Source organism: Sus scrofa, chromosome X (genome assembly GCF_054392235.1).
Source record: "Sus scrofa isolate SSC_HxYL_T2T_F1_AM1 chromosome X, Sscrofa_HxYL_maternal_Yorkshire_Landrace_v2.0, whole genome shotgun sequence".
Classification (NCBI taxonomy): Eukaryota; Metazoa; Chordata; class Mammalia; order Artiodactyla; family Suidae; genus Sus; species Sus scrofa.
In genome coordinates, this window is record NC_139401.1 from 51534148 (window position 1) to 51646952 (window position 112805).

At 40.1% G+C, this 112805-nt stretch overlaps 2 protein-coding genes, 1 non-coding gene and 1 pseudogene across 23 annotated transcripts; 3 read left to right on the forward strand and 1 right to left on the reverse strand.

Annotated features, from left to right (window-relative positions):
• The first annotated feature begins 10468 nt into the window (after positions 1-10468).
• On the forward strand, positions 10469-23150 carry TRO (trophinin). Of its 9 annotated transcripts, none has more exons than NM_213741.3 (12): positions 10469-13265; positions 14532-14620; positions 14910-16064; positions 16726-16830; positions 16946-17009; positions 17261-17340; positions 17865-17956; positions 18657-18736; positions 18830-18872; positions 19285-19347; positions 19911-20025; positions 20808-23150. In NM_213741.3, the coding sequence occupies exons 2-12, from the start codon at positions 14576-14578 to the stop codon at positions 22740-22742; spliced, it is 3777 nt and encodes a 1258-aa protein (NP_998906.2). In that variant the 5' UTR covers positions 10469-13265; positions 14532-14575; the 3' UTR covers positions 22743-23150. The 9 variants fall into 9 exon arrangements, with proteins under 9 accessions (NP_998906.2, NP_001362324.1, NP_001362325.1 ...); NM_001375395.1 differs by having other exon boundaries at positions 14956-16064; XM_085006306.1 differs by having other exon boundaries at positions 13184-13265; positions 20588-23150.
• Positions 19548-19676, forward strand: LOC146394620 (small nucleolar RNA SNORA11). The gene has a single exon (XR_014835923.1). It is a non-coding gene; the product is annotated as a small nucleolar RNA SNORA11 (small nucleolar RNA).
• On the reverse strand, positions 22887-109384 carry PFKFB1 (6-phosphofructo-2-kinase/fructose-2,6-biphosphatase 1). Of its 13 annotated transcripts, none has more exons than XM_021079419.2 (15): positions 109225-109364; positions 107241-107345; positions 77109-77234; positions 73688-73781; positions 72803-72869; positions 71870-71944; positions 71366-71422; positions 69355-69476; positions 53723-53930; positions 50828-50974; positions 46985-47089; positions 35642-35771; positions 26359-26421; positions 25242-25306; positions 22887-24891 (listed from the first exon to the last, which is right to left on the reverse strand). In XM_021079419.2, the coding sequence occupies exons 3-15, from the start codon at positions 77200-77202 to the stop codon at positions 24832-24834; spliced, it is 1287 nt and encodes a 428-aa protein (XP_020935078.1). In that variant the 5' UTR covers positions 77203-77234; positions 107241-107345; positions 109225-109364; the 3' UTR covers positions 22887-24831.
• LOC146394621 (U6 spliceosomal RNA) lies at positions 78268-78365 on the forward strand (annotated as a pseudogene).
• Positions 109385-112805: the final 3421 nt, after the last annotated feature.

Below are 112805 nucleotides of genomic sequence, written 5' to 3' on the forward strand. Positions count from 1 at the left end.
GATCAGTCTCCCAAGGCAAAAGAAATAAAAGCAAAGATAAACAGGATCTAGTTAAACTTAAAATTTTTGCACATCAAAAGAAAAAATCAACAAAATGAAAAGATAAACTGTAGAATGGGATAAAGTACTTGCAGATGATGCAACTGACAAGGTATTAATACTCAAAATATACAAACAGCACATAAAATTCAGTATTAAAAACTCAATCATAAATGGGAAGAAGACCTGAATAGACATTTTTCTAATGAGTATATATAGATGGCCAACAGACACATGAAAAGATGCTCAAAATCTCTAATTAATAGAGAACTGAAAATCAAAACCACAGTGAGGTATCACCTCACACTGGTCAGAATGTCTATCATCAAAATGTCTACAAATAATAAAGTGTTGGAGAGGTTCTGGAGGAAAATAAGCCCTGATACTTTATAAATGGAAATGTAAATTTGTGCAGCCGCTATGGAAAACTCTATGGATGTTCCTTAAAAAAAAAATAAAAACAGAGCTTCCTTATGATCGAGCAGTCTCACTCCTGGCTAAATATTCAGAAAAAAACCAAATACTCTAATTTGAAAAGATAATGCACCCCCAATATTCGGAGAAGTACTATTTAAATAGCAAACATGTGAAAAACACCCAAGGGCCCATCAGCAGATTATGCATTAAGAAGATGTGGTAGATATATACATCAGAATATTACTTAGACATAAAAATGAAATATTGCCATTTGTAGCAATTTAGATGGGCCAAGAGAATGTTATATTTAGTGAAGTAAGTCAGACAAAGGAAGACAAATACTACATGATATCACTTAGAGGAAACTAAAAATAATACAAATCTATATACAAAACTGAAACAGACACACAGAGATAGAAGACAATCTTATGGTTATCAATAGGGAGGTGGTGAGAGGGAGGTATAAACTAGGGATATGGGATTACATATACAAACTATTACACATAAAATAGATAAGCAGATTTTTTAGGGAGACGAGATGGCAGAATTTAGGAGGACTGGAGCTCACTTCCTCTCCTGAAAACACCAAAATCACAATTTCTGAACAGATATAGGCAAAAAGAGTGGAACCTACCAAAAATATATTTTAACTCCAAAGAAAAGTAAAAAGCTACAGTGAGACAATTGGAGGGGTACTTTTGCAATATATTCAAATTCTGTACCTGCCAGGTAGGGGATTCACAAACTGGAAAATAATTTTATCACTGAGGTTTTCCAACAGGAGTGAGAGTTCTGAACCACACATTAAACTCCTCATTCTGGGGATCTAGCAACAGGAGGAGGAGCCCCCAGATCATTTGGCTCTGAAGGCCAGTGGGGCTTGATTGCAAGGGTCCCACAGGACTGGGGGAAAGAGACTCCACTCTTGGAGGGCACATGAACAAAGTTTCATGTGCACTGGGATGCAGGACAAAGAAGTGACTCCATAGAAGCCTGAGCCAGACCTACTTGCAGGTCTTAGTGTCTCCCAGAGAGAGGGGAGTTGACTGTGGCTCACTGGGTGCAAGGATACTGGTTGCAGAGGCCTCAGGAAATATTTATCTCTGTGAATACTCCCAGAGTACACCATATTGGCAATGAGACCTGGCCCCACACAACAGCTTGAAGGTTCCAGTGCTGGGAAACCTCAGGCCAAACAACACACAGGGTTGGAACACACACCCATCCATTAGCAGATAGGCTGCCTAAAGTTGTCCTGAGCCTAAAACCACCTCACCTCTAAACACATACCTTGACAAGGCCCTTCCCACCAGAGGAATAAGATTCAGTTCTGCATACTAGTGGGAAAGCACCAGGTCCTCCCACCAGGATGCCTACACAAGACCCTGGACTAACCTCACCCATGAGGGGGCAGACACCAGAAGCAAGAGGAACTATATTTCTGCAGCCTTATGGAATGGAGACCACAGACAAAAAGTTAGACAAAATGAGAAGGCAAGAATTAAGAACAAGACACAACCCCAGAAAAAGAACCAAGTAGAGTGAAGATAGGCAAGAAACCTGAAAAAAATTCAGAATAATGACAGTAAAGATGATCCAAATCTTGGAAAAAGAATGTTGGCACAGATGAGAAGATTCAAGATATATTGAACAAAGAAACTAGAAGATATAAAGAACAAAGATGAACAATATGATAAATGAAATGAAAAACATACTAGAAGGAATCAATAGCAGAATAAATGACACAGAAGAGTGAATAAGTGAGCTAGAAGACAGGTTGGTGGAATCACCACTGAGGGGAAGAATTTTAAAAAAGAATGAAAAGAAATCAGAACAGTCTAAGAGATCTATGGGAAAATGTTAAACACACTGAAATTTGTATTATAGGGGTTTCAGAAGAAGAGAAAGATCCTGAGAAAATATCTGATGAAATAATATCTAAAAAATTCCCAAACATGGGAAAGGAAACAGTCACTCAAGTCTGGGAAATGCAGAGAGTCCCATACAGGATAAGTACAAGGAGAAACATACCAAAACACATATTAATCAAAGTGACAAAAATAAAGACAAAGAGAAAATATTAAAGGGAACAAGGGAAAAGGAACAAATAACATAAAAGAGAATTTTCATAAAGTTATCAGCTGATTTTTCAGCAGAAACTCTGCAGGCCAGAGGGAGTGGCATGATATATTTAAAGTGATGAAAGGGAAAAACCTACAACCAAGAATATGCTACCCAGCAAGGCTCTCATTCAGATGTGAGGAGAAATCAATACATTAACAGAAAAGCAAAAGCTATGAGAATTCAGAACCACCAAAACAGTTTAACAACAAATGTTAAAGGAGCTTCTCTAGGTTGAAAAGAAAAGGCCACAACTACAAACAAGAAAATCATGAATAGGAAAACATATTGGTAAAGGCTAAAATACAAAAGGTAGGAAATCACCCCCACACAAATATGATATCAAAACAAGCAATTGTGAAAAGAGGAGAGTACAGATGTAGGATATTGAAAATGTACTTGAAATAAGAGACCAGAAACTTAAAACAATCATGTATGTATATACTGCTATATCAAAACTTCATGGTAAGTGCAAACCAAAAATCTACAATAGATACACACACAAAGAAGGAAAAGCAATCTAAGCACAACACTAAAGATAGTCATCAAATCACAAGAGAAGAGAACAAATGAGGAAGTGAAGAAAAAAGACAAACAAAAATAAATAAACTATTAACAAAATAGCAGTAAGACATATACATCCACAATCACCTTAAATGTAAACGGATTAAATGGTTCAAGTAAAATATATAGAGTGGATGAATGGATGTGAAATCAAGACCAGTATATATGCTGTCTACAAGAGACATACTTCGGATCTAGGGACACTGAAAGTGAGAGGATAGAAAAAGTTACTTCATGCAAATTGAAATCAAAAGAAAGCTGGAGTAGCAATTAATCAGATAAAATAGACTTTAAAATAAAGATGGTTACAAGAGACAAATAAGGACATTAAATATTGATCAAAGGATCAACCCAAGAAGAAGACATAACAATTGTAAATATATATGCACTCAACATAGGAGTACCTCAATATATAAGGCAACTGCTAACAGGCATAAAAGGAGAAATTGACAGTAACATAATAAGAGTGGGGGACTTTAACATCTCATTGACATTAGTAGATATATTATCCAGACAGAAAATAAATAAGGAAACACAGGCCTTAAGTGATACATTAGATCAGGTGGACTTAACTGATATTTATAGAATATTTCATCTGATAGCAGCAGAATACAAATTCTTCTCAAGTGCATATGGAACATTCTCCAGGATAGATCACATCTTGAACTACAAAGCAAGCCTTGGTTAAGTCAGGAAAATGGAAATCATATCAAGCATTTTTTCTGAACAAAATGCTATGAGATTAAAAATCAATTATAAGAAAAAAAACTATAAAAATACACAAACGCATGGAGGCTAAACAATACGCTATTAATCAGTTGATGGATCACTGAAGAAATCAAAGAGGAAATAAAAAATACTCAGAAACAAATGAAAATGAAAACAGTGATCGGAAACCTATGGGACACAGCAAAACAGTTCCAAGAGGGAAGTTTATAGCAACACAACCTCAAATAAAGAAACAAGAAAAAGCTCAAATAAACAACCCAACCTTACACCTAAATTAACTAGACTAGAAAAAACAAACAGAACCCCAAATTAGTAAAATGAAAGAAATCATAAAGATCAGAGCAGAAATAAATGAAATAGAGATGAAGAAAACAATAGAATCTAACAGTTGGTTCTCTGAAATGATCAATAAAATTGATAAACACTTAGCCAGATTCATCAAGAAAAAAAATGGAGAGGACTCAAATCAATAAAATTAGAAATGAAAATGAAGTCACAACTGACATCATGGAAATATAAAAGTTCATAAGAGACTACTATAAGCAACTATATATCAACGAAATGGACAACCTAGAAGAAATGGACAAATACTTAGAAAGAAACAATCTTTAAAGACTGAACCAGAAAGAAATAGAAAGGTGAATGTACCAATCACAAGTATTCAATTGAAACTATGATTAAAAACTTCCAACAACAACAAAAAGTCCATGACTGCATAGCTTCACAGGCAAATTCTATCAAATATTTAGAGAATAGTTAAAACCTCTCTTTCTGAAACTACTTCAAAAAATTAAAGAGGATGGAGCCCTCCCAGATCACTCTATGAGGTTACCATCACCCCAATACCAAAACCAGACAATAGATACCACAAAAAAGAAAATCACAGGGCAATATAACTAATGAACATAGATGCAAAAATCCTCAACAAAATGCTAGCAAACTGAATTAAACAATACATTAAAAGGATCATACATCATGAAAAAGTGGGATTTATATGAGGAATGCAAGGATTTTTTAATATCCGTAAATCAGTGTGCTACACCAATTTAACAAATTGAAAAATAAAAACCATATGATCATCTCAGTAGATGCAGAAAAAGTTTTTGACAAAATTCAACATTCATTTTTGAGAAAGACTCTCCAGAAAGTAGGCAAAGAGGGAACCCAACACAGTAAAGACCATATATGTCAAACCTACAGCTAACATCATACTCAATGATGAAAAGCTGAAAACGTTTCTCCAAGAAGAGAAAGTAATAATGGAATCCAAATGGGAATTGAAGAAGTAAATCTGTTACTATTTGCAGATGACATGCACAGAAAATCCTCAAAATGCTATCAGAAAACAATTAGAGCTCATCAATAAATTTGGTAATATTACAGGGAACAAAATCAATACATAGAAATCTCTTGAATTTCTATATACTAACAATGAAAGATCAGAAAGATAAATTAAGGAAACAATTCCATTTACTATCACATAAAAAAATACATAGGAATAAACCCGTTACAGAGGCAAAAGACCTATACTCTGAAAACTTTAAGACATTGATGAAAGAAATCAAAGATGATCCAAACAGATGGAAAATGATACCATGTTCTTGGATTGAAAGGATCAATATTGTCAAAATGACTATCCTACTCAAGGCAATCTACATATTCAATGTAATTCCTATCAAATTACCAATTGAATTTTTTCACAGAACTAGAAAAAACTGTTTTAAAATTTGTATGGAAACACAAAATACTTTGAGTAGTCAAATCAATTCTGAGAAGGAAAAACGGATCTGGACAATCAGTCTCCCTGATCTCAGGCTTTACTATGAAGCTACCATCATCAATACAGTATGGTACCAACATGAAAACAGAAATAAAGATCAGTGGAACAGCATAGAAAGCTCAGAAATAAACCTCCTCTCCTATGGTCAATTAATCTATGACAAAGGAGGCAAGAATATACAATGGAAAAAATACAGCCTCTTCAATAAGTGGTGCTGGGAAAACTGGTCAGCTACATGTAAAAGAATGAAATTAGAACACTCTAACACCATACACAAAAACAAACACAAAACAGATTAAAGCCTCAAATGTAAGACTGGATACTATAAAACTCTTAAAGGAAAATGCAGGCAGAACACTCTTTCATGTAAATTGCAGCAAAATCTCTTGTGATACACCTCCCAGAGTAATGAAAATAGAATAAAAAATAAAGAAATGAGACCTAATTAATCTTAAAATTTGTTGCTCAGCAAAGGAAAGCATAAATAAAATAAGACAACTCAAAGAATGGGACAGGATATTTGCCAACGAAGTGACTGACAAAGGATTAATCTAAAAAATATACAAAACAACTTATGCAGCTGTATATTAAAAAAAATCTAATAAAAAAATGGGCAGGGATTTCCCATTGTGGCTCAGTGGAAATGAATCTGAATAGCATCCATGAGGACACAGGTTTGATCCTTGACCTCTCTGTGTGTTAAGGTTCTGGCATTGCCGTGAGCTGTGGTGTAGGTTGCAGTTGTGGCTCGGATTTGGTGTTGTTGCGGCTCTGGCATAGCCAGCAGCAACAGCTCTGATTCGACCCCTAGGCTGGGAACCTCCATATGTCATGGGTGTGGCCCTAAAAAGACAAAAAAAAAAAAATGGGTAGAAAACCTAAATAGACATTTCTCCAAAGAAGACATACAGATGGCCAATACACATGAAAGGTGCTCAATACTGCTAATTATTAGAGAAATATAAATCAAAACTACCATGAGATATCACCTCACACTGGTTAGAATGGTCATCATCAAAAAGTCTACAAACAATAAATGCTAGAGAGGATGTAGAGAGAAGGGAATCCTCCTACACTGTTAGTGGGAATGTAAACTGGTAAAACCACTATGGAGAATAGCATGGAGGTTCCTTAAGAAACTAAAAATAGAGCTACCATACAATCCAGCAATGTTACGCCTGGGAATATATCTGGAGAAAACCATAATTCTAGAAGTTACATGCACTCAAATGTTCATTGCAGCACAATTTACAATAGCCAAGACATTGAAGCAACCTTAATATCCATTGAGGGAGGAATGGATAAAGAAGTGATACATATATACAATTGGATATTACTCAGCCATAAAAAGAATGAAATAATTCCATTTTCAGCAACACGAATGGAGCTAGATATTATCATACTAAGCAAGTCAGAGAAAGGCAAACATCATATGATATCACTTATATGTGGAGTCTAAAAAATGATACAAATAAACTTATTCACATAACAGAAAAAAACTCATGGACTTTGAAAACAAACTTATAGTTACCAAGGTCAAAGTTAGGGGGTAGTGATAAATTAGGATTTTATAATTAACATATACACACTACTATATATAAAACAGATAATCAAGAAGGACCTATTGTATAGCACAGGGAACTCTACTCAATATTCTATAATAATCTATGTGAGAAAAGAATATGAAATGTGGTTCATTTTGCTGTACCCCTTAAACAAACACGTCATTGTTTATTAAGTATACTCTAATATAAAGTAAAAAGTAAATGATATTTTAAAAATAGATTAAGTATCAAGATTTATTGTATAGCACAGGGATTTATTTCAATATATTATAATAAACTATAATGGAATACACTCTGAAAAAATAACTAAATCAGTTTGTTTTACACTTGAAACTAACACAATATTTTAAATCAATTATACTTCAATTCAAAAAAAGAAGTCCATATTCATTGAGGCCTTTTCCTCTATAATGATGCAATGCCTCTGGCTATTTTATGTATTTTAATATATCTTTGGTTTTAAGACTTGGCTTTCTTTGAAGTTATACTGTTTGGTGTTCACTGAGCTCATTACATATAGAAATTTATTACTCACATAATTTTGGAAGCTTTCATTTATTATTTCTTCAAATTTATTTTCTACTCCAGTCTATTTTGCCTCTATTTTTGGAACTCAAATTACACATATATCAGTACCCTTGATAATATTCAATAGGTCTCTCAGTCTCTGTTCATCTTTTCCCAACCTTTTTTTTCTCTATATTTTTCTGATTGGATGACTTCCACTACCAATCTATTTTCAGTTTCACTAATTTTACCACCTGAAGTTGAAGTCATGCAATATATACATATGCACACAATTTTTTTGGATTAGAACAACAGAAATCTATTCTCTTACAGTTCTGGAAACCAGAAGTTTAAAATCAAATCAGTTACCCGCCCCCCCAAAGGCTTTCTCTTTGCCTCTTCATCGTCTTCTTTTTTTTTTTTTAATTGAGTTTGGTTTTCTTTTTTTCATCCAACATATTTTTATTTTCAGAATTGGATTTTTCAGTTATCAAATTTATATGTCTTTCTTTCTTACAGTCTATCTTCTGAGATCTCTTTTTTCTTCATTCGTTTCAAGTGTGTTTTTCTGTACCTTGTGCAATACAGTTATAATAGCTGCTTTAATGTTATGCCTCATACTTCCAAAATCTGTGTCTTTTTTTGTCATTGGATGATTTTGTTTTCCTTTGAGAATAGGATACATTTTCTTGTTCTTTGATACTAAGTAATTTTTTATCTTAGACATTGAAAATGTTTTGTGTAGGCTCTGTGTTCTTTTATAATCCTCTGAAAATGTTGATGCTTTTAGCAGGTAATCAACTTGGCTAGACTCTGGACATTAGGTCTGGCTTACCTTTTCTGAGCTGTAGTTAAAATCTCAGTTTATTTATCAAAGATATTGCTTTGCTTATTTGATTATATGTGTGCATGTGTGGTTCAAAATTTAGACTGAGATTTTTGTGATTCAAATCTCAGTTCACTTTTCAAAGCCTTTAATTTACTCATTTAGTTAATTCCTATATTTGCATTGTCCAGCGAGAGGTGTGTGGCTTTATTCACAGTTATGCAATACTTTTTCTGTCTCTTTCTCTCCTGAGACTTCTCACTTTCATTGTATCTCAACCATGCTCCTTTGCGTGTGAGGTTCTTTTGCTAGAAAGATGGTAGGATTTCCATCAGAATTAAATTTAGCTACTTGTGCTATTCCAATCCAAGAGTGGACTCTTTGCAAGACTGAGAAAGAAAAAAACAAACCTGGATAACTTACCCCCTTTCCTATGTTTAAGTCTTTTTCACCATTTACCTCCTTTTTGATTACTTCTCTGAGTCCTCAAGTAGGATTTTTTAAAATTTGTCCAGTGTTTATAGGTGTAATTAATGGGGGATGTGGTTTGTAGGAGGGAAGTTTACATTCCACTTCAGAATTGGGTCTCCCAAGAGCAGGGTATTTTAAATCTCATTCAATTTCTTACTTTTTATTTAAAATTATGTTGATAATTCTCCATAAAAGGTAACCTGAATACATGGACAGACATATCAGATTTATGAACAGGATGATTTAGCACTATAAAAATTTCAGTGTCTCCTGATTTTACCTATAAATTGATCAGCTAAAATTCAAGCAACAATTTTGTACATTAATGTACAAAATTATACATTTTATACAATTGTTTCCAGAGATGATATTCAAAATATTTAACAACCTATATGGCATAGACACCAACTAATGAGAAAGATCCCTGACTGGTAGCTCAATGCCTACCAAGCCCTGCTTGATTTATAATTTTTTTTAAATACATAAAATGTTTTTGATAATTGAAGGTATCTGTGCACATCTTTCCAAATCCCATTTCCCCTTCTCTCCTTGTTTATATTTTTATACTATTACAGTATATGTATGCATCCATACAAATATACAGCGTAGTTTCACAGTTTTTTAAAATTCATATAAATGGTATGATACTGAACATGTCAGTAAGTAAATATCCATTTTGACACATACTTTTTAATTTATTTTTTTCCCACTGTACAGCAAGAGGATCAAGTTATCCTTACATGTATACATTTTTCCCCCATCCTTTGTTCTGTTGCAATATGAATATCTAGACATAGTTCTCAATGCTGCTCAGCAGGAGCTCCTTGTAAATATATTCTAAGTTGTGTCTGATAAGCCCAAGCTCCAGATCCCTCCCACTCCCTCCCTCTCCCATCAGGCAGCCACAAGTCTATTTTCCAAGTCCATGATTTTCTTTTCTGTGGAGATGTTCATTTGTGCTGGATATTAGATTCCAGTTATAAGTGATATCATATTTGCTACATATTTTTAAACTGTTGCATAGTGTCATACTGAATGACTATGACACAATTTACTTATCAAAATTGCCTATTTCTTTGTATTTAAATTTTAGGTAGCCTTCCACTTCTGTTCTATTACAAACAATGCTGCAGTAAACATTCATTTTCATGGATCATTAAAAACATATTTCTCTTGGATACTACCTGATAGTGGAATATAGGGTTATAGGTTATACTTATCTTTAATTTCAATAGATAAATTATTAATAGATATTATATAATAGATATATAATAGATATTAATACATTATTATTAGATAAATGTATACCTCCACAAATATTGAATGGGGGATTGTTTATATTCTTTTTTTATTGCCAAATAATACTTTATTATATACATGTACCATATATTGTATCTGTCGATGGACATCGGGGTTGTTTCCTTTTTTTCTTTCTTTTTTTACGATTTTCTGGTCACTTATGATGGAGCATGATCATGTGAGAAAAAAAGAAAGTATACATGTGTGTGTAACTGGGTCACCATGCTGTACAGTAGAAAATTGACAGAACACTGTAAACCAGCTATAAAGGACTGCTTATATTCTGATACCCTACCCGACAATCAGTATTATCAGTATTCCATTTTTAAACTTTTTAAATTTTGTTTAGCTCTTATTAATTTAATAAAGTGGTATCTTATTTTATGGTAATTTTCATTTCCCTAATTAATCCTTTATTGGTTTCCATTCAGGCCAGTCTCAAATTCAGCCTATTTATTTTTTAGTAGAAATTTTTGGGGGGATACATAAATGTAGTCAACATATATTCATACTCTATAATTTTCTAACTTGTATCCTCTGCTACAGTTTCCACCCATAACAATTCAGTACCAGTTTCTGTAAAGGTATGGTTTTAGCTGCAAAGAACAGAAAATCTAACTCCAAACTGACTTAAAAAGGAGGGTGTTGTATAATGTATTATGAAAGTTCAGAGTTAGCAATGGATTAGGAGTGGCTTAATGTAAAAACAAAAAATGGCGATGGGAGAAAAAAAGAAATGGAGGGAAAATAGTAGAAGAGTAAGTGAAGAAGAGGTAATATAATATTTCATTCTAAAGCCTACTCTGTGAATGAGGACATGAGTTCTGGGGTCTCAGAGATGAGCCAGATCTACATGATGGGGTCTCAAAGAAGCTCAAAATGCAGCAGTGACAGTGAGTAAATCAGTACACAGAGAGCTCCCACCCACTTTGTTAAGTGCTCTGACAGACTCATGCAAATGAGTCAGGGGGAAGGAAAGACCAGTTAAACTCAGGGCGATCTCCAATGGTGTCTTGGAGAAGGCAGCATTTGTACCAGTCTTTTTAGGAAGGCATGGAGTGTGGGAGATGGGAACAGAGACAACCCAGGTAGAGGAACAGTTTGACCAAAGGTATGACACTGGCAGAAGGCAAAACCTGTTTGGAGGATGGTGAGTCATCCACTGTGACTGAGGTCTGTGAGGGGGGAAATCATGCAGGACCTTGAATGGCAGGCTAAGGAGCTAGGTTTAAACCTGTAGGCCACAAGAACCCTTGGCGGCTATAGATACGGTCAGCTTTGTGTTTGAAACCTGACTCTGAGGGTCTCTGCAAGAATAGACTGGAGTAGAGCAGATAGGCAGCAGGTGTATTAGAGCAGAGACCCATCTCCTACCTCCAGTGTGGCCCTACACTCAGCAGAGGCTCCTCAGAGCCTGCAGTCCCACAAGAACTATTCCTTCTCCCCTTCTTTTCTGTCAATGTCCTACTCCTCCTACAGGACCCACTCAGCTCATGCATACCCTATCTGGAAACCTTCACTGCCTTCCAGTTGGTGATTTCTTCTGTGAGCCCCTCAGCACCCTGCTCTGGGATCCTTTGGTGCCATGTCCTATTCTTATGCATCCCAACCAGGTGGAGAAAGCTTCAAGGATAGAGTGTGGCTCTCATCCATTTTTGCATCTCCAATGCCTAGTATGGGTTTCTGTACATGGAAAATCATTGGGAAACTCTTCCCCAGTGAATAAGAGAAAGAGAAAGTCCATGAAGGAAAAGAAGAAATGGGAGGAGGAGAGGAGAAGACTTGGTGAGAGAGAGGGAAGGAAGCAGATAGACAGGGTGTTGGGATGATCAAGAGAAATGAAAGAGAATGGAGGAAAGGAGAACCACGGGGCCAACGTGGGATTCTTCCCTCTTCCCAATCAGTAGCGCCAAGTAGCAGGCTTGGCACAGTGAGTGTCAGGCTTTGGAAGCAATGGGATATGGGTTTGTATCCTAGTTCTGTCACTAGGGACCATGTGCCTTTAGACAAGACACTTCACATCTTGGACATTAATTTCATTGGCTGTCCAATGATGATAATACTAATTCCCCCTACATGAGTGCTTTAGAACTTGAGAACAGATGTGAGTCCTTTGAGGGCAGGGATCCTATCTTACTTGCCTTTGTTTGCCCAACATCCAACAAGAGCTTTGGTGCAACAGTGTGCTCAACAAATAATTAGTAACTGAATGATTAAACGAATGCCCAGGAAGAACTGTTTTCTACACTGGCGACCAGTGCTCCATTCCACAAGGGAGAGAGGCTAAGTGCTTGCTTAGCATACCAGTAAAGGGGAACACAGTCCCAGTAAAAATTTTCAGCTAAGTTAAAAGCATCAATATTGTCATCAGGGGATACATTAAAAAACTTTAGGTAGACTTTCTTACATTTGCTGTTTTTATTCTGAATTACATACGATGTGGGGGCACCCTAACTTTTAGTGCTTAGAGCCTCTAAACATCTTAGTCTGGTCTTACTTGACCAATAGAAATGAATATGATCTAGTCCCCTACCCCAGAGCATTTTCTGGGTGAGAAATCCAGACACGCACACTGCTACAACACACTGTGTAATTAGTGTTGGCACAGAGGGGGCTGTAGAAAGCATTGGTGTGAAAATTCAGAGAAGCACTGTCTTCCTGGGGGGACCCAGGAATCAAGTAGGAATGGGGATACAGGATGAGCGATAGAGAAATCAAGTGGAGAGGAGAAGAGAGTGGTTGCTGAATAAGAGAGAGTAAGCAGAAAAGAGATCACATTGGTGTGAAAGGAAAAGAAAAGTGGAAGTAGGGAGGAGGCTGACAGGGAGGGAAGGAGACCCTCTGGAGGCGGAAAGAGGCAGGATCACTTCCGGCTGGGGAGGGGGAGCAGACAGGCTCAGACCTAAGGAGAGGCTCAGAGAGAGCAGACGCCTTCTGGACTGGAGAGGTGAGCTAAGGAGCCTTGCTTTACTTAAGATATTATGGGGGCCTCTGGGCTGGGGCTTCGACCGTGCTAGACACCACATGCCCCTAAGGTTTGAAGAAAATCTGCTGTGGGTTCAGGAGCTAACCGAATCAAAGTAGTTGGACTTAGAGGTTCCTGGACTTGGTTTGCATTGGGGAGAAAGGAGGGGGCACAATCCCCTTTGGGCAACGGAAAGGAGAGATCTGGATTTTCTTGGGGCTGTATAAAGGAAGGATGCAGACCCAGTTGGAAATAGAGAAAGGAGAAATGGTAAACTCCTTCAGGCTGTAGAAAATACCAGAGTCCAGTTTGGCACAGGGATAGGGGATGGAAGGCTCTGTTAACTGGAGAAAGGTCGCAGGACCCGGTTTGAGCCACAGAAAATAGAGATTTGGCCCTAGAAAAAGGAAGTGACAGAATTGCTTTTGAATAACTAAAGTGACACGGCTCAGAGGGGAGAAAAAGGTTTAGGACCGGCTTGTTTCCTGTCTTAAAAGGGACAGAACCTGGTAGGTTTCGGGAACAAGGATTACACAAAAGCCTCAAACCATCGTATTTGTGGGTGGGGTATCCTTGTTGTAGTAAAAAACGGTCACTTGCAGACGTGGAAGTAGGGACGCGGTATTGGGGAAGGGGCAGGGTAGGGACTTACTGCAGAGCGGAGGGAGGAGGTGCGGAGAAGTACTGCAGAACGGAGGGAGGAGGTGTTTCGTAAAGGGGCGGGGCGGTGCCTGGCTGTACCGCAGAGGAGAGGTGGGTGGTGTTGGGCAAGGGGCGGTGCGAAGAGGTACTGCAGAGCGGAGGGAGGAGGCCTGTGTTGGGGGAAGGGTTGGAATGAGATGAGATGCCGTTAGAAAGAGTGGGTCAGGGGCGACGTTGAGATATTCTGCTGCTCTGAGGAGCAGAGGGCTTATGTGGAATTGAGGCAGTCAGACTGTCCAGTCCATCAAAGCACATGCGTGCTGAGTTCTTGCGCTTCTCCCCCGCACCTCGGGTTGATGAGCATGCGCACTATCAAGTTGTGGCAGGAGGCGTGTGCAGGGTAAAGGGGAGGGGTCCTAAAACTGACATTTGGTTTCCTGAGGGCAAAAGCAGCTAGGATTTGGAAGGATTTGGTCTGGGTTTCTAGATATAAGAATCCAGAAGTTGAAGGGTTTGGGGCCCCTGAATTGATGAGAACCCCCTCCTTTCAGGGTAGGCAGGAGGCCTGATGAATCTCTACCTCCCTCTCATTCTTTCCTAACTTAGGCCCCTTCCCATCAGGCTCAGCTGTTTTTCAACCTTCCAGAAAAATGGATAGGAGAAATGACTCCGATTGTAAGATGCCCCTGTTCCAGGTGAGGCCTCTCTGCATTCTCTTCAGGCCATTTGCCCCGTCCTGAGTTATTGCTGCTAAGCCTCCTACCACTGTGTAGTTGCATAATTCCCTGTCTAACCTGTTTCAGTCCTCTCCTGCATGGTGGAGGAGGAGGTGAGGAAAACCTGCCTGAATGTTTCCTGTTCCCTTCCTCTTCCTTCACCTTCCCCTTCAGTCAATCTACCCTTCAGAGGAGGGGGAGGCTTTGTAGAAAGGGTGGAATGTAGGGAGGCCAGATGGCTCAGCACATCATAATCCTAAGTGTGTAGGGCCCTCTGCCTCCCCCTGGGAGCCTGGGGCTTCACTTCCCTCCAGATATACAGGCTGAGACCACAGAAGAAGACAGTGTCTTGCTGATGCATACCCTCTTGGCTGCAACAAAGGACCCCCTGGCCATGGACCCACCAGTTGCCAACCGACCTAAGAAAAGCAAGACCAAGAAGGCCCCTATTAAGGCTATCACTAAGACCATCCCTGCTGCCCCTCCAGTTCCATCTGCCAATGTGATTACCACCAACAAGCCTAAAATAACTTTTCATGCTTTAAACCTACCAGTCATCCCCCAGATCAACCAGGCTTCAGCTACCATTGAGGCATCCAATACTCAGGCTTCTTCATCCACCACTCAGCCTAAGAAAGCCAGCAAGACAAAGAGAATTACTGCTAAGGCAGTTCAAGGTTCCCAGTTTCCAGCTGGCAGTGAGAGTGTCACTATACAGATCAAGTCATCCTTGCAGGCCCTAAACCTACCAGTCATCCCACAGGCTATCCAGGCTCCAGTTGCCAGTGAGTCAGCCAATTCACAGGCCTTGTTAGCCTCCACCAGGCCTAAGAAAGCTTACAAGGCAAAGAAGGCTGACAATAAGGGCGTAGCTAGTGCCGCTGAGATCTCACTGGCTCCATCCACCGCTTACACAGCTACCATCCAAGGCCAAATTACCTCCACCCAAACTAAAAATGCCTCCAAAGCTAAGAAGGCAACTATTAAGGGCACAAATACTGATCCTGAGCTCCTAGAGTCCCCAGATGCCACTGAGACAGCTACCAGGCAGATTGAGGCCTCAACAGCAGCTATTTGGCCAAAAAAATCCAAGGGCAAGAAGGCTGCCAATAAGGGCCCAAATTCTGTTTGTGAGATCTCTGATGCCCCACCTGCCACTCAAATGGTCACAAACCAAGCCCTAGCAGCAACCCTCAGGGTCAAGAGAGGGTTCAGGGCTCAGAAGGTTGCCACTAAGGCCTGGACAACTGAAAGCCAGAATCAAATTGAGCAAGGGGCCCGGGCCAAGATGGCTACCTCTCAGACCAACGTAAGTGCCCTTGAGACTCAGGTTGCTGCTGCTGTCCAGGCCCTGGCAGATGACTACCTGGCTCAGTTGAGTCTGGAGCCCACAACCAGGACCCAGGGAAAGAGGAAACAAAAGGTGAGATTTCTGACATCACCATCCTTAACTATTTCTTTTCCATTCCTATCCTCCCAGTTTGTTCACTTGTTATATAAAAGTTTACTGAGCCTTTTTACTCTGAACCAATCTTTGTGTTCATATAAGCTGTGGGAGATGCTGAGAAGAATGTGATATAGCTTGTGCCTCTTGGCAGTTCACACATTGTTGGGGAAATAAGATATTCATACACTTAGCTACAACCTGGGTATAATTCAACTTGTATTTATGTAGTAGTGACCATGTGTCAGGCTTTGTGTTGGGTATAGTCACACAGATTATATCTTTGTGTTTTAAAGTAACCCTTACCAGCTAGGAATCATAGGTCCCAGTTTTACAGAAAAGAAAACTGAGTCCCAGACAGGTGAGGTGACTTGTTGAAAGTATACAGCTAATACAGCCACTGGTGGCCAAAAGAAGAGGAGAACTGGCCCTTGCCCTTGGTTTCTCCTCTCTTGTCAGGGAAATAAAACTCCTGCCTAGAAGACAGTGAAAGACAAGTCTGGGACTCAGTGAGGCCAACAGTAAGGTCAGGACCAACTATAGGGAGGGTTTGGGAGACTTAGGAACAGGCAGGGTGAGGAGAACAAAGCCATCACTTTCACCTGGTGACTCTGGACCTTCCTTCTTTCTGATGATGCAGTACAAGTATCTGAATGGGGATGAGAGAGGTGGTGGTATTTATAGGCGGATCCAATGGGGCCGGAGGCCTCCGCTATCCCGAGATGTGGCCATTTTGCAAGAAAGGGTAAGAATCCAATGTTGCCCAGTCTTTTCTCTTCTTCACCTGTCCTCTTCTCTGTCATCCTTCCAAGTTTTCTGAAAACATACTGAGATTTCCCCATGTATTCCTCTTCTCCCAGGCAAATAAGTTGGTGAAATACCTGTTGGTTAAAGACCAGACAAAGATCCCCATCAAGCGCTCAGGTAGAGTCATACTAACCCTCCTCCCTGTGCTCTTCTCTCCTCTCCCCTCTCCTCCATGCCTGGGTGTAACCATTTACTTTAATGGCCTCTTCATTCTCTCATATATCCTCCTCTGCCCTCTTCTGTCATGACTGGCGTCTCCCATTAACAGTGTTTGGGACTCAGATTGCACTGACCCTACAGGGCTGGCAAAAGGGCTGCAACTTTGGCCTTTGCTCAGCCCAGCTGCTCCCACCTCTGCTTTCCTGCAGACATGCTGAAGGATGTCATCCAAGAATATGATGAATATTTCCCAGAGATCATTGAACGAGCAAGCTATGCTCTGGAGAAGGTGAAGCGGCAGTTCTGGGGGATGGGCACAATGGGAAAGTCTTGAATGGAATGAAGGTGTACATATCCCTTTGGGGAGGACCACAGAGACTTGCAAATCCAGCCTCATCGCTGTGAAGATGAGCAGACTGTGGCCTAGGGAGGGGCATAGACTAGCCTGGGGTCACACAGCAAGTCAGTAAAATCATAGCTAGGACCCAAGCCACCCAACTTAGTCCTGGCTTATTCCTACTGCTGGACACATTCTGTAGTGTATTTCAGATGCTCACCTCTCCCTTCCCATTTTGTCTCCCTAGAGTCCCACTAATCACAAAGGTGATTTTGATAACAATAGTAGATTTGTTAACTGTTTGCTGTGTGCTGGCCACTTAGTCATTGTTTCATGTACATTATCTTTCAGATTTCTCACACACACACACACACTCATGAAACCTTAGGTAAACAGGGAACTGCAAGATGCTCAGCAAGTTCATTGATGTCTAGGCTGAAATTTGTGATCTCATAGGATATTCTTTTACTTGGCAGATGTTTCGAGTCAATCTGAAGGAAATTGATAAGCAAAGTAGCTTGTATATTCTCATCAGCATTCAGGAATCCTCTGCAGGCATACTAGGAACGTAAGCTGGGGAAGGGATAGGGTGGGACGGAGGTTTCCATGGTACTATGCCATCCTTGTCCTCTCCCCACACCCCTTAGGGAATCAGGAAAGACAGAGCCTGAAGACCCCTGTTCCAGCTCTTACATGTAGTTAGAGCCTTGCACACAATAGTGGTACCTGATTGGGACTGACTAGAGGGTGTAGAAGCCTGGGAGAGGGCATTCCTATTGTCAGGTTTTGTGTTTCTCCAGAAGCTTCCCTGGAAAGCAGACCTGTTTTGCTTATCTCTTCTTCTTGGCCTTGGTAGAGTGGTTCTCAAAGGAGGGATTCCTGGTATGGGTGGATCATGATGCTTGAAGAGCAGGAGCATCAGTGGAGCTGTGCCTAGGATTCTCTCAGGGGCTGAGAGGTCTGCGAGAGAAAGAAAGGGTTCGCATTGCCTGGGTGCCCGGGTTGTACCAGGTTGACAGGCATTCTTCTATCCTCTCAGCAACTCCAGGAAAGGAGGATGTAATTTTTCCATTTTATGAATAGAATACTATGCTCAAGAGTTTAAGTGCCTTGCCCAGGGTCACATAGAACTTGAAGCATAGACTGGGCAGAATTATCCCATATCTGAAGAATCTGGGACAAGCTAGCCTAGTGAGCTGGTATGTTTTTTTTTTTTTTGCAGATGGCTGCTGGACATAAACCTTCTCTCTGTCCCATTATTCCTCTAGGACCAAGGACACACCCAAACTAGGTCTTCTTATGGTGATTCTGAGTGTCATTTTTATGAATGGCAACAAGGCCAATGAGGGTGAGTGGCTGGGCTGACAGCTGGTGGGGGGGTCATGGTTGAAATGCAACATGTTCATTTTCTATCCCTGTTTCCTTTTCCCTCCCCTTGCAGCTATCATCTGGGAGGTGCTGCGCAAGTTGGGGCTGCACCCTGGGTATGAATGGGCTCTGTCAGCACTTGCTGTTCATGTTGTCCTTTGGCAAGAGAGGATGGTCCCAGGATTGCATCAGCCTGGTGATCTGGTGGAGTGGACGGGGGTGCTGGACTGTGTAGAGGGTCCAGGGTTCTGACCTGGGTGGGTGGGGAAATAGTCCTGGACTCTCTGCTTCCTCTTTCTCCTGTGTCCTCTTTCTGTTCTAAGCTGATATATAAGATAGACCTTCAGGGCATTCCTGACAAAGAACCATCTGGCCTCACCTGCCTGCTTCTAGTGACCATATGTTCATTACTTTTCTCACTGAGCAGGGCTCATGTGCTAGAGAGGTCTTTTCTATGTTGGGAAATGCCTCTGCTCCCATATGAGAAGTTCTAATCTTGGTTCATGAGTTATTTTTTCCCATTGTCAGGGTGAGGCACTCGCTCTTTGGGGAAGTGAGGAAGCTCATCACAGACGAGTTTGTGAAGCAGAAGTAAGTGGTGTTTTGGGGCTTTCTCAGGCCCTGAAGTGTTCTGGGTGTGCTGGTCTGGTCCAGAAAGTGCTCAATCAGTCCTTTTCTTATACTAGGTTTAGAGTTATGGACATCCTATTCCCAAGAACTTAGTCTTGTCCACAGTTCCCCTGGTGGATCCTTCCAGTGAGGGGCCAGAACAAATACAGCGCCCTTGCTATGGGGTGTGCTCAGAGCAGAATGCCCAAAGAATGGCTCCTCTGTTTACAACACACCCAATAGAAACTTGGGTTTACTCCTCACAGGTGGCAAGATACTTTGGCCTTCCTGTGACACCATGCCCTATACATACCTCCCCTGCAACACCAAGTGACTTCTTTGCACAGGGCCAGTGGCAGATGGCTCAATATTGGAGGTCAAGACCATGAACTGTGTTTGGGAATGAGCATAGGAAAGGAGGGTTTCAGAAAACCTTCTCCAGGAGCTGAGATTGATATTTGTTTGGAGGAGGTTGACAGCTGGTGCCAAGTGGTTAGGGAACAGGTTTCCTTGGTTAGAAGCAAGTTTCATTTCCTTTCTCCAAGGTACTTGGAATACAAGAGGGTCCCCAACAGCAGACCACCTGAATATGAGTTCTTCTGGGGCTTGCGCTCCTACCATGAGACTAGCAAGATGAAAGTTCTCAAGTTTGCATGCAAGGTAATAGGAGCTGTTCTGACCTGGCATATTAAGGGTACAGGATGCCCCTGGCTGGGGCAGGCAGTATACAGGGATGGGTATGTACAGGGTAGTCTGTAGTTCATATATAAATATATGGAACTTCACTTATGTCCCAGAATGCTGCTTGACATAAAATTTACATTGTTTCATTATTAATACTTTGTGTTAGTCTCCTTGACTGCCATAACGAAATACCATTGACTGGGTGGCTTAAACAATAGAAATTTATTTTATCATAATCTTGGAGGATGTAAGTCCTAAATCAAGGTCCAGCAGGATCAGTTTCTGGTGAAGCCTTTCTTCCTGGATTGTAGATGAATAACTTCTTGCTGTGTTCATAGTGGAGACAGCCTCTTCTTTTAAGGACACTAATACTTATTGAATCAGGGCCCCACCACTATGACCTCATTTAACTTTATTCCATAAAGACTCGACGTCCGAGTATAGTCACATTCGAGGCTGTGTTCTTCAACATGTGAATTTTGGGGGGACACAAACATTCCATCTATAACATACTCTCTTATCATTTCCCACATTACAGATGAAGACACTTAGTCTCAGCAAGATTAACTTGTCCAAAGTCACACCGCACCTACATTATCAGAACTGAAATTGGATCTCAGGACTGACCCATGATAGAGCCCTAACAACCAAGAATTTTTTAAAATGCTGCTATTAGTTTTATACAAAGCCCATGGTAGGTACTTAATACATAATTATAAGTGTTATTTTCCTTATAATGATTGTAATTCTCATTTCAGGTACAGAAGAAAGACCCCAAGGATTGGGCTGCTCAGTACCGGGAGGCAGTAGAGATGGAAGTCCAAGCTGCAGCTGTGGCTGTGGCTGAGGCTGAGGCCAGGGCTGAGGCAAGAGCCCAAATGGGGATTGGAGAGGAAGCTGTGGCTGGGCCCTGGAATTGGGATGACATGGATATCGACTGCCTAACAAGGGAAGAGTTAGGCGATGATGCTCAGGCCTGGAGCAGATTTTCATTTGAAATTGAGGCCAGAGACCAAGAAAATGCAAATGCCAGCACCAACATTGACTTCAGCAGAGGAGCTAGCACCAGAGCTAACTTTAGCGATGGTGCTAGTATTTGTTTCAGTGGTGCACCCAGCCCCAGTGATGGCTTTGGTGGCAGAGATGGCATTAGTTTTGGTAGCACATGCAGCACCAGTGCCACCTTCAGCAGTACAGCCAGCATTAGCTTTGGTGGCACACACTACACTAGCGGCAGCTTCAGCAGTGCAGCCAACATTTGCTTTGGTGGCATGCCCAACACTTGTTCTACTTTCAGTGGTGGAGCCAGCATTAGCTTTGGTGGTGCAGCCAGCACCAGTTCTAGTTTCAGCAGTGAAGCCAGCATTAGCTTTGGTGGCACACCTTGTACCAGTGCCAACTTCGCAGGTGGAGTTAGCCCTAGTTTCAGTGGTCCACTGAACACCAGTACCAGTTTCAGTGGTGGAGCCAGCTCTGGTTTTGGAGGGACACTCAGCGCCACTGCTGGCTTCAATGATGCACTCATTACAACCACCAGCTTTGGCAGTACACTCGGCACCAGTGCAGTCTTTAGTGGTGCACTTAGCACCAGCACTGCCTTTGGTGGCACACTCAGCACTAGTGTCTACTTTGGTGGTTCTCCTAGTTCCAGTGCCAGCTTTGGTGGCACACTCAGTACCAGTATATGCTTCAGTGGTTCTCCTAGCACCAGCACTGGTTTTGATGGTGTATTCAGTACCAGTGTCTCCTTTGGTGGCTCTTCCAGCACCAGCACTGACTTTAGTGGTACGCTAAGCACCAGCGTCTGCTTTGGTGATTCACTCAGCACTAGTTCCAGCTTTGGTGGTGCACTCAGCACCAGTGTTGGCTTTGGTGGTGCACTCAGTACCAGTGTTGGCTTTGGTGGTGCACTCAACACCAGTGCTGGTTTTAGCAGTGCTGTCAGCATTAACACTGGCTTCAACAGTGTACCCAGCACCAACTCTGGCTTTAGCAGTGTGTTCAGCACCAGTGCTGACTTCAGTGGGGCACTTAACACCACTACTGACTTTGGCAGTGCTTCTAGCACCAGCATTGGCTTTGGTGGAGCCCCCAGCACCAGCTTCTGCTTTGGCAGTTTGTCTAACACCAACCTATGCTTTGGCGGCCCTCCTAGCACCAACACCTGCTTTAGTGGTCCTACCAATGCCAGTTTTGGTGATGGACTCAGCACAGGTGCTGGTTTCAGCTTTGGCGATGGGTTAAACACCAGTACTGGATTTAGTGGTGGACTGAGCTCCAGCTCTAGCTTTGGTGGTGGACTGAGCACCAGCACTGGCTTTGGTGGTGGACTGATCTCTAGCGATGTCTTTGGTGGTGGACTGGGCACCAGTGCTGGTTTTGGCAGCACACTTGGCACAAGGGCTAACTTTTGTAGTAGCCTCAGCATCAGTGATGGCTTTGGCAGTGAGCCTAATACCAGCTTTGATGGAGGACTGAGCACCATCATTGGCTTTGCCAGTAGTTCCAACACCAGCACTGGCTTTACTGGTGAACCCAGCACCAGCACCAGCTTTATTGGTGGACCCAGTTCTATTGTTGGCTTTGGCAGTGGACTGAGCACCGATGCTGGCTTCAACAGTGGACCAAGCAATGCTGCTGGCTTTGGTGGTGGAGGCACCAGCCTTGGTGCCTGTAGCTTCTCCTATGGCTAGTGAGGTTTCAGGTAATTACATTTCCACAGCCAAGGCCCATGGGGATGGGTATAAGAGCTGGGAGATGTTATAAGAAACCCCAAGGTGGGAGGGCAGGGCGGGAAGATGAGCACAATGAAGAAAGAATGAGAAAATAGTGTATTCTGTGCGAAAATGTGTTTCTGTATGGTGTTTTGTTTTCAGGTTTATTTCCCATGTTTATAGATACTGCTAATAAATTGCAACAGTCAATGGAGTCAGGGTACATCCTTGGAATCTTTGTCCATGCAGCAGTCTAAGCAGATATCACCAATCAGCTGAGGGTGATACACTAGGAAAAAGTCCGTTTGCCAGTCCTGCTTTGTTGTTTGCTTTTTGTGTCCTGTCATATTTTGGTATCAGAGTTACATTAAATTTGCAGTGAATTACTGTTTGTTCTGTCTTTTAATGTGCATAGTTGTTGTGAGTGACAGTTGGGTTCATAGAAAAGCTAAGTTTAGCATGGCTCTTTGGGGAAGTTGGGCTCCAGCTTTAGACTAAAAGACAAATGTGACTTCAGTGAGATAGAGATCTGGGGAAAGCATGGCAAGCAAGAGGGATACTACCTTAAACTAGGATCTACAAGGGGAAAGCCTGGAGTAGAAGACAAAGGGAGAGGGTTCTGGAGAGTAAGTATATATTCATTTTGAGATGTTTGTGTAGTAATGGAGGTAGAGAGAGGGAGGTTAAGTGAAGATAGACATGGGAACAGGGAGGGTTTTCTTGGGATAGAAGAGACCTGAGCACGTTGCATGCACTGTGGGGCAAAAGCCAATAGGGAATGACAGGATATAGATATGGGATAGTCAGAAATTGACTGAATTAGCCCATCCTTGAGAAAGTGGGATGGAACAGAATGCCAGAGAATAGAGGGTGTCCCTGACTTTAAACAGGATTTAAGAGTGGCTGTGGAAGCAGATAAGTGTAGATTTGCTTCAAGCAGTAATCAGCAACCCCTTTAGTAGATCCCAATAAAAAAGATGATGTGGATTATACAAGGTTTAGGTCTTGATGGTGCTTGTGATGGAAGGACAAAGGAACAAAGGCAGGGGATGTATGAGTCTGTCTCTTTACCAGTGGGTTGCTGGTACCTGCTGAAAGCAACTGTATGGAAAGAAGCTAAAGATCTGGAACATAGGGTCCAAGCTGGACAGGGATTGAAGACTAATGAAAAGGGAGAGGATGGATGGGTTGTGAGATAGTGGAGGAATCAAAGGACTGTACTCTTGATGCAGTAAAAGAACAAATATTATTCATTCAAGAAATACTACATACATGCCTACTGTTGGGAGGCATGTTGCTAGGGATCCTGCGGATGACACAGAGAGTAATAAGGACAGGGGCCAGTGGTCAGATGCTTGTATTAAAGAAGTCAGTCTGGGGAGAAGTCTAGATGATGCCAACCAAGGTCCATGGAGTGGATGGCTAAAGGGAAGATGACCACTGAGGTTGAGGGAGCAGGGCACCAGGAGACCAGGGTATTGTCTGGACAATTTATATGGACAGTAAAATCACTCAGAATGACAGCAAGAGTTGGAGAAGAGAGGAGCACTGTGGTTTAAGTGCATATTCTTCTCTGAGTATAAGGAGGAAAGTGTCATGTCCTTAGCCACACTGCCTACCAAGGAATAAGGCCAAAGGCACTCACATGGACCTATCTCCTTCCCTACATTTGGAGGTGCTACTCCAGAGCCCTTCTCTCCAGGAAGCTCTTACCCAGTCCACACCTCCACAGAATCAGAGCCATTTCATAGGGTCAATATCTTAAGAAGATCTTATGGGAAAAGCCTCACAACAACCTCCTCTCTCCTTTTGTAGTCAGTAACAGAAGTCTTTATTGACTAGGGAATAGGAATTAAGAAAGAAAAAGTTTCTTCCTGAGCTAGATAGCTCCTTGGTTGTAGCTAGACGTCAAGACTTGTTTCAGAGCTGATGAGAGTTTCTTCACTGGAAGCAGGTCTCTTCCTGTGAGGCCAAGTCCAGAGTATTCTCAGGGTAGGAGAACAATGACGTCACCTCCTAAAGTTGGAAGAGAGCTAGGACAGAGGAAGTTTGATGTCTTAGAAAGTGCTCAGTAGTGGGCAGGGACTGTGTCCAGAGCTTCCTCAGGTTCTCGGGTGATGTCTACATTCTGAGAGGAGAGAACCCAGTATTAATATTAAGGAGACAGCAGTGTAGAGCCCCAGCCCCTCCCTGCCTCTTGTCCTCACTGCCAGGCTGCTCTCCTTCAGCCAGGCCTGGATGCTCACCCTCTTCTCAGGCAAGCCTGGAGGAACCTCATCTGGAGGCCTTTCTGGCAGGGGCTGCTCTAGCCCTGTGTCTCTATGGTGCCTTGGGTCTAGGCTGCAGTCACTGCATTTCTGGGTGCTGGTTATTCTACCTGTTGGTGTCAAACACCCAAGCTCTGTGGGACTGGAGCTGCCTTTCCATGGGGGAGGTGCTTTCACCATGTGCCGGCTTAGGCCAGAGTCCCTCACCTACCTCAGGCTTCTCCCGGTGTGTGTTGACAGCCTCCACATTCAGGTAGATCGACTCCACTTTGCAGCCTCAGAAAAGAATGAACCAGTCCATCCGTAAGCCACCAAGGTAAGCACAGGTCTTCCCTGAGGTGTCATTCCATCCCCAACCCGTCGCTTCCCTCTCCCCAGCTCCACACTGTGTGCAGATCATGACTGCCCAGTATGGAGGGGAATTTAGACCAGCTGTGTGATGTGTGGGGAAGACCAGGCCTCAGGTAGGAACAGGGCCTCCTCCCAGCCCTGGCCCTAATAGGCTCAGAGTTCTCTGAGCCGCCACTGATCAGTTGTCAATGGGAATGAGTGGTGAGAAGAGACGATCTCTGCGCCGCCTCCCCAGCTCTTGTCTGTGAGCCAGCAGCCTAGTCTGGGTAATAGTGATGGAGCTCTGTGGATCTTCCCAGCTGAGTCAGGGCTGAAGTGATGAGAGAGTCCTGGGGCCACTGCCTTGGGGCGACCAGTCCCAGGTAAAGTTTACTCAGAGAACTATGTGGTTATGGGGTGTGGAAGGTCAAAGAGAGTTCCGGGGAGCCTGAAGAAAGAGGAGGGTGGTATCATTGGGGCCTGGAGCTGGCAGAAGGAGCTCAGTGTCTGTGTAAGCCCTCTTAGCTCCATCCTTGCGGATCACACTCTAGTTCAGTCTTCAGGACACTGCCCTGTTCACACCCCAGAAGAGATTCGAGTTTTTCCCTTCCCTGCTTGTGAACATTCCATGGCTAATTAATGCTCCAAGAGAGAATCTAAACTCTCTAAGTCTGAGCTGGTCTTTGAACCCTTTCCTTCAATCTGGCCCCAACGTATACTTATTCTTCTGGTCCACATTAGGGACCTCCTCTTCTACAGATTTGTGCTTTATGATTGGTGCTCCGGTAAAGACAGAAAGCTGGCCCAGATCCCAGATTTAGAGGACACCCCAGTCCTTCTCCATTCTCATCTTGCTACCTGCAGTCCTGAATCTACCAAGACATTCAATTATCCACCCAGAAAACCTCCCTCAAGAGTTTGATTGGCAGATGATAGTCACTGCAGACATACTCATGACCTCTATGTGCTTTTCTTCAGATGAAGGTGAGGGCGCTCACCATAAGCCACAGGCGTAAGTTTGAGCACTGTGTGCAGAGGGCACTTGAGATATGGCAGCTCATCTGGAAAGGAGGAGAGAACAGCCCTCAGAGACAGGGTGCTGGGGATGGCACCACCTCCCAGGGCCTTCAAGCTTGCAGCCCCTTCCCCTTCCAGCCCCTTCCCCATGGCAGTCCTCACCTGGGCCTTGTTCCCCCACACACACTGTGGGGGCAGTGCTGAGAGCAGGGTGGGCAGGGAGGAAGAGAGCTGAGAGACGCCTGAGGAGCAGGGAGGAAGGATGGCCCTGGGGAACCCAGACAGACAGCAGGTCCCCCAGAAGTTGATGATGGTCACCTTGGGGGCGGCTGGACTCACTCAGAACAAAGGTAAGTCCAAGACAGGCTTCCTTTCCACACCCAGCCTCGGTCCTTCTACCACAAAGGCCCACAACAGGTCTCAGCACGTGTTTCCTGGGGCCCTACTATGCACCAGGTCCTTCGCTGGTGTGTGCATGCACCTTGGTAGCTCCCACACAGCTTTTTCCCCAGCCTAGGCCTGTGCCCTCTGACCCCTCCAACACTTGTTGATGGACAAGCACTCACCAATTCACTTGTTCCTGTTACTGACTATGATGCATGAGGCTGTTGTGAATATTCACATGCAATCATTTATGTGGCCTTGATTTCATTCACCAGGCAGCCCTGACAGGAGGGGGTGATTAGGCCCACTCCATGGATGAGGACACTCAGGCTCTGAGAGGAAAGACACTTGCCTAAGTCCCAAAGTCAGGAAGCAGAAGTGTTGGGACTTGAACCCAGGACACTTTGAGGTCGTGTGGGCTCTGTCCACTGCCCACTGCTGCCACTACCTTAAGGGGCTCACAGTGTCAAGGGGGCAACACCCCTATCTCTCACCACTCTCTGCAGACACCTACTCTCCAGCCCACCCAGGCAGCCCATACAGCTCTCCATCTCCCTTCATTGAGCCAACCCTCATGGCTTCCCTGACCCAAAGGTTTAACCTAGGCTTTGAAGGCCTGCACTGCCCACCCAGCCTCTTGACACATAAGGCTTGACAATTTCCTGGGCATCTATCCTGCTTCACCTCCTCCCCTTTGTCATCAACATCTTCAGATCTTGGGCCTTGTGCTTTTGGAGCACTATCTCATTCCATCCTTGTTGTTATTCTGCAGGGGTTAGGGGTTGCTATTCCTCACTGTACATGTGACAAAATAGATTCAGAGAAGGGAAGTAACTTTTCTGATTTCTCTGATTCAGCTCTGCTCCCATCTGGACAAGTAAGCTTGGTCCTGCCTTTTCCCTATGGCCGTTAGAATTGCTGTCTCTCATAGCACAGGATTGGACCCAGCATTGAGGTCCTGTGGGTCTGAGTTCTCAGTAACACCATCTCTCTGGGCCCCAGTTTCCTTGCCTGAACAATAGGAGTAAGAGCATGTGCCTAGCCCTACCTGGCTCAGCTTCCAGGACAGATGTGAGAAGCTGGTATGGTCTATGCATGAAAGCAGGTAGCAGGTGTACAAACAGGAGATGCATGTGGTACTCCTTCTGTACTCCCACATGTGTCTGATGTGAGGGGTCTCTGGAATGAACCTGAGATTGGTACCGTTCCCTGCCCCTCTTAGCCCTATGATCTTGAGTAAGTCACTTCATCTCTCAAAGCCTCCATTTCCTCTTCTGTTCAGTTGGGGTTACAGGGCCAGCCCCATAGTCTCGAAGATAGTACCAAACAGTAGAGATGTGGATGGTATCAGAAATCTAGCAGCACTATCCAAAAACCTTTCGCTTTTTTCCACTGAAGAGATTGGGGATCAGACAAAGGATATTACTTGTCCAATGTCAAGTTCTCATGTTCCCAGGGTTCTAATTCCAGATAATTCTATATTGAGTGCCCATTTTTTCACAATTTTTTTTTATTTTCCCACTGTACAGCAAGGGGGTCAGGTTATCCTTACATGTATACATTACAATTACATTTTTCCCCCACCATTTCTTCTGTTGCAACATGAGCATCTAGACAAAGTTCTCAATGCTACTCAGCAGGATCTCCTTGTAAATCTATTCTAAGTTGTGTCTGATAAGCCCAAGCTCCCGATCCCTCCCACTCCCTCCCACTCCCATCGGGCAGCCACAGGTCTCCTCTCCAAGTCCATGATTTTCCTTTCTGAGGAGATGTTCATTTGTGCTGGATATTAGATTCCAGTTATAAGTGATATCATATGGTATTTGTCTTTGTCTTTCTGGCTCATTTCACTCAGGATGAGATTCTCTAGTTCCATCCATGTTGCTGCAAATGGCATTATGGCATTCTTTCTTATGGCTGAGTAGTATTCCATTGTGTATATATACCACCTCTTCCGAATCCAATCATCTGTCGATGGACATTTGGATTGTTTCCATGTCCTGGCTATTGTGAATAGGGCTGCAATGAACATGCGGGGCATGTGTCTCTTTTAAGTAGAGTTTTGTCCGGATAGATGCCCAAGAGTGGGATTGTGGGGTCATATGGAAGTTCTATGTATAGATTTCTAAGGTATCTCCAAACTGTTCTCCATAGTGGCTGTACCAGTTGACATTCCCACCAGCAGTGCAGGAGGGTTCCCTTTTCTCCACAACCCCTCCAGCACTTGTTATTTGTGGATTTATGAATGATGGCCATTCTGACTGGTGTGAGGTGATATCTCATGGTAGTTTTGATTTGCATTTCTCTTATACTCAGTGATGTTGAGCATTTTTTCATGTGTTTGTTGGCCATCTGTATATCTTCTTTGGAGAAATGTCTATTCAGGTCTGTTGCCCATTTTTCCATTGATTGATTGGTTTTTTTGCTGTTGAGTTGTATAAGTTGTTTATATGTTCTAGAGATTAAGCCCTTGTCAGTTGCATCATTTGAAACTGTTTTCTCCCATTCTGTAAGATTGTCCTTTTGTTTTCTTTTGGGTTTCCTTTGCTGTGCAAAAGCTTTTCAGTTTGATGAAGTCCCATGGGTTCATTTTTGCTCTAATTTCTATTGCTTTGGGAGACTGACCTGAGAAAATATTCATGAGGTTGATGTCAGAGAGTGTTTTGCCTATGTTTTCTTCTAGGAGTTTGATGGTGTCCTGTCGTATATTTAGGTCTTTCAGCCATTTGGAGTCTCTTTTGGTACATGGTGTGAGGGTGTGTTCTAGTTTCATTGCTTTGCATGCAGCTGTCCAGGTTCCCAGCAATGCTTTCTGAATAGACTTTCCTTTTCCCATTTTATGTTCTTGCCTCCCTTGTCAAAGATTAATTGACCATAGGTGTCAGGGTTTATTTCCGGATTCTCTCTTCTGTTCCATTGGTCTGTCTGTCTGTTTTGATACCAGTACCACACTGTTTTGATGACTGTGGCTTTGTAGTATTTCTTGAAGTCTGGGAGAGTGATGCCTCCTGCTTGGTTTTTGTTTCTCAGGATTGCCTTGGCGATTCTGGGTCTTTTGTTGTTCCATATAAATGTTTGGATTGTTTGTTCTACTTCAGTGAAAAATGTCATGGGTGATTTGATAGGGATTGCATTGAATCTGTAGATTGCTTTGGGTAGTATGGCCATTTTTACAATATTGATTTTCCCAATCCAGGAACATGGAATATCTTTCCATTTCTGTACATCTTCTTTGATTTCTTTGAGGAAAGTTTTATAGTTCTCGGCATATACGTCCTTTACCTCCTTGGTCAGGTGTATTCCGAGGTATTTGATTTTGTGAGGTGCAATTTTCAAAGGTATCGTATTTTTGTATTCCTTTTCTAATGTTTCATTGCTGGTATACAGAAATGCAACTGACTTCTGAATGTTAATCTTATATCCTGCTACTTTGCTGAAGTTATTAATCAGTTCAAGGAGTTTTGGGGTTGAGTCCTTAGGGTTTTCTAGGTATAGTATCATGTCATCTGCATACAGTGACGGTTTGATCTCTTCTCTTCCTATATGGATGCCTTTGATTTCTTTTGTTTGTCTAATTGCTGTGGCTAGGACTTCCAAAACTATGTTGAAGAGCAGTGGTGAGAGTGGGCATCCCTGTCTTGTTCCAGATTTGAGTGAGAAGGCTTTCCGTTTTTCCCCATTGAGGATTATATTTGCTGTGGGTTTATCATAAATGGCTTTGATTATGTTCGGGAATGTTCCCTCTATACCCACTTTGGCGAGGGTCTTGATCATGAATGGATGTTGAACTTTGTCAAATGCTTTTTCTGCGTCTATTGAGATGATCATATGATTTTTGACTTTTTTTTTTGTTAATGTGGTGTATGATGCTGATTGATTTGCGTATGTTGAACCATCCTTGTGAACCTGAGATGAACCCAACCTGGTCATAGTGTATAATTTGTTTGGTATGTTGTGGGATTCGGTTGGCTAAGATTTTGTTGAGAATTTTTGCATCTATATTCATCAATGATATTGGCCGATGTTTTTCTTTTTTGGTGGTATCTCTGTCTGGTTTTGGAATGAGGGTGATGGTGGCCTTATAGAATGTCTTTGGGAGTATTCCTTCTTCTTCAACCTTTTGAAAGAGTTTAAGGAGGATGGGCACCAATTCCTCTTTATATGTTTGATAAAATTCACCTGTGAAGCCATCTGGTCCTGGACTTTTATTTGTAGGGAGTGATTTTATGACCTCTTCAATTTCATTTCTAGTGATCGGTCTGTTCAGTTGGTCTGTTTCTGCTTGATTCAGTTTTGGCAGGCTGTAAGATTCTAGAAAATTGTCCATTTCTTCCAGATTGTCAAACTTGTTGCCGTAGAGTTGTTCATAGTATTCTCTTATGGGTTTTTGTATTTCTACTGTATCCGTTGTGATTTCTCCTTTTTCATTTCTAATTTTGGTGATTTGGGTTCTTTCTCTCCTCTTTTTAGTGAGTCTGGCCAGGGGTTTGTCAATTTTGTTCACCTTTTCAAAGAACCAGCTCTTGGTTTTATTAATTTTCTCTATTGTTTTGTGAGTCTCTATTTTATTGATTTCTTCTTTGATCTTTATAATGTCCTTCCTTCTGCTGACTTTAGGACTTTTTTGTTCTTCTTTTTCTAATTCGTTTAGGTGGAGGGTTAAGTTGTCCATTTGGGATCTTTCTTCTTTTTTGAGAAAGGCCTGGATTGCTATAAATTTCCCTCTGAGCACTGCTTTCGCAGCATCCCATAGATTTGGAGAGGTTGTGTCTTCATTATCATTTGTTTCAAGGTAGTTTTTAATTTCCTTCTTGATTTCCTCATTGGCCCATTGGTTTTTTAGTACCATGTTTTTGAGTCTCCATGGAGTAGGTTTTTCTCTTTCCTTTTCCCATGGTTGATTTCTAATTTCATGGCATTGTGGTCAGAGAAGATACTTGAGATAATTTCTATGCTCCTAAATTTATGGAGATTCGCTTTGTGTCCCAATATGTGGTCGATTCTTGAGAATGTTCCATGAGCATTTGAGAAGAATGTGTATTCTGATTTTTTTGGATGTAGTGTCCTGAAGATATCAATTAAATCTAACTTTTCTATTGTTTCCTTTAGGATCTCGGTTGCTTTATTGGTTTTCTGTCTAGAGGATCTGTCCATTGATGTGAGTGGGATATTAAGGTCTCCTACTATGATTGTATTCTCATCAATATCTCCCTTTATGTCTGTTAATGTTTCTTGTATGTATCTGGGTGCTCCTGTATTTGGGGCATATATGTTGACGATAGTAACATCCTCTCCTTGGATGGATCCCTTAATCGCTAAGTAGTGTCCTTCTTTGTCTTTCTTTATGTCTTTTGTTTTAAAGTCTATTTTGTCTGATATGAGCATTGCGACTCCTGCTTTTTTGTCATGTCTTTTGGCATGAAATATTTTTCCCCACCCTTTCCCTTTCAATCTATATGTATCTTTTGTCCTAAGGTGAGTTTCTTGTAGGCAGCATATTGAAGGTTTTTGCCTTTTTATCCACTCAGCCACTCTGTGCCTTTTGATTGGGGCATTCAGTCCATTGACATTTAAGGTGATAATTGATAGAAGATTATTTATTGCCATTTGAACCTCGTGTTCCAGTTGATTCTATGGTTCTCCATTTTTCCTTTTTTTTTCCTTTTTTTTTTTTTGTTTTTTTTTTGGGTGGATTGTCTCCTGTTATTATCTGCTTGAGTGTATTTTTTTTTCATTTTTTGCAAATGCAATATTTGGTTTTGGCTTGTGGTTGCCCTGTTTTTTAAGTATGCTAACCCCTTCCCATAGTTGTGTGTTTTTACCTGATGGTCCTGTAAGTTCAAACACTTCATTACTATATTAAAATTAAGATGAGAAACATACAAACAAACAAACAAAAAGGGTTATTTACATCCTGACATCCCTTGCCCACATTTTATGGTTTTGATTACTCTTATTTTTTTCTTTTTAATTTTATTTTGTTTGAAGCATGTTCATGATTAAATCTGTATGCTGGCTTATTTGAGTGACTGCTCTCTGATTGTGGTTTCCTCAGTCCTAGTTCTTCCTCTTCTTCTTTTTTTTTTTAATTTTCTTTTTTCTTCCCTTTCCTTCCTTTCTTTTTGGTTTAGAGAAGCCCTTTCAATATTTCCTTGAACCTGGGTTTTGCGTTGCTGTATTCTTTAAGTTTTTGTTTGTTGGGAAAAATTTTTATTTCCCCTTCTATTTTAAATGATATTCTTGCTGGGTAGAGTATTCTAGGTTGCATATTTTTTCCTTTGAGCACTTTAAATATCTCTTGCCATTCCCTCCTGGCCTGTAGTGTTTCTGTAGAGAAATCAGCTGATATTCTTATGGGGGTTCCCTTGTAGGTAACATTCTGTTTTTCTCTTGCTGCCTTTAGGATCCTCTCTTTATCACTAACTTTTGCCATTTTTATTATGATGTGTCTTGGTGTGGGTCTGTTTGGGTTCAGTTTGTTTGGGGCCCTCTGTGCTTCTTGTGTCTTGAATCCAGTATCCTTTAGATTTGGGAAGTTTCCAGCGATAATTTCTTCAAATATATTTTCCATTCCCTTATCTTTTTCTACTCCTTCTGGAATTCCTATTATGCGTAGATTGGCCCGCTTTATATTATCCCATAGGTCTCTTACATTGCTTTCCAGTTTTTTGATTCGGTTTTCTGTCTGTTGACTGGATTGAGTGATTTCCATTATTCTATCTTCCATATCACTGATTCGTTCTTCTGCATTATTCATTCTGGTTTTTACTGCCCTTAGTTCAGTTTGCATCTCTGCAAATGAATGTTCTAGTTTTTCTTGGCTCCTCCTTATATTTTCTAGTTCCTTTCTGAGGGTTTCTGCATTACTGTTCCTACCTTCTCTTAATTCCTTCAGTATTTTCACTATTTCTCTTTTGAACTCCAGGTCTGTCTGACTGCAGAGATCTGTTTCATTGTTGACTGTTTTAGGTGAGTTCTCCTGTTGGTTTGACTGGGGGTGGTTTCTTCAGCTTCTTCATCTTGCTTGTTGTTTTCTTTCTCCTGAGGGAGTTTTCCTCTCCGTTATCGGGCAGTGTTTGCCTTGTCACTGCGTGGAATATTTCCTGAGGGCTGGCATTGTTGGTCAATCTTTTTTGAGGCAGTGTGGCTTTTCTGGAGTGTTGATGGGGCTAACAGTGTTTCTTTGAAGCAAAGGAGGACTTCCTGAGGGCAGACAGGACTGGGAGGTCCACACCACGATGGTAGCAGATTTCACTTGGTCATGCAGAACTTGCTCTGGTGTTTTTAGGCCTGGGGTTCTTGTAGGGTTTGGTGGTGTTGGGCAGCTGTTCCTCAGGAGTGCATCACCCCCTGGGGGCTGGAGCAGCTATCTGGGTCTCTGAGAACCTAAGAGGCTCTTCCCTAGGGCAGCCCACCTCAGAAGGACGGCCTGAGAATGTAGGCGGTTCTTTTCACAGTCTGGCCAAGCTTGTTGCAGCTTTTCTGGGCTGCAGGGTGTCTTCCAGGGTGCTGGTGGCGCTGAGGAGCTATTCCACGGGAGTGGGGCACCCCCTGGGGGCTTGTGCAGGTAGCAGGGCCGCTGGAAACCCAAGAGGCTCCTCCACAGGGCAGCCTGACTCAGAAAGACTGTCTGAGATCTTTTCCCAGCTCGGCCAAGCTTGTTGCAGCTTTTCTGGGCTGCAGGGGGTCCTGCCTGGAGCTGGCAGTCCTATGCAGCTGATCCTCTAGAGCTTGGCATCTCCTGGGGGCTTGGGCGGGTAGCTGGGCCACTGGAAATTCAAGAGCCTCCTCCCTGGGCCATCCCGACTCAGAAAAACCATCCGAGAATTAGGTAGATGTATTCACGGCCTGGCTAGGCTTGTTCTAGCTTTTCTGGGCTGCAGGCCTTTTCTCCGGGGCTGGTGGTGTTTGGTGCTGCTCTGCAGAAGTGTAGTCCCTCCAAAGGGCAAGCAGACCTGTGCAGGGACAGCCCCTGCAGTGGTAGGCTTCAGGCAATTGTTGAGGCCAGCCCTCCTGGATGGCAGGCAGCCCCAGGTTCGGCGAGAGTGTAGGGGATGTGGGTGTGGGGGCAGGGGATGTTGAGTGCCCTTTCATATGAAGCTAGCATCATAGAGAAGATCCAATTCTACAGTACATTGTATTCTTCAAATATGACTTTGCACTCTCCTCACACTCTCTTACTCCAGTCCTGGAGGTCCTGGAGATGTCAACACTCATCATCCAAATCAGAAATGGACTCTCACATCTGAAGGTGAAACAACAGTCCCTTGCCAGGCCAGCTGCCATAGTTTGCAATTCAGTATTTGTAGTCAGTGTTCAGATACTCTGAATAACAATGCATAGATATTTTTTAAAAAAGAAATTATCATTTAAAATTTTTAAATGAAACTATTACTATTTTGGAGAAATCATCCCTACAGCAAAGACAGAAACCTATAATCAAAATCATGAGGCCATGATAGGTCCCATTACCACCTAATGACAGAATGCCTCAGAGAAATACTGGCTCAGATTTTTCAGGTTGAGTCAAACTGTCAAGTTTGGTTTTGAAAATGTTAACTCACAATAATACTAATATTAATAATAGCAGCTAACACTTATATAGTCCATACTATGTGTTATGAACTGCTTTAAGCCCTTTGTATTATGTTGATTTATTTAAACATCATTGTTATTCTCCCCATTTTAGAAATAAAGAAACTGAGAAGGGCGAAGTCCAAGTACTTTGCCAAAGGTACTATGTGACAGAGTAAGAACTTCAACTCAGGTACCCTTATAGATGTTGTACAGTTCAGTATTAATATATAAACCACCAATGCTGGTGTCAGGGTCTCAAATCACATGTAGCTCCCATACCAGGGGCAGAGAAGATGGTGGTACCTGAGCTCTTGTCCAGGAAGTAGGCCAGGAGGCACCGCATGACAGCCTGGTGGCAAATCACTAATACATTTTCCTGACGTTCTAGCTCCATTATAACTGGCTCCAGACGCTGGACCAGATCTTCATAGGACTGGAAGGGAGAGAAATGCTTGAATAAGAATAGGATATGAGGCTCATTTGCCCAGAGGAGAACTCCAGAGTAGGAATCAAGAAAACTTGGTTGTGGTGCCAGTTCAGTTGTTGTGATCCAGCAGTATGACCTTAGACAACCCACTTCTTTCTGAGGGTCTTAGTTTCTCATCTATTAAATGGGGACAGTCAATATAGTAGAATGGATATCAATAACAATAATAAAACTTTCCATTACAAAATCTCCAGGAAAGCTGAAAAAATAAATGTCTGCACTGTTGACCTTTCAAGAAATAAAAGAAATATTATTAATATCGAGTTCCAAAATGAAGGAAAACTTGGAAAAAATAGTGATAAATGGATATAGAAGCCACAACTCCCCTGAAGGCATTTTCCAATCACAGTATCCAAGAGACTTGACATTTTAAAACCCCATAGAAACAGGAGACATTGCCTTAGGTATGTACAAGGTGAGGAGTTGGGACTGAAACTCTCACATAAATCTGAGACATTCAAAGGACTACATCCTCAGTAAAAATATAATCTAAAAAGTGTATCCTACAGGAAAAGGAAAACAGAAAAGATATCTTTCTCTACTTGACTCTTGGTGGAAAATATTAAACATCCTGTGAGAATATATAACCACAAGCCTATCATCAGGTAGAATATACTACCCACATTTAAAAAATACTAAGCAGAGAGTTTAATAAGAAGAGGTTTCAAGCTGTTAGCTCCCAGGAGTGTCTCAAAGAAGCAAGTGGAAATTCTCTCTGGACTCTCTCAACTCAGGCTGCATGGGACTCTCACAGATACATTTTTGTTAAACTGAAGCTCACATAACATTCAAGGAAAACAAGCTACCATGAGGGAAAATAAGCAGAAACAACAAGAGGAAAACACTAACAACTTAAGATAAAAGATATATAATATAAAATAAATATGTTTGAGATTTTTAAAGAAATAAAAGATTAAAAATATAAAGAAGAAATAATATGTTATTGAATATATGATCTATATTTGAGAAAGAACTACATAGAATTTCTAGAAATGAAAGAAATATTGATAAAAATTGAAAACTCAATAGATGGAGTAAACAACAGATTAGATACAACTTAAAAAATACTGATTTGAGATATAGAACAGAACAAATTACTCAGGATGAAGCAAAGAGATTTGCAAATAAGAAGTATACATGAAATCTAAAAATGGGGTACAAATGAAGTTATTTGAAGAAGAGAAACAGACTCACAGACTGAAAAACTTATGGTTACCAAAGGGGAAAGATTGGGGGGGGTGAACTGGAGGTTTGGGATTGGCCAATGGGGACCTGCTATATAGCTCAGAGAATTCTACCCAATATTCTGTGGTGGTCTATGTGGGAAAAGAATCTGAAAGAGAATTGGAGTTCCCATTGTGGTTCATCTGGTTAAGAATCTGACTAGTATCCATTAGGATGTGGGTTTGATCCCTGGTCTTACTCAGTGGGTTAAGGATATGGTGTTGCCTTAAGCTTCAGCACAGGTGGCAGATGTGGCTTGGATCTGGCATTTCTGTGGCTATGGCATACGTTGGCAGTTACAGCTCTGATTTGACACTTAGCCTGGGAACTTCCACATGCCACAAGTTTGGCCCTTAAAAAAAAAAGAATCTGAAAGAGAATAGATATGTGTATATGTATAACTGAATCACTTTGTTGTACAGCAGAAATGATCACAACCTTGTAAATCAACTCTACTTCAGTAAAACTTTAAAAATTAAAAAAAGAAGTTAGGAGACATAAGTTAGGAGACATAAAGGATAGACATGGGACTGAAACACATCTAATTGTATTTACAGAAGGAGAGAATAGGATATGAGAGAAGAACAAGTATACAATCTCTGGAAGTTTTCTAGAACTGATGAAGACTCAAAATCCTCAGATTCTGGAAGTCCAATTAATCCCAATAAAGATAAATGAAAAGAGGGAGAAGAGGACAAGATGGCGGAGGAGTAGGGGTACACGCTCGCCCTCTCCCACAAACACTACAAAAAAAGCACATCTACAGAAGAAATGACTCGCACAGAACAGCAACCAATCGCTGGCAGAGGAACCTAAACTCCAATAATGGCAAGAAGTTTGTCACATTATTGGGCAGAACGGGAGAAAAGAGGAGAGTGAGAGAAGGTGAATCGAAGAGGGATGGGCACTCCCGAAAGGGAACTGAGGAGGAGAAAGGGATCCCGCACCCTGGAAAGTCACCTACCGGGGGAAAGATCAAACGAACCGGTGGAATCTCCAGATGCAGAGAAGAGAGTAGCAGTAAGTTGGACTACGGAAAAGCTGATCAAGAACCCAATGGACCATCTGAACTACGGGCACAGTCACCAAAAATTGAGACACCTGGGTGGGGGCTGGGCACCGAATCCTCGGCTCCAGAAGTTAGTCCCCAGGAAAGGGCCGGGGGATGCCTGGGTGGGGGCTGGGCACCAAGACCTCGCCTCTGAAGGTTGGTTCCTGAGAAAAGGCTGGGGGACGCCTGCGGGGGGAGCTGGGCACCGAGACCTCGCTGCCGAAGGTTAGTCCACGAGAGGGAGCCAGGGGACGCCTGGGTGGGGGCTGGGCACCAAGACCTCGGCTCCAGAGATAAGTCCCCAGGCTAGGGGGGGCGGGGCAGAGGGGAAACTGCTTGGGAGGTCTAGAAACCATTTGACGGGGCAGAGACTGCCTGGGAGACTAGAAAACAAAGCTGTCCCAGAGGAAGGGAGCAATACTCCAGGGGCGGGGAAGTGGAAAGCCGCCTCAGAGGGAACCTGGGAGAAGAGCCTGGTCTGCGCCAGTGCTGGGGAGGGGAGAGAAGAAGGGGTGGGTCCCCATAGAATACCCCCCATGCCACAGCAAGCTTACAGGTCCGCTAGCTAGCTGAAAGCTGTGCTTCCCAGTGCATCCCCTCACCCCAACCCCACCACGCCCTATGCTCTCACGAACCTGGGCCTGCCTGCCATCCAGGAGGGCTGGCCTCAACAATTGCCTGAAGCCTACCACCACAGGGGCTGTCCCTGCACAGGCCTGTTTGCCCTTTGGAGGGGTTACACTTCCACAGAGCAGCACCAAACACCACCAGCCCCCGAGAAAAGGCCTGCAGCCCAGAAAAGCTAGAACAAGCTTAGCCAGGCTGTGAATAGATCGGCCTAATTCTCGGATGGTTTTGCTGAGTCGGGTTGCCCCGGGAAGGAGTCTCTTGGGTTTCCAACGGCCATGCTACCCACCCAAGCCCCCAGGGGATGCTCTAGTGGACCAGCTGCATAGGACTGCCAGCTCCAGGCAGAACCCCCTGCAGCCCAGAAAAGCTGCAACAAGCCTGGCTGAGTCAGAAAAAGATCTCATGATTTTTCTGAGTTGGGCTGCACCAGGGAGGAGACTCTTGGGTCTCCAATGGCCCTGCTACCCGCCCAAGCCCCCAGGGGGTGCCCCACTCCTGTGAAATAACTGCTCAGCACTACCAGCCCCCAGAAGAGCCCCTGAAGCCCAGAAAAGCTGCAACAAGCTCGGCCAGACAGGGAAAAGTTCCGCCTACATTCTCAGGCTGTCCTTCTGAGTTGGGCTGCCCTAGGGAAGAGCCTCTTATGTTCTCAGCGACCCATATAGCTGCTCCAGCCCCCAGGGGGGTGATGCACCCCTGAAGAGAAGCTGCCCAACACCGCCAACCCCGTGCAAGAACCCCACAGCCTAAAAACACCAGAGCAAGTTCTGCATGGCCAAGTGAAATCTGCTACCATCGAGGTGTGGACCTCCCAGTCCTGTCTGCCCTCAGGAAGTCCTCCTTTGCTTCAAAGAAACACTGTTAGCCCCATCAACACTCCAGAAAAGCCACACTGCCTCAAAAAAGATTGACCAACAATGCCAGCCCTCAGGAAATATTCCACGCAGTGACAAGGCAAACACTGCCGGATAACGGAGAGGACAACTCCCTCAGGAGAAAGAAAACAACAAGCAAGATGAAGAAGCTGAGAAACCACCCCTAGTCAAACCAACAGGAGAACTCACCTAAAACAGTCAACAATGAAACAGATCTCTGCAGTCTGACAGACCTGGAGTTCAAAAGAGAAATAGTGAAAATACTGAAGGAATTAAGAGAAGGTAGGAACAGTAATGCAGAAACCCTCAGAAAGGAACTAGAAAATATAAGGAGGAGCCAAGAAAAACTAGAACATTCATTTGCAGAGATGCAAACTGAACTAAGGGCAGTAAAAACCAGAATGAATAATGCAGAAGAACGAATCAGTGATATGGAAGATAGAATAATGGAAATCACTCAATCCAGTCAACAGACAGAAAACCGAATCAAAAAACTGGAAAGCAATGTAAGAGACCTATGGGATAATATAAAGCGGGCCAATCTACGCATAATAGGAATTCCAGAAGGAGTAGAAAAAGATAAGGGAATGGAAAATATATTTGAAGAAATTATCGCTGGAAACTTCCCAAATCTAAAGGATACTGGATTCAAGACACAAGAAGCACAGAGGGCCCCAAACAAACTGAACCCAAACAGACCCACACCAAGACACATCATAATAAAAATGGCAAAAGTTAGTGATAAAGAGAGGATCCTAAAGGCAGCAAGAGAAAAACAGAATGTTACCTACAAGGGAACCCCCATAAGAATATCAGCTGATTTCTCTACAGAAACACTACAGGCCAGGAGGGAATGGCAAGAGATATTTAAAGTGCTCAAAGGAAAAAATATGCAACCTAGAATACTCTACCCAGCAAGAATATCATTTAAAATAGAAGGGGAAATAAAAATTTTTCCCAACAAACAAAAACTTAAAGAATACAGCAACGCAAAACCCAGGTTCAAGGAAATATTGAAAGGGCTTCTCTAAACCAAAAAGAAAGGAAGGAAAGGGAAGAAAAAAGAAAATTAAAAAAAAAAGAAGAAGAGGAAGAACTAGGACTGAGGAAACCACAATCAGAGAGCAGTCACTCAAATAAGCCAGCATACAGATTTAATCATGAACATGCTTCAAACAAAATAAAATTAAAAAGAAAAAAATAAAAGAGTCATCAAAACCATAAAATGTGGGCAAGAGATGTCAGGATGTAAATAACCCTTTTTGTTTGTTTGTTTGTATGTTTCTCATCTTAATTTTAATATAGTATGAAGTGTTTGAACTTACAGGACCATCAGGTAAAAACACACAACTATGGGAAGGGGTTAGCATACTTAAAAAACAGGGCAACCACAAGCCAAAACCAAATATTGCATTTGCAAAAAATGAAAAAAAAAAAAATACACTCAAGCAGGTAATAACAGGAGACCATTCAACCAAAAGAAAAAAAAAAAAAGAAAGGAAGAATGGAGAACCATGGAATCACCTGGAACACGAGGTTCAAATGGCAATAAATAATCATCTATCAATTATCACCTTAAATGCCAATGGACTGAATGCCCCAATCAAAAGACACAGAGTGGCTGAGTGGATAAAAAGGCAAAAACCTTCAATATGCTGCCTACAAGAAACTCACCTTAGGACAAAAGATACATATAGATTGAAAGGGAAAGGGTGGGGAAAAATATTTCACGCCAATAGACATGACAGAAAAGCAGGAGTTACAATGCTCATATCAGACAAAATAGACTTTAAAACAAAAGACATAAAGAAAGACAAAGAAGGACACTACTTAGCGATTAAGGGATCCATCCAAGGAGAGGATGTTACTATCATCAACATATATGCCCCAAATACAGAAGCACCCAGATACATACAAGAAATATTAACAGACATAAAGGGAGATATTGATGAGAATACAATCAGAATAGGAGAACTAAATACCCCCCTCACATCAATGGACAGATCCTCTAGACAGAAAACCAATAAAGCAACCGAGATCCTAAAGGAAACAATGGAAAAGTTAGACTTAATTGATATCTTCAGGACACTACATCCAAAAAAAAGCAGAATACACATTCTTCTCAAATGCTCATGGAACATTCTCAAGAATCGACCACATATTGGGACACAAAGCGAATCTCCATAAATTTAGGAGCATAGAAATTATCTCAAGTATCTTCTCTGACCACAATGCCATGAAATTAGAAACCAACCATGGGAAAAGGAAAGAGAAAAAACCTACTCCATGGAGACTCAACAACATGGTACTAAAAAACCAATGGGTCAATGTGGAAATCAAGAAGGAAATTAAAAACTACCTTGAAACAAATGATAATGAAGACACAACCTCTCAAAATCTATGGGATGCTGCGAAAGCAGTGCTCAGAGGGAAATTTATAGCAATCCAGGCCTTTCTCAAAAAAGAAGAAAGATCCCAAATGGACAACTTAACCCTCCACCTAAACGAATTAGAAAAAGAAGAACAAAAAAGTCCTAAAGTCAGCAGAAGGAAGGACATTATAAAGATCAAAGAAGAAATCAATAAAATAGAGACTCACAAAACAATAGAGAAAATTAATAAAACCAAGAGCTGGTTCTTTGAAAAGGTGAACAAAATTGACAAACCCCTGGCCAGACTCACTAAAAAGAGGAGAGAAAGAACCCAAATCACCAAAATTAGAAATGAAAAAGGAGAAATCACAACGGATACAGTAGAAATACAAAAACCCATAAGAGAATACTATGAACAACTCTACGGCAACAAGTTTGACAATCTGGAAGAAATGGACAATTTTCTAGAATCTTACAGCCTGCCAAAACTGAATCAAGCAGAAACAGACCAACTGAACAGACCGATCACTAGAAATGAAATTGAAGAGGTCATAAAATCACTCCCTACAAATAAAAGTCCAGGACCAGATGGCTTCACAGGTGAATTTTATCAAACATATAAAGAGGAATTGGTGCCCATCCTCCTTAAACTCTTTCAAAAGGTTGAAGAAGAAGGAATACTCCCAAAGACATTCTATGAGGCCACCATCACCCTCATTCCAAAACCAGACAGAGATACCACCAAAAAAGAAAAACATCGGCCAATATCATTGATGAATATAGATGCAAAAATTCTCAACAAAATCTTAGCCAACCGAATCCCACAACATACCAAACAAATTATACACCATGACCAGGTTGGGTTCATCCCAGGATCACAAGGATGGTTCAACATACGCAAATCAATCAGCATCATACACCACATTAACAAAAAAAAAGTCAAAAATCATATGATCATCTCAATAGATGCAGAAAAAGCATTTGACAAAGTTCAACATCCATTCATGATCAAGACCCTCGCCAAAGTGGGTATAGAGGGAACATTCCCGAACATAATCAAAGCCATTTATGATAAACCCACAGCAAATATAATCCTCAATGGGGAAAAACGGAAAGCCTTCTCACTCAAATCTGGAACAAGACAGGGATGCCCACTCTCACCACTGCTCTTCAACATAGTTTTGGAAGTCCTAGCCACAGCAATTAGACAAACAAAAGAAATCAAAGGCATCCATATAGGAAGAGAAGAGATCAAACCGTCACTGTATGCAGATGACATGATACTATACCTAGAAAACCCTAAGGACTCAACCCCAAAACTCCTTGAACTGATTAATAACTTCAGCAAAGTGGCAGGATATAAGATTAACATTCAGAAGTCAGTTGCATTTCTGTATACCAGCAATGAAACATTAGAAAAGGAATACAAAAATACGATACCTTTGAAAATTGCACCTCACAAAATCAAATACCTCGGAATACACCTGACCAAGGAGGTAAAGGACGTATATGCCGAGAACTATAAAACTTTCCTCAAAGAAATCAAAGAAGATGTAAAGAAATGGAAAGATATTCCATGTTCCCGGATTGGGAAAATCAATATTGTAAAAATGGCCATACTACCCAAAGCAATCTACAGATTCAATGCAATCCCTATCAAATCACCCATGACATTTTTCACAGAACTAGAACAAACTATCCAAATATTTATATGGAACCACAAAAGACCCAGAATTGCCAAAGCAATCCTGAGAAACAAAAACCAAGCAGGAGGCATCACTCTTCCAGACTTCAAGAAATACTACAAAGCCACAGTCATCAAAACAGTGTGGTACTGGTATCAAAACAGACAGACAGACCAATGGAACAGAAGAGAGAATCCGGAAATAAACCCTGACACCTATGGTCAATTAATCTTTGACAAGGGAGGCAAGAACATAAAATGGGAAAAGGAAAGTCTATTCAGAAAGCATTGCTGGGAACCTGGACAGCTGCATGCAAAGCAATGAAACTAGAACACACCCTCACACCATGTACCAAAAGAAACTCCAAATGGCTGAAAGACCTAAATATACGACAGGACACCATCAAACTCCTAGAAGAAAACATAGGCAAAACACTCTCTGACATCAACCTCATGAATATTTTCTCAGGTCAGTCTCCCAAAGCAATAGAAATTAGAGCAAAAATGAACCCATGGGACCTCATCAAACTGAAAAGCTTTTGCACAGCAAAGGAAACCCAAAAGAAAACAAAAGGACAATCTTACAGAATGGGAGAAAACAGTTTCAAATGATGCAACTGACAAGGGCTTAATCTCTAGAACATATAAACAACTTATACAACTCAACAGCAAAAAAACCAATCAATCAATGGAAAAATGGGCAACAGATCTGAATAGACATTTCTCCAAAGAAGATATACAGATGGCCAACAAACACATGAAAAAATGCTCAACATCGCTGAGTATAAGAGAAATGCAAATCAAAACTACCATGAGATACCACCTCACACCAGTCAGAATGGCCATCATTCATAAATCCACAAATAACAAGTGCTGGAGGGGCTGTGGAGAAAAGGGAACCCTCCTGCACTGCTGGTGGGAATGTCAACTGGTACAGCCACTATGGAGAACAGTTTGGAGATACCTTAGAAATCTATACATAGAACTTCCATGTGACCCTGCAATCCCACTCTTAGGCATCTATCCGGACAAAACTCTACTTAAAAGAGACACGTGCACCCGCATGTTCATTGCAGTACTATTCACAATATCCAGGAAATGGAAACAATCCAAATGTCCATCAACAGATGATTGGATTCGGAAGAAGTGGTATATATACACAATGGAATACTACTCAGCCATAAGAAAGAATGCCATAATGCCATTTGCAGCAACATGGATGGAACTAGAGAATCTCATCCTGAGTGAAATGAGCCAGAAAGACAAAGACAAATACCATATGATATCACTTACAACTGGAATCTAATACCCAGCACAAATGAACATCTCCTCAGAAAGGAAAATCATGGACTTGGAGAAGAGACTTGTGGCTGCCTGATGGGAGGGGGAGGAAGTGGGAGGGATCGGGAGCTTGGGCTTATCAGACACAACCTAGAATAGATTTACAAGGAGATCCTGCTGAATAGCATTGAGAACTATGTCTAGATACTCATGTTGCAACAGAAGAAATGGTGGGGGAAAAAACTGTAACTGCAATGTATACATGTAAGGATAACCTGACCCCCTTGCTGTACAGTGGGAAAATTAAAAAAAAAAAGATAAATGAAAAGAAATTAATAATTAGACATACAGTGACACTAATACCCTACAAAATACAAAGGCCCTAAAAGCAGCAAGAGAGAAAAGAAGCATGTTAGACTATTGGAAACTTCCTATTTGCATCATAAGCCAGAAGACATTGAGGATAATATCTCAGAAGTACTGAGAGAAAACTATCATCTTAGAGTTTTATACTTTGCCAAAGTATCATCTAAGATTGAAGGCACCTCTCCTGAAGACATTTTTAGACAAAAAGACAGGTGATTCTACTACCAATTTCCTAAAGAATTTGCTAAAGGAAGGACACTGACCACAGAAGGAAAACAAGGTGTAAGAGAAAGAATGATCAAAAATATTGGTAAATATGTGGTTAAAACTAAATAAACACTGACTCTATACAAAAAGTTTAATAATAACAAAGATAATTCATTTGGGGATTAAGACACAAGGTTGAAATAAAATACAAAATAACAATTAACGTGTAAGTTAAGAGAGGGAGTGACTGGAGTTGTAAAGTTTTTATATTATTTTAGGGGGAGGGTAAAGACATTGATTATTAGATTTTTTTAAAATGTTAAGAATAATCCTAAAAGAATGGAAAGAGATTGTATAACTCAAACATAGTTGTAAAAACTCTATCGATTCATCAATTCTATAGAAGGGAGGAAAAGAAAAAAATAAGTATAGAGTGCTCAAAGTAAATCAAATAAATCATAAATTACAGTAGAAGTATACCTGACATACCATTCAAAAGACATATATTTTTAGTTTGTAGTAAAGCCAACAGAAGTGAACTATTCACCATTTATGAGAGACAAAACAAAAATACATGGAAAAATTGAAAAAAAGTAAATGAGTAAAGATGAACTAGGCAAATACTGAGCAGAAGAAATCTTATATAGCTATATTATATCATATAAAATACACTCAGGCAAAAACCATTATTAGGTGAAAAGAGGCTTGCTTACTATGTAATAATAAAGTATACAATTCACTAAATATAATTATTTTAAATTTGTATGCCTCTGGTAACATAGCCTCAAAATATATAAAGGAAAATGAGGGTGAACTCAGACTGACTTCATAATGTCATTTCTAAGAACGAAAATACAAATGTCAAAGTGCTTTGTAGTACAAGATTTCCATTGTTTTATCTTCTCTCATAACCCACTTTTCTGATAATTGTTCTTAGGACTTTGTATCAGAAATAGAGTATGATTAACAAATATTCTAACATGTGGAACTGGTTAAATGGAAGCTGGATTGAAAGCAATGAGGATTTACCTCATATGGGAATAGGGAATTGATTGTCTGGCTCATGTGGTGGCAGAGAAGTTGGTTAAAACATTACCTATTATTCCTTGGGTTTCCAACCCACTGTCCAGAGAGTCTGGAACTTTGGGCATCTTGGCAATAAAATGTCAGGAAATTGGAGTATGTTGAACTATTCCAAATGCCTTTAGTGAAAGGATATCAAAGACAAAGTCTAGGATAAAATGAGCCCTCCTGAAAGAAGAGAGAAAATAAGCAGGCAAATAAGTAGATTTTTAAAAAGAGGAATCTGTTGCCTCTAGCCAAGAATCTGAGATAGCCAAGGGCCAGATAATCATGTGCCTTATTAGATGGATGCTGCTGCAAAATTTGTTTCACTTTGTTTCTAAAGCATTTGGAATGGAAATACTGGGGAGGAGCCCTAGGAATCAGGCCTCCCCTCCAAATCTTACCTCTCCCTTGGGATAGCGGTAGCGATATTTATCTTGGTCTCGTAGGGCAAATTCTTCGGGATAGTGCTCTTGGATTTCCTCATATGTCATTTCTTCACAGACACCCTGAGATAAATTATTTGGAGATAAAGGTGTTCACAAGTTGAATGAAATTCCCACAGCCTTTATCATAGCTTTGAGGTCAATGATTGTGGAACATTAGCACACAAGCACTTGGTTTCTGTGAACACAGCTCTAGGTCTGCACCTGTTGTCCAAGTGTATATGTGTACCAGATGTGGATGTGAGAATGAGTATATGTGTATAGGTGTGTTCAGGCTGAGTGTATGGTGACTTTCTGTGGTATTACTCTATGATTTCCCCAATAGGTTTATAGGTGTATATGTACATATAAGTATGTACTTTCATAAATTTGTGGGCTTAAGGATTCGTGACTGTGTTTATCTGTGTGTGTACAGCATGCTTATGATGTGTACTTGTGGTAATCTTTAAAGTCTTATGCTACATATTTTCTGTATTTGTCTCAGCATATGTAGAGTGTGTTGTGTGAGTATCTATGTGTATATATACAGTGTCTGATCATCTGAGAATGTGCCCAAATGGGTGTCTCTGGGGTCTGTCTCTCCACGTGGGTCTCAGTGTATCTGTGGCACATGTATCTATGAGTGTGTATATCCCTGATTATATGTGTGTGTATCCGTGTGCCTATGTCTGAGGTCTGTGTGAATTTGTGGTGATATGGTGGAGGCTATGTGTCTGTACTATTTATATGTCCATGGTGTGCCTCTCTGTGTCTCTGTGGTTGATATAGATATGCAAAGACTGCATGTATGTCAACAGTGAGTGTGTCTATTTGTATCTCTATGTGTATCAGCATGTATGTGTGTGCATGGATGGCACAAATATGATTGGTAGATGTGTCTTAGAGGGAACTTGTGAAAGACTAGTGAGTCTAGGTTTCTCTGAAGTGCATATCTGTGAGTGTTAACATACCTACGACTGTGTATGCAAGTGCACGTGTGTGTGCACATCCACAGCAAGTGCATGTGTGTGTTTATAACCACAGCAGTGCTTTCCTATGTTATGGCATTTCCCATCTCTCCTGCCCACACCTCTGATCCCGGACCTTTGGCAGATAAGAAAACAGATATCCACAGACCTCTCAGAAAGCAAGAATTAGTAAATTCCTAACAGTTTCAGAGTATGCCTTGGGGAGATACATTCTCCTTACCCAAAGAATGACTCAAGGGCTCGGAGAATGAGTTCTCACTGAGAAATCCACAGAAGTGGGAGAGGCTGCTGGGTGGAGGTGGGAAGTGATCTTGGGTTTGCAACATTTCCTTCTGGCGGTGTAGATTCCAATTAGACCTCCCTGTAGAGGGGCAATGGTCTCTGGGTTTTGTCTTTTGAGTCATCTACCAGACTTCCCTTAGGGTTTAGGTTATCCCTTTCCCCAATCTACAAGCAGATAGGCAGTGTCAAACTTCAACTGACAACCCCCGATGGGAGAAAATGCACTCTGTAGATAAATAAAGTCCTTCCAGATTGGCTTCAACTTTCTTTTTTCTTTTTTTCTTTTCTTTTTTTGTCTTTCTCTCTTTTTAGGGCCGCACTTGTGGCATATGGAGGTTTCCAGGGTTCCCAGGCTAGGGGTCCAATCGGAGCTGTAGCCGCCAGCCTACTCCAGGACCACAGCAATGCCAGATCCAAGCCTTGTCTGAGACCTACATCACAGCTCACGGAAACACCGGATCCTTAACCCACTGAGCAAGGCCAGGGATCAAATCTGCATCCTAATGGATACCAGTAGGTTTGTTAATTGCTGAGCCATGAAGGGAACTCTGGCTTCAACTTTCTATTCTGAGGTGTACTGGAAGCCTGTGGAAGTGTCCACTGACTCCTTATTGACTTGAGGCAAATTGCCTAAGTTTTCTAAATTTTATTTTCCTCATCTGCAAAATGAGGATAATTATAACTACCTCAAAAAAGTGTTTTGGATATTAGAGAATCTGTAGTAAAAAACTAGTACAAGGTGCATTTTAAAGACTCCAACAATGGAATATATTGTTATATTGTTCTACTGATTAATGTTATTTAGATTTAGTAATCTAAATATATTAGATTAATTTAATATAACATTATTAGATTAATATATCTCATTATTTTATTATTGATGATGTAAAATAAACCAGAAACTTAGACATCATTCCAAATTCTTCCTTCTTCCTTATTCACCCCCTCATAGCTAATTCTTGAAATTCTACTTCTTAAGTTTCTGTTTAAATCTATACCTTTTTCCTTCCTCTCCATCTCTACTGCTACAACCTTAATAGTTCTACACACACACACACACCTTGTTGCTTTCTCAGCATGACACAATTCTTGATCCTCTCTACCTGGCTCAATGTTACGCAAGTCTCAGTCTTTATCTGGGCATCACTTCCTTCAGACAGGTCTTAGCTGAGTAAGGTGCCTTGTCTCAACATCTGTGTGGGCCCACAGTCTAGCCCATCAGAGCCTGTATCACACATGCTGTTTTTTATTCCTCTGTCTACCCTTTTTTTCCTAAAAGTTCAGTGAAGACAGGAAGCAATCTCTGCTTCAGCACAACTCTAGAGCCTGAAATGGAGTAGATATCCAATATTTATACCACATGTGAGCCAGAAACAAACAATAATTAAACTCTTATGATGAAGTTTGCTTACATGTATTTTATAGCAAATATATGTGATATGTACAATAATGCTGTATATCCCTTTTCTGAATATCTGTATCTCTATACATCTATAGTTAAGTACAGATAAATTATGTATACACACATATACTTCTCTGTATTTATCTAGCAAGTAAGCAAATTAACCTACCTACACACAAGTTACCTACATTCATGGTGGAGCTTTTATTTTAGTATCTGACCATCATAATCTCTGGACTTCTACCTGATATCAGTGTACCTATAGTGCAGATGAGATAATGGAGAGGAAATGCCTTCTCTTAAGAACTCATGGAAAAACTTGACTCCAGAGAGAGACTTCTATGTCACAAGATCAGATGAACTATTCCCCAAGTTTTTCTTCTTCATTCCATCTCCAATATCTATCTGGTCCATCATGTCCTCACCTCCTGACTAGACTAATACAGCCGTCTCCATAGTGGTATACATTCTCATTTTAACCCTTGGCCCACCTAGTTTCCACACATGACCAGAGTGACCTTTTTTAAAGAAAATGTGAATCACATTCAGGCCACTCCTCTTCAACTTAGAATGCATCAATGGCTTCTCATTTTTAGGGAAGCATACAAATCCCTCAATATGGGCTATAAAGTCCTATAAGCTGTTTTCCTTTCCAACATCACCTCCCTTCTCTCCAGACCTCACAATCACTGTCGAGAACTCTCTGCTATTCTTTCCTCAGTTTCTTGAATATACCATGCTCTCTTCTCAACTTTGGGCTTTCATATGAGCTGTTCCTTATTCCTAGAACTAAATTAATTTCCTCATCCCAAGCCCATTTTGCCTGCTTCTTGTTTCATTTCCAGCTTCCTCTAAGAAGCTTTCCTTCTAAATTTTCTACCACCAAGCCTTGTCAGGAGCACCATCACCTTCTGAGACTCCATAGTCCCTGGTACTTCCCCCTCTCACAAACTTGTCACATGTGATGAATGTCTCATGCAATGTCTCATTCACCGTCTGCCTTTGGGCTCCATGAAAGAGTACATAGCAAAATAAATATTTGCTGAAATAATTAGGTTACACATTTAAGCCAAAACAGAGGCAATCCAGGGGATAAGCCCAGAGTCAAGTCTCACCACCCACCAGGAGGTCCATCCCCTTCCATCTCACCGCATCAATCTCATTCAGGGCCTTCCACTGCTCATAGGGGACATCCAGGGCTTCAGCTGTCTGGATAGTCCTCTTCATGTGGCTGGTCCACACCTTCAGGGAGCTGATGGCCTGGGACTTAATGAAGTCGGCCAAGGCATAGGCATACTGGGGAGTGGGAGTACAAAGGAGGAGATGAGAAAGAGAGATGAAAGAAGACAAGGTGGTCATGAGAAGAAGTTCAGATCTGCCACAAATGGTAGAATGATGGTGAACAAACAAGAGTAGAGTTTAAAAGTTTCCAATTTATAAAGAGTCATAGTTTTGACCATGTGACCAAGGATCAAAGGAATAGAAAAGAACATGTATATTTGTGTGTGCGTGCACGTGTGTGTGTGTGTCTTCATTGATGCTTGCTCATGGAATCTTCTACTCAATTATTCATTCATTCAAACAGCCCACTTCTAACATATGTGGAGCCTGGGATAAGAATACAAGTGGATGTACTCCACTCATAGTCCACCATCCTTCTTTCCCATTTCTGCTCCATCCCGCACTTATAGTTTCCTTGAATACATGTATATGAATAATTTAGTCACTGGACCAAGCTCTGTCCACATTATATTTCCACCAACCCCTGTGACCCACAGTGGTTCCTTGGCCACCCTTTGCCTAGGGGTGAACATTTCTGTCACAATGGCCTTCTCTCCGGTGAATAGATTATGGAAAAGGTAAACAGATTATGGGACATTGGCCCTAGAAAAAGGTTCTGGGAAGGAAATTCTAGGGTTCCAGGTACTCTTAGTATGGTCTAGAAGTGTGTAGAGAGTGGGATTTGGGGGACATTTCCCTTTGACCCTGTAAATTCTCATTGCTTGAGTAGCGTAACTGGTACTCAGGTTTTAAGGGCATTCAAATATTTACTGAGTGTGTGTGGCCATATGCTGGGCACTGGGGTGTCCAATTATCAAGATACAGTCAATCTAGTGAGGGAAACCCTGACAGGACCAAAAGGAAACACAAAGGCCTGTGGGAGGCCAGAGGAGCAAGTGATTCACTCTTCTTCTGCATAGAGGTATGCTATTAAGGATCATGTGTGGGGAAAATCTGTACAAATGTACAGATATAAGCATATATAGGCATTGTGTATACACAGCCTGATAATGGATTATGAGTCAGCAATCAGTGTGCTCTAGTGGAGGGAGCCCTTGACTAGGAGACAGGAGATAGGGCTCAAACTGTTCCAGCTCCCTTACAGGTCCTTGTGTACCCGGGAACATGTCCCTGGCCCTCTCTGGCCTCATATCTCCTGCCTATAACATGCAAACAGCATTAGCTCACCCAGCCTGGTCTCTGTGAGTGTCACATTAGATAGTAGACAAGGAACTCGCAGAGTATACCATGACACACAGTAGGTGAGAGCTACTGTGATTGATTGTGGGTAACGGTTGATGGGAAAGTGCTTTGTAAACCATGCATGGTGCACTGTGGCCATGAGCATAAAGGTTGATGCCAAGCATGTGCATGTACATGTGCACACTTGTGCACAAGAGGTATGCTGTGCGGAGATGGTTATATGCCCAAACCGGGCACTGAGCTGTGTGGGCAAAGCCATGGCCAGCCCTAACCAAGACACTCCTGGCTGTAGGTGGTGCCATGAGGCCTCCAGCAGCCTCTGATTCTGCTCTGAGGAGCAAGAGAAGTGAGAGTCAGAGGTCAGGGTCCACCTCAAGGGGATGCTGCCAGTCTGAAGGTGGCAGAAATGGATCCAGGAGGACCACGGCTTCTGGTGTGATGCCTGGCCTGGGATACTGACATCTCGGCAGTGGGGGAGGCTGATGGGCAAGCATGAAGGCCTGGTTTTCAGTCCTGACTCTATCCTTTTCTGGCTGTGCGACCTGGGGCCTCTCTCTGTTTCTGCCTGGGCTCAGCTTTCTCATCCATAAATCGGTGACAGTAATGCTCACCCCACAGGCTGTTGTGAAGATTAAATGAGGCCACACATGTGGAAGCAGATAGTGCTGTGAATGTGCAGAAGTATCTAGTAGAAGAGGGTGCGCCTTCTCTTTTGCACCTCATTCCTCACATGTCCCGCCCAAGCCATCCTCCCGGCAAGAACAATACCTGTGCTAACAAGCCCAGACAAGGGGCCAAACACAGGAAAATGTGTCACTTTATTTAGCCAGCACCCATAATGTGCAGGTCACTATACTTAGCTAGAAAGAAGAGACTCATGACATGAGGATCAGAGGTGGGCCAGAACTGGGAGAGATGGAGTTCAGGGCATTGTGGCCAGCCTGGGAGGGCAGGAGAGGACAGGGGAGGGCTTCCTGGACTAGACCATGGAGCAGCAGATAAGTCCTGGAAGGGGTAGGGGAGGGAGGGCAGGAAAGCCATGGTGACCAGTGGGGAACAAGTGCTGATCCTGTGATGACCTGAAATATGGGTTTGAGAATGAAGCATCAGGCCTGAGGAAGGGAAGAGAGGATGGACTTGAGGGTGGGGTGTTTTAGGACAGCTATCTGTGCAAGTCATGGTCACCAGCTGACAGAGGGGACAGAGGAGGGCAGCCCTGGTGGGGGAAACTGCACAAGCAAAAGCACAGAGCCATGAGAAAGATGAGGGGACCAGTCAGGCTCCCTGTAATGGGGCTGGAGGAGCAGCTAGATCTGGGAAGGCCTGGAGTGCCAGGACCAAGCCATCAGATTTGCAGATACTGTCAGCACATGGGAGCCCATCAAGAATGGGTCAAGAATGAGTGGCTGATGAAGTGGAAGAGCAGGAGTGCCTAGAACCTGCTTTTACCCTGTTACTGAGTCCCTCCATCCTCAGAACCCAGGCAGTGGCCACCCCATCCACCCGCAGCCAATCTGGCCCAGCTCAGCCAATGCTTCAGGGTCACTGGGCCATCCCTACCTGCTTGCCCCGAGGTGAGAGGCCAGAGTCACCTCCGATGCGGCCTCTGAGGTTGAGTTCACTCTCACCGTGCCGGCATAGGTAGATGGAGCGGGGTGTGACATGGATGTTCATGAGATAGTAGACTGTGCGGCTCTGGATGTGGTCCTGCACGCGGTTCACCATGTAGCGTGTGCCCACGTCGAAGATCTTGATGTAGGACAAGTGGCTGGGCCAGCCCAAGTGGGAGCAAGGGTAGCTCAGGGGTTGATGGTGAAGAGGCTAGTCCCAAGAGTAAGCCCCAACCACACCTCCTGCCTTCAATCCTCCACCACAACTCAGCTCTCACGTGCCTTTTCTCTAAGAAGATGTTTTGTATTGCCCTGTTTTAGAGGTTGGTTCCTGGACACCCCGAGGAGCTCACTGCCTGCTACCATCTCCCTTTGTCTCCTTGGTCTCAGGTTGAGCCTCTGTTTTTACCTTCAGTCATCACACTCCAGGTATCTAGGGTTCTCTCTTCTGTGGTTTACACTGCTGACATATTCAGAAAGAAAAAGTAATCCTCCATGTCCCTGACTGCCTCCAATATCTCACTGGCAGCTCCTGACTTGTCCATTCCTTCATCGTTTCAAATCTTTTTTTAAATTTATTTTTAATTGTTATTTCCCCCAACACACTTTTTCCCCACTGCACAGAATGGGGACCCAGTTACACATACGTGTATACATAATTTTTTTCTCCCATTGTCGTGCTGTGTCTTAAGCATCTAGACAGTTCTCAGTGCTACACAGCAGAATCTCATTGTTAGTCCATTCCAAAAGCAATAATTTGCATCCATTAACCCCAAGCTCCCAATCCCTCCCACTCCCTCCCCCTCCTCCCGGGCAACCACAGTCCTGGACTTCCTGTGTGGCTCACAACATACTTTAAAATCTTAAGCCAAGCTCTGTCCCTCTATTATTTGAGCCTCTGCTATGATATATTGTACTTGACACTCTGCAAGCAGCTATCAGACTGTTTCTGTGTATGCACATGTCTCTGTGTTTATGCCTCTCTTACTCAGAAAAGGGAGTGGGTTGGGTTCTTTCCTTATCTGCCATGTAGTCAAAAAACATACCCTCCTCTGTTCTAAGCTTTATACTTGGGGTGGAGACTCAGTGTCTGTCCTTTGGGAACTCTTAGGCCTATTAGGAATATATATTTGGAAACACATACTCAATGCTCAACACCCATTCTTAGAGTAGTCACTCACTCTAAGGTGTGCCAAGTACAGGAGCATGGGAATACAGAGGTGTTCCACATTAGTGAAGAAATTGTGGTCCTTGCTTTAAGCCCCTTTGTTATCCCCTCAATTCTGTACTCTGTCATGAACTAATAGGTATGAGTGATAAACTATTCAACAACCACTCTGCAGAGGAATTGGGGGGTGGAGGACATTGACTAATCAGAAGACTAGAATCATAGAGCAAGATTCCTGAGGCCCCTGTTGTGCCACACATTAATTCTTTGGTTGCTGGATTGTAGGGAGTTCAGAGGGATCTCTGGCAAGAGGTGGGGGAATCTGAGGCAATGGAATGACACACCAACACTGCAGAGGAGAAAGGGATCCCACACCCTGGAAAGTCACCTACATGGGGGAAAGATCAAACGAACCAGAGGAATCTCCAGATGCAGAGAAGAGTGTAGCAGTAAGTTGGAGTACGGAAAAGCCGATCAAGAGCCGAACGGACCATCTGAACTACGGGCACAGTCACCAAAAATTGAGATGCCTGGGTGGGGTCTGGGCACCGAATCTTCGGCTCCAGAAGTTAGTCCCCGGGAAAGGGCCGGGGGATGCCTGGGTGGGGGCTGGGCACCGAGACCTCAGCCTCGGAGGTTAGTCCCTGGGCTGGGGGGGCGGGGCGGAGCAGAAACTGCTTGGGAGGTCTAGAAATCATTTGACGGGGCAGAGACTGCCTGGGAGACTAGAAAACAAAGCTGTCGCAGAGAAAGGGAGCAATACTCTAGGGGTGGGGAAGTGGAAGGCCCCATCAGAGGGAACCTGGGAGAAGAGCCTGGTCTGCGCCCGAGATAGGGAGGGGAGAGAAGAAGGGGTGGGTGCCCATACAATACCCTCCATGCCACAGCAAGCTTACAGGCCTGCTAGCTAGCTGAAAGCTGTGCTTCCCAGTGCATCCCCTCACCCCAACCCCACCACGCCCTACGCTCTCACGGACCTGGGGCTGCCTGCCATCCAGGAGGGCTGGCCTCAACAATTGCCTGAAACCTACCACCGCTGGGGCTGTCCCTGCACAGGCCTGTTTGCCCTTTGGAGGGGTTACACTTCTGCAGAGCAGCACCAAACACCACCAGCCCCTGAGAAAAGGCCTGCAGCACAGAAAAGCTAGAACAAGCCTAGCCAGGCTGTGAATAGATCTGCCTAATTCTTGGACGGTTTTTCTGAGTCAGGTTGCCCAGGGGAGGAGCCTCTTGGGTTTCCAACGGCCCTGCTACACGCACAAGCCCCTACGGGGTGCCCCACTCCCGTGAAATAGCTCCTCAGCACCACCAGCCCCCTGGAGGACCCCCTGCAGCCCAGAAAAGCTGAAACAAGCTTAGCCAGACTGTGAAAAGATCCGCCTACATTCTCAGGCCGTCCTTCTGAGGTGGGCTGCCCTAGGGAAGAGCCTCTTAGGTTCTCAGAGACCCAGATAGCTGCTCCAGCCCTCAGGGGGTGATGCACCCCTGAAGAGAAGCTGCCCAACACTGCCAACCCCGTGCAAGAACCCCACAGCCTAAAAACACCAGAGCAAGCTCTGCATGACCAAGTGAAATCTGCTACCATCGTGGTGTGGACCTCCCAGTCCTGTCTGCCCTCAGGAAGTCCTCCTTTGCTTCAAAGAAACACTGTTAGCCCCAGCAACACTCCAGAAAAGTCACACTGCCTCAAAAAAGATTGACCAACAATGCCAGCCCTCAGGAAATATTCCACGGAGTGACAAGGCAAACACTGCCCGATCACGGAGACTACAACTCCCTCAGGAGAAAGAAAACAACAAGCAAGATGAAGAAGCTGAGAAACCACCCCCAGTCAAACCAAAAGGAGAACTCACCTAAAACAGTCAACAATGAAACAGATCTTTGCAGTCTGACAGACCTGGAGTTCAAAAGAGAAATACTGAAAATACTGAAGGAATTAAGAGAAGATAGGAACAGTAATGAAGATACCCTTAGAAAGGAGCTAGAAAATATAAGGAGGAGCCAAGAAAAACTAGAACATTCATTTGCAGAGATGCAAACTGAACTAGGGGCAGTAAAAACGAGAATGAATAATGCAGAAGAACGAATCAGTGATATGGAAGATAGAATAATGGAAATCACTCAATCTGGTCAACAGACAGAAAACTGAATCAAAAAACTGGAAAGCAATATAAGAGACCTATGGGATAATATAAAACGGGCCAATCTATGCATAATAGGAATTCCAGAAGGAGTAGAAAAAGATAAGGGAATGGAAAATATATTTGAAGAAATTATCGCTGGAAACTTCCCAAATCTAAAGGATACTGGATTCAAGACACAAGAAGCACAGAGGGCCCCAAACAAACTGAACCCAAACAGACCCACACCAAGACACATCATAATAAAAATGGCAAACGTTAGTGATAAAGAGAGGATCCTCAAGGCAGCAAGAGAAAAACAGAATGTTACCTACAAGGGAACCCCCATAAGAATATCAGCTGATTTCTCTACAGAAACACTACAGGCCAGGAGGGAATGGCAAGAGATATTTAAAGTGCTCAAAGGAAAAAATATGCAACCTAGAATACTCTATCCAGCAAGAATATCATTTAAAATAGAAGGGGAAATAAAAATTTTTCCCAACAAACAAAAACTTAAAGAATACAGCAACACAAAACCCAGGTTCAAGGAAATATTGAAAGGGCTTCTCTAAACCAAAAAGAAAGGAAGGAAAGGGAAGAAAAAAGAAAATTAAAAAAAAAAGAAGAAGAGGAAGAACTAGGACTGAGGAAACCGCAATCAGAGAGCAGTCACTCAAATAAGCCAGCATACAGATTTAATCATGAACATGCTTCAAACAAAATAAAATTAGAAAGAAAAAAATAAAAAAGAGTCATCAAAACCATAAAATGTGGGCAAGGGATGTTAGGAAGTAAATGGCTAAAATACACAATTATGGGAAGGGGTTAGCATACTTAAAAACAGGGCAACCACAAGCCAAAACCAAATATTGCATTTGCAAAAAATGAAAAAAAAAATACACTCAAGCAGGTAATAACAGGAGACCATCCAACCAAAAGAAAAAAAAAAAAAAAAAGAAAGGAAAAATGGAGAAACATAGCATCAACTGGAACCCGAGGTTCAAATGGCAATAAATAATCATCTATCAATTATCACCTTAAATGCCAATGGACTGAACGCCCCAATCAAAAGGCACAGAGTGGCTGAATGGATAAAAAGGCAAAAACCTTCAATATGCTGTCTACAAGAAACTCATCTTAGGACAAAAGATACATATAGATTGAAAGGGAAAGGGTGGGGAAAAATATTTCACGCCAATACACATGACAGAAAAGCAGGAGTTACAACGCTCATATCAGACAAAATAGACTTTAAAACAAAAGACATAAAGAAAGACAAAGAAGGACACTACTTAGCGATTAAGGGATCCATCCAAGGAGAGGATGTTACTATCATCAACATATATGCCCCAAATACAGAAGCACCCAGATACATACAAGAAATATTAACAGACATAAAGGGAGATATTGATGAGAATACAATCAGAATAGGAGAACTAAATACCCCCCTCACATCAATGGACAGATCCTCTAGACAGAAAACCAATAAAGCAACCGAGATCCTAAAGGAAACAATAGAAAAGTTAGACTTAATTGATATCTTCAGGACACTACATCCAAAAAAAGCAGAATACACATTCTTCTCAAATGCTCATGGAACATTCTCAAGAATCGACCACATATTGGGACACAAAGCGAATCTCCATAAATTTAGGAGCATAGAAATTACCTCAAGTATCTTCTCTGACCACAATGCCATGAAATTAGAAACCAACCATGGGAAAAGGAAAGAGAAAAAACCTACTCCATGGAGACTCAACAACATGGTACTAAAAAACCAATGGGTCAATGTGGAAATCAAGAAGGAAATTAAAAACTACCTTGAAACAAATGATAATGAAGACACAACCTCTCAAAATCTATGGGATGCTGCGAAAGCAGTGCTCAGAGGGAAATTTATAGCAATCCAGGCCTTTCTCAAAAAAGAAGAAAGATCCCAAATGGACAACTTAACCCTCCACCTAAACGAATTAGAAAAAGAAGAACAAAAAAGTCCTAAAGTCAGCAGAAGGAAGGACATTATAAAGATCAAAGAAGAAATCAATAAAATAGAGACTCACAAAACAATAGAGAAAATTAATAAAACCAAGAGCTGGTTCTTTGAAAAGGTGAACAAAATTGACAAACCCCTGGCCAGACTCACTAAAAAGAGGAGAGAAAGAACCCAAATCACCAAAATTAGAAATGAAAAAGGAGAAATCACAATGGATACAGCAGAAATACAAAAACCCATAAGAGAATACTATGAACAACTCTACGGCAACAAGTTTGACAATCTGGAAGAAATGGACAATTTTCTAGAATCTTACAGCCTGCCAAAACTGAATCAAGCAGAAATAGACCAACTGAACAGACCGATCACTAGAAATGAAATTGAAGAGGTCATAAAATCACTCCCTACAAATAAAAGTCCAGGACCAGATGGCTTCACAGGTGAATTTTATCAAACATATAAAGAGGAATTGGTGCCCATCCTCCTTAAACTCTTTCAAAAGGTTGAAGAAGAAGGAATACTCCCAAAGACATTCTATGAGGCCACCATCACCCTCATTCCAAAACGAGACAGAGATACCACCAAAAAAGAAAACTATCGCCCAATATCATTGATGAGTATAGATGCAAAAATTCTCAACAAAATCTTAGCCAACCGAATCCAACAACATATCAAAAGAATTATACACCATGACCAGGTTGGGTTCATCCCAGGTTCACAAGGATGGTTCAACATACGCAAATCAATCAGCATCATACACCACATTGACAAAAGAAAAAAGTCAAAAATCATATGATCATCTCAATAGACGCAGAAAAAGCATTTGACAAAGTTCAACATCCATTCATGATCAAGACCCTCGCCAAAGTGGGTATAGAGGGAACATTCCCGAACATAATCAAAGCCATTTATGATAAACCCACAGCAAATATAATCCTCAATGGGGAAAAACGGAAAGCCTTCTCACTCAAATCTGGAACAAGACAGGGATGCCCACTCTCACCACTGCTCTTCAACATAGTTTTGGAAGTCCTAGCCACAGCAATTAGACAAACAAAAGAAATCAAAGGCATCCATATAAGAAGAGAAGAGATCAAACTGTCACTGTATGCAGATGACATGATACTATACCTAGAAAACCCTAAGGACTCAACCCCAAAACTCCTTGAACTGATTAATAACTTCAGCAAAGTGGCAGGATATAAGATTAACATTCAGAAGTCAGTTGCATTTCTGTATACCAGCAATGAAACATTAGAAAAGGAATACAAAAATACGATACCTTTGAAAATTGCACCTCACAAAATCAAATACCTCGGAATACACCTGACCAAGGAGGTAAAGGACCTATATGCCGAGAACTATAAAACCTTCATCAAAGAAATCAAAGAAGATGTACAGAAATGGAAAGATATTCCATGTTCCTGGATTGGAAAAATCAATATTGTAAAAATGGCCATACTACCCAAAGCAATCTACAGATTCAATGCAATCCCTATCAAATCACCCATGACATTTTTCACTGAAGTAGAACAAACAATCCAAACATTTATATGGAACAACAAAAGACCCAGAATCGCCAAGGCAATCCGGAGAAACAAAAACCAAGCAGGAGGCATCACTCTCCCAGACTTCAAGAAATACTACAAAGCCACAGTCATCAAAACAGTGTGGTACTGGTATCAAAACAGACAGACAGACCAATGGAACAGAAGAGAGAATCCGGAAATAAACCCTGACACCTATGGTCAATTAATCTTTGACAAGGGAGGCAAGAACATAAAATGGGAAAAGGAAAGTCTATTCAGAAAGCATTGCTGGGAAACCTGGACAGCTGCATGCAAAGCAATGAAACTAGAACACACCCTCACACCATGCACCAAAAGAAACTCCAAATGGCTGAAAGACCTAAATATACGACAGGACACCATCAAACTCCTAGAAGAAAACATAGGCAAAACACTCTCTGACATCAACCTCATGAATATTTTCTCAGGTCAGTCTCCCAAAGCAATAGAAATTAGAGCAAAAATTAACCCATGGGACCTCATCAAACTGAAAAGCTTTTGCACAGCAAAGGAAACCCAAAAGAAAACAAAAGGACAATCTTACAGAATGGGAGAAAATAGTTTCAAATGATGCATCGGACAAGGGCTTAATCTCTAGAACATATAAACAACTTATACAACTCAACAGCAAAAAAACCAATCAATCAATGGAAAAATGGGCAACAGACCTGAATAGACATTTCTCCAAAGAAGATATACAGATGGCCAACAAACACATGAAAAAATGCTCAACATCGCTGAGTATAAGAGAAATGCAAATCAAAACTACCATGAGATACCACCTCACACCAGTTAGAATGGCCATCATTCATAAATCCACAAATAACAAGTGCTGGAGGGGCTGTGGAGAAAAGGGAACCCTCCTGCACTGCTGGTGGGAATGTCAACTGGTACAGCCACTATGGAGAACAGTTTGGAGATACCTTAGAAATCTATATATAGAACTTCCATATGACCCCGCAATCCCACTCTTGGGCATCTATCCGGACAAAACTCTACTTAAAAGAGACACGTGCACCCGCATGTTCATTGCAGCACTATTCACAATAGCCAGGACATGGAAACAACCCAAATGTCCATCGACAGATGATTGGATTCGGAACAGGTGGTATATATACACAATGGAATACTACTCAGCCATAAGAAAGAATGCCATAATGCCATTTGCAGCAACATGGATGGAACTAGAGAATCTCATCCTGAGTGAAATGAGCCAGAAAGACAAAGACAAATACCATATGATATCACTTCTAACTGGAATCTAATACCCAGCACAAATGAACATCTCCTCAGAAAGGAAAATCATGGACTTGGAGAGGAGACCTGTGGCTGCCCGATGGGAGGGGGAGGGAGTGGGAGGGATCGGGAGCTTGGGCTTATCAGACACAACTTAGAATAGATTTACAAGGAGATCCTGCTGAATAGCATCGAGAACTTTGTCTAGATACTCGTGTTGCAACAGAAGAAATGGTGGGGGAAAAATGTAATTGTAATGTATACATGTAAGGATAACCTGACCCCCTTGCTGTACAGTGGGAAAATAAAAAAAATAAAAATAAATAAAAATAAAAGATATACTAGGTGCTCCTTGGAAGTAAAAACAAAAAAATAAATAAATAAAAGTATTATGGTAGCTAATGATTAACCCCAGCATGACTAATTCAATTATCTACCCAAGAAGAAGGTGTAAAAATTGTAATTATATATGCACCTAACCTCGAAGTACCTCAATATATAAGGCAACTGCTGATAGCCGTAAAAGGAGAAATCAACAGAGACTCAATAATAGCGGGGGACTCCATTTACACCAATGGACAGATAATCTAGAAAGAAAATCAACAAGGAAACACAGTCCTGTAATGACACCATATACCAGATAGATTTAACTGATTTAACTGTAGAACATTCCATACCAAAGCAGCAGAGTATACATTCCTCTCAAGTGCACATGGAACATTCTCCAGAATAGATAACATCTCAGGCCACAGATCAAGCCTTGGCAAATTTTAAAAAGTTGTAATTATTTCAAGAGTTTTCTCCAACCACAATTCTATAAGACTAGAAATCAACTACCGAAAAAAAAAAAAACCCAGTAAAAACAAAAACTCCTGGAAGCTAAACAATGTGCTACTCGATAATCAATGGATCATTGAGGAACTCAAAAAGGAAATCAAAACAAAATTAGAGACAAATGACAACAAATATATAACAATCCAAAACCAATGGGATGCAACAAAAGCAGTTCTGAGAAGGGAATTTTATAGCAATACGATCATCTCAGGAAACAGAAAAAGCTCAAATAAACAATCTAAACTTACACATAAACAAATAGAGAAGGAAGAACTGACAAATCCCAAAATTAGTAGAAGGAAAGAAATCATAAAGATTGAAGCAGAAATTAATAACATAGAGACAAAGAAAACAATAGAGAAGATCAATGAAACCAAAAGTTGGTTCTTTGAAAAGGAAAACATATTTGATAAACCTTTAGCCAGACTCATCAAGAAAAAAAGGAAAAGGGCTCAAATATATCAAATTAGAAATGAAAAAGGACAAATTACAACTGACTCCACAGAAATACAAAGGATCATAAGAGACTACTATAAGCAACTGTATGCCAATAAAATGGACAACCCAGAAGAAATGGATAGATTCTAACAAAGGTATAGCCTACCAAGACTGAACCAGGAAGAAATTGAAAATATGAAGAAATAATCACAAGCACTGAAATTGAAAATGTGATTAGAAAACTTCCAAAAAGCAAAAGTCCAGGACCTGATGGCTCCACAGGCAAATTCTATCAAACATTCAGAGGAGAGTTAACACCTATTCTTCTGAAACTCTTCCAAAAAATAGAGGAAGGAATACTCCCAAGTGCATTCTATGAGGCCACCATCACCCTGACACCAAAACCAGATAATGATACCACAGAAAAGAAAATTACAGGCCAATGTCAGTGAAGAACATAGATGTAGAAATCCTGAACAAAATATTACCAAACTGAATACAAATATTTATTTATTTATTTATTTTTATTATTATTAGTGATTTTTATTTTTTCCATTATAGTTGGTTTACAGTGTTTTGTTAATTTCTACTGTACAACAAAGTGACCCAGTTACACATGTATATACACATTCTTTTTCTCACATTATCCTCCATCATGCTGCATCACAAGTGACTAGATACAGTTCCCTGTGCTATAGAGCACAGGATCTTTTTAATTTATCTTGTTATTGATTTATAGGTGGTGGGTTCAGATTGTTCTTCTGGATTATAATGAGTTAGGTTAATTATTTCAAATAAAATAAGAAAGATCCTTATTAAAAAGAACTTGAGATATCAAATTTTACTCCTTTAGTACCAATACTTAACTACGAATCCTTTTCCTTATTTCAACTAAATATTATGACTCTCCTCTAGAAATTATTCACTTTTTAACATACAGAATTAGATGCGCTACAACATATATATTATGGGAGATCATGAATTTACTAAAATATTTTACCTATTTCTTTGTCATGATTAATACTTTACAATTTTAAAATTATTTAAAATTATTTAGTAAAGAAATAAAGACTCCCTCTTATAAGGTGAGATTTCTCATTGTATAATTGCTTTAATTAATTAGGCCAAACACATATTCCTCTGCAATTGTCCTCATTACAATTTTTTAATGTACACTATTTTTCTAAGCTGTGCAGCTGATAAGAATAATACAATCAATTGAGTGGCAAAGTATCAGTGGGTTATATAAGAATTTGAAAATAGAAATAATCTTCTGATAGGGATAATGAGGTGTGTGGCAGTCCTGAGGTAACCACACTATGCTCCAGAGCATGTTCAGTAAAGGGCCTGTAGGTGATAGATATTTAAGGCCTTGGAGACCAGACAGTCTGTGTTGCCACTGCGGTGTGAAAGCAGCCATAGATAACATATACACAGATGAGTGGAGCTTTATTTCAATAAAACTGTGTTTGCAAAGTTGGTGGCAGGTCAGATCTGACCCTGGGCCAAAATTTGCCAAAACTTCTCCAGAGAATCCGATTTTCAGCTATGCCATGACCTCCACATTAGGCTGGGCTCTTTTATTTTTTTATTTATTTTTTATTTATTTATTTATTTATTTTGAAATATATAAAGTATATTTTATTTTTTTTTATCATACACCATGAATGATCAAGCAGTATTTATCCCAGGGATGCATGGATTTTTCAATATCTGCAAATCAATCAGTGTGATACACCACATTAACAACCTTAAAAATAAAAACCATAGGATCACCTCAAAAGATGCAGAAAAAGCTTTTGACAAAGATTTCTGAGAGAAACCTCTTCAAAAGTGGGCATAGATGGAACCTATCTCAACATAATAAAAGATATATATCACAAACTTAAGGCTAACATCATTTTCAATGGTGAAAAACTGAAAACATTTCCACTAAGATCAGGAATAAGACAAGAATGCCTACCACTATTCAACATAGTTTTGGAAGTCCTAGCAAAAGCAATCAGAGAATAAAAAGAAATAAAAGGAATCCAGATCAGAAAAGAAGTAAAACTATCACTATTTGCAGATGACATGATACTTTAACTGTAAAAATCCTAAAGACACTACAAGAAAACTGTTAGAACTCATCAATGAATTTGGCAAAGTTGCAGGATACAAAATTAATACACAGAAATTGATTTCATTTCTACATATAACAATGAAAGATCAGAAAGAGAAATGAGGGAGACCATCCCATTTACCATTGCACCAAAAAGAATAAAATACCTAGGAATAAACCTATCTAAAGAGAAAAAAGACCTATAAGACCTATAAGATGCTGATGCAAGAAATCAAAGACAACACAAACAGATGGAAAGATACACCATGCTCTTGGATTGGAAGAATCAGTATTGTCCAAATGATTATACTATGCAAGGAAATATACAGATTCAGTGCAATCCTTATAAAATTACCAAGGACATTCTTACAGAACTAGAACAAAATATTTTAAAATTTGTATGGAAACACAAAAGACCCTGAATAACCAAAGCAATATTGAAAAAGAAAAATGGAGGAGTTCCTGTTGTGGCTCCATGGTTAATGAATCCAACTAGGAACTGTGAGGTTGTGAGTTCGATCCCTGGCCTCACTCAGTGGGTTAAGGATCCAGCATTGCCATGAGCTGTGGTGTAGGTCACAGATGCAGCTCAGATCCCACATTGCTGTGGCTCTGGTGTAGGCTGGCAGCTACAGCTCTGATTAGACCCCTACCTTGGGAACGTCCACATGCCACAGGTGCAGCCCCAGAAAAAGGCAAAAGACAAAAAAAAGAAAAATGGAAATGGAGGAATCAGATTCCCTGACTTCAGACAATACTGCAAAGCTACAGTTATCAAAACAATAAGGTACTGGCACAAAAACAGAAATATAGATCGATGGAACAGAATAGAAAGCCCAGAAATAAACTCAAGCACCTGTGGTCAATTAATCTACAACAAATGAGGTAAGAACATTCAGTGGAAGAAAAATAGTCTCCTCAATAAGTGCTGAGAAAACTGGAAAGCTACATGTAAAAGAATGAAATTAGAACACTCTCTAACACCATACAGAAATATAAAGTTGCAGTGGATTAAAGACCTAAATATAAGGCCAGATACTCTGAAACTCCTAGAGAAAAGCATGGGAAGAACACTCTCTGACATAAAGCACATCTCGTTTGATCCACCTTCTAGAAAAGGTCAATAAAAACAAAAATATACCCATGAGACCTAATTAAGCTCAAAATCTTTTGCACAGCAAAGGAATCCTTTTAAAAAATGAATAGACAACCCACAGAATTGGAGAAAATCTTAGCAAATGATGCAACAGACCAAGGCCTAATCTACAAAGTATATAAACATCTCATACAACTCAACACAAAAACCCAAACAACCCAACTGAAAAATGAACAGAAGACCTAAACAGACATTTTTCTGAAGAAGACATATGGATGGCCAACAGGCACATGAAAAGATGACGACCATCACTAATTGTTAGAGAAATGCAAATCAAAACCACAATGAGGTATCACCTTATACTGCTCAGAATGGCCATTATTAACAAGTCAAAAAATAACAAATGCTGGAGAGGGTGTGGAGAAAGGGGTGCCCTCATTCACAGCTGGTGGGAATGTAAATTGGTACAATTGCTATGGAGAACGGTATGGAGGTACCTCAGAAAACTAAATATAGAACAACCATATGATCCAGCAGTCCCACTCCTGGGCATATATCTGGGAAAAAAAATTCATTCAAAAAGATACATGCACCTGTATGTTCATTGCAGCACTATTCACAATAGCCAGGACATGGAAACAACCTAAATGTCCATAGACAGATGAATGGATTAAGAAGATACGGTGCACTTGTACAATGGAATACTAATTAGCCATAAAAAGGACAAATAATGCTATTTGCAGCAACATGGATGGGACTAGATTCTCATATTAAGTGAAATAAGAAAAAGACAAATACCATATATTACTTATATGTGGAATCTAAAATATGGCACAGATGATCCTGTCTACAAAACAGAAGCCGATCATGGACATGGAGAGACTTGTGGTTGCCAGGGGGAAGTGGGGAGGAAGTGAGATGGATGGAGAGTTTGGGGTTGGGGGATGCAAACTGTAACATTTGGAATGAATTGGCAATGGGTTCCTATTGGACAACACAGGGAACTTCATAACAGAAACTGAAAATACTGCAAATCAACTATAATAAAAATTATATGCTATGTTATAGTATGAGGATGTGATACTGATTTTTTGTTATTTTTTTCTATTTTGAATACCTTGATGATCTTTTTGAAATGTAAAACTTTAAATGATTACAAGATTTTGTTTCTATAAGATTGATATATGATAAAGTTATTGATTATTTCAGGAAAAAAAATTTTTTCTTAGTTTTAGTAGACTCACCCTTGTTGGTGCCTTAAATGTATATCTAATCTAATCTTGCTCTTCCAGATATTTTCCTCCAAGTTGGACTGGGTCCCCTCTTTTTTATTCCCTCACCCTTCTTGGTTTACCATCCCATCCCCACAATTCTGGTGTATTGCATACCCATTGCTTTCCTCAATCAAGTGGGCATTCTATTAGAGCAGAGACAGCCCTCTCTCTTTGGGTTCCTGGGCACAGCATATGGGTGGGCCATGATGTATGGACTGTAAATGTCAGATGATGAAAAAATGATTATATAAAGCCAACTTTCAGGATAAGTTTTCTCTAGTTCAAACTGATTCATCAGACACAAACTGAGCACCTGCAGGAGTCTGTGCCAAAGGCTAGGGGATTTCTCAGTGCTGTCCTTTCATTTTAGATCTCAAACATCAAATATCTTTCACCATATACTACTAACTCATAAAATGACTTTGTGGAAATTTGAAAAAGTTTCTTCCACTCCAGTGCACATACCTTGGTAAGAAATGCGAGTTTACACTTGACCAGGCACAGTGAACAATATTCACAATTGTACCTAAGGTCCTGGCCCTTGCACTGAGTGACTAAGCCTCATGTGACAGTTTTTATCATGTAGGACTGTGGGAAGGAGATAACCATGTTGGAAGTTTGAAGATAAGAATTTGAGTATATATTCTGCTACAGACTCATTATGTGACCTCAGGTAAACCCTTGCCGTGCTTTGGGTCTGTTTCCCCATCTAACAAGTGAGACAGTAACAATGATTACCTCTGAGGACTTTGGTCAGACAAAGCTGGAAGGATGCTCTTTAAACTTCCTAGGGTGGTAATGACTATTTAAAGCCTCCTTACACTTCTCACTTGGGGCCCAAAGGGTCCAAGTGACCAGGATCTCTATATATCACAACTCATTTTGAAAGAAAGTAAGGTTCTGGGAACACTCCATGTCCAAAACTCACATCCTCCCTGTACTGCAAGTTAAAACTTCTCCAATCTTTAGTTGGTTTTATGAATGAAAGTTTCATATTTTTCATGTGTCTTCCCATATGTCAAAGCACTATGGATAGCACTATGGATAGAACTTCCCATATGTCAAAGCACTATGGATAGCACTAAGGATAGAACTTATCTCTTTTGCCCTTATTTACATCCTCTGTGTACACCACAGCCCAAAGTGGTCAAATACTTATTTAAGAGGTATGTGGGCATTATGAATATGGATATGACTAGGAGACAGAATATGTGGTTAGAATCATAACTCTACTCCTGACTTCCCTGGTACACCCCTACCCATCTCATGCAAAGTTAAGTGCTTAAAATTTGAGCAGTGGTTTCAGCTCTCTAGGATGCAATTTCATCTTCTTGAAAATTTATGATCTTAAGACCTATTTCAGCCTACTTGAAAGGGGTGCCAAGGGATTCAATGAAACAATAAAGGTGAACATGTTTGGAAACTCAAGTGTCATCCACTTGTGAAGAATACTTTTGAAAACATAATAGCAAAAACCACAGAAGGGTCATTTTACCCCTGACATCAGGGTCCTAATATGTCCATATTGCTCAGGAAAACACTACTGCAAACCTCTTGTGAACACCTTACACATCAAGGAATCACAATCTCCTGAATAATTAGAGCTGGGAGGACTCTTAAAGACAGATAATCAAATACAGCTCACTGATATTACAAATAAAGTTAAGGCCCAGAGAGGGAAAGCATTTATCCAGGTTCTATAGGACATCAAAACTGGGCTAAGGATCCAGAGCTGCACTTTGGGTTCTTACCTGTCCAGTTCATCATCCAAAGGTTGGTAGTTGACCTCATAGCACTGGATTCTTTTTAGAAAGTCTTCTAGAACCTTTTCACGGTCACAGTCTATATAATCAGGGCTGCCAAGCTTCACTTGCTGGAAGAAGGGAGAAGGATAAAGGAACTGGGGGAGACAGCCTCTGACAGTGCCCTGGAGAAGGGTCCTTAAAGATCATTGAGAAACATCCCTCATTATAGATATGAGGAAAGTGAAACCTGGAGGAGGGGTCTTGCCCAAGTTTACAAAATCAGTCAGTTGAAGAGAATCTGAACTGTGAAACTCCTCATTCCTTATTTTTGTGTGGTCAAACAAGGTCTGATACATTGCATTCAGTTCTAGAGCACCCACCATTTAAGAAAAACATCTATAAGTAGACCGGAAATTGTGGTGTGATAATTGGATAGAGAAGAGGAACAGAAGATCTTGGCCAGGGGTATTGAGTGTTTACTGGAATAATACAACATGTTTGCTTTAGATTTCTGAAGGGTTGGACCTCCTAATCTATTAATATCTACCTTCTCCACCCACACTCCCCACCTCAGTGAATCTACCCAAGTTGCCTAAACCTAAGATGAGTGTACCCTAGATGTGTTTATTTCTATCATTCCCCCACCTCTTAGCAGGCACAAAATCCTGTCCACTGTATCTTCTAAATATCTCTCCAGTTGGCCTCCATTCTCTCTTTCCCAGATTCTCACTATAGCTTTGTGACCAGTTACTCTATCTACAGTCTAGTTACTTTCCCATACTGGTAGTCAGAAGGATATTTCTAACATGTACATCATACCATGGAATTTCCATGCTTAAAATACTTCACCATTTCCTCATATATTTTAGGATAAACTATGAATATTTTAGCAGGTGACTCATGACTTGTCATGATTAATCCCCAAATCATCTCTTCATCCTCACCTGTCATCGCTTCTGTATTCTCCACACACTTTGTTTTAGCCAATTTAAACTACTTCTAGTTCCCTGAAGGTGCCATACTTAGTATATGCTATCCCTTTATTTCCCATTCTTCACCCGCCAAATTATTATGCATCCTTCAAGATGCAGGTCAGTTGTAACCTTCACTGAGAAGCCTTACCTGGTGCACCCCTACCCCTCCCATGCAAGGTTAAATCCTTAACATCATGTTATTATAGCTTCCTTTGTTTCTTCATCTCAGCACTGACTCACAGAGTTATGTCTATAAAGTTGCCAGTTTCCCTTGCTAGACTGTGAGCTTGAGGGCACGACTCTACCCTATACATTTCTGTCTACTCAGAATGTCACAGCCCAGGTGTATAGATTCAATTTATGTTGAAGCGATAAATGGATGGATGGGTGGATGAAAAGGAAAGGGAAGATCTGGACATGTTCTACGCTTCAAAAGGCAAAAAGAGCACCCATGAGTGGAAATTATAGGGAGGCAGATTTCAACTTGATTGGACTGCATTTAATGAAGGCAATAAGCCCTTTGTTGCTGAAGGTACAAAGAGAAATTCTAGACAAATATTTAGCTAAGGTTTCAAGTTTCTGATGAAGGCTGAAGGAGGTGGCCTTTAAGTTCTCCTCTGTCCCCAGCAATTTCATGAAATAGAGTACAATAAAATGTGGTGAGTGATCTTAATCTAAATCTAATCTTAGACTTTTGCCTGGAGTCTAAGAGCAGTGATAGCTCTGATATGAATTGCATGGCAGAAAAAAAGAGCCTTCATGGCAGAAAGTCAAGTCTGTGGTCCAGTCCCAGTTCTACCTATTCCTGGCTGTATGAACCTTTGACAATTCTATTCTTCCTTTGGAAGCTCAATTTCTTCTCTCCACTACTAAGAGGAAATTCATTGAATCATAATATTCCAGGATGGTCAGGGAATGCTTCTTATAGGAAGTGGGAGAAGAATCTCAGGGAAGAATCCCTCCTTTAACTGCACAGAAGTATTTTTAGGCATTATTTCACATCTGCAACAAAGTAAGAAGGAAAGGTTATTTGTGCTCCTTACCCTGATGTTTTCTGCAATGACGTCGGGGTCATTACAAATGGACTCAATGAAAAAGACCTATAAGAGAAACAGAACAGAAATTTCCAGCAGGAAATTATATTTGGTATAATATAATTATACCAAAACAGAGTTTGATTCCTTCTCAGTGGCTCTGAGTCATCTTTAGAGGTATCTCTGACAACATAATTTCATACAGTGATGCTTTCAGGATTCTGAGTCTTGTTAGGCAGATTGGCCCTAAATTATAGTGTTTCACTCTCCTCCTTCCTCATCCCTACCCTCGCAATGTCAGCTTGTCAGCAATCATCTTCCATTGCCTAATGTGGCACCACTACTTTCCTGTTCTGGTTCTATTTTCTGCTTCTAACTGTGATCTGGAAGGCCCTGCAACCAAATTAAGCATATGGCAGCTGATTTGGCATCTCTGCTTCCCCTGCCTTTCCTTTCCTTTGGAGTTTACTATAGATGAGTAGGCTCTACATTAGAGTTTGAGGGTTACTGTACCTTATAACCGTGTTCTTTAGCAAACTGTAGAATCAAAGACCGTCTTTCTCTGGTAGTATTGGTGGCATCAAAAACCTAGAGGCACACAATGAGATGGCTTTAAGTCTGAGTCTGGTTCTAAAAGAAATGCCTACACTTTGATGATTCCTGTGCTAAGTGGAGGGCTTATGGGAAGGGATAGAACTTGGACAGGGTTTTGAAGGAGTGAAAGGATTTGGAATTAGCCTATATAAATTTCTCAAGCCCTCATTGAGCCCTTACTGTCTGCACAGAAATTCAGCAGACTCTGTAGGCATAGTAAAACCAGAAGAAAACTGTGGGGGTTTCTTAGTCATTTTACAGGTAAAGTAGCTGAGGCTTAGAGAAAGGATCTGTCTAAATAAGGTCACCAAGAGTTGCTAGCAGAGCAGAGTTGGAACTGATTTTCTCAACTCCTAGGTAAAGCTTCTTTTCCTATCACTGCGGAGCTCTTCAAGAATGGGAAACAATTTACTATCCTCAGTACTTTAGATGGAACCATATACATATTTGAAGATCTCCTCTCCTTTTAGAATTTATAGATCCTATCCCAAAGGCCTATGAAATTAAACTGACTAGATGTTTAGGTGAATCTCTAGAACTCAAAAATGTTTATATTTCAGTCTTAAATTCTAGCACAGTCCTGAAAAATTCTTAGGGGTGGAGTGGTAGAGTGTACTGGTTAAAAGTATAGATTCTGGAGCAGTATAACCTGTATTCCAGTTTTGGCCTGCCACCTTGGAAAAATATTTAATTATTTAATCTCTATGTGTAACATTCCTCTAGGCTATAAAATGGAGTACAATAATAATACCTATCTCATGGGGGAAGGTGGAATTAAATAAATATGTAAAAAGTACTTAGAATAATGTCTCCATCTCAGGAGAAACTGAGGGAAAATGCAAATATCTTTACCGCAACGTGACCTTCCTCATGGCTAAGATAGTTATGGACATCTTTCAGAGCTGCCAGGGCACACTGCCTGAAAAAGATGAAGAAAGAAACAAAGACAACACCTATACCCAAGACGAGTTCCTCTCTATTTTTCTGCATTATCTTTTGCACCACCTCTCAGATGTCCTATATTACATTATTCATCTATTGAACATCTACAAAGGGTGTGTTCTAGGAACTATGACAAGCACAGAGGGATCACACAATTGAAAGTGGCTCTGTGTGGACACTCAGGGACAGGTATAAAGTAACATACCCAAGAAAAGTTGACAAATGACAGAGTCATACTATTAAGGGCTCCAATCTTTGAGCTAATAAAACTCAAACTAAATTGGTTCTTTAATCAAAGTAGAGCTTGGGTATATGGTCTGTAAAGTAGAAGTTGTTCCTGGTATACATAACAGGGCAAGCACAGGTATGATGGTGGCAATGTATTTACGGTTTTGGCAAAAATTTGTTTAGTGATTATTCTTTGCTAGGTTCTATTATGAGGCTATGGATCAATAAATTAGACCCAGGTTCTGTTCTGGAAGTTCTCAGACTCTTGTAGAAGAGAGAGACCTTGAGGTTGAATGGATGAGATTGGAGTGGGCCAAGTTATTGAGACTCATGTTTCAAATGCTAGGCTAAGTTTCCACTCTCTCCCATCAAAAATAGGAAACTTAAAATTTCTTAAGCAGGGGATAGCATTATTTAGGTTGGTAGAAGTGCTGTTGTGACCACCCTTTGAGCATCTAGAGGGCCTCCTTGCTAACCCAAATTGCTTTGCTCTACTCCCCCATCATCTGAACAAAGGCCTCCCTCAGCCAGAAGGCAGTGCAGGTCCTTAAAATGTTAGATACTCACTTCCTTATAAGTAGGGCCTCCATGTTGTCTGGGAGAAAGAATTCGTAGTTCTTGTAGCTCACTGCCTCTCGTCGATACTGGCCTAAATTAAACACTGAAAGCAGGGAGCCCTGGTAAAGAGGTTGGGAAGATCCCAGTGGCAAAAAAACAAACAAACAAACAAACAAACAAAAACCCAAAAAAACAAAAAAGTCCTTGCTGGGAGGGATCTCAGAAGTAAAAGAAGGAATAGCTTGTAGCTATATGTTTATAAAGCTTCAAATTGTGGTTACCAGGTCATTTACCTCTCAGAACACTGAAAAGTGGGGATCACCATTCCCATATTGTAAATGAGGAAATCAAAGTTCAAAGAAACTTTGGAAGTAACTCTCAGTTAATAAATGGAGAGCTGGGATTCAACTCCAGGTCTATTTTGTTCCAAAGCTGGTGATCTTCTCACTATTTTAATTATCATTAACTCCAACTCTTTTAATGTCATACAACTCCATTGGAAAGATAAAGAAACTGGTGATCTCCATCACCATGGGTCAACGAGTCAGTTGTGATAGAACTAGATTGGTCCCCGTGAATCCTAGTCCAATGCTATCATACATTTTCCAGTATCAGGACAGATAATCTAGGTTTTTTGCCTTCCTTAGGCTGTACTTTCTCAATTGTAAAGATGAACAAACAGAGAAGACAGAAGGATAGGAGGAAAGAGGGGATAATAGGCAAAGGGGTAATGTAATAGTCATTCATCCAATAAATATTTTCTGACACCTACTCTGTGAATGAGGACATGAGTTCTGGGGTCTCAGAGACGAGCCAGATCTACATGATGGGGTCTCAAAGAAGCTCAAAATGCAGCAGTGACAGTGAGTAAATCAGTACACAGAGAGCTCCCACCCACTTTGTTAAGTGCTCTGACAGACTCATGCAAATGAGTCAGGGGGAAGGAAAGACCAATTAAACTCAGGGCGATCTCCAACGGTGTCTTGGAGAAGGCAGCATTTGTACCAGTCTTTTTAGGAAGGCATGGAGTGTGGGAGATGGGAACAGAGACAACCCAGGTAGAGGAACAGTTTGACCAAAGGTATGACACTGGCAGAAGGCAAAACCTGTTTGGAGGATGGTGAGTCATCCACTGTGACTGAGGTCTGTGAGGGGGGAAATCATGCAGGACCTTGAATGGCAGGCTAAGGAGCTAGGTTTAAACCTGTAGGCCACAAGAACCCTTGGCGGCTATAGATACGGTCAGCTTTGTGTTTGAAACCTGACTCTGAGGGTCTCTGCAAGAATAGACTGGAGTAGAGCAGATAGGCAGCAGGTGTATTAGAGCAGAGACCCATCTCCTACCTCCAGTGTGGCCCTACACTCAGCAGAGGCTCCTCAGAGCCTGCAGTCCCACAAGAACTATTCCTTCTCCCCTTCTTTTCTGTCAATGTCCTACTCCTCCTACAGGACCCACTCAGCTCATGCATACCCTATCTGGAAACCTTCACTGCCTTCCAGTTGGTGATTTCTTCTGTGAGCCCCTCAGCACCCTGCTCTGGGATCCTTTGGTGCCATGTCCTATTCTTATGCATCCCAACCAGGTGGAGAAAGCTTCAAGGATAGAGTGTGGCTCTCATCCATTTTTGCATCTCCAATGCCTAGTATGGGTTTCTGTACATGGAAAATCATTGGGAAACTCTTCCCCAGTGAATAAGAGAAAGAGAAAGTCCATGAAGGAAAAGAAGAAATGGGAGGAGGAGAGGAGAAGACTTGGTGAGAGAGAGGGAAGGAAGCAGATAGACAGGGTGTTGGGATGATCAAGAGAAATGAAAGAGAATGGAGGAAAGGAGAACCACGGGGCCAACGTGGGATTCTTCCCTCTTCCCAATCAGTAGCGCCAAGTAGCAGGCTTGGCACAGTGAGTGTCAGGCTTTGGAAGCAATGGGATATGGGTTTGTATCCTAGTTCTGTCACTAGGGACCATGTGCCTTTAGACAAGACACTTCACATCTTGGACATTAATTTCATTGGCTGTCCAATGATGATAATACTAATTCCCCCTACATGAGTGCTTTAGAACTTGAGAACAGATGTGAGTCCTTTGAGGGCAGGGATCCTATCTTACTTGCCTTTGTTTGCCCAACATCCAACAAGAGCTTTGGTGCAACAGTGTGCTCAACAAATAATTAGTAACTGAATGATTAAACGAATGCCCAGGAAGAACTGTTTTCTACACTGGCGACCAGTGCTCCATTCCACAAGGGAGAGAGGCTAAGTGCTTGCTTAGCATACCAGTAAAGGGGAACACAGTCCCAGTAAAAATTTTCAGCTAAGTTAAAAGCATCAATATTGTCATCAGGGGATACATTAAAAAACTTTAGGTAGACTTTCTTACATTTGCTGTTTTTATTCTGAATTACATACGATGTGGGGGCACCCTAACTTTTAGTGCTTAGAGCCTCTAAACATCTTAGTCTGGTCTTACTTGACCAATAGAAATGAATATGATCTAGTCCCCTACCCCAGAGCATTTTCTGGGTGAGAAATCCAGACACGCACACTGCTACAACACACTGTGTAATTAGTGTTGGCACAGAGGGGGCTGTAGAAAGCATTGGTGTGAAAATTCAGAGAAGCACTGTCTTCCTGGGGGGACCCAGGAATCAAGTAGGAATGGGGATACAGGATGAGCGATAGAGAAATCAAGTGGAGAGGAGAAGAGAGTGGTTGCTGAATAAGAGAGAGTAAGCAGAAAAGAGATCACATTGGTGTGAAAGGAAAAGAAAAGTGGAAGTAGGGAGGAGGCTGACAGGGAGGGAAGGAGACCCTCTGGAGGCGGAAAGAGGCAGGATCACTTCCGGCTGGGGAGGGGGAGCAGACAGGCTCAGACCTAAGGAGAGGCTCGGAGAGAGCAGACGCCTTCTGGACTGGAGAGGTGAGCTAAGGAGCCTTGCTTTACTTAAGATATTATGGGGGCCTCTGGGCTGGGGCTTCGACCGTGCTAGACACCACATGCCCCTAAGGTTTGAAGAAAACCTTAATGCAATGGAATGGTAATATTAATAAAATAGTAATATTGGTGTGGTAGTAATAATAACAGTAATATATGTAGTATGTTACTCATAGGGTTGGTTTGTGGTTTTACAACAATGTAACTCCTTAACAGCAGGTATTTATTCTTACTCATTTTCCTATACTTAGCACCTAGTATGAGATTGGACACAGAGTATATACTTAAGAAATTGTAAATTTATGAAAGTAGTGGTAGTAACAGTAGCAGTGGTGGTAGTAGTAATAGTAATAATAATAATATTATTAATACTGTTAATAATGGTTTCAGATGCTCCCGGTACTGATGTTTTTTGTCCCTTTTAAAGTCGTCTACCTTACTCAATTTTCAGTCAATGGTTTATCGTGGGCTGTGGAAGAAAGAGTTTCAGGGACATACCTTTAGTTGGTGTTCCTATCCAATTGAGATAACGTGTGAGCTTCGTGGAGATGTAGGTCTTTCCTCGAGCTGGTAAACCCACCATAATCACCATCGTGGGGGAATTTGTAAACTGGGGTATGGATGCTGAAAGACACAAAAGAGCCTCAAATGTTGTTCCCAGGTTCACATGATATTCTGGTATCAGCAAAGAAATGTAGAATTGGAAAAAGCTTCTCTCCCACCAATATAATAAGGAAAAAATCCTGGAGAATTGCCAATTGTGTTTTCTTGAATTCATGAGAGAACTGACATTGCAGTGTAAACAGCTAACCCAAAATCTGTAGAGACAAGCATTTGCAGGGAGAAACAAGGCCTGGGTATTTGCTTATCTTTTGCAGATACTACTGAACAACATATAAACTCATAATAATATTCAGCTAAAATGTGTTAACGAATTGCTAAAGGTTTGTTGTGGGCTAGTGTGAGAATATGAAACCCCTCTAAACTGCAGACATAGGTGGATTTGAATCCTCTTGCAGAGTTTTCTTCTAAGAATTCCACCAGGTCCTGACAGGGAAGACTGAGAAGAATCCTGAGAAAGATACCCTATAGATCTGTTTTGAGGAAGGAAAAAGAAAAGCAGCAATGGCTGAAATTGTGCCCAGATCATTCTCCCTATACCCTATGGAACAAAGGCCTTAATCTTCACAGAGAAAAAACTATAGCTTGAGAGCACTGATGGATGTTCACTGCAACTGGCAGAGATGACTATCCAATACCACTAAAATGGCCCAGATCAATCTATTACTATATCTTCCCTAAGGGAAACAAGGCTTAATCTATAGAAGGAATGGCAATAAGAATGAGTACACTGGTGGAAACTCACAACAGATGGAGAAGAAAAATAGAAAAAAATGGAATATATGGTAGACCCACCATTATATTTAGAGCATGGGAAGGAACATTTGGGAAAGTCACACCTCTGTGACTCAGGATAAGCCTGCTTAAGACTGAAGATTAATAATAATTACGTAGACTGTCCCTAGTCCCCTATTCCCTACTGTCAAGCTAAAAGAAATCAAGTAAAATAATAGCAAACTATATTTTAAAAGGATGCAAGAGGTAATATCCAGAGAGCAGCACAAAAGGAAGAATAAAAGCAAGAAAAAAAAACAGTCTGTGCACAAATATTAAAAAATCAGAATGATACAGTGAAGATTAGCTTGACTCCTGCATAAGGATGACACATAAATTTGTGAAGTGTTCCATATTAAACAACAACAACATAGTCTGAAAAGACCAAAAAAAAAATCACCAGGACCATAATTGATTATGACACACATGTTGGAATTTCAGACAGGCAATTAAAATGGCTATGATTATTATGTTAAAGTCTATATTGGAAAAGTTAGACAATATGTAAGATCAGAGGTAATTTCAGCAGGGGGATGAAAAGTATAAGAAAGAATCAAATGTAAATACAAGAGAAAAAACACATGAATAGATCTGAAGAATGCCTTCAATGTCCTTATCAGTGAACATGACACAGCTGAGGAATCAGTGAACTTGAAGATAGAGCAACAAAAATTATACAAACTGACATGCAGAGAGAGGAAAAAAGAGTAGAAAAGAAAACAGAAGAAAACACCCAAGAACTCTGATACACTATCATGTTAGAATACCAGAAGGAAAAGAGAGAGAGAATGGAGAACAAGTATTTGAAGAAATAATTCCTGAAATAAAAAAAAAAGATATTGATATAAACCACAGACCCAAGTATCTTAGGGAACACCAAGCAGGGTAAATGCAGCTTTAAAAAGAACTACATCACATCCAGACATATCAAATTCAAACTGCAGAAAACCAGGCAAAATAAAATCTTGAAGGTAGCCAGGAAAAAGAGGTAAAGGAAATATTTTACCTAGAGAAGAACAAGAAAAATTACACTAGACTTATTATCAGAGCCACGGAAACAAACAGAGTGGAATAAAATTTTAAAGTATTGAAAGTTAAAAAGAACACTGCTTATCCAATTCTAAATTCAACATAAATGCCCTTCAAAAATAATATGGAACATAAATAAGTAAATAGTCAAGGGAGAGGAGGAGGGAGTGGAATGGATGGGGAATTTGGGGTTAATAGATGCAAACTATTACCTTTGGAATGGATTAGCAATGAGATCCTGCTGTGTAGCACTGGAAACTATGTCTAGTCACTTATAATGGAGCTTGATACTGTGAGAAAAAAGAATGTATATATGTATGTGTAACTGGGTCACCAGGCTGTACAGTAGAAAAAAATGTATTGGGGAAATAGCGATTGATTACAATTAAAAAAATACCATGTAAAAATAAATAAATCATTTTTTTCTCCCATTGTCATGTTCCATTGTAAGTACAACAATGGGAGAAAAAAATATGTATACATGTATGTGTAACTGGGTTCCCATGCTGTACAGTGGGGGAAAAAAAAGTGTGTTGGGGGAAATAACAATAAAAAATAAATAAAAAAATAGTCAAAATGATTTTTTCAAAATGATTCTTTTCAAAAGATAAGAAATCTTTTATTTAGGCAGAAGGGATATGATATAGGTAAGAAATTTAATCTATATAATTAAAGTAAGAACATTGGAAAAGGAATAAATGAAGAAATAATCTGGAGAAAAGGGAACTCTTATGCACTGTTGATGGGACCATAAGCTGATGCAGTCAATATGAAAATATTATGGATGTTCCTCAAAGAAATAAGAAAATAGAACTACTATATGATCAAGCAATTTCGCTTCTGGGCGTTTATCTGGTGAAAAAAAAAACTAATTTGAAAAGATACATGTACAACATACAACATTGTTCATTGCAGCTCACACTTGATCTGTGAGTGCTTTAATGTGGCCCTAATTAGCATGCCAAAGATTTGGAAACTGAACTATCAAGCATACTTCCACCTAAGCCCCCTATTGACCACTAGGTGGTACACACACAGTTGTAATCTAAATAGTTCTAGAAAAGTTTTAAAAACTGAATTGATTTTGGAACCACAACACATAGAAGGGTAAAACAAAAATATGAACCTCCACAGGATAAAATTAATACAATATCATCGTAATAGAAACTATATCCACAATAGAAACAAAACTCAACCAAAATACGAATACCATGAAATCTCAACTCACATGAAAAAAGACCATCAATACACATGAATGATGAGATGACACAGACATTAGAATTATCTTAAATTTTTGATTATAAAAATTATTGAATGAGCAATTATAAGAAATCTTGAAATAAATATTAAATTAGAAAGGCTTAGCAAAGAAGCAGAAGATATAAGCAAGAATCACATAGAAAATTTAAAACTGAAAACCACAATAATCAAACAAAATAAAAACCCTCACCAAGGGAGTTCCTGTTGTGGCACAGAGGAAACCCATCCGGCTAGTAACCATGAGGTTTCGGGTTTGATTTCTGGCCTGGCTCAGTGGGTTAAGGATCCAATGTTGCCATGACCTGTGGTGTAGGTCACAGACGCGGCTTGGATCCAGCATGGCTGTAGCATAGGCTGGCAGCTGTAGCTCTGATTTAACCTGTAGCCTAGGAACTTCCACATGGTGCAGGTGCAGCCCTAAAAAGCAAACAAACAAACAAAAACCAAACCCTCATCAAATGGACTCAATGAAAGAGAAAACAGATAGAGAAAAGAGTCATTAAACTCAAAGATTCATCAATAGAAATCATCCAATATGAACAACAGACAGACAAAATATTGGGGAAAAAGAACAAAGATCAAGGGACCAGTGTATGAAAAAATAGACTAATATTCATGTTATTGGAGTTCCAGATGGCTAAACTTTTTTTTTTAACAGGATAGCTACACATAAATCAATGAAATTAGGACATTCCCTCATACCACATATATTTCAGGAGGGCCTTAAAAAGTAGTTGAGAAAATTAGGACAGAAAACTTCCCACATTTATAAAATCCATAAACTTAAGAGATTCAAAGAGCTGAGCAAATCCTAAATAGGGTAAAACCATGAAATCCCATCTAGACACATCATAATCAAATTGCTAAAAACTAAGGAAAAGAAAATAATCTTGATAGTAGTTGAAGAAAAATGACACATTACCTATAAGGGAACAACAATGTTTAAATGACTGGAGATTTATTATCAGAAACCATGGAGGCCAGAGCAAAGTTGCACAAAAATTTTAAAGTACTGAAAGAAGAGTGGTCAAGCTAGGATTCTATATTCAGCTAAAATAGTAATCATTCAAGAAAATAAACTTTCTCAGTGAAGGAAAACTAAGAGACCTTGTAGCTGGCATAACTTCACTGAAAGAAATGCTAAAAGAGGTTCATCAGACAGAAAAAAAAAACAATACCAGAAGGAAGCTAAGAAGGTAGGCAATGAAGGAATTGCAAATGAAATAGTAAGTATATGGATAAATGTAATAGATTTTTCATATTTTTAAGTCCTTCAAAAAATCTTGGATGCTAGAAAGCAAAAAAAAAAAAAAAAAAAAAAACAGCATTGTATATATAGCATGGTATACATGGATCCTCAGTGAATATAGATGTGTCATATAAAACAAATATAGCATGAAGAGAAAAGCATAAAATGGCATACATGGTTGTAGAGTTCATACACTCTTATTTAAGTAGTAACAGATTGATTCTATACAGACTGAAAACTTGTGTATTTTGTAATCCCTAGAGAAAATACAAAAAAATTATGCCAAGTAAAAATCACAATAGTTAAGTAAAATGAAATATTAAAAACTGTTCAATAAGCCAAAAGAAGGAAGGAAAGGGGGGAAGGAACAAAAAAACGGGGAAAAAAAGAAAACATACCAGAAAATAGTACATGTGAATCCAAATATACAAATAATTACATTAAAGGTAAATGGTATAAGCACGTCAATTATGAGAGAGACAAATATATTTTGAATTAAAAAACCCATTACCCAAATTTGGCTGTAAATTCTATGCAATCTCTTCAGAAAACTAGAAGATAGGAAAACATCTGTCAACTTTTTATTTTATTTTATTTTATTATTTTATTTTATTTTTGTCTTTTTGCCTTTTCTAGGGCCACTGTCACTGCATATGGAGGTTCCCAGGCTAGGGGTCTAATTGGACTGTAGCCACCAGCCTATGCCAGAGCCACAGCAATGCTGGATCTGAGCCACATCTGCCACCTACACCACAGCTCACAGCAACACCAGATCCTTAACACACTGTGCAAGACCAGGCAGGGATCAAACACACAACCTCATGGTTCCTAGTCAGATTTGTTAACCACTAAGCCATGACAGGAACTCCTGTCAACTTATTTTATAAAGCCAGTATTACACTGATACAAAACTCAGAAGAAATGGTACAAAAAAAGAGAAAAATACAAATGAATATCCTTCATGAACAACAACAAAAAAAACCTAAAAAAATTGGCAACTCAAATTTGGCAACATGTAGGTCCAGGTGGGGGCAGCAGTGGTGATTGTTGATGCTTACTCAAGTGGTGCCAAGGGCACAGCTTCAACCATCATGCCTCAGCTCCTGCTCCTAGTTGAACAAAGGCTCTGGCCCTACCCACTCCATGTCACAGCTTAGTGCTGGATCTGGGGCAGACAGGTTCTGGGAGACTAGATCTAGGGATGTGGAGGAGGCTCAGAGTCCTGATTGTGGTCCAGGTGGGGCAGCAGCAGCCAGTATTGGTTGTGTTAGCTCGATATACATCCCACAATCATCCCAGATCTCTGATAGCAATGCAGCCACTTCAATTCCTGCAGCCACAATGCCCCAACCCTTAGTTCCAACCTAGTGAATGTATTGGCCCCATCCACTCCACGCCTCAGCCTTGCACTAGAGTTGGGATGACCACAACAGGGGCAGGGATGCAAACTTGGGCTGTGTCTGAGTGGAGCCACAGATGCCTGAACAGACAGTGCATTGGGACTCTGTGAGCTTATGAGCTAACTTACTTCAATACTCTTCTACTTTACAGCAAAATATGAACTCAAACGGAACAGAGCCTGCTCAAGCCCAACACTCAAGGCTTCTGCTTCAGCAACTGAAGAGCAGATCCAATCCCTGATAGGGCAGCAAAAGCATGGAGCAGAGAGGAAGTCTTATCTCTCATAGTGCACATGCTTAGATCCTCTAAACCAACCACACCCCATATCAAGGTGATAGAGGCCAGCACACTCTAAGGAAAGATGTGGGTAACATTCACATCAAAACCAGCCCTCACACCAAAGACATTGGACAAATGTAATCTACACAGGGATGCAGCCACATAAAAACACCCCCTCAAGACCAAAATGGATAACTGTTTCTCCTAAATCCAGAGAGACAGAGAAATTAAAGTAAAATAAAAATGTAGAGCTACTCCTAACTGAAAGAGCGAGAGAAGTTCCTTGAAAGAAATTAATAATGAATCAGAGATCATTAGTCTACCAGCCACTAAGTTCAAAAAAGTGGTAATAAAAATGTTAACTGAATTAAGAAAATTACTGATATAAATGCACATCATTTTGATGAGGAACTAGAAAATATAGATGACCAGGCTCAGCAAGATGAAGAGAGAATTAAAAAAAAAAAGAAATGAAAGAGAAGAAATAACAACCAATGCCACAGAAACACAAAAAAAAATCATAAAAGAATGCTATGAACAACAAATTGGACAACCTAGGAGAAATGGACAAGTTTCTAGAAACATAAAGCCTTTCAAGACACACCTATGGTCAATTAATCTATGACAAAGAGGCAAGAATAAACAATGGAGAAAAGACTGTCTCTTCAACAAGTGATGCTGGGAAAACTGGATAACTACATGTAAATCAATGAAATTAGAACATTCCCTTATATCATATATAAAAATAAAATCAAAATAGTTTAAAGACCTAAGTGTAAGACATGACACAATAAAACTTATAGAACATAGGCAAAACGTTTTTGACATAAGTGGTATTAATATCTCTTAGCTCAGACTTCCATGGCAAAAGAAATAACAGCAAAAATAAGCAAATAGGACCAAATTAAACTAGAAAGCTTTTATATAGCAAAGGGAACCATCAACAAAATGAAGACAACCTATCAAATGAGAGCAAATACTTGAAAATGATGTCACTGACAGGGGTTAAGACCCACAATATACAATCAGCACACACAACACTGTAGCAACAAACAAACAAACAAATGAACAACAACAACAAAACCCAAAAAAAACAAGCAATCAAAAAATGGACAGAAGATCTACACAGATGTTTCCCCAAAGAACACATACAGATGGCTAAAAGGCTAATGAAAAGATGATCAACACTACTAATAACTAAAGAGATGCAAATGAAAACTACAATGAGGAATCAGCTCAAGACTACTATCATCAAATAGTCTACAGATAGCAAATGTTGGAGAGGATGTGGAGAAAAGGGAACACTTGTACACTGTAGGTGGGAATGTAGATTGGTGCATCCACTAAGAAAAATAGTATGAAGTTTCCCTAAAAAACTAAAATTAGAACTACCATATGATCTAGCAGTTCCACTCATGGGTATGTATCTGGAAAAATGAAAACACTAGTTTGAAAAAATACATGCACTCCAATTTTCATAGCAGCACAATTTATAAAAGCCAAGACCTGGAAACACCCCAAGTGCCCATTAACAGGTTATTTACTTAAGAAGATGTATGTGTGTGTGTGTGTGTGTGTGTGTGTGTGTGTGTGAGAGAGAGAGAGAGGAGAGAGAGAATGGGGGGGTGTATGTATTACTCAGCCATTAAAAAGAATGGAATATTGCCATTTTCAGCAAAATGAATGGAAGTAGAGAATATTATGCTTAGTGAAATAAGGCAGACAAAAGACAAAATGTTGTATAATATCACATATGTGGACTCAAAAAAAGACAAATGAATATATATATAAAACAGAATCAGATTCAGAGATGTAGAAAAAACTTATGGTTGCCAAAGGAGAAGGGGAGGGTTAATTTTGGGGTATAGGTTTAATATATACAAACCACTATACATAAAATAGATAAGTAGCAATGATTTACTATATAGGATGGAGAATTATATCCAAAATCTTTTAATAACCTATAACCTAATAACTTAAGGAATATCATTTGCAAAAAAGTAAATCACTACACTGTATACCCAAGTCTAACACAATATTGCAAATTGACTATACTTAAATAAAAAAGCAAAAAATTAGCCACATATGAAAAATAATACACTACAACCAAGCATAGTTTATACCAGGAATGCAAAGTTTGTTCAATATATAAAAATAATCAGTAAAGAAGTAAAACCACATATTACATGAAGAGATTAAAAAAATACCTTTTGACAAATTATGATATTCATTCCTGATAAAAACTCTTAGTAAAGAAAAAACAGTAGGGAAATTCCTCAACCAAATGAAGGATATCTGAAAAAAATTATAGCTAATGTACCTTGCATTTGATTGGCTGAATGCTTTCCTAATATCAAGAACAAGATGGGAGAGGTGGGGTCAAGATGGCAGAGGAGTAAGACATAGTGGTCACCTTCTCCCATGAATACATAAAATAAATCTACATGTAGAATGATTCACACAGAATATCTACTGAACACTGGCAGAAGACCTTAAACCTCCAAGAGGGGCCAGAAACCCTCCACATAACTGGGTAGAACAAAAGGTAAAAAGAGAGAGAGAGAAGAGAAAAAAAAAAAAAAAAAGAATCAGGATCCCGAGAGGGAGCAGTGAAAGAGGAAAGGAATCCACACACTGGGAGGCCACCTAACTGACAGGGAGATCAGTTGAGACAGAAGGACCTCAAAGAAGACACAGAGAAAAGCACAGCAGCCAAAACAAGGAGGGCAAAGCAGAGAGAGAGCTGCAAAGACCATCAGTAACACCACCCCCAGACACCACCACCTGAGATGCTCAGGTGGGGGCTAGGCACTGAGACCCAGGTTTTGGAGGTCAGTTCCAGGGAGATAACTAGGGTTGGCTGTGTGGAGACAGCCTGAGGGAGCTAAGGAGTGGTGGTGGACCAAGGGCTGGGGAGTGGAGAGCCACACCCGAAAGAACCTGAGGGAAGATCTGGGCCCACAGGAGAAGCAAGACACCATTGGTGGGGAGAGCAAGAGGAGGAGGGGCAGAACACCATAGGAATACCTTTCTCTGTGCAAGTGCAGACTCTTGGAGGGTGTGGCTATGGGCAGCAAAGCCCCTCTTGCACCAGCTATAGGTGGTGAGGACTCTTGCATGGGCTAAGCATGACAGGGTTCTTCTTGCATGGTCTACAGGCAGCAGGGGCAAACCAGCACACTTCTCTCTGACTCCAGAGGTGGGCATGGCCTGGAACAACTAGGGGTCCATGAACAGGCACCACCTTCAGCCTCAGTCACCTCAGAGGTTGGCACAGAGGAGGAAACAGCAACCAAGCACCACCGTTGTTACTCTCACTCCAATGGGAATGCGCATGCCCTGCCACTGACACTGCTGCCTAAATCTGCCTGAGGCTCACTGCCATTTCCCAGGGCCTTGAACCTAGAAGCAGCCTGTGCCACCTTCCCACAGGTCCTTGCTACTCTCAAGAGACCAGCAACTAGGCCCTAGCTACTAGCCCTGCCTATTGCCTCCATCTCCATGGAAGCACACACAACATCCTATCAAGGGAATAATAGCCTGCACACTGAGGAAAGAGACAGCAAGCATCCAAATCCTCATGCCAAAAATAAATAGTAAGCCCTCACAAAATACCCAGGGGTGCTGTTCATGTGAATAACCCCCCAAGACTACAGTAGATGGTTTCCCTAAACTCACAGAATAAGAAAAATATAAGCAAAATGAAGAAGCTCAGGAATCATTCCCAGTTAAAAGAACAGGAGTATTCACCAGAAGGAGCAAGCAATGAAATAGTCCTCTGTCATCTAACAGACACTGAGTTCAAAAAGGAGATAGTGAAAATACTGAAAGAATTAAGGGTGAATATGAAGGAATTAAGAGCAGATATGAACAGTAATGTAGATTCCTTTAGAAAGGAACTAGAAAATATAAGGAGGAGACAAGAAAAAATAGAAAATTCATATGAAGAGATGCAAACTGAGTTAAAGGCACTGAAGAGCAGAATGAATAATGTAGAGGAATGAATTAGTGATTTGAAGATAGAATAATGGATATCATCCATTCAGGACAGCAGACAGAAAGCCAAATGAAAAAATATGAAAGCAATATAAGAGATCTATTGGATAAAATAAAGCAGGCTAATCTACGAATAATAGGGATTCCAGGAGAAGAAAAAGAAAAGAGGATTGAAAATATAATTGGAGAAATTATGCATGAAAACTTTCCAAATCTAAAGGAAAGAGATGTCAAGATACAGGAAGCATATAGCCTAGTAGTCCAGGCTCCAAATTTTTCCCTATATGCTTCCTGTATCTTGATATCTTCTATTTGAATTTCTCCAACAAACAAAAACTAAGAGTCCAGAAATGTTAAACACATTCAAAAGGAGATACTGAAAGTGCTCCTTTAAATAAAAAAGAAGCAAGAAGAAATAGGATGGAGGAAATCACTATTGGAAAGTAATCATTAACTAAGCCAGAATACAGAAAAAAAAAAGAAAAAAAAACTTTTGTAAAAGTGAAAATAAACACAAGGAATTGCAAAAGTATACACATGAAGATGTTAATAGGACATCAAAATCATAAAATGTGAGAAAGAAAAATAAGAAAAATCTAGACTTTTTTTTCTAGAATGTGTTTGAACCTACATGACTATCAGGCTAAAGAAAGCAGGTATAGGAATGGGTTCATATACTTGAATAACAGGGCAACCACAAATCAAAACCAAGCAATACATTCACAAAAACTAAAAAGAAGAGGACACAAGCATAAAATAAAAGGAAATCATCCAACCCAAAAAAGAAGGAACAAAGGAGTAACATAGAATCAACTGGAAAATAAGGTTTAAAATGGAAATAAATACATATTCATCAATAATAACCTTAAATGTCTATTGACAGAATGATCCAAACAAAAGACATAGAGTGGCAGACTGGATTAAAAAAATGCCTGCTACATCCTGCCTACAAGAGACTCACCTTAGGGCAAAGGACACATATAAATTGAAAATGAGGGGATAGGAAAATATATTTCACATGAATGGAAAAGACAGGAAAGCAATAGCTGCACTATTCATATCAGACAAAATAGACTTTAAAATGAAGTCCATAAAGAAAGACAAAGAAGGACACTATTTAACTATAAAAGGATTCATTGAAGAAGAGGATATTACACCCATCAATATATATGCCCCTAAGATAAGAGCACCAAATACACACAACAAATGCTAAAAAACTTAAAAGGAGAAATTGATGGGAATACAAATATAGTAGGAGATTTTTAACACCCGCTCACATCAGTGGACAGATCCTTTAGACAGAAAATTAATAAGGCAACAGAGGTCCTAAATGACACAATAGAAAAATGAGACGTCATTGACATTTTCAGGACTTACATCTAAAAAAAAAATACATTCTTTTCAAGTGCACATGGAACATTCTTAAGGATTTACCACATACTCAGGCACAAAACTAATCTCAACAAATTTAAGAGTTTAGGAATTATTTCAAATATCTTTGCTGACCACAATGGCATGAAACTGAAATCAACCACAAGAAAAGAAGTGGAAAAAAAAAACCTGACTACATGGAGACTAAATAACATGCTACTAAAAAACCAATGGGTCAATGAAAAAATCAAAAGGTAAATTTAAAAAATAGCTCAAGACAAATGATAATGAAAACACAATCATTCAAAATCTGTGGGATGCTGCAAAAGCATTGCTTAGAGGGAAGTTCATAGCAATAGAGGCTGTTCTCAAAAAAGAAGAAAAATCTCAAGTCGCCAACTTAACCCACCACCTCAAAGAATTAGGAAAAGAACAACAATGACAAAAAACCCCTAATGTCAGCAGAAGGAAGGAAATCATAAAGATCACAGAGGAAATCAATAAAATAGAGATTCATGCCATGAGACACATGGGAAGTCCTGAATAGACATTTCTCCAAGAAAGATATACAGATGGCCAACAAGCACATGAAAAAATGCTCAACATCTCTGATTATTAGAGAAATGCAAATCAAAACTACCATGAGATCCAACCTCACATCAGTCAGAATGGCCATCATTAATAACTCCACAAATTAAATTAAATTAAATTAAAATTGCTGGAGAGGGTGTGGAGAAAAGGGAACCCTCCTGCACTGTTGTTGGGAATGTAACCTGGTACAGCCACTATGGAGAACAGTATGAAGGTACTTGGAAAACTATACATATAACTACCATATGACCCAGCAATGCCATTCGGACATATATCTGGACAACACTTTCCTTGAAAAATACACATGTACCTGCATGTTCATTGCAGCACTATTCACAATAGCCAATACATGGAAACGACCTAAATATGTCCACTGACAGAGGATTGGATTAGGAAGACTCAGTTTATATACACAATGGAATAGTACTCAGCCATAAAAAAGAACAAAAGAATGCCATTTGCAGCAACATGGATGGAACTAGAGACTCTCATCCTGAGTGAAGTAAATCAGAAAGACAAATCTGGAATCTAATATATGAACAAATGACTCTTTCCACAGAAACGAAAATCATGGACTTGGAAAATAGACTTGTAGTTGCCAAGGGGGAGGGGGAGAGAATGGGATGGATTGGGAGCTTGGGATTAATAGATGTAGACTATTGCCTTTGGAATGGATTAGCAATGAGATCCTGCAGTGTAGCACTGGGAACTTTGTCTAGTCACTTATGGTGGAGCATGATAATGTGAGAAAAAGAATGTATACATGTATGTGTAACTGGGTCGCCATGCTGTACAGTAGAAAAAAAATGTATCGGGGAAATAACAATTTAAAAAAAAACTTCAACAAAGGAGGCAAAAATATAAAATGGGAAAGAGACAGTCTCTTTAGCAAGTGGTACTGGGAAAACTGGACAGCTGCATGTAAATCTATGAAACTAGAATACACCCTCACGCCATGCACAAAATTAAACTCAAAATGGCTTAAGGACTTACACATAAGGCAAGACATTATAAAACTCCTAGAAGAGAATGTATGCAAAACGTTCTCTCACATCAACTGTAGAAATGTTTTCTTAGGTCAGTCTCCCAAAGCTCTAGAAATGGAAACAAAAATAAACCAGTGGGACCCAATCAAAGTGACATGTTTTGCACAGCAAAGGAAGCTATAATAAACCTCAAATTACAACCTACAGAATGGGAGAAAATAGTTGCAAACAATAAAACTAACAAGGGCTTAATCTCCAAATATGCAACCAACTCATAAAACTCAATAGCAAAAAAAAAACAAACAACCCAACTGAAAAATGAGCAGAAGATATGAATAGATATTTCTTCAAAAAGACATACAGATGGCCAGCAGTTACATGAAAAAATGCTCAACATGACTAATTATTAGAGAAGTGCAAATTAAAGTACAATGAGTTATCACCTCACATTGATCAGAATGGCCATCATTAGTAAGTCTACAAATAAATACTGGAGAGGGTGTGGAGAAAGGGAACCCTCCACCATTGTTGGTGGGAATGTAAATTGGTACAACCATATGGAAAACAGTATGGAAGTACCCCAGAAAACTAAATATAGAACTACCATATGATCCAGAAATCCCATTCCTGAGCATATATACAGAAAAAAACCTTTCTTTGAAAAACATACATGCACCCTTATATTCATTGCAGCACTATTTACAACAGCTAGGACATGGAAACAACCTAAGTGTCCATCAATAGATGACTGGATTAAGAAGATATGGAGTACTTCTCAGCCATAAAAAGAACACATTAATTGTATTTGCAGCAACATGGATGGAACTAGAGGCTCTCATACTGAGTGAAGTAAGTCAGAAAGAGAAAGACAAATACCATATGATATCACTTATATCTGGAATCTAATATATGGCACAAATGAACCTATATACAGAAAAGAGACAAACTCATGGACATGGAGAACAGACTAGTAGTTGCCAAGGGGATGGGGAGCAAGAAGGATGGACTGAGAGTTTGGAGTTAGTAGATGAATGGATTAAGAAAATATGGTATATAATTAAATATTATTTTCTTAAAAATAAGGAAATCCTGTAATACGTGACAGGATGAACTTGGAGGACAATATGCTAAGTGAAATAAGCCAGTCACAGAAGTACAGAAACTGCATGATTCTACTTATATGAGGTATCTAAAATAGGCAATCACATAAAAACAGAAGGTAGAATGTTTGTTGACAGGAAATGAGGATTTGCTGTATAATGGATATAGGGTTTGAGTTATACAAGATGAGTAAGTTTTATGGATCTATTGTAATTGTGCCTATAATTAACAATTCTTTATTATGCATTTAAAATTAAGAAGGTAGATCTCATGTTAAGTGTTCTTGCCACAATTTAAAAAAATTACCAATTGTCTAATTTTGGAAAAATATCAAATGAGACTTACAGCTTAATAGAGAGAATAGGGAAAGAGATAGTCAAAGTGAGCTCAAAGGCCATGCCTTCCAAGAAGTAACACCAAGGGCCTCATGTTGCAGAGAAACAGACTGTCCTAAAATAGCCTAACCTAGTCACAAAGCAGAGAATTATACTGGAGTAAAGAAATGACACAAGAAGGTAATTCAAACTCACAGGAACAAATGAAGAGAAAACGAGAGTAAATATTTTAAAACTATATATATATATATATATATATATATACACATATATATATATATTCTTACTTTTCTCAGCTTCTTTAAAACAAAAATTATATAAAATAATTACAACAATATATTGTTGGGTTTTTAGCATATCAAGATATGATGTATATGAAATAAGAGCAGAAAACAGAGAAAATGGAACAGAGCTATATAGGGATAACATTTCTATATCTAATTGGAATTAAGTTAGCATAAATCTAAAGTAGATACTAATAGTTAAGATGTTTGGAAAGCCCATGAGCAACCACAAGAAAATACCTCAATATAGTGAAAAACTATTAAAGAAATTCAATAGTAAACTAGATAATATTTACTTAATGTGAAAAAAAGGAGGAATAAAGAAAAAAGATATAAGCTATATGAAAAAGTAAGGAAAATGATAAAGTTAAATCCAAATACTTAACTAATAATATTAGATACAAACAGATCAAGCAATCCAATCAAAAGATGGAAAATGTCTGATTGGCTTAAAAAATCAAGATCCAACTGGATGATGCCTACAGAAGACATTTTAGATACAAAGATACAGATGACTTGAAAATAAAAGAGAAAGGTGGGAAGTGAAGTCAGTGGCTCAGTTGCCACATCTTCCTCTACATCTTTGGCCTCTTGCTTAGAAGAGGCTACATTTTGATATGAGGCAATAATAAAATTATCATCCAGGCAGCCTTAATAAAATGGAGATATTTGGATGGAGGAGACAATATTGCAGAGTCAAAGGACGAGCTCACCTGCTCTCACTATAAACTATCAACAGAAAAACTGGAAACTACCAAAAAAGATATTTTACATCCAAAGAGAAAGTAGAAGCCACAATGACATAGTACAAAGGGCCCTTTCATAACATAATCAAATTCTATAGGTGCCAGCTGGGTGACCCAAAACTGGAGGATAAATATATCACAGAGGTTCTCCCAATGGGAATGAGAGTTCTGAGTCCCACATAAAGCTCGCAGTCTGGGGATCAAGCATCACGATGAGGAGCCCCCAGAGCATTTCACTTTGAAGGCATTGAAATTAAGAGACTGGTAACTTAATCATATATATATATATGTGTGTGTGTATATATGTAGACTGCTATATTAAAGCCTCATGATAACCACAAAGCAAGAAGTTACAATAGATAAAAACACAAAAATAAAAAGCAATCCAAAACACAACACTAAAGACAGTCATCAAAACAGAAGAGGAGAGAACAAAAGAGGTATAGAAGAAAAAAGACCTATATAATTGATTTTGTGAGGTGCAATTTTAAAAGGTATCGTATTTTTGTATTCCTTTTCTAATACTTCATTGCTGGTATACAGAAATGCGACTGACTTCTGAATGTTAATCTTATATCCTGCTACTTTGCTGAAGTTATTAATCAGTTCAAGGAGTTTTGGGGTTGAGTCCTTAGGGTTTTCTAGGTATAGTATCATGTCATCTGCATACAGTGACAGCTTTATCTCTTCTCTTCCTATATGGATGCCTTTGATTTCTTTTGTTTGTCTAATTGCTGTGGCTAGGACTTCCAAAACTATGTTGAAGAGCAGTGGTGAGAGTGGGCATCCCTGTCTTGTTCCAGATTTGAGTGAGAAGGCTTTCAGTTTTTCCCCATTGAGGATTATATTTGCTGTGGGTTTATCATAAATGGCTTTGATTACGTTCAGGAATGTTCCCTCTATACCCACTTTGGCGAGGGTCTTGATCATGAATGGATGTTGGATTTTGTCAAATGCTTTTTCTGCGTCTATTGAGATGATCATGTGGGTTTGGCTTTTATTTTGTTAATGTGGTGTATGATGTTGATTGATTTGCGTATGTTGAACCATCCTTGTGAACCTGGGATGAACCCAACCTGGTCATGGTGTATAATTCTTTTGATATGTTGTTGGATTCGGTTGGCTAAGATTTTGTTGAGAATTTTTGCATCTATACTCATCAATGATATTGGGCGATAGTTTTCTTTTTTGGTGGTATCTCTGTCTCGTTTTGGAATGAGGGTGATGGTGGCCTCATAGAATGTCTTTGGGAGTATTCCTTCTTCTTCAACCTCTTGAAAGAGTTTAAGGAGGATGGGCACCAATTCCTCTTTATATGTTTGATAAAATTCACCTGTGAAGCCATCTGGTCCTGGACTTTTATTTGTAGGGAGTGATTTTATGACCTCTTCAATTTCATTTCTAGTGATCGGTCTGTTCAGTTGGTCTGTTTCTGCTTGATTCAGTTTTGGCAGGCTGTAAGATTCTAGAAAATTGTCCATTTCTTCCAGATTGTCAAACTTGTTGCCGTAGAGTTGTTCATAGTATTCTCTTATGGGTTTTTGTATTTCTGCTGTATCCGTTGTGATTTCTCCTTTTTCATTTCTAATTTTGGTGATTTGGGTTCTTTCTCTCCTCTTTTTAGTGAGTCTGGCCAGGGGTTTGTCAATTTTGTTCACCTTTTCAAAGAACCAGCTCTTGGTTTTATTAATTTTCTCTATTGTTTTGTGAGTCTCTATTTTATTGATTTCTTCTTTGATCTTTATAATGTCCTTCCTTCTGCTGACTTTAGGACTTTTTTGTTCTTCTTTTTCTAATTCGTTTAGGTGGAGGGTTAAGTTGTCCATTTGGGATCTTTCTTCTTTTTTGAGAAAGGCCTGGATTGCTATAAATTTCCCTCTGAGCACTGCTTTCGCAGCATCCCATAGATTTTGAGAGGTTGTGTCTTCATTATCATTTGTTTCAAGGTAGTTTTTAATTTCCTTCTTGATTTCCACATTGACCCATTGGTTTTTCAGTACCATGTTGTTGAGTCTCCATGGAGTAGGTTTTTTCTCTTTCCTTTTCCCATGGTTGGTTTCTAATTTCATGGCATTGTGGTCAGAGAAGATACTTGAGGTAATTTCTATGCTCCTAAATTTGTTGAGGTTAGCTTTGCACAGCAAAGGAAACCAACAGGAAAACAAAAAGACAACTTTCAGAATGGGAGAAAATAGTTTCAAATGATGCAACTAACAAGGGTTTAATCGCTAGAATATATAAACAACTTATACAACCCAACAGCAAAAAAGCCAATTTATCAATGGAAAAATGGGCAAAAGACCTGAAGAGACATTTCTCCAAGGAAGATATACAGATGGCCAGCAAACATATGAAAAAATGCTCAACATCGCTGAGTATAAGAGAAATGCAAATCAAAACTACCATGAGATATCACCTCACACCAGTCAGAATGGCCATCATTCATAAATCCACAAATAACAAGTGCTGGAGCAGGTGTGTAGAAAAGGGAACCCTCCTGCACTGTTGGTGGGAATGTAAACTGGTACAGCCACTATGGAGAACAGTTTGGAGATACCTTAGAAATCTATACATAGAACTTCCATATGACCCCACAATCCCACTCTTGGGCATCTATCCGGACAAAGCTCTACTTAAAAGAGACACATGCACCCGCATGTTCATCGTAGCACTATTCACAATAGCCAGGACATGGAAACAACCCAAATGTCCATCAACCGATGATTGGATTCGGAAGAGGTGGTATATATACACAATGGAATACTACTCAGCCATAAAAAAGAGTGCCATAATGCCATTTGTAGCAACATGGATGGAACTAGAGAATCTCATCCTGAGTGAAATGAGCCAGAAAGACAAAGACAAATACTATATGATATCACTTATAACTGGAATCTAATATCCAGCAGAAATGAACATCTCCTCAGAAAAGAAAATCATGGACTTGGAGAAGAGACTTGTGGCTGCCTGATGGGAGAGGGAGGGAGTGGGAGGGATCGGGAGCTTGGGCTTATCAGACACAACTTAGAATAGATTTACAAGGAGATCCTGCTGAGTAGCATTGAGAACTTTGTCTAGATACTCATGTTGCAACAGAACAAAGGGTGGGGGGAAAAATGTAACTGTCATGTATACATGCAAGGATAACTTGATCCCCTTACTGTACAGTGGGAAAATAAAAAAATAAAAATAAAAATGACCTATAAAAACAAATCTAAAAAATGAACAAAATGGCAATGAAAACATACATGTTGATATTTACCTTAAATGTAAATGGATTAAATGCTCTAAGCAAAGGAAATAGGCTTGTTAAATGAATTGAAAAAACAATGACTTGTATATATACTGTCTACAAGAGTTTCCCTTCAAATCTAGGGACACATACTGACTGAAAGTAAGGGAATGGAGAAAGGTAGGTGATGAAATAGAAATCAAAAGAAAGCTGGAATAGCAATTCTCATATCAGATGAACATTTAAGAAATATAAAGACTGTTACCAGAGAGAAAGAAGGACAATACATAATTATCCAAGGATCAGTCCAAGAAGGAGATACAACAATTGTAAATATATATGCATCCAACATAGGAGCACCTCAATATATAATGCAACTGCTAACAGCCATAAAAGGAATAATTGATAGTAACACAATAATAGTTGGGGACTTTAACACCCCAATTACCTCAATAGACAGACCATCCAGAACGAAATTCAATAAAAAGCAGAATTTAAATGATACCTTATACTTGATGGACTTAGTATTTATAAAACATTCCATCGAAATGCAGAATACACCTTCTTCTCAAGTGCACATGGAACATTCTCCAGGATTGATCATAAGGTGGGCCACAAAACAAGCCTCAGTAAACCTAAGAAAACTGAAATCATATCAAACATCTTTTCTGACCACATTATGAGATTATAAATCAACTACCAGAAAAACTACAAAAACACAAACATGTGGAATATAAACAGTATGTTACTAAACAACCAATAGATCACTGAAGAAATCAAAGATGGAATGAAGTCCATGATGTTCTTTTCTGTGGAAAGGTTCATTTTTGCCATATATTAGATTCCAGATATGTGATAGCATATGGTATTTGTCTTTCTTTTTCTGACTTACTTCACTTAGTATGAGAGTCTCTAGTTCCATCCATGTTGTTGTAAATGGCAATATTTCATTCTTTCTATGGCTGAATAGTATTTCATTGTGAATACATACCACTTCTTCCTAATCCAATCATCTGTCAATGGACATATTTAGGTTGTTTCCATGTCTTGGCTATTGTGAATAGAGCTGCAATGAACATGCAGGTGCATGTGTCTTTTTCAAGGAAAGTGTTGTCCAGATATATGCCCAAGAGTAGGATTGCTGGGTCATATGGTAGTTCTATGTATAGTTTTCTAAGTTACCTCCATACTGTTCTCCATAGTGGTTGTGCAAGGTTACATTCCCACCAACAGTGCAGGAGGGTTCCCTTTTCTCCACACCTGTTCCAGCACTTGTTATTTGTGGACTCATTAATGATGGCCATTCTGATTGGTGTGAGGTGGTATCTCATGGTAGTTTTGATTTGCATTTCTCTTATACTCAGCGATGTTGAGCATTTTTTCATGTGTTTGCTGGCCATCTGTGTATCCTCCTTGGAGAAATGTCTCTTCAGGTCCTTTGCCCATCTTTCAATTGGGTTGTTGGCTTTTTTCTGTTGAGTTTTATAAGTTGCTTGTACATTCTAGCAATTAAGCCCTTGTCAGTTGCATCATTTGAAACAGTTTTCTCCCTTTCTGGAAATTGTCTTTTTGTTTTCGTTTTGGTTTCCTTTGCTGTGCAAATCTTGTCAGTTTGATTAGGTCCCACTGGTTTATGTTTGCTTTTATTTCTGTTGCTTTGGGAGACTGACCTGAGGAAACATTTGTAAGGCTGATGTCAGAGAATGTTTTGGCTATGTTCTCTTCCAGGAGTTTGATAGTTTCTTCTCTTATATTTAGTTCTTTCGGCTATTTTGAGTTTACTTTTGTGCATGGTGTGAGGGTGTGTTCTAGTTTCATTGATGTGCATGCAGCTGTCCAGGTTTCCCAGCAATGCTTGCTGAATAGACTTTCTTTTTCCCATTTTATGTTCTTGCCTCCCTTGTCAAAGATTAATTGACCATAGGTGTCTGGGTTTATTTCTGGGTTCTCTATTCTGTTCCATTGGTCTATATGTCTGTTTTGGTACCAGTACCACCATGTCTTGATGACTGTAGCTTTGTAATATTGCCTGAAGTCTGAGAGAGTTATGCCTCCTGCTTGGTTTTAATATCTCAGGATTGCTTTGGCAATTCTGGGTCTTTTATGGTTCCATACAAATTTTGGAGTGTTTGTTCTAGTTCTGTGAAAAATGTCATGGGTGTTTTGGTAGGGATTGCATTGAATCTGTAGATTGCTTTGGGTAGTATAATCATTTTGACAATACCGATTTTTCCAATCCAAGAGCATGGTATTTCTTTCCATCTGTTTGTTGTCTTTGATTTCTTTCATTTGCATCTTATAATTTTCAGAGTATAGTTCTTTTTTCTCTTTAGATAGATTTATTCATAGGTATTTTATTTTTTTGGTTCAATGGTAAGTGGGATGGTTTTCCTGATTTCTCTTTATGATCTTTCATTGTTATATAAAGACAAATACCATATGATTTCAATTATATCTGGAATCTAATATATGGCACAAATGAACCTTTCCACAGAAAAGAAAATCACGGACCTGGAGAATAGATCTGTGGTTGCCAAGGGGAAGGGGGAAGGAATGGGATGGATGGCGACCTTGGAGTTAATAGATGCAGACTGTTGCCTTTGGAATGCATTGGCAATGAGATCCTGCTGTGTAGCACTGGGAATTACATCTAGTCACTTATGATGAAGTATGGTAATGTGAGAAAAAATAATGTATACATATATGTGTAACCTGGTCACTATGCTGTACAATAGAAAATTGACAGAACACTCTAAACCACCTATAATGGAAAAAAATAAAAATAATTATATGATATAAAAAAACATTAGTTTGATACAGCAATTAATTAATATTTACCAATGAATATAGTATTCTTCATAAGTAAATATTATAACACCAAAAAAGAAATCAAAGAGGAAATCAAACAGTACCCAGAGACAAATAAAAATGAAAACATGACAATCCAAGACCTATGGGATCCTGCATAAACAGTTCTAAGATGAAAGTTTACAGTAATACAATCTTATTTCAGGAAACAAGAAAAATTTCAAATAAATAACCTAAAATTACACCTAAAGAAACTGGAGATAGAAGGATAAGTGTAACCCAAAGTTAGTAGAAAGAAAGAAATCATAAAGAGCAAATCAAAACTAGATGAAATAGAGACAACAAAAACTAGAAGACATCAATGAAACTAAAATCTTGTTCTTGACATGATAAAAAAATTGATAAAACTTGAGCCCAACTCATCTAGGAAAAAAAAGACAGGGGATTTCCCGTAGTGGTGCAGTGGAAACGAATCCAACTAGGAACCATGAGGTTGAGGGTTCCATCCCTGGCCTCGCTCAGTGGGTTAAGGATCCAGGGTTGCCGTGAGCTGTGGTGTAGGTCACAGACGTGGCTCGGATCTGGCATTGCTGTGGCTCTGGCGTAGGCTGGCAGCAATAGCTCCGATTAAACCCATAGCCTGGGAACCTCCATATACCGCGGGTGCAGCCCTTTAAAGACAAGACAAAAGAGAGAGAGAGAAAGAGAGAGAGAGCGAGAGAGAGAGAGAGCAAGCGAATGTGCTCAAATGAATAATATTAGAAATGAAAAAGAAGTCACAACTAACACAACAAACATATAAAAGAGCATAAAAGACCACTACAAGCAGCAATATGAAATAAAACAGACAAACTAGAAGAAATGGGTAATTTTTTAGAAATCTATAATTTTCCAAGACTGAACCTGAAAGAAATAGAAAATATGAACAGACCAAACACAAATACTATAATTGAAACTGTGATTTAAAATACTTCCAACTAAGAAAAGTCCAGGACCAGATAGCTTCACAGACAAATTCTACCAAACACTTAGAGAAGAATTAAAATCTATCCTTCTAAAACTCTCCCCAAAATTGCAGAGGAAGGAATAATACCAAGCTCTTTCTATGAGGCAACCATCACCCTAAATCCAAAACCAGACAAAGACACCACACAAAAAATTACAGGCCAATATCACTGTGAACATGGATGCAAAAATCCTTAACAAAATACTAGCAAACCAAATCCAACAATACATTAAAAAGATCATACACCATCATCAATTGGGAGTTATTGTAGAGATGCAAGGATTCTTCAATATATGTAAATCAATTAATGTAATATGCCACATCAAAAAACTAAAGAATAAAAACCATATGATTATATCGGTAGTCACAGAAAAAGCTTTTGAAAAAAGTTAACATGCATTTATGATAAAAACTATCCAGAATGTGTGCAGAGAGGGAAGCTATCTCAATACAATAAAGGCCATATATGACAAATTCACAGCTAAAATTATTCTCAATTGTGAAAAGCTGATAGCATTTCCACTAAGATCAGGAAAAAGACAAGGATATCCATTCTCAGCACTTTTATCCAACACAGTTTTGGAAGTTGTAGCTACGGCAATCAGAGAAGAAAAATAAATAAAATTAATTAAAATTGGAAAAGAAGAAGTAAAACTGTCACTGTTTGCAGATGACATGATACTATATATAGAAAATCCTAAAGATGCTACCAGAAAACTACTAGAGCTCATCAATGAATTTGGTAAAGTTGCAGGATACATAATTAATGAACAAAAATCTCTTGAATTCCTATACACTAATAGTGAAAGACTAGAAAGTTAGATTAAGGAAACAATTCCATTTGCATTGCATCGAAAAGAATACCTAGGAATAAAACTACTTAGAGAGGCAAAGGACCTGTACTCTGAAAACTATAAGTTGCAGATTAAAATAAATCAAAGACAACACAAACAGATGGAAAGATAGATATACAACACTCTTAGATTGGAAGAATCAATATTGTCACAATGACTATACTACGCAAGACAATCTACAGATTCAGTGCAGTCCCTATTAAATTATCATGGTGTTTGTCACAGAACTGGAACAAAATTAAAAAAAAAATTATGGAAACACAAAGTACCTTGAATAGCCAAAGCAATCCTGAGAAGGAAAAATGGAGCTGGAACAATCAGACTCTCTGACTTCAGACTATACTACAAAGCTGAAGTCATCAAAATAATATTGTACTGGCACAAACCCAGAAATATTGATCAATGAAACAGGATAGAAAGCTCATAAATATACCCATGCACCTATAGTCTATTACTCTATGACAAAGGAGTCAAGAATATACAATGGAAAGAAGGCAGTCTCTTCAATAAGTAGTGCTGGGAAAACTGGACAGATAAATGTAAAAGAATGAAATTAGAACATTCTCTAACACCACATACAAAAAATGAACTCAAAATGGTGTAAAGACCTAAATTTAAGACCTGGTACTGTAAAACTCTCAGAGGAAAATATAGGCAAAACATTGTTTCACATAAACCACAGCAAGATATTTTTGGATACACCTCCTAGAGTAATGAAAATAAAAACAAAAATAAATAAATGAGACCCAATTAAACTTAAAATCTTTTGTACATAAAGGAAACCTAAATAAAATGAAGAGACAAGCTACAGAATGGAAGAAAATATTTGCAAATGAAGTGACCAACAAGGGATTAATCTCTAAAACATGCAACCAACAATATCAAAAAAAAAAAAAACATAAAAAATGAACAGAAGATCTAAATAGACATTTCTCCAAGGAAACATACAGATGGCCAAAAAACACGAAAGGATATTCAACATCACTAATTATTGGAGAAATTTAAACTAAACTATAATGAGGCATCACTTCACACCAGTCAGAATGGCCATCACCAAAAAGTTTACAAAAAGTGCTAGAGAGGGTTGGAGAAAAGGCAACCCTCCTACACTGTTGGTAAGAATGAAAATTGGTACAATCACTTTGGAAAAAAGTATGGAGTTTTCTCAGAAAGCTAAAAATAGAACTATCATAGGATCCAGTAATCCCACTCCTGGGTGTATATCCAGAGAAAACCATAATTCAAATAGGTACACACACCCCAATGTTCATCACAGCAGTATGTACAATAGTTAAGACATGGAAGCAACTTAAATGTCTGTCAAGAGAGAAACGAATAAGGATGTGGTACATATACACAATAGAATAAAGAAGGATTTATTTATTCCAGCCATGCAGAAGAATGAAACACCATCTGCAGCAACATGGATGGTCCGAGAGTTGATCATACTAAGTGCAAAGACAAATATCATATGTTATCCCTTAAATGTGGAATCTTAAAAAATCATACCAATGAACTTATTCATAAAACAGAAACAAATTCACAGACTTTGAAAACAAGCTTATGGTTACAAAAGTGGAAAGGTGTGGGGGAGGGATGGATTGGCATATGCACACTACTGTATATGGAATGCATGGTTAACAGGGACCTGCAGTACAGCACAGGGAACTCTGCTCATTATTCTGTGATGACTTAAATGGGAAAGTAATCTGAAAAAGAATGAATATATGTATACATATGACTGAATCACTTTGCTGTACAGCAGAAATCAATACAACATTGTAAATCAACTATATATCAGTAAAACTTTTAAAAGTGAAAAAATGGCCTTATAATGATGTACAAACCCTTTTAAATTATAAAACTTCACTTAAATAACATGAAAAATTGAAGTAGATGGAAAGATATACCATGTTTAAAGAAGACTCAGTATCATAAAGATGTTAACTTTCCTTCAGTTGATATACAGGTTGACTGTAATTTCGATCAAAATGCCAAAAATTGTGTGCATGTATGTGTGTGTGACTTGAAAAACTGATTCCAAATTTGTGGGGATAAAATTTTTCATTGCATAATTGTTCATACCCCAAACTAGAAACTACTTAAATGCCCATCAACAGTAAGGTAGATAAATAAGCCATGGAGTAGCCACAAAATGTAATATTACCCAGCAAGAAGAATAAGCAATCTACAACTGCATGTAACAATAATATAGATAGCACACAAAATAATAACGTTGAGTGAGAAAAACATCATAGGTGAATATATACAGTTCTCCAAGCACTTTACACATGTTAATGCATTTAATCCTCAGAATAATGTCATTAAATGATCCTGTGCCTCCTCTCCCCCAATGCCCCCTTTGGGGCTGGGCAGGTCTTCTAGAAAGGATGCTACAAGTAAAGGGTGACTCAGATCGTTCTGGGGTAAAGAGCCTGGCCTGCTCAACACAGGAATTGAGGCAAACATTGCCCAGAGCACCATGTGTATTGCATCTGTGGTCTTACATGATTCAGTCAATCACTAATGAGTTACTGTCTTGTACACACAGAGCCCTATGCTTGGCTATGGTGAGTGGTAGAGTAGAATTAGCACAGAGTGACCACTTACTGAGTATCTGCTGTGTGCCAAATCAGGCTCCAGGCTTGATGCTGGGGATATGATGGGCAAGAAGTTGACAGATTCACCTTATTGTTTAAATAATAATAAAAATAGTAATAAGAAAAAAATAACATTTATTGAGTGCACTGAGCATTCCTCTAAGCATTTTATGTGCTTTAGCTCTCTAATCTCCACAAAAACACTATCATTAACTTTCTTTTACAGATGAAGAAATGGAAGGACGCATAAGTTAAGAAAATTGTCCAAGGTCACAGAGGCAGGAGGTGGCAAAGCTGGGACTCAAACATAGGCAGTCTGATTCACTGAATCACGCCAACAACATGGGGAGGTAGGTATTAAAAATTCTGTTTTGTAGACGAGGGAAGAGAGTCTCAGAACTAAATTGAGTACATATTTAGTTTGCACGCTCTATATGACAGAGACTATATTAGGTGATTTACATATATTATTTCCCCAACCCCTAGGAATATAAGGGTACTAACAATGGAGGACCCAGGTATACAGAAAGTGGCTTGCCTGCTTGCCAGCTAACTCAACAGCCCCTTGGAAAGGATCAAGAGTGGCTTGGTGTGGGGTAGGGGAAGGGGATAATTTTCAGTCTCATCCAGGCTCCTAGATCTCCGTATGAGTGATTTATACTGCTGGTGGAAAAAAGGAGGAAGAAGAACTGAAGGATTATTTTTTTTCTCTTCCCCCTCCCTCCATACTCTCCATTTTACATAGTATATTTACCATCCTACTTCTTCCTGGGCTCCTCTAAGTAACTAATTCTCCCTCACTAGCCCTGAGCCTAGACCTTCTATAGCATTAGCATAGTGGAAGCTTGGTCAGCAAGTCCTTGACACAACTGGGTCCCACAGTCCACAGCTGTCTTATCTCCACCTACCTTATGGCTCCTCAGGCCAAAATTCTTGGGCTGGAAGCATCTTGGTCCACAAATGTCCCCTTTTATCTATGGGAAATGCTATACTCTACTTAAAAATATATTTACAGGTTTTGTTTGATTCTCCTTTGAATCTCCTCTTTCTTAAAATTTCAAAGTGAACATTACACCAGAAGGCTGTCCCTGAGGGACTGAGGGTCTTATCCTTCAAATCCCCAGAACAGCAAAAATATCCATATGTGCCAAGAAGGCAATGAAGAAGACAGGATACCCTGCCTTTCCCAACCCAGTCAGAGAATAATTAGAAGAGGCTTGAGAAAGGGGTGGGGCAAAACTGACCAATGATATGGTACCGTTGTGTACCCAGCACCTGTTCCCTGAAAAACAATGCCAGAAACCATCACCTTATTTCACCCAAGCACTATCAGACAGGAGCACTTTCCAGACACTTCACTGAAGTCACCAAAATAAAACATTTTAGGCTAGCACTGAAGAGTTCTGAACTAGAAACATCAAATTTCTAACAAGAAGCATTCCAAATAAGTTCTGGATAAGACAGAAAAATTCCTAGTAAAAAATCTCTCCTATTAAGATGATCTTTACATAATCCTCATTCTTTGTCTTCATCTCTCTTTCTCTCATTCCTTATCTACTTTTTCTGACATTAGCCTCTGGTCTACAGCGATTCAAACTTTCAGATTGGGGTTGGGGGTGGAAGGGTGGCATATCCTTTGCTCTACTACACCCACTCTATCACCACCACCTTGAAGCCCACAGAAGCAAACCCCACTTACAGCCCCTCCTCCGTTGCAGCCTACTGTTGCCGCTGCTATGTGGAATCCAGATCTTCTGCAATCTGGTTTGGGTGAGCTCTCCCATCTCTTGAGTCATCTTAGGCGTCGCAGCTAATGACACCACTGTCCACAAGGTACCAGGCCTCACTTCCTGTCTTATTAGCTGTCTCTTCTGTTGCAGTGGCCACAGCAGGAGGTTGACAGAGTTGGGACAGGGAGGTGCGCTGGGGTTCTGAGCCCTCTGGCAGCCTGTCTCCAGCCCTTCTACTCTCTCCTAGTCCTGCCTGCCTTGCCTGCCTCTGCTCCTGTATCTACCAGTGGGGGCTTGGGTGCAGAGAAGGAGAGGTTGGGCAGAGGTCAGCAGAGGCCTCTGAACTCCAAGGGCTGTGTACATAAGAGATAAGTTGTAGCCCGGCAAGGAAGGCAGCCAGCAAGACAGCTCAGGTCTGGCCAGTCACTTCCCTCCAATGAAGACAGGACTAGTAGAGTATGCAAATAAAAGACCAAAGATCATGTGCTTATATCCTGTGTGGGGTGGGGAGGCAAAGGTAATGGAGACAGATCCCAGCAGATTTCATAGCTTAGAAATAAAATGGGCCCAAGCAGAATATGAAATTCCAACCCAGAGCAGAGATCCATATCAGAAACGCAAGGTTTCCAAGTACAAGCACATAAATCCCTACTGAAAAATGCAATGTTTTGAGCTAGCAATCAAAGGCCTGATGTTGAAGTAGAAGTTTAACTGCCTTACTGCCTGCCCCAAATGGCATGCAACCCTTCTCCTCTACTTAATTCTGCTACCTTTACTGCTGAAGGGCCACTCTCCCATAAAATATGCTGCCTGGGGCAACCTTGGAGAGATGGGCACTATCTGATCATCTCTGGGTTCTTTCCAGCAAAGGATACATAAATCACCATAAACCTGACACCTTGGGAAGATGAGTGAATACAGCCACTGCTAAAGCTAGAGATGGTAAGTACTGCCCACATGAGTGCCAACTGCCATCAGGTGCCTCAGGGAGAAAGGCATTGTGATCTGACCCAGAACCTGGTTAAAATTCTTTGTGCCAAACCATGGGGATGGAGGCTTAGGTGGGGAGGCTGCAGCAGGCAGAGCATAGAGAGTAGGGAGCAATGACCTCAAAGTAGGACAAGTCCACAGGCCAGAGCCATCCTGCTCAGATGTCTCTGCTTTACCCTCCCCCACACCCCTGGTTATTTTGAAATGTCAATTTGTAGAACTCATCTAACAGCACAGCTTACCTGGAAGATGTCCAAGTGTGTTCTTACTTCATTCTTTTGCAACCTTCCCGCCCCCTGATAAAGGTCCAGTGATTGGCTATGAGGAAGCTCAATTTCTGCCACTGATCTAGGCAATGCTGGGGATATCTCTTGGGACAGAAACCTCCAATCCTTGCCCTCTAGTGCCCTCAGCTCCACTTTGCCTTTTAAGACGTTCCCTAAAATACATTCTCAGCATCCTAGTCTACACAAGTGTTAGATTCCCTCCAGCTGCTGTGTATAAATCATAACAAACTTTCAATACATTTCAGAGCCTACTCTTTTAAATGAATCCACTGAGGCAGTGGATCACAGTAGTTAAAAGCAATGAGTTCTGGAGCCATACTACCTGAGTAGAATCCCACCTCTGTCCCTTGCTATGAGACTCTGAGCAGAAGATTTAACTTTTCAGTGTCTTGTTTTTTTTTTCATCTTATAAGAGTATCTAGTCACTTAGGGTTGAAGATTCAATGTGTTAACACATGTAAAGTAAACCTGGGAAATGTTCACTATATATTACCTAACACTGTGCTTCCATTTTGAAGTAAAAGATTAATCAACTCTATAGCTAATTTGCAATTTCTAACGTAATGCTGAGCATTCAGGAAACACTCAGTAAAGGAAACTTACAAAATTATGACAAAGGGTTAATATTTATAATAAATACAAAGTTCACGCCAATCAATTAGAAAGATGAATTCATTTTCACCTTTTGATTTTGTGATACAGAAGCCCCCTAGATATCATAGATAGAGAATATATCCAATTCTCTCATGTAAGAAAATGGAAGCCTAGATAGAGAAGTATTTTCTTAAGGTCCTCTAGCAAATTAAGCCACCAAGTCAGGAGTAGAATCCTGGGGACATGATATCTCCAGTCCAGAATCTTTGGTTAACTGATCAATCTAGCTTGATTTAAGAATATTCTCTTCCAGATTAGATCAGAACATTTAGAGTATTAGAACTAGACTTTGGAAGAGACAACTCTATTAATCCTAATAAGTCGTCTAACTTGTATCACTGCTAATGCTAATAATATTAATAATAACCCTTTTACATGTATGTTTTTCATGTTCCACAAGGAAACATACTCCTATCATAGTTGCTCTTTCCAAACATTCTCATTACCTTCACAGTGAAACTGAAGTTTAGGGAGAGGAAGTGGCTTGTCCAAGGTAATCAATCCAGTCACATGAACCCCTCTTCTATGTTTACAATTTTGTCCTCATGACTCTGCCAAAAGGCAGAAAGATAATTTTAGAAGCAGGAAATCTGAAGTAGGAGACTAGAGGGCTTTTGACAAGGTCTGAAATGGTAAACTTGGGGTCCAGGCTTGAAAACCCAACTTAAAACTGCTCAGAACTAGCTGCGTGCATGCGTGCGTGCGTGCGTGTGTGTGTTTTAACCACTGCTACAAATTATGATCCCAGAAGCAGAACTAAACAAGCTTTATGGAAAGGCCTCAGTGCTGGCTCTTCTCAATCAAACCTACCTCTCCAGCTGTGTCTTTCTTTAGATACCCATGGTCAAACTGTACTGACTACTCACTGGGCCTTCAACCTTACTATGTTTTTTTGTTGTTATTTTTTGTTTTGTTTTGTTTTGTTTTTTTTGCCTCTGGGCCTTTACTCAAAATTCTCTTCTCTTCCATTCTCAATGAAATCTGACTCACTCTTCAAGGTTGGGTTCAATGTTCACCTCCTCTGGGAAGCCTTCCCTGTACCCTTGGCTTTGCTTCTCATATTGCCTATATGCTTCTGTCTGTCTGAACAAGTATCCACCTCTGCTTTACTGGTCTACTTCCCTACTAGACTGTGAGCTCTTTAATGATGTGGACTGGATCTCAGCTACCTGTAATGTGTTTCCAGGTGTCTAGCTCAGGCCTCAGCACAGAAGAAATCTTTGCTCAGTATTTGTACAATCTACATCTCTCTACCCTCAATGAGATGAACATGTAGAAAAATAATCCCCAGCCAACAAGGTAAACTTTATAAAAGAGAGATATATAGGGAACTGGGTTAGGGAACTAACTTGGTCTGAAGGTAGAATGTTATAGTAGGATCGAAAATTCTCTCAACCTTGAATGGTGCATAACAGAATAAAGTCCTCCCATAACCATGAAAAGATCCAGTTAACTGGTTACAGCAAAAAAGTTTCACTTAATATCACAGACTCACCCAAGTCCAAGAGCTGAGTCATAAATTCTATATGGGGTTAATTCTATGTAGGAAAAGCATAATGTGACTTCCTGAGGCCCACATATCCTAACCATCCTCCCAAAGTATGAGGTGTATAGGAGAATTTCATTAAAAGCAGTATCAAGACAGTACTGATGGGTATCAGAATCACAAATGGGGTCTCCTTATCAGTAATTCTTGGAAGTATGGGTGTGAATACATTTGTGAGGAGTTAGGATGAGGAGGGGAGATTGGCCATATGCTTACAGGGGAGGTCAGGTGCGGCAGTAGCCTAAAATCCACTTCCTTCTTAGCCACTACCCTAGCTCACCATCCCCCCATTACTTTCAGCCCCATGCTTGGGGCCCTAGATTTGCTCTATCCTAGTCCTAGGAGTAGGGTTGTGGTTGGTATCAACTGTGGATGCTATAGAAAAAGTAGGATCACTAAGGCAGAGCACGGAAGTCCTGAAATATTTCCAGAGTTTTGGTTCCTGTCCTCCCACTCCTCTTCACCTTGTGACAGTCCTCTGAGGGCAATAGGCTAGGGACTTCAATTTCCATTTTAGTGAGGAGGCTGTAGAAGCCCAAAGAAGCTAAAAAATTTGTTCCAAGTGCCACATAAAACCAGCTATACTTCATATACCAGTTGGGAGTTAAGAGATAAATTCTCTTATCTAGCTCATTCAAAACTGGACTAGACCAAGTTAGATTTCTAAAGGTGCTAAGGAACTGTCCTTTGGGCCAGTATCCACAAAGTCAGGTCAGAATTGATGACAGACAGCTAATGAGATATAGAAAACATATTTTCCTCAACTTCCCATACCCTTTAATGAACACTTCAAGTGACTACCTAGTCCTAGAAAACTTTCCAGAGAGCCTAAAGAATGGATTTGGGTTTGTGTTAACTCCTATTTTTCCTTCTGTCTCACCTACCTGTTCTCCTAGGGTTTTTTCCTTCCATCGCTCATTATCCGACACACAGCTGTCTTGCATTTAGACCCCAAAGCAGGTCCAGAGGGTGGCATCAAAGAGGGAGCCTGGAGGTGCTCCTTAGTTCCCTGGGAAGGCTGGGGAGGTACCCTTGGTAAGAGGGGGTGTGTGCACGCTGTTGAAATATCAGCTGTTGTAGTTGCCAAAGAAGTTCCTGAGTCACCCGGAGCCTTTTCTCTTCAGGCCAACCATGTGTTCACCTTGCCCCAAAGGTCAGAACTAATATTAAGCTACTGCAGAATGGAGAAATTAAAACCAGCAATGGAAAAAGGCAAGATCTGGATTTCCTTAGGGCTGAGTTCAGATTGGTCTTCAGGGTAAATGGCATGATCCCTTACTGGAAAGTGATTTGGCAATATGAAGCAAGAGCAATAAAAATGTCCATTTCCTTTGTCCTAATTATCCCACTCTTGGGACTCAATCCTGAGCCAATAACCACCAAAAAAAAAAAAAAAAAAACCCAAAAAACAAACCAAAAAAAATAGAAAGGCTTAAAGCACCAACATTTTAATTTCATTTACAAGGATATTTTCTGATGGCAACAACTGGTATGTAAATTTTAAGTCTTCCAGGAGGAAAAGCAGCTCTTTGGATCTTTTTTGCAGACATTGATAATGATGGCTCTAAGCTTATGGAATTCTGGGGAGAAAGAATTCTTGGTGAGGAAACTGAAGATGCAGTTATGCTTTTCCCTGGACATTGGGCATGTCTATTATTTCTATTTTTATGTTCTAAAAAATGCTACTAACTTGTTGATGCTCTTGCTATTGTCCTTTGTTCATTTAGTCAACAAATATTAACTCCTAATATATGCTGCAATCTATATTAGGGGATATGGCTAACAAAATGAATCAAATATGGCCATCGCTCTCAAGCTGCTGGAAGTCTAGTAATAGGAATAGAAATCAATGGTAGCTGTGCATTGTGATAAGTGCTGTGACAAAATAGACCATAGGGAAAAGATCTAACTGGGGAGGTGTGTGGGTGGTTAGAAAAAAACATACTCAGGAAAGTATTCCCTGAGCTTACTAAGACAGGGGTTGAATCCTGGCTCTACTACTTCTGTGATACTTGGGTGAAGTCACTGAACCTCTCTTACTTAGCCTCAATGCTCCTTATGGTTGTCCTGATAATGAAACAAGATAATGCATATGAAGGAGCCATATTAAGAGACAGTGTTACTCCGGAACTTGGGTAGCTCACTTAAATTCTGTTGACCTCAATTTTACTTATCTAAGAAATGGAGCCAAGAGAAAATCCCTGTCAGCATCCTAAGGGATGCTATAGGGCCCAATACAAATAATGGCTACAGGATAGACTTGATACAGCCTCCCCATTCTACTTCCCCAGCCCAATAAAGCCTCAGGCCCTCTCCTAAGCCTTACTCCACTAGACTACCTTTCCTCCATGGTTTATTCAAAAGGTTCAATGCTATTTTGCAGCCTGCCCTCCCCTATATATTTAGTGATCCTTCCATATCACTCCGCATAGTACATTTTAATATTCTTCCCCCTTTAAAAAAATTGAAGTAAAATTTGCACATTAAATTAACAATTTTAAAGTGTACAATTCAGTGGTATTTAATACATTTTGCAAAGATTCCATTTATATGAAATACCAAATATAGGTAAATCCACAGGGAGAGAAAGCAAAGTGAATGCACCCAGGTACTGGAGGTTGAGGACATAGGGACTAACTGCTTAATGGGTAATGGGTATGTGTTTCCCTTTGGGGCAGTTGGGGTGATGTTTTGGAACCAGAAAGAGGTGATGGTCCCTCATTCTTTTTATAATTTTTTATTTAAGCTAAAATAAACATAACATAAAATTTTCCATTTTAACCATTTAAAGATTCTTTTGGCACAAAAACAGATATATGGATCAATGGAACAGAATAGAAAGCCCAAAAATATACCCCTACATCTATGGTCAATTAATTTTTGCCAAAGGAGGCAAGAATATATGATGGAAAAAAAGACAATCTCTTCAGTAAGTGGTGCTGGGAAAGCTGGACAGCCTCATGTAAATCAATGAAGTTAGAATACTCCCTTACACCACACACAAAAATAAACTCAAAATGGCTTAAAGACTTAAATATAAGAATGACACCATAAAACTCCTAGAAGAGAACATAGGCAAAATATTCTTGGACATAAATGGTAGTAATATCTTCTTAGATCAAGCTCCAAAAGCAAAAGAAATAAAAGCAAAAATAAACATATGTGACCTAATCAAACTTATAAGCTTTTGCACAGCAAAGAAAACCATAAATAAAGCAAAAAGATAACGTACAGACTGGGAGAAAATATTTGCAAATGATGCAACCAACAACGGCTTAACTTCCAAAATATACAAACAGATAATGGAGCTCAATATCAAAAACACAAATAAACCAATTGAAAAATGGGCAGAAGATCTAAATAAACATTTCGCCAAAAAAGACAAATAGAGGGCCAAAAGGCACATGAAAAGATGCTCAACATCACTAATTATTAAGACATGCAAATCAAAACTACAATGAGGCATCACCTCACACCAGTCAGAATGGCCATCATTAAAAAGACTACAAATAATAAATTCTGGACAGAGTGGAAAAAAAGGAACCCCCTACACTGTTGGTGGGAATGTAAATTGTTACAGCCACTATAGAGAAGAGTAGAGAGGTTCCTTAAAAATAAAAAAAAAAAAATAGAGCTAACACATGACTCTGCAATCCCACTTCTGGGCATATATCCTGAGAGAAAAATCATAATTTGAAAAGATGCATGCACCCCAATGTTCACTGCAACACCATTTACAATTGCCAAGACACGGAAGCAATCTAAATGTCCATTGACAGATGAATGAAGAAAGATATATACACATATATGTGTATACATATATATATATATATACACACACACACACACACAATAGAGTATTACTCAGACATAAAAAAGAATGAAATATTGCCACTTGCAGCAACATGGATCAACCTAAAGATTATCATACTAAGTGAAGTAATCCAGACAAAGACTAATACTATATGATACTGCTTATATGTGGATGCTAAAAAAATGACACAAATGAACTTATATTTAAAACGAAAATAGAACCAGACACAGAAAATAAATTTATGGTTACCAAAGGGGAAAGGGGGAGAGAGGGATAAGTTAAGAGTTCGAGATTAAAATATATATACTACTAGATATAAAACAAAACCACCAAGGACCTATTGTATAGCCAGGGAGCTGTACTCAATATCTGGTAATAACCTAAGGGAAAATAATATATACACATATATTATATGCATGTGAATTTCTTTGCGGTACACCTCAACTAACACATTATAAATCAACTATTCTTTAATAAAACAAATTTAAAAAAGCACTTCTCCCTCCTCCAGCCTGCAAATTTTCTTTCGCGCCTTTTCCCTCCCACGGTTACTACCGGGCTTATGTCAGCCACTCCCAGAACGCCAGCGCGACCCTGCCCTCTGCGCGCTGAAGGAAGCGGTAAAACCACGGGGGGGGGGGGGGGGCGCTT

What these genes read in the sequence shown, in the direction of transcription:
- TRO (NM_213741.3), top strand. Translation starts at nt 14,576, where the DNA reads ATGGATAGGAGAAATGACTCCGATTGTAAGATGCCCCTGTTCCAG. An exon ending in TCTGCAGGCATACTAGGAAC is followed by an intron (nt 17,957 to 18,656) that starts GTAAGCTGGGGA and finishes TTATTCCTCTAG; the next exon opens with GACCAAGGACACACCCAAAC. An exon ending in AAGTTGGGGCTGCACCCTGG is followed by an intron (nt 18,873 to 19,284) that starts GTATGAATGGGC and finishes TCCCATTGTCAG; the next exon opens with GGTGAGGCACTCGCTCTTTG.
- PFKFB1 (XM_005673663.4), bottom strand. Translation starts at nt 104,929, where the DNA reads ATGACTCAAGAGATGGGAGAGCTCACCCAAACCAGATTGCAGAAGATC. An exon ending in GCTGCAACGGAGGAGGGGCT is followed by an intron (nt 77,235 to 104,832) that starts GTAAGTGGGGTT and finishes TGTGTCTTTCAG; the next exon opens with CATCCATACCCCAGTTTACA. An exon ending in CTTCCTGGACAAGAGCTCAG is followed by an intron (nt 25,307 to 35,641) that starts GTACCACCATCT and finishes TTCTTTTCTGAG; the next exon opens with GCTGCAAAGTGGAGTCGATC.